The 144,179-nt window shown below is 46.5% G+C and overlaps 3 protein-coding genes, 1 long non-coding RNA gene, 1 other non-coding gene and 3 pseudogenes across 12 annotated transcripts; 2 read left to right on the top strand and 6 right to left on the bottom strand.

The window, feature by feature from the left end:
• Nucleotides 1-7,262: 7,262 nt before the first annotated feature.
• Nucleotides 7,263-8,150, bottom strand: LOC127591937 (uncharacterized). 2 transcript variants are annotated; one of them, XR_007960031.1, is made up of 4 exons: nt 8,019-8,150; nt 7,862-7,925; nt 7,577-7,686; nt 7,263-7,426 (listed from the first exon to the last, which is right to left on the bottom strand). It is a non-coding gene; the product is annotated as an uncharacterized LOC127591937 (long non-coding RNA). The 2 variants fall into 2 exon arrangements; XR_007960032.1 differs by having other exon boundaries at nt 7,263-7,403.
• A 4,835-nt stretch (nt 8,151-12,985) lies between these two features.
• LOC127591896 (gastrula zinc finger protein XlCGF7.1-like) lies at nt 12,986-40,806 on the top strand. Of its 5 annotated transcripts, none has more exons than XM_052052181.1 (3): nt 12,986-13,400; nt 25,411-25,908; nt 26,161-27,648. In XM_052052181.1, exons 1-3 carry the CDS (start codon nt 13,274-13,276, stop codon nt 26,502-26,504), a joined length of 969 nt encoding a protein of 322 aa, XP_051908141.1. In that variant the 5' UTR covers nt 12,986-13,273; the 3' UTR covers nt 26,505-27,648. The 5 variants fall into 5 exon arrangements, with proteins under 5 accessions (XP_051908141.1, XP_051908142.1, XP_051908140.1 ...); XM_052052182.1 differs by lacking the exon at nt 26,161-27,648 and adding an exon at nt 40,736-40,806 and having other exon boundaries at nt 12,987-13,400; nt 25,411-25,731; XM_052052180.1 differs by having other exon boundaries at nt 12,988-13,400; nt 25,411-25,731; nt 25,984-27,648.
• Nucleotides 40,807-49,290: 8,484 nt separating this feature from the next.
• On the bottom strand, nt 49,291-79,475 carry LOC127591907 (gastrula zinc finger protein XlCGF17.1-like). Of its 3 annotated transcripts, XM_052052202.1 has the most exons (4): nt 79,046-79,475; nt 55,247-55,402; nt 49,976-50,573; nt 49,291-49,891 (listed from the first exon to the last, which is right to left on the bottom strand). In XM_052052202.1, the coding sequence occupies exons 1-4, from the start codon at nt 79,170-79,172 to the stop codon at nt 49,822-49,824; spliced, it is 951 nt and encodes a 316-aa protein (XP_051908162.1). In that variant the 5' UTR covers nt 79,173-79,475; the 3' UTR covers nt 49,291-49,821. The 3 variants fall into 3 exon arrangements, with proteins under 3 accessions (XP_051908162.1, XP_051908161.1, XP_051908163.1); XM_052052201.1 differs by having other exon boundaries at nt 49,291-50,573; nt 79,046-79,471; XM_052052203.1 differs by lacking the exon at nt 55,247-55,402 and having other exon boundaries at nt 49,291-50,573; nt 79,046-79,472.
• Nucleotides 79,476-92,037: 12,562 nt separating this feature from the next.
• LOC127592719 (5S ribosomal RNA) lies at nt 92,038-92,156 on the bottom strand. Its single transcript, XR_007960195.1, has one exon. It is a non-coding gene; the product is annotated as a 5S ribosomal RNA (ribosomal RNA).
• Nucleotides 92,157-92,638: 482 nt separating this feature from the next.
• LOC127592729 (uncharacterized) lies at nt 92,639-92,757 on the bottom strand (annotated as a pseudogene).
• Nucleotides 92,758-97,447: 4,690 nt separating this feature from the next.
• Nucleotides 97,448-105,822, top strand: LOC127591912 (uncharacterized). Its single transcript, XM_052052212.1, has 2 exons — nt 97,448-98,923; nt 105,758-105,822. The coding sequence occupies exon 1, from the start codon at nt 97,865-97,867 to the stop codon at nt 98,765-98,767; it is 903 nt and encodes a 300-aa protein (XP_051908172.1). The 5' UTR covers nt 97,448-97,864; the 3' UTR covers nt 98,768-98,923; nt 105,758-105,822.
• A 1,777-nt stretch (nt 105,823-107,599) lies between these two features.
• Nucleotides 107,600-107,718, bottom strand: LOC127592727 (uncharacterized; annotated as a pseudogene).
• A 480-nt stretch (nt 107,719-108,198) lies between these two features.
• On the bottom strand, nt 108,199-108,307 carry LOC127592731 (uncharacterized; annotated as a pseudogene).
• Nucleotides 108,308-144,179: the final 35,872 nt, after the last annotated feature.

The raw sequence follows: 144,179 nt of genomic DNA, 5'->3' as shown, positions 1-144,179 counted from the left end.
CCAATTGGTTTTGATTGCCTGGTTTTACCTATTCGGCTTTCTTTACCCTCCCACCTCGGAATAGCAAGACTGTAAATTTATTAGCTACCCCCCTAACGATTCATAAGAGTGGTTTGTCTACACCTACTTTGTCACGGCGTGGTAGTTGGGTGCCAAGAGATACAGAGTATTGAACCCACTGAGTACTCCCCGGAGTGGGACACATTACGACGAGACATAACCAACAACTTCACAGAAACTACTGTGTAACAAATAAGGCTGCACTGTCTTTGTGTATGTTGCAGGATGGCACCATGTGCTCTCTGCGGGTCCACGTCGATTAATTGTGCGTGTGTCGTGGGGAAGACCATTATGGGCCATTGCTGCTTTCCGTCGGCGTTGAACTGGTCACGTGATTTCTGGCTCATGCCGGACGGGATTTATACTAGTCGCATTTATAAAGCACGACCTAACAAAAGGGCAATTTGGAAATGGCTGGGATTTGCTGACCTGGCTTGTAGAGCTACTCTGTTACAGGTAACCAAAGGGGAACCGGAGATCCCGCGAAGTGCATTCCTCCCGGTGGGTGATGTCTTCCCCCTAATCCGCATCACTTGGCGCTTACCTGACGGCTCCTAACAGTTAACGATGCACCGCGACAATGGCTCCTGCGTCATGGCCAGCCCTAAGGTTGTGCCTCAGTACCCTGTATGGCAGCCCCCTGCGGAGATGGCAGTAACGGTGGAGATGGAGATTAAGGTGGAAGATGTGTCCGATGACGAGGAGATGCCGGATAGAGGTGGCATAGTTGGCGTCGGGGATACGGCCCCATGGTACGCACCCCTGTCCCACGATGCGCTGACCTCTCCGGCCTCGCCGGACCCGCCTGACTCCTCTTTCTCTCCGGCCTCGCCTGCCCAGTATGTTCCGCCGGGGCCCCCACGCACTTCGCCAGCATATGACATACTGATAGAAGCATTATCCGACTTGTCGCCCCAACCTCTGGTGGGACGATTGTTGGACAGTGGGGTCTTGCCCGAGGGGTCACCCACCAGTACTTAAAACCATGGAGGGGGTGTCAAGGTAACGCGCCTCGTCAGGCAGAGAATTAAACACTAAAGATAAGCAGGAGAAATCGGATGATTTAAAGTCCTGGTACAAATTCCTAATTCGAACACTAGAGGGCAACAGCCATGAGAACCAGCTCTGCAAATCCTGAACCATGAGTTTAAACAAATTAACAGAATAAGTATCGGTTAAGAATACATACCAGAGTCAATGCTCCTCAAAAAAGCCTTACGAGATAATTACACATTCAGCAACTGATAAAGATTTAGCAAAGCTTAAAGGACGCTTAAGGGAATAAAATATTCCTTTTCACTTCTTGACTTTCCAGTCATTACTCAGATTACATTATTTAGAGCAGGGGTGCCCATTAGGTAGATCCTGATCTACCGGTAGATCTAAGACAGGTCCCAAGTAGATCCGAGGAGTGTCGAGAAGAAAACAAACGAACAACCATTTGTGCGTCTTTGTACATGTTAGTGATATATTTTTTGTGTTAATATACACTGCGGAAGAGATTAGCCGGTTAGCCAAGAACGGATGTAACGTCTTTTTGCCAAAATGCGGCCAAATCTCCGTCGTGTTGTTGAAGCAACAACAATGATTGGCGATCATAAACCAATCGAGAAGCAATTAAGAAGGCAACAAGTATTGCGAGCATTGAAAAAAGCCAAAATGGCAGGAGCGTCGCCGCACACACTAGCGCACTGTCTGCCATCTCACGTCGACACGACACCCTGTAGCCCGTCGATGATCATTGACGTGCGCCGCTGAAAAAGTCCTGAGACTGATGCAATGCCGGTGGGCAACCTGTTAAAGCGGAAGCGGCCAAAGGGAGTTATGAACATCGTGTATAGTGACAATTCAGGGGACCATGGGATTTGCCAGAATCCGCTATTGTGATCCAATTTGCTGAAGACCTTTGCTCCAGCCAGAGAGCCAATAGTCTACCCCACCAATGGCAGTATGTATCTCTTTCTGCAGACCGTTTCGTTGAGTCGAGTGAGGTCGACGCGGATGCGCACTGAGCTGTTCTTTGTAGGCACTGGAACCATGCCCGAACACCAGCCCGGTGGCTCTTCCACTCTGGATATGACACCAATGTCTTCGATTCGCTTGAGCTCCTCTTTCACTTTTCCTAGTAAAGGGGTGGGGACTAGCTAGGGAGTAGGGAATGGCGTCTGGCCTGAGCTTGATCGTGTATGGCTGTTGCATCATTCCTAAACCCTGACATACTTTTGGGTAGGCTTTCTTCCATTTCAGACTTGTCTATGGTGTCTGCTCTGTCGACTACTTTAAGCTTAATGCTTGCTGGTCTGCTTAACAAGGCTACATTTAACATAAATCTCTTCCTGTATCACTTGCTCTCCCTTGCATAGTGACTCACTGTATCTGCCTAAAACAGATAGGGGTATGCGACCTGGGCCAAATAGTTGTCTGTCGCGTTTGATTGAGAGTTGCCCTCTCCAATGGCATGGTAGATATGGATCGGAATAACTGAGACGTCGGCGCCTGTGTCAATCCTAAACCGAACTTTTTAAACCAGTTTCTTATCGTCAAATCAGCAAACCATGGGTCTAAGCCTGTATCTACTGAGCCTAGGAATAAGGGAGTGTCCTCATTACAGTCTGTCTCTTCAACATGTACTGTTTTGGTAGACTTACAAACTTTGCTGTAATGGCCTCGCTTTCCAAATGTGACATCTCTCGCTGGGCATTGTGCTTTGGCATGACCAGGTGACTTTCCACATCTGTAGCATGTCTGACGATCCGATGATGATGGCTGTGGCTTTGCTGATGAGTGCTTTGGGTGCTGAGGGGTCTTGTGTGTGTGTGTGAATTATTTTTGTTTTCTTCCTTTTGTTACTGCATCAATGTCCATGATACCTCCTCCTTTGAGGTCATTTTGCTGCTTTTTTTTATTACTTCTGACTGCCTTGCCATGTTTTTCTGCGTCCTCCTGGTGTCTCTCAGCCCCACCACGTTGCGGTCTCTTATTAACTGGTCGTGGAGTGTTCCGTATTCGCAGCTTTCCGCCAGGGCATACAGTGCAGTACAGAAAATGTCAACAGCCTCGCCTGGTTGCTGCACTCTCCGATTGAATTGAGCTCTCTCATATATCACGTTCTTTCTGGGCACAAAGCTTTTTTTCCCACTCTCAGCCTCAAAAGTTGATCTTCGTGCTCTTTTTAATACTAATACAGGTTTTCTTATCTTAAGATAAGATAAGATATCCTCGTCCCACACTGGGGAAATTTACAGCCTCCAGCAGCAAGAATGTATGTAGAAAGAAGAAAGAAGAAAGAAGAAAGAGAAAAAAACAACAAACATCTTTCAATTAAATGCAATATGAACACAAAATGGATAAATCGCAGTACTATTTACAATTTTCCTTCACATCATTTAATTATTATTATTATTATTATGATTGTTATTTTTTATTCATCAGCCTGACAGCAGTCGGTAGGAACGAGCGTCGGTATCTCTCCTTCTTGCAGCGCGGGTGTAACAGTCTCTGGCTGAAGGAGCTACCAAGTGCTGTCAGGGCGGGCTGGAGGGGGTGGGAGGGACTGGCCATCATAGCTTTTAGCTTAGTTAGCATCCTTCTGTTGCCCACCTCCTCCAGAGTGTCAAGGGAGCAACCTAGGACAGAACTGGCCTTCCTGACCAGTCGCTCCAGTCTCTTTCTGTCCCGGGCTGAGATGCTGAGGCTGAGAAGAACACCAAGGTACTTGTAGGAGGTCACCCTCTCTATGTCCATACCCTGGATGTTCATCGGTGCTGGTGAGGACTTTTTCCTGCAGAAATCCACAACCAACTCCTTAGTTTTCCTAGGGTTGATCTGGAGGAGATTCTGCTGGCACCAGTCCACAAAGTCCTTTGTCAGTCCCCTGTACTCCCGATCGTCCCCTTCTGTAACGAGGCCAACAATCGCAGAGTCATCGGAGAACTTCTGAAGGTGGCAGTTTGGAGTGACGTGTCTGAAGTCCGAGGTGTAGAGGATGAACAGGAATGGAGACAGAACAGTCCCCTGCGGCGCGCCAGTGCTGCAGAGAAGCCGGTCCGACTCACAGCTCTGCAATCTCACGTACTGCGGCCGATTTGTGAGGTAGTCTATGATCCATGCTGTGAGATGGTGGTCCACTCCGGCGTTCTGCAGTTTGCCTCCCAGCAAATTGGGCTGGATGGTGTTGAAGGCACTGGAGAAATCAAAGAACATGATTCTCACAGTGCTCCCAGCCTTCTCCAAGTGTGACAGCACTGAGTAGAGGAGGTAGATAATGGCGTCTTCCACGCCGATGCCAGGCTGATAGGCAAACTGCAGCGGGTCCAGTGGCGGGCTCACCAGCGGTCGAAGGTGGGCGAGGATGAGTCTCTCCAGCGTCTTCATCAGGTGAGACGTCAGCGCCACCTGTCTGTAGCTGTTCAGCTCCTTAGGGTGGGGGGTCTTGGGCACTGGGACCAGGCACGAAGTTTTCCACAGCTGTGGAGCTCTGCCCAGCTTCAGGCTCTTTACCGCTATCCCACTTCTGACATCATGTCGTGGTGTGGGTAAAAAAGACGTAGTCGGTTTTCAGCAAGCATCAGTTTATTATTGACCTAGCTCTAGCAGTAGTCGCACACACGTCTCTTCAGCCCTGATAAGACAACATCTGGTCAGGCGTACATCCTGTTAGGTAGCTTTCGGAGTCAAAGCATCACAGCTATTACCATATTCACCACGAGCGGAAGCCCACATACTGTTGTTGAAGATGCCTGTGTAGTGTTCCTTCGCTGCTAGAAATTATCCAAGTAAAATTGGATAATTAGAGGGCTTCCGGTATGACAGGAAGAGGGTAAGCTGCAAACGCGTGGAGCTCCCGGCCGTACGAGCAAAAACGGAGAAAAAAAACGACAAAAGAACGGAGGCAGCGATCCGAACATAGGATAAGATGGATATGAACAAAGCTCTGCCTGGAAAGGGAAAGGAGAAGAAGAAGAAGGGTGAGAAACAGACTGAAAACACGCACAACAAAGGTGAAGGGGGATCGGCGCTAGCGGCTACTGCTAACATAGCATTAGCTCGCGACATCGACAATCAACCTGCCTGGGCGTCAGCATTGCAGGCTAATCTACAGAGCAGACTCTGAGAAATAAGAGCCAAAATGGACACTGGACAACACCATTTGGACGGCAAATTGGTCAGAATCGCCGAAAAAATGGAGGAGATGAAACAAGGACTTGAAAACTTGCGGGAGGAAACTAACAGAAAGCTCGAATCCGTGAACGCTGACATCCGGGTGTAAAGGAAGGATATTGAGATGCTGGAAGAAAGAGCAGGTGAAGTGGAGGACTGGAGTACAGAGGCACAGGAAATTCTCACTGTCTCGCTCGAACAACAAAGGAAGCTCCAACAGAAAGTGGCCGACTGGGAAGGGAGGTCGAGGAGGAACAACATCCGAATTTGGGGACTGAAAGAGGGGGTCGAGGGAGATTCCACAATCGACTATGTTGATAAGCTTATCCATAAAGAGCTGGGAATCTCCGAAGATATTCAACTGGAGATACAAAGGGCTCACAGAGCGCTAGCTCCAAAACCAGTATTGAACAAACCACCACGAGCGATGATGGTAAACTTCCTGAGATTCAACATCAAAGAAAACGTACTCAGGACGGCCTGGCGAACGTCGCTCCAAGTGGAGGGAAACAGAGTGACCTTTGACCATGACTACGCGACAGAAGTGGCGGCTAAACATCGAGAATATGCTGGACTTAAAAAAAATTCGAAATCAGAAGGGAATTAGGTTCCAATCCCTGATGGACACACTGAGGGTCCACTGGACTGAAGGAGTGAAAATATACAACAGCACTCAGGAGGCGGCGGAGGCGATGCGGATGAGAGGGTGGCAGGTGCCGAGCCTTGGACAAGAGAACCGGACGACACAACAGAGACTGAAGGCAGCGCGCAAGTGGACAAAGACCAAGAGATAATTGTGAGAAAATTTGGATGAGACAAGGAGAATGAAGGACAAAAGCTGCGGATCAAAGAACTCGGACAGTTGTTCTCAAAAGACTTTTGGAATCCACATAACTTTTTTTGATTTCCCTGGTTCAACGGTTGTGAGTAAAGAACAAATTTTGTGTGGGGATGCTGTTAAACGTTTTCAAACGGGGGAGCAAATAAAATAATTAGAAATCTGTCGACAGGCTCTGAATGTTCGGGTGTAAACGAAGGTTATATAGAGCAATGTAATTTGATTGATAGACGGGGTTTCTTTTCCCAAAATAATCCACTGAAGAAGGTTAAAGAATGTTTAGAAATCTACAACGCTCCGGCCGGGAGCTCTTGAACTGAATTGTTGGACTTTTGTAGTGAGCTTGGGAGATCAGCACTGGAGATGATCTCCGCCACTATGGGGCCCTCTCACTAGGAGAGGCTTTACCCCCCACCCACCAACATGGGAAAGGGGATATAAAAAGGGAATCCCTTAATGCTTTGGTCCTGTCCCATGGAAATCCATTTCAATTCCAAGCGGGGACTCACGGTTCCAAATACGCATCGGCGCTCTTCGCCAACGCTCCTCTCTCCTCATCCTCAACTTCAGCGGCCATCCATCCAGCCGCACCAACGCCAACTGTCCAACAGCGCTGACATAGCCACTGACCAAATCGGGGTTGTGAAAAATGCTGCCCATTACTGGCGCAAAAAACACAAGTGCCCCAGGTCTGTCCAGCACCGACAGTCAATGGCGCCGACATTCCTCCCAATCAAAATCTGTGCTGGTACAGGCGTGCTGCCGAGAAGGCGCAACCACCAAGCACAGATACTGCTCCTTTGACGAATGTTGAGTGTACAATAACCGGACTGCTTTCCTGGAAATCGGTGCTTGGAATGTACGAACCCTGATGGACAATGCAAGAGCAAATAGACCGGAGCGCAGGACTGCCCTCATCGCCCTTGAGATTCAGAAGCTCGGCCTGGACATTGTTGCCCTCTCCAAGACCCGTCTCCCTGGTGCCGGGCAGATCGAGGAGCCTCGGCACGGGTACACCTTCTTCTGGAGCGGACGAGCTGTGGAGGAGAGAAGAATTCACGGTGTAGGGTTCTGCATTAAGTCACATCTGGTTAGGGATCACAACATAATCCCCGTAAGAACTTCTGAGAGACTCATGTCCATCACTCTACCTCTATGTCAATCCCAATCCCTTGTGATCATCAGCGCCTATGTACCTACCCTGGACGCCTCGGAGGAGGCGATGGAGTCCTTCTATGCCGCGCTGCGTGGCCTGATCCTGCGCGTCAACCCCCGGGATAAGCTCTTGGTTCTGGGGGATTTCAACGCGCGGGTGGGCCAGGACCATCAGCTTTGGGGAGGAATTCTGGGGAAGGAAGGCGTTGGCAACTGCAACGAAAATGGAGAACTACTCCTTGGTCTCCGCGAAGAGACGGAGATGGTAATAACCAACACACTGTTTCGGATGGCCAACAACCACAAGACCACCTGGCAACATCCAAGATCCGGCCACTGGCACCTGATCGATTACGTCCTTACCCGCATCTGCGACCGAGCGGACGTCATGGTCACGAGGGCAATCCGCTCCATGGATGACGGATGGTCCGATCACAGGCTGGTAGCCTCAAGACTTAGGCTGAAGATCGCGCCTGCGAAAAGAAGGAAGAAGATCCCCAAGAGGATATGTTTCAATGTTGGGCTGCTGAGGAATCCCGAAGTCCTCGAACAGTACCAGACGTCCCTCGCGGACAAACTGGACACTCAACCTCGGACCCTTCCTGCCACTGTCCACTCAGACTGGGAGCACTTGAAAACTGCGCTCACTGAATCCGCGGAAGAGGTCCTCGGTATCCAGAAGAGGAGAAATCCCGATTGGTTTGCCGAAAACCTGGAAGAAATTGAGCCACTGATTTCAAGAAAGAGAGAGGCTCGCATTGCATGGCAGAACTGTGTTTCCTCCAAGAGACTTGAAGAAGTCTACCGGGCGGCCAAGAGTGAAGCACAGAGAGAGATCCGAAGGATCCAAAATCAATGGTGGGTCAACTTTGCCCACCAAATGCAGAGTTTCGCTGACCGTCACGATACCAGATACTTCTTCAAAGCAACGAGGAAGCATCATCGGTCCGGCTCACAGTCCTCCATTGGCTGTGAAGGCAAAAGGATGGCACAATCCTGCAGGAAAAGGAGGATACTCACCAGCGATGGAAGGAGCATTTCATGGAGCTCCTGAACCGTCCGACATGCGCAGCAGACGGCTTCCTCGATCCTGTCCCCCAGCTCCCCGTGCAACACTGGATGACGGAGCTGCCGACTCTCCGGGAGATCTCCGGAGCCCTGAGGAGAATGAAGAAGAATAAAGCTGCTGGAGTTGACGACATCCCTGTAGAACTTTTACAAGCTGGGGGTGCACATCTCCTCACCCGCCTCCACACCTTCATCCTTCAATGCTGGGTCGAGGAGACGGTGCCTGGAGAACTGAATGACTACGTCATCGTCACGATATTCAAGAAGGGCGACAAACTCGACTGTGGAAACTATCGTGGAATTTCCCTGCTGTCAACTGCTGGAAAACTCATCTGTCGTATACTGGCCAACCGACTCACCTGTCTCGCTGAGCGGGTTCTTCCGGAGTCCCAGGCGGGCTTCCATCCAGACAGGGGAACCGCGGACATGGTGTTCTGCGCCAGGCAGCTCCTGGAGAAGTGCCGGGAGCAGCGGAGGGAGTTCCACGCCATCTTTTATGATCTGGCCAAAACGTTTGATTCTGTGCCCCAAACAGCACTCTGGAAAGTGCTGGAACGTCAAGGCTGCCCCCCCAAATTCATATCCCTCATCCGAATGTTTCACAACGGCATGAAGGGTTGCGTCCTGACTCAGGGCGAAATGATTCCCCCATTCCCGGTTCGGACCGGTGTCAAACAGGGCTGCACGGTGGCGCCGACGTTGTTCTGCCTCTACATCGCCGTGCTCATCCACCACGTCACCCCTGTCCAGGAGCACGGAATCAGTCTACGCTACCAAACTGAAGGGTCGCTCTTCAACCTCAGCCGTTTGAGGAGTCGACCATGGTCACGACCATCAGCGAACTCCAGTACGCTGATGACAATGCTGCGGTCTCCAACTCCTCCGGGGGCCTCCAGCTCATCGCGGACGTCTTCGCCGCTCCGTACAGGACCTTTGGCCTCTCCGTCAACACCAAAAAGACAAAGACCCTCCACCTGAACCATCATCCACCCCAAATCACCATAGACGACGAACCCATCGAGCAGGTCTCGGCGTTCCCTTACCTGGGTAGCATTATCCAGGAGGACGCCGGCCTCACGGAGGACCTCACTCACCGTATCCAGGCAGCCCACACAGCCTTTGGACGCCTCGCCGTCGGGTCTTCGGGAATCGCGCCATTTCCACCAACACGAAGATCATGGTGTATAAGTCTGTCGTCCTCCCGACCCTTCTCTACGGCGCCGAATGTTGGACCCTCTATCGGAGCAGCAGCAAGAGCATTAATCAATGTATAGTGAAAGGAACTTTTTTGAAGGCCTTTTCAATGTCATAGCTGTGGAAATGGATGGGATCTTGATATGCGGAGGGGATTTCAATGTGGTACTAAACCATGACTTAGATACAACAAGCACAAGGAAGTCTAGGATACATATAACCAAGTGCATCAACACACAAATAAAACAACTAGCGCTAATCGATGTATGGAGGGATGCACACGCGTTACATAGAGTCTACACACATTACTCTCATCTACATGCAACCTATGCTAGAATAGACTACTTTTTCATGAAGATGGAGGATAGACCCAGGCCAAAGGGCAGCCTTGGCGGGGTGCCACCCCCACTAGAAACGATTCCGACTCACTGCCGGCAATGCGAACCAAACTCTGACATCGGTGGTATAGTGACCGAACAGCCCGTATCAGGGGGTTCGGTACCCCATACCCACGAAGCACCCCCCACAGAACTCCCCGAGGGAAACGGTCAAACGCCTTCTCCAAGTCCACAAAACACATGTAGAGTGGTTGGGCGAATTCCCACATACCCTTCGAGGACCCTGCTAAGAGCTGATCCACTGTTCCACTGCCGGGAAGAAAACCACACTACTCCTCAATCTGAGGCTCGACTTCCTGACGGACCCTCCTCTCCAGCACCCCTAAATAGACCTTACCAGGGAGGCTGAGGAGTGTGATCTCTCTGTAGTTGGAACACACCCTCCGGTCCCCCTTTTTAAAAAGAGGCCCTACCACCCCGGTCTGCCGATCCAGAGGCACTCTCCCTGTTGACCACGTAATGTTGCAGAGGCGTGTCAACCAGGACAGCCCCACAACATCCAGAGCCTTGAGGAACTCCGGGCGGATCTCATCCACCCCCGGGGCTTTGCCACCGAGGAGCTTTTTAACCACATTGGTGACTTCAACCACAGAGATACAAGAGCCCACCTCAGGGTCCTCAGACTCTGCTTCCTCCAAGGAAGACGTGTTGGTGGAGTTGAGGAGGTCTTTGAACTACTCTGCCCACCGGTTCAAAACGTCCCGAGTTGAAGTCAGCAGTGCCCCATCCCCACTGTACACAATGTTAGTGGTGCACTGCTTCCACCTCCTGAGACGTCGGATGTTGGACCAGAATTTCCTCGAAGCCGTCCAGAAGTCGGCTTCTATTGCTTCACCGAACTCTTCCCACGCTCTGGTTTTTGCCTCGGCGACCACCGAAGCTGCGTTCCGCTTGGCCAGTCGATACCTGTCAGCTGCCTCTGGGGTCCCACAGGCCATAAAGGCTCGATAGCACTCCTTCTTCAGCTTGACGGCATCCCTTACTGCTGGTATCCACCAGCGAGTACGGGGGTTGCCGCCACGACAGGCACCAACCACCTTACGGCCACAATTCAGATTGGCCGCCTCACCATTAGAGGCATGGAACATGGTCCACTCGGACTCAATGTCCCCCGACTCGCCCAGAACATGGGAAAGGCTCTATCGGAGGTGGGAGTTGAAACTCCTTCTGACAGGGGATTCCGCCAGACAATCCCAACAAACCCTCATTATACGTTTGGGTCTGCCAGGACGGACCGGGATCTTCTCCCTTCGAAGCCTACTCACCACCAGGTGGTGATCAGTTGACAGCTCCGCCCCTCTCTTCACCCGAGTGTCCAGAACATGCGGCCGCAAATCCGATGATACTACCACAAAGTCGATCATCGAACTGCGGCCTAGGGTGTCCTGGTGCCAAGTGCACATATGGACACCCTTATGTTTGAACAAGGTGTTCGTTATGGACAATTCGTGATGAGCACAGAAGTCCAATAACAATACACCACTCGAGTTCTGATCGGGGGGCCGTTCCTCCCAATCACGCCCCTCCAGGTTTCACTGTCATTGCCCACGTGAGCATTGAAGTCCCCCAGCAGAACAAGGGAGTCCCCAGCAGGAGTACTTTTCAGCACACCCTCCAGGGACTCCAAAAAGGGTGGGTATGCTGAGCTGCTGTTTGGTGCATATGCACAAACAACAGTCAGGACCTGCCCACCCACCCGAAGGCGAGGGAAGCACATCTCTCGTCTACCGATGTGAACCCCATTGTACAGGCACTGAGCCGGGGGGCAATGAGTATGCCCACACCTGCTCTGCGCCTCTCACCGTGATCATCTCCAGAGTGGAAGAGAGTCCAACCCCTCTCGAGAGAACTGGTACCAGAACCCAGGCAGTGTGTGGAGCCAAGTCTGACTATATCCAGTCGAAAATTATCTGCGTCACACACCTGCTTGGGCTCCTTCCCTGCCAGAGAGGTGACATTCCATGTCAAGTCGGGTCAACAGTATTTATAGAGCACTTTCAAACAGCCATCGCTGCATACAAAGTACTGTACATCGAGCGATTTAGCATGAGCAATAAACAGTAAGACAAAGCACCAAACAGTAAAATTAAGAACAAATCTAAGTCATGCTGAGTCGAACGCCAAAGAATACAAGTGAGTTTTGAGGAGGGCTTTAAAGATGGGCAGCGAGGAGGCTTGCCGAATGTTTAGTGGGAGGTCATTCCAGAGAGAGGGACCAGTAACAGAAAAGGCTCGATCCCCTCTGAGCCTCAGTTTAGTTCTTGGTACTTCTAACAAAGACTGGTCCACAGACCTGAGGCGCCGGGCAGGTGTGTAGGGGCGGATGAGCCCAGAGAGGTAAGATGGCGCGAGATCATGTCCCAAGAGCGAATTTCTGCAGCCGAGCTCACATTGCACCCGACCCCTTTGGCCCCTCTCATGGGTGGTGAGCCCATGGGAAGGGGGACCCACGTTGCCTCTTCGGGCTGTGCCCAGCCGGGCCCCATGGGTGTAGGCCCGGCCACCAGGCGCCTGCCAACGAGCCCCACCTCCAGGCCTGGCTCCAGAGGGGGGCCCCGGTGACCCACGTCCGGGCAAGGGAAACTTAGATCCATTTATTGTAATCATCATCAGGGGTCTTTGAGTCGTGCTTTGTCTGGCCCCTCACCTAGAACCTCTTTGCCATGGGTGACCCTGTCAGGGGCATAAAGCCCCAGACAACTTAGCTCCTAGGATCATTGGGACACACAAACCCCTCCACCACGGTAAGGTGACGACTCACGGAGGGGAAGCGAGGAAATCACAAAATAAATTCTATGGGGCGTTTGTGAACACACAACAAAGGAATGAATAACAAACAATTCTGAGACAGTCCAATCTCCTACATACATACAGCATGTGTTTCCTTCATTGTAAGTTTTACAGAAGGCTTTTTTTTTGCGGCTCCAGACATTTTTTTTATACTATGTGGCTCTTTCAACATTTTGGGTTGCCCACCCCTGTGGCCTGGATGAACTCAATGTTGCCTGACCACTAAAACATGTTTTATGACATGTTTAAATCCAAACCAGACGAGGATGCATGATTTGTAAAGCTTTTATTTTGAAGGGGGCTCGCTGGCGGCACGCTACCGGAATGCAGATTATTAACAATCGCTGACTTGCCCGCAGTCAAAGGACGGGGCGCGAGGTTGGGTAGAACCCCTTGACCAAATTCTCCTGAATTTGTCGTCAACGTGCCCAAACCTCCACCCGGGGCGTCCACCATCTCTTCGTTGTGCTAAAACATCTTTCGTTGAATGTTTGTGTTGGATTGAAATCGTCTCGTTGAACCTCGATGTGTCTCGGCCTAGTTTAGCTTCGTTTAGCTTGCTAGCATCTAACGTAGCGTAAGCGTAAAGTGTTGTAATTTTCGTGTGAAAATGTGCGCAAGAAAGACTGCAGTGTACGAGGAGGAACTCTGTGGAGAAAAAGAGGACCACAAGGGACAACGTCAACTATTGGACGCCATTAACAGGATGCAGCCAAGAATTGTTCTTCACAGATTAGGTGGGTCACCCTGTTCGTCTCGCTTGTTTCGTACTCTTTCGTAACCGCTTTCTTTTAAAGTGTCTTTCTTGAACGCTGTGTTTGTGTGTGTGTCAGGTTTATCTTACCCAACACTTTTTAGAAAATAGACGCAAAAATTTGAAGACGCTTTTCTGTTTCTTTTTAACAGCCTTCATATGCTCTTGTATACACACACACACACACACACACACACACACACACACACACACACACACATTATATGTATATATACTGTACAGCAGTGGTCCTCAACTAGAAATGCGGTCTGTCCAGTTTTTTTTTTAAATAAGACCAAGGTCCGGTCTTATGCACGGCGGCCATGGGGAGCAGGGCTATATGCCCATTTAGTATGGTCAAGCCAAGCTTATACAAATCAACACTCCTCACAACCAACCAAGAATGGGGTGCATGAAAATAACAATTATTCACTTTGCCAGTACACAGCAAATAATGAGAGGTATTGTGTTGAGGCACAGGAGAACTTTTATTTTGTTAAGTTGTGCCTGCTTAATAGTAGAAATAGCCCGTTTAGGGAAATAAGACATTTTTTACTTTAACTTTGTTAAACAGTAGTTGTCTTTTTTCCCCTAATTTAACAAAAACAAAACAAAATACTAATTTTACCAAAATAAATACTAAACATGAAAACAAAAATATCCTTTTCATTTGTACAATTCTCCTTTTCACATCCCCTCTGAAATCACTGAAAAAATATATCAGAAGAGGAGTTAAGAACCATTTTAAATACTGACACAAAGGAGCACAGGAATGCGCAATGCTTTTCTTCCACTATAGGTGAATGCAATGTCTGAGGCATGCAAATATTATTTGAGGACGCCATTGTGATGTTCATTTACCATGTTGCGGTGTTCTGCTATTAAACAGCAGCAAAGATCCCGGGTAGACGGGAGCAGAACTGCACACAATCGAAACTTCCGCGATTCGTTATGTCTAATTGTCTGTGTGCGGCTCTCCTGGGCTGAAGCTGTGAGCAGAATGTGGCGTTGCACATGCGTCTGTTTCCTGACACAATCATCCATTTTGAACGCGTGTGTATTGGGATAGACGCATGCTGACGTTTATGTATGGCCACACCTTCAGTTCAGAGGAGCCAATCAGTGCATCGTATATGCTGACACATCTGTATGGCCACACCTTCAGTTCAGAGGAGCCAATCAGCGCATTGTTATCGCCGACATGCCCTGCTCAGCCAGGGTCTCCAGTGAGTCAAACATTATACACACAAAGTTGCGCTGCCGCGGTCCTCTGCATTACATCTGTCAGTGCACGCAAAGAATACAACGGATCATTTTAACAAGCGATCGCGGTAATGCGCAGATTATAGTCCACAAATATAACATGTATAACGTAAAAATCACTTTATAAATTATTATTATTTGATACAATTTGCCGAGGGTTCGGACAGAGGAGGTCGGTGGTCCGGCCGTGGATCGCGGTCCGCCAGTTGAGGAAGAGGGCTGTACAGTATTTATCAATGGCGGATGCTGGTCTTTCAAGGAGGGGAAGCTCAATTTTGGCAGACATCATAAAATGTGTCCGTTTATATAAACGCGAATTCTACTCTCCATTCCTTTTCAAGAAAAATATCTGTAACCTTGTCATACCATTAAGGCGTCTTTTCCAGGAACTTAACTAGTGTCCTGCAACTACAATAAAACTCACCAGTAATAAAAGATTACTTTTTTTCTTTTCCTGCTTGGCTCTCGACAAAGGCGGACGCTTTTTGCTCCGCTCCTGCCCTCAACCCCCACCCTCTCCTTGCTCGCCACTTAGTCTTTGTGCTTTCCTTGTCTAACTTTTCCTAGCCTCCTACTGTATTTTCATCCGAAGAACTAACCATGGAATTAGTTGGCTGGTTTCTTGATGCAATCGACAACATTTTTTCGACGAAAAGAGCAGGCAGTGGGGAGCCTGCTTGCCCTCCGGGGACACTTGCTGCCGGATACGCCCTGGATCCATGGAGAAAGTGGAGACCGGTGTGCCTGACAGTACTGTCCGTGGAGGATGTGGAAGACATCTACATCATTGGCCTTTTGATAACAGGTATGCTGCCGTTTGGTGTTGGCAGCTTGCTGTTCTATCGCAAAATTCAACTGACGGGAGCGGCTCTATTGGAAGTGAAGAAGCTGCCGTTCACTCTGGATGGCTTGGCGCGAATGTCCAACACTCAGACTCATGCGGTGACTGATCTCAACCGCAATATTGTTGCGGTTCTGGAACGGCTCCGCGCGATTGAAAATACCTTGGAGACGTTGGGATCCGCGCTGCGCAAAGAAATTTCAGATTTGGATGGTCGGCGCCAGTGAGAGATGCAGACCAAGGACTCAAGGCTGTCTGGAATTGTTGGTGGCCGTCTCTCCAAAACAAACAATGCTATCTGGCCTTTCCCCTGGATGGAAATACGCATGGAGTCTAGCCCAACCCCCCCATTCATCCTCCCCCTTATACATGTTATGTCTTGTGACTTGTTGTAACTCTCATATGCTTATTCATGTGCTAGGGTTTTTTTAAATATTTTTTTTTTTATCCTGGACTTAAAATTATCCTCGGAAGAGGATAGTTTGAGCGTGTTTTGTTTTTCCCTCTCCCTACCCAGCGTTTTTCCTTTCTGAATTCTGATTGTAATTTCCCCATTGCGGGACAAATAAAGGATATCTTAATCTTAATACCTGAGACTCTTTCCTGTATGTCTGCTACTCTTATGGTAACTGGGTTCTGTTCAGAGAGGTTCCTGTGCTCCTCTCTCAGGGTCACCAGCCATTGTGCACTGCTGTTATGTGCAACCTCCTTCTCCCATATGCCTTTCCAGTACCTTTCAGTTCCCAGTCTTGGTGGGTCAGCTCTGTTGTTCGGAACCTGGCACTGATCATACACGTTCGCAGGTTGTGTTGCGAACAGCCTGTTTATTCGTCTGGCCTCATTCTCTTTTGTGTACCGCTTTAGGCGGCTGGCCGGGGCTTGGAGCCTTTGTTTGGCAGTTTCAAGTGCTTCAGGTATGGTCATCTGCATGTACCTCTCGGGTATCGGCCTTTTCATCACACCTCTCTGGGCCTCCGTCACTTGACTCACATCTTTCCGAGCCGCCTTGATCTTAGCCTCCAACCGTCTTTTCCATGGTTGCTTTTATAGCCAAACATCTCTCGGATCACTGATGCTGAAACGTATATCAGCTTCCGTGATCGTTGCGGTAGATATCGCCCTCAGTGCTGCATTCACACTTTCCATAAGACTTTCAGGTGGTACTTCACAAAGCCGTTGTAATCGGTTTCTAAGTTGCCCAGCTTTCATTCTCGCCATGATCTTAGCTTTCAGGTCAGTTGCTGCCTCACTCGGCATTTTATTCATTGGGGCTTGCCTCCTAATCTCTGTTATGACCTACTCCTCTCATAATAATAATAATAATACATCACATTTGTAAGCGCCTTTCACAACACTCAAGGACACTGTACAGCCAAGACCAATAGTAAAACACAGATAAAATAATAAATAAAGAAAGATTTAAGGCGGGTAGGCAAGTCTGAATAGGTGGGTTTTGAGCTGGGTTTTGAAAAGGAAAGAGTCAATATTACGAATGTTGGGAGGAAGTGAGTTCCAGAGTTTGGGGGCAGAGCGACTGAAGGCTCTGCACCCCATTGTACTGAGACGGGCAGAGGGTAGAAAAAGGTGGAGGGAGGATGAGGACCTGAGTGAGCGAGAGGGAATGGAGATTTGAAGAAGATCTGACAGATAGGGGGGTGCAAGGTTATGGATGGCTTTGAATGTATAGAGAAGTATTTTGAAGTTGATTCCAAGTTTGACAGGAAGCCAGTGGAGCTGTTGGAGGATGGGGGTTATATGTTGGAAGGAGGGGGTTCTCGTGATGATCCGGGCTGCTGAATTCTGAACAAGTTGAAGTTTATGGAGGAATTTTTGATGGACACCGAAGAGGAGTGAGTTGCAGTACTCAATACGGGAAGTGACGAGACTGTGAACAAGGATAGCGGTGGTGTGCGGAGTGAGTGAGGGACGGAGGCGGTTTATATTGCGAAGGTGGAAATGAGCGGACCGGGTAATGTTATTGATGTGGGAGTGAAAGGATAGTGAACTGTCAGGGATGACACCCAGACTCTTCACCTTGGGGGAAGGAGATATAGTGGCATTATCAATTATGAGGGAGAAACTGTCGGCTTTGTTTAGAGTGGATTTGGTACCGACGAGTAGGAGTTCAGTTTTATTGCTGTTTAGCTTGAGGAAATTGTGGGTGAACCAAGATTTGATATCTGAGAGACGGTGAGAGAGGGACGAGGGTGGGAGAGAAGCGTCGGGTTTGCTGGAGAGATAGAGCTGGGTGTCATCCGCAAAGCAATGAAGTGGAAGCCAAATTTGCGGAAAATGTTTCCTAGTGGAAGGAGGTAGACAATGAAGAGGAGCGGACAGAGGACAGAACCCTGGGGAACACCAGAAGAAACGGGGAGGGATTTTGAAGTAAAAGAATCAAGTTGAATGAGCTGAGAGCGGCCAGTGAGATATGAGTGGAACCAATGTAGAGGGGTGTTGGTGATGCCTATGGTAGAGAGTCTATTGAGGAGGATGGGGTGAGAGATTGTGTCGAAGGCTGCACTCAGGTCAAGGAGGATGAGGATGGAGATGAGGCCAGAGTCTGCTGCCATGAGATCGTTTGTGATTTTTATGAGGGCTGTTTCAGTACTGTGACGGGGACGGAAGCCGGCCTGGAATTGTTCATAAAGACTATTGTAGGTGAGGTGGGAGTGGAGCTGAGAGGCGACAGTTTTCTCCAGAATTTTCGAGATGAAGGGAAGATGGGGAAATGGGGCGTAGGTTATTGAAGTCATTGGGATCTGAACCAGGTTTTTTCATGATTGGGGTGACAGCTGCAGTTTTGAAGAGCACAGGAACAATTCCAGTCGACAGAGAGGAGTGGATAATGGCTGAGATGAAGGGAAGCAGAGAGGGTAGGCAGGATTTGACCAGAACTGTGGGGAGGGGATCGAGCTGACAGGAGGAAGTCTTGGATTTAATAATGAGGTCTGAAATTAATGAGAGATGGGTGAGTTCAAAAGAAGAGAACAATTTGCAAGGGGTGAGAGGGTCAGATGAGGGGAAAGGTACAGAAGAGCCCAGATGCTGGTGGATTCTGTTGATTTTTTTCGTTGAAAAAGAGGAGAAGTGCGTTCCAGGTGTCACGAGAGTAAAAGTGAGGTGGTAGGGAGTCAGGAGGTTGAGTGATTCTGTTCCAAAGGGAAAAGAGAGTCTTAATATTTCCAGCATTGGAGCAGATGAGTCCGGAGTAGTAATGTGATTTTGCTTGAGAGATGGAATCTTTGTAGAGGGATAGTTGAGCTGCATAGATGTCCTTGTGAGCAGTGAGGCCGGTTTTCCTATAAAGTCTCTCAAGCTGCCGGGTTTGGGATTTCAAGGAACGTAGATGAGGGGTGAACCAAGGGGCAGACCGAGTAAAAAGGACAGAGCGGGACTTGACAGGGGTGAGCGTATTGAGGATGCTGGTGAGACCAGAGTTATATCGGAAAACAAAATCATCAGGAGTGGAGTCAATGTCCGGAGTCAGGGTGGTCAGCCATGCAGTGAGTGAGTCAATGTTAATAATAATAATAATAATGTCTTTAATATTACGGCAAACAAAGGTCCGGGGTGATTTGGTAGTTGAGAGCTGGAGTGTAATGTTGAATGAGATAAGGAAGTGGTTTGTTATTGGAAGTTCATCAGCAGTACAGTTGGAGGGGGAAATACCAGAGCAGCAGATCAGATCCAGGGTGTGACCTTTGATGTGTGTGGGAAAATCTACAAATTGATCAAAACCAAGACTGTTAATTGAAGAAGTGAAGTCAATGGTGAGAGGAAGAGCAGTGTTGTCCATATGTACCGTATTTTCACGACTATTCGACGCACCGTACCAATGGCCGCAGTCTCATTAATGGGTGACATTTCTGTATTTTACACATATACAGGACGCACCGTACGAATGGGCGCAGTTTTAAAGTGGTAAAACATACGCTTAAACATACGGCATGCATGCATGCTAACACGTTCGCTAACACGTTAGCTTGAAGCACACACTGAAGCTCGAAGCTAAAACACGTTTTTAAAAAGGCAACGAAAGCGGAACTGAGTTCGGGTGTATTTTATTTACAAGGTACTCACGTTTTTTGCTCAAGCATCACTCAGAAAGCCATCAAAGTCGTCATCTTCTGTGTCCGAATTAAACAATTGTGCAAGTATCGGTAATCCATCCAAACCGCCGGGTTCCCCCTCGTTGTCAGAGTCACTCACGGAAATGATGCCGGCTTTGCCAAAAGCTCGAACAACTGTACTAGCAGCAACGTTCGTCCAAGCAGCTACAATCCATTCTCAGATCTTGGCGTAACTAGCCCGGCGCTGCCTCCCACTCTTCGTGAAGCTGTGTTCGCCATCGATCATCCATTTTTCCCATGCCGCTCGCAACTTCACCTTGAATGCCCGGTTGATGCCGATGTCCAGCGGTTGGAGTTCTTTCGTCAAGCCTCCGGGAATGACGGCAAGCTCAGAGTTCATTTGTTTGACTTTGTCTTTCACCGCTGGTGTGAGATGGGCACGCATGGAGTCGCAAATCAAGAGCGACGGCGAGGCATGGAAAAAGCCATCCGGTCTCTTAACATACACCTCACTTAGCCACTCTCTCATTTTCTCGTCGTCCATCCAGCCCTTTTGGTTTGCTTTCACAATGACGCCGGCTGGAAACTTTTCTTTCGGCAGCGTCTTTCGCTTGAAAATCACCATAGGTGGCAGTTTCTGTCCGTTAGCATGACAAGCAAGAACGACGGTGAAAGCTGACTTCTCGTGCCCCGTTGTGCGTATCGCAACCGTGCTGGTCCCCTTCTTCTCCACAGTGTGGTTCACCGGGATGTCGAAAGTCAGCGGGACCTCGTCCATGTTGGTAATGTGGTTAGGCTGGATGCGTTTGTCGACAATCTTTTTACTGCAGTAGGTGCGGGAAACGGCCAGCTTTTCTTTGTAGTCCGCTGGAAGTTGCTAAGCCACGGTCGTCTTCACTCTCATAGATAGATGGCGCCGTTTCATTAAGCGAAAGCACCAAGACGGACCTCCTTGAAAATGTTCAATTTTCAATTCTTCGGCTAACGTTTTCGCCCTTAGTCGAATGGTGACCGTGGAGACGCTTCTGCCGGCTGCTCTTTGATCAAGAATATACCGCTCCAGTTGGTCTTCCAACTCTGGCCACTTCGCCTTATTTCCACGGAAACTGCGCTTGGTCTTTTTGACTTGGCGAAGCTCGTTCTCCTGCTTCCTCCATTTGCGAACCATGGATTCGTTGATATTAAATTCTCTGGCGGCTGCTCGATTCCCATGTTTCACTGCATAACCGATGGCTTGGAGTTTGAATTGCGCTTCGTAGGCGTGTCTCTTTGTGGAACTCATTTTCGGGGGTTCTTGAAAACCAAAACCGAAGTTGTTTTGCAATAATGCACATACTCACATTTTATACATGTGCTGGTACCTGCTAGAGGCGTGCCTTACACGCCCACCCTTCACTCATTGCCGGACCCACCCCTTGCGTGCCTGTCCTCCCTCACGTCCACCTCTCTTCATATATTTACATTTCTCTCTCTCCATAATTTACATATAAGTGCGCGGACGCACTTCACTGATTGGCCGACCGCTTCTCCGCATGCGTGCGTGTCGTCACTCACGTACACATTTTCTCTCTCTCCAAATTTACATATAAGTGCGCGGACGCGCTTCACTGATTGGCCGACCTCTTCCCCGCACTTCACTGATTGGCCGACCTCACTTCCGCCTTTTCTCTATATAAACAGCGTGTCGGGTCTCAGCCAGATTTTGGAACTCGGCTCATATAAAAGACGCATCGCATTATAAGGCGTCCTGTCCATTTTGGAGAAAATTTTAGACTTTTAATAGCGCCTTATAGTCGTGAAAATGCGGTATATTAAAATCTGCCAGGATTATTACATTTGGTGACAGAGAGGAGAGATGGGTGAGGACAGTAGACACTTCATTTAAAAAGTCACGGTGGGGCTTGGGGAGCGGTACACTGTGGCAATAATCGTGGGGATGGGTCCGGATATTTGACAGGCAAGGCATTCAAAGGAGGAAAAGTGGCGGGAGAGAAACCGGAAGTACTTTCCACTTCTCGCGGTATACTATCGCGAGACCTCCTGCGCGACCAGAATCGCGGGGCTTGGAAATGTAAACAAATCCCAGGGGAGTTGAATCGTTCAACTGTGAGAAGTCAAGAAAAGCAAGCAAAGAATGTCAAGCTTACGGTCCGTGAGGATATCTTGAATGAGATTACCCTTCCCAGTAAGCGAACGGATGTTAAGTAGCCCGAAGTTGACGGCGGCAGTCTCGCTGCTGCGGGGGCCGTTAGCCGACCTAGCCAAGCCGGCTAACGCATGATGGTCGATGGATCGGCCGGCGTTTCTGGATGGCCGACGGGAGGAAGACCAGAAGGAGATGATGGTGTTGGATCGGTTGAGGCAGAAGCCCCGACGAGACCCACGATGAATATATTTCCGGGAAGGAAAGCGAACGATGTCCGGGAGCCGGTGTAAAGCAGGAGGAGGGCCCAGCCATTGGAAGCGGAGCCGAAGGAGCTCGGCCACCGAGTACTGGAGCAGACGATGGAGGAGCAACAGGTTGACGGGTAGGACGCTGAGACGCCGGGATGAAACGGTCGAAGATAGTTGAGAGTGTGAGGCAGGCGTGAATGGGGGCTGGGTGGAATGACTGTGAGATGATGATAGTGATTCCATGCGAAACGGTAAAACAATCGAGCGTAAAAACACCGTAAAACACAAAAGTTTGTGGGAGAGCAGCGGCCAAAACGCGCCAGCGTTCACTCTACCCGGAAATCGAATGACACGTTACGAATGACCCATATGGAAGCCTGGGGCCCTTCACCATGGAACCTGCCTTGTACCTCATCAATCTCAAGTTGTGACAGCAATTGCCGTTTTTGGATGTTGGAACACTGAGCTGCTAGTTGTTTCGTGGTCAACCGTGACTCTGGGTTTCAAAGTAACCGTTTAGCCCACATTCTCTGCATGTAACCCCTCTTCAGAGGGTTCTAGTCGTAGCATTCCAACAGAGCCATGTTATTGCATCTCGCCCATCTCCGCTTTGTTCCAGTAGCCCATTTTTCATCAAGGCGCTCTGGTTCCCCAGTACCTGACACAGACCTTGTTTGGCCGGGTGACGTCTGAGCCGGCATTTCATTCGTTTTATTGTCTCTCATCATTGTATGAGGTAGGCATTAGCGTGAAGGGTCTTGCCCAAGGACCCACACTGAATGGTGTTATGTGCTCATTTTTGCCAGAGGCGGGATTCAAACCCCCATTTCCCGTATGCCAAACTGAGCTATCTATTTACAGCAAAGTTTAGCTCCTTACCTTTGCTGTAAATGGATAAAAAAGGTCAGGATCTTACATTTGCTATAGTGCTGCTCTTAAAATAACCAACTATCTTTCGATAGTTTGTCTGGATGTGGAATAATTTAGGATTAGGTTAATCTGATAGTATAGTGCTTCATGTTGTGACATACATATCTGCCATGTAGGTAGAGCGTAGGAAGAAGCTAAAGCTGTCATAAGCTTTTTGAATCCACTGCCGTCCACCAAGGAAAATGGCTGGGAATCCTCAATTGCCATATCCACCAACAGCTCAGCCAAGTCACCCTTCTCAGCTAAATTCAATTACATGTCAGAGTTATAAAACAACAAACACAAACACCATACAGTGTAGTGTGGGCGGCTATGATTCTAAATGGCCTTCGTGAGCCGGGTTCTAACTGGTTGGTCTCCTCGTTGCCATTGCAAGACTCTAAAGTGCCTTAGCATAGTTGAGGTGTTGTTATTATAAATAAGCACCTTGGAACACATCAGACACGTCACCTAAAAGTATTCAGAAAAGAAAAATGTGAATTGTATGTGTTATCACATTTCATTTTCATTCATTATTGGAATCTGTTAAATAGTAATTGCAGTGCATTACCTTCTGAGGTGAGACCTGCTCAAAGTGCTCCCAAACAGGGGAATAGCTCCTCTTTCTTGCTGGTTTCATCGCAAAAAAAGAAGCTCATTGAATCAAATGCCCAAAAGTCACACAATAAGGGACCCGAAACCACAAAATGTGATGGGGAATCCATTGCATTTCTTTGCCGCTTTTATTTCGAACAACACTCGAACCTATCATGTCATTTCCTGAATCAGTCATGTGGTACACCCCCTTCGCAGGGCTTCAAACGTCACCACTGATGTTATCAACATGCGCTTCGACTCCCCATTCATGAACCACTCATCTAGATCACTTGGCACACGCTTCAGGGATTCGACCCGTTTAGCACATCACGAATAGTCATCCCTCTTTTTAAGGTGAAAAGCACAAGGTAGAATTTGCGCTCTGGACTTATCGCCCACTCAAAAATGTGCAATGTCACACTTAATACAAGTCTTTTCAGAAATACCGAAGGTTTAAAAGAGAGAATAAAACCACCATTGATAAAAATAACCCAAGAGAGAAAAATCCACCAGTAATAAGTGATGCTGTTCATGTCACATATTGAGTTGTCATCTGAATTCATCAACCTCTCTGAGTAACCTTCATTGTACCGTATTTTCACGACTATAAGGCGCCATTAAAAGTCTTAAATTTTCTCCAAAATGGACAGGACGCCTTATGGTGCGGAGCGTCCTTTGTATGCGAGTTCCAAAATCTGACTGACAGCCGACACGCTGTTTATATAGAGAAAAGGCGGAAGTGAGTGTGGCCAGGCATGCGGGAAAGAAGTCGGCCAATCAGGGAAGGGTGGGCGTGTATATATACATATATGGAGAGGGAGAGGGGGAGAGAGAGAGAGGACAGGCAAGCTGGGGAGCAGTCTGCCAATGGTGAAGGGAGGGCGTGTAAGTGGACGCTAAAGGGACGCCGCAAGCAAGTACCAACACCTGTATAGAGTGTGGCAATATGCATTGTTGCAAAACAACTCCGGTTTTGGTTTCTAAGAACCCCTGAAAATAAATTCGACAAAGAGACACGCCTACGAAGCACAGTTCAAACTTAAAGCCGCCGGTTATGCTTTTGGCATGCGTGCCCATCTCACAGCAGCGGTGAAAAACCAAGTCAAGCAAATGAACTTGCCGTTATTCCCGGCGGCTTGACTAAAGAACTCCAACCACTGGACATTGGCATCAACCGGGCGTTCAAAGTAAAGTTGCGAACGGCATGGGAACAATGGATGTCGATGGCAAACACAAGAGTGAGAGGCAGCGCTGGGCGAGTTACGCCACAATACGCAACAACGAGAGGGAACGCGGCGTTTTTGATGGATTACGGTACTTGCACAATTGTTCAATTCTTTCTACACACACATGCGCTGCCACCATGTTTCGCTCTGTTCTTTACTTTCAAATGTGGGAAAGCTTCACACGAGAGAAATGTTGACTTTGCTGTTGCTGCTCCTTTCCGCTCGGCAATGCGTAACAACTCACACTAGCATGTGATGCGTTCAATGACAACTGGGATGTGCAGTCCTCTGCTTCTGATTCAGAGGATGAGGACTTTGATGGATTTCTGGGTGATGATTGATCGAAAAACGTGAACATTGTACGATGGCTAAATAAAATACACCCAAACTCAGTTCTGCTTTCGTTGCCTTTTTAAAAACGTGTTTTTAGCTTGTATCTGTATGTCTTGGCATGCTACCGTATGCTTCAAGCTAACGTGTTAGCGTGCGCGCATGCATGCCATATGATTAAGCTGGCGTATGTTTTACCACTGTAAAACTGCGCCCATTGGTACAGTGCGGTCTATGTGTAAAATACAGAAATGTCACCCATTAATGAGACTGCGCCCAACCGTACGATGCGTCGAATAGTCGTGAAAATACGGTAATTCTAAACCATAATTGCATGTGTGTTTGTCTTCTTGTGTTGTGCAGACATCAGCAAAGATGTTTGTCATGAGCGGCTGGTTGCAGACCCCTCTCACTTTAAAGAGGAAGAGGAGAGCAGAGAGGTCTCCCACTTTAAAGAGGAAGAGGAAGAGCAGGCCCTTTACATGATTAAAGAGGAGGAGCCAGAGCAACCTTGCACAAAAGATGGTGACAACATATCATCAAGCGCTGATGATGATGATGATGATGAGAATGAAGAGTTTGATGGTGCATGTCACACTGGCAACAAACCCTGGAAATGTTGTCGGTGTTGGAAGATGTTTATTTGGAAGAGTGATTTGAAAAGACATGTGAGAACCCACACTGGTGAGAAACCGTTCACCTGTTCAGAATGTGGCTGGAAATTCTCTCAGAAGGGACACTTAAAAAAACACATGAGAATACACACAGGTGAGAAACCTTTTGGCTGTTTAGATTGTGGCCAAAGATTCTCTCAGAAGGGAAGCTTAAATGATCACAAAAGAACCCACACTGGTGAGAAACCTTTTTCCTGCTTAGTTTGTGGCCAAAGATTCTTTTGTAAGGGATACTTAAAAAGACACATGAGAACACACACAGGTGAGAAACCTTTTGCCTGTTCAGATTGTGGCCAAAGATTCTCTCAGAAGGCACACTTATTGAGTCATGCAAAAACCCACACTGGTGAGAAACCTTTTGTCTGTTCAGATTGTGGCCAAAGATTCTGTCAGAAGGGACAATTGGTTTCCCACGCAAGAACCCACACTGGTGAGAAACCGTTTGTCTGTTCAGATTGTGGCCAAAGATTCTCTCAGAAGGGAAGCTTAAGTAACCACACAAGAACCCACACTGGCGAGAAACCTTTTTCCTGCTTAGCTTGTGGCCGAAGATTCTCTCGCAAGGAAAGCTTAAAAAAGCATGTTAATACCCACACTGGTGAAAAACCTTTTGCCTGTTCAGATTGTGGCCACAGATTCTTTTGGAAGAGGAGCTTAAAAATACATGTGAGAACACACACTCGTGAGAAACCTTTTTCATGCTCAATTTGCACCCAAAGATTCTGGTGGAAGTATCAGATGAAGAATCACAAATGTGATAATGAGGTGAATAGTTATCAATGAAATCTTCACCTCTCGTCTGAGCACGCTTCGTCAGGCTGATTGTATTTTATTTACCTTCTTATTGGGATGCTGAAGTTTACTTTTTGGTTTGATTGTTTGATTTAGTTCTTAGTTTTTTTTGGTTGTTGTTTTTTAATTGTACCGTCCTTGACTGTACAGCACCCCACGTATCGATGTGTTTCATCGTCTTTTAGTGGACATGATCCTAAATAATATGAACATTTTCCATTTTGTCATGAAATGTGCGATGGAACAATATGTATTCTTGTTTGACATTATGTGTTGCTTGCTCCAAAATGGAGAGATACATGACTGATGAGGCACTAATTCCCTGGAGTGAGATTGTTAAGGAATTATTCCGGAAGAAGTAGTCGTAGAACATTGTTGAGGAATTCATCTTGCTATGAGAACTACTGATACTAGTCTCTGTCCTGAACATCTGCTGAAGTACTTAAAAGAATGTAGTGTGAAGTTTAGATCCTATTTTCACTTGGTTAATTAACAGCCCCCGAGGGTTTTTCTGCCTCCACCACCTCGTAAAAATCCCTGAAGGCTGTCAAGTGCCCTCAAAGAGGAACCCTAATCTCAAGATCTGTGACCAGCAGCTGTGGTCCATACTTTGTCATCATATCAAGATCGAACTTTGCTTGACCTTCTTTGTCTCTACTTTTTCTTGGTTAGATTTAATGTTTATGGTGTTATTCCTCTCCGTTAGTTGTGTTTGTTCAGACACTGAAAGAAACAATGTACAATGCGGTTGAAGGTATTCCTGCTCACTGTTTTTACAATCACCTTTAGTGCCCTCGACCCCCACCACTTTTAGGGCCCCCCTCCACAGGACATGTTTACCGTCAAAAGAGGGGCTGTTATCTCAAGTCTCTATGTTCCTGCCTTCGCACCAAATGGGTAGTGGTGGTCTGGTCTCACCTCACCGTTCCTGACTTCCTCCGGCCACACGGGGTCAGATGACATGTTACTTTCATTGTTTCGGGATTTGCATGAGAGGCGTACCTCCCCGCCCCTCATCATATTGTCTCTATATAATCTCATGAATGTGTTTCTTCGGGGCTTCCTGATGAAATCTGAGAAACACAGGAGCCCGAATCGATTCGTGTTGGGTTGTGATAAACTGGAGAAAAGACAATGTGGTGTTGGGTCTTCTTCCACCTTATAGAGAGATAAAAGAACCTGTAACCAAGGAGGGCCAAGAGCAAATTGACAGCTCCCATTCCTCAACAGAGATATAAAAATAGGAGCCCAAAAACGAAAGCTTTGCCTGCATTTAAATATTGATCTTCATTACAACATGTTTCAGTTAAGATCAGAATTAAATTTTTGAAAGCCCTTTGAGCTGGAAGGTCAGATCCCTGAAGTAATGAGAAAAAGACCCCAAAATCACTCATCAGAGAGGCTCCCACAGTTGGTTCCCAAAAATTATCTCAAAAGGAAACCATAAAAAATGCACACAAGAACACACACCGGTGAGAGTTTCCTGTTCAATTTGTGGCCCAAGATTCTCTCGGAAGGCACCCTTAAATGATCACAAAAGAACCCACAGGGGTGAGAAACCTTTTGGCTGTTCAGATTGTGGCCAATGATTCTGTCCGAAAGGACACTTGATTAAACATACAATAACACACACTGGTGAAAAACATTTTGCTTCTTAGCTTATGGTCAAAGACTCTCTCATTAGGGAAGCTTAATTAACCACACAAAGACCCACACTGGTGAGAAACTTTTTTCCTACTCAGTTTGTGGCCAAAGAGTCTCGCGGAAGTCTCAAATTAAGAATCATAAGTGTGATGATGAGATGAACAGTTATCAATGAAATTTTCATCTCTCATCTTCATCAGGATGAATGTATTTTACTTGCGGAAGTCTCAAATTAAGAATCACAAGTGTGATGATGAGATGAACAGTTATCAATGAAGTTTTCACCTCTCATCTTCATCAGGATGAATGTATTTTATGTACCTTTTTATTGAGATGCTCAAGTCTTCTTTTCCTGGAGTGCATTTAAAAGTTTTTTTAAAAATTTAGGATGTTTATTGAATTAGAAGATCCAGCATTGTCATCGCAATTATATGTAGACAAAACACTTAAATGCAGTGAAATCAAGAGATTGACAAGCACAATAGAGAACTTAAAGGTGTCGAGTTACGCGCCTCGTCTGGCGATGAGTTAAGCACAAAATCGAGGGAAGGGAATTGGATGGTTTAAAGGCCTGGAACAAATTCCTAATCCGAACGCTAGAGGGAAACCAAAAGACAGTGAGCGCCAGCTCCACAAATCCTGAACAATAAGTTTCAAATTAATAAATACAGTATTGGTTAAGAGCACATATCAAAGTCAATGTCCCGTGAAAAGCCTTACAAATTAATTGCGGGATTCGGCAACTGATAGGGAGTTAGTCAAGCTTGAAGAGAAGCTAAGGGAATAATGCATTCCTTTCTTTTTATTTTCTCAATCATAGTAAGATGACACTTTATAGAAACGAAGATATTAATCATATGCTTAACTCATTCACTCCCAAAGACGTTTTTAAACGTCTTTTCAGACTTACTAGGTACTGTCAGTACTCATTTAGGTACTTAATGAGTTAAGAAATGCTTTTGAAACCGCTTTGAGTGAAGAATATTGCCTTATGACTCTTGCTTTCTCTCCAAGTAATGTCATACGATGTGCAACAGAAGTTGATGTTTGATGCCTAGTGCCTACAGGTGAGATATGTAAGCAACATGTTATGTTTAAACATTATAACCAAGCTGTAAAATGCTGCATGAATAGACTGTCTATCATTGGGTGGCTGAACCAGCACACAGGAGCTGTCCCTGTTTGACCCCAGCAGACAACTGCTGGATCAAACGAGATAGGACTGCACAGCCTGCCTTGATTCGACCTCGTCTGGAACGCGAGGTCCCTCAACCGGTTCAAACCAGAAAAAGATTGCCCTACATGTGCTCTCTCAACCTTGCTTGAACTGTGCTCCCTCAACCATTGGTTGAACTGTGCACCCTCACCTTGCTTGAACTGCCAGATCCTCATGACTCAATAACCTCGTGACTTAGAGGGATAGAACATTCGAGAACAACATGTGACGTTCGGTCAGGTGGCCCCCACCGTGGGGGCCAGAGCTAATAAAAAGGGATGGATTGCGAAATTGAGAGGCCTTTTGAAGCTTTTGAAGGAGCGGAGGATCAGAGGCCCAGGACACAGGAGGAGGAGAAGAGGAGATTTGAGAAATTTGAAGGGCCGAAGCTCTATGAATAGAGCTTGGTCTCCGGAGGAACTTCCCCTTTTTGATATCCGCACTCTGGCGCGCGGGGAGCTTCCTCTGCCTAGTTCTCCTTTTTCTCCCTTTTTCTTCCCTTTTTGAGCTTCCTTAAAATTTCTCCTTAGTTTCGCTATGATGATCCTATTTGGATTTTACCCGAATAGGATACACCAAGAAGACCCCAGTATTGTATACTTACGGAGATTTTATCCGATGCAGTGCATTTTTACTGCGAGAGGGGGACCTATTTTGGTGGAGTCTTGTAAATTACCTTACAAGAACAAGCTCGACCGAAGCTGTCACGGAATGGTAAGAAGGCATGACCCACAAGATAAATGGCGTTCTCCCCAAAATTGCAATATAAAAATCATACGGATAAAGATAATGTTGTCGGTAAAGACTAAAAGAAATTTCCAATAACCTTTAAAAATCTGGCAAGTTGAACCTCGGGAGCATTTCGGGACCTGATCAATCTGCGAAAGGCGCACCGATGATTGACGGAAGCAAGTAGTTTTGGAACCGCATTTACTTGATGATTTTATTATTTAAAAAAAAACATATTATTTTTCTTTTCTTTATTATAATCACTTGAAACCACCTATCTATCATTTATATCTTTCAATTATTTATTTTACCTATCCTTTAACCCTTTTGCTAATAACCTTACATTGTTTTTATTATCTTGAGATGACCTGGATAAATGTAATCAATATTAAATGTTGTAATGTTCGTGATTACTGTTGTAAAATATCAGCGACTGGCTGGTTTGCATCATGTGAGAATGAATATCATGTTAAAAAAAATCATTGATTATACACATATAAGTCCTTGTCCTCTCTTATGATATTAAAAGCGTCACCATCCCACTCTCAATTTAATTAAATTTGTAAATTTCCCCAGTGTGGGACGAATAAAGGATATCTTATCTTATCTCTCCATCTAAAAAGTGTGAACGGCGGGAGGCTCTACCATCGGGGCCTCCGTAGAAAATTCCATCGATATGAAAGAACGAAGAATCGTGTTTTACTCCGGCTTTAGGTTATGCCCAAACCTATAAAAAAATCCCAACCGAACAAACCCGAATGACTGTAACAACGGTGATTCAACTTTAAGCCTAGGTGTTATACTAGTAGCAACAGCGTAAAAATAATGAGAGTGAGCTGGCGTAAAAACGAAGTGTTCGCTCCGTAGTTCTCCGGCTCTGAAAAGGTAGCGGTTACTCGTCGGGGACGAGGGACGGAACGGATGAAGACTGGGTTGGCTTCGTAAAAACAGTTTTTATTAGTATTAATATATTATTCATAAAAAGAAACCGAGGCAGTTAGAACATAGAACATCTCTCAGCGGTCGGCTCGCGAAAAAAGGGGAAACTGGAGAGAGAGCCATCCTGCCTCGCCACGGGGCAGCTACTATCTTCTAAACCCGTTCATAAGCCTGTTACCGGGAGGGCCGACTCTCAGGAATGATCAAATCTAAAGTAAAAAGCGTAGTGTGCTTTTTATAAATTCCCGGTTCGATTTCCGTTGCTGACAAAGGCCAAGTGTGAAGTAAAGTTGGCCAACCATGTTTTTGAGTAATATGGCTGAACAATTATAAGCATATTTCCATTTTTCTTATTTTTTACGCAACCCTTCCAGATTCTTTGTTTCACCCTTAGCAACACCCTGGAAAACGAAAATGCTCTTCTTCGGCAATCCTCGGAAATTTTGGGAAATGATGTCACATGGAGAACTGCGAGGGAAGTTAGTTTTCGAGGCAAACCCTGATCAATGCTATTCATATGTGCGATGAGTACTAATGGCAGTCAGACAAATTGTTCTGGAAGTACATTTCAATAGGTTGGCAGCGCTGCTTTGTTGATGAATGAACATGACACGTCCTCTTGGAAAACTGCCAATTATTTTTCACGCCTATTGCATTTTATGATTTACTTAATTAAATATTTGGTAATACAGGGGTTGGAAAAGATGTGATAGTATTTTTTTTTTAGGTTTTATAGGCTTCATGAGCAAAATATATTTCTAGTGTCTCCTCATGTTTATTCTGAAGTTTATTACTCAATGCAACTGCTGTCCCAACAATTCACCTGTCTCCAGAAGACCAGCAAGTTCAATATCCACCTGCCCAGCATGCAACAGTAGCTAAGCGAGACAGGAAGCGAACTGCAGCTGAGGCTATCAGCTCTGAGACGGCTGAGTGTGGGGGTCAGTTATTGCTGGAAGAATCCAGTTCAAACAGCCATCACAATGATGAAGTTATACCATCACATAGTGTGGATAGGCGGCCCGGTAGTCCAGTGGTTAGCACGTCGGCTTCACAGTGCAGAGGCACCGGGTTCGATTCCAGCTCCGGCCTCCCTGTGTGGAGTTTGCATGTTCTCCCCGGGCCTGCGTGGGTTTTCTCCGGGTGCTCCGGTTTCCTCCCACATTCCAAAAACATGCGTGGCAGGCTGGTTGAACACTCTAAATTGTCCCTAGGTGTGAGTGTGAGCGTGGATGGTTGTTCGTCTCTGTGTGCCCTGTGATTGGCCGGCAACCGATTCAGGGTGTCCCCCGCCTACTGCCCGGAGACAGCTGGGATAGGCTCCAGCACCCCCCGCGACCCTAGTGAGGATCAAGCGGCTCGGAAGATGAATGAATGAATGAATGAATGAATGAATGAATGAATAGTGTGGATAAAATAAGTGAGGATGAACGTTAGTGCTAAACACATACAGACATTGATTATAAACATATTTATCTTTTCAATTTGTTCAGTGTGCAGACATTGAAGTTTTGTCCTCCATGCGAGAAATGAAAGAAAAGGGCAAATTACCGGTCCATTGGTATACAATGCAACTTGGGCCAACCAGAACCCAAAAGGAAAAACGTCTGCATGCTGCTGGTTGACACAGATAGTGAAGAGGAGAGTGACGTGGAAAAGGATAGTCGACACATCCCGGACCAAGATGTGGAGTATATTGCAGAGGAGGACAGCGATGAAGATGAACCAAGTTCATCAGATGATGAAGTGGCACATGGCAGCTTCGAAGAAATCCAGTAAGAATGAATACTTTCACAAGCAGCGGAAGTACTTGGTGTTCGAGTCCTCCGTGATCGCCCTCTTAGCCGTTTGTGTCCTTTGCAAAGGCAGTAACGCCTGCTTCTGCGATGTCAAAGGGACACTGGTAAATTAAAAAAAATACATTCCCTGTATTCAGTTGTCCTCATTTTTAATTGCATAATTTTGTTATGATAGAGGGCGGCCCGGTAGTCCAGTGGTTAGCACGTCGGCTTCACAGTGCAGAGGTACCGGGTTCGATTCCAGCTCCGGCCTCCCTGTGTGGAGTTTGCATGTTCTCCACGGGCCTGCGTGGGTTTTCTCCGGGTGCTCCAGTTTCCTCCCACATTCCAAAAATATGCATGGCAGGCTGATTGAACACTCTAAATTGTCCCTAGGTGTGAGTGTGAGCGTGGATGGTTGTTCGTCTATGTGTGCCCTGCGATTGGCTGGCAACCGATTCAGGGTGTCCCCCGCCTACTGCCCGGAGACGGCTGGGATGGGCTCCAGCACCCCCCGCGACCCTTGTGAGGATCAAGCGGTACGGAAGATGAATGAATGTTATGATAGACACCATGTCCACATTAACCGCTCTAAAACCAGTCCAAATCACAATTCTGGAACATTTCTCTGTGAAACACGAAACCTTTGAATACAGCTGACTCCTCTTCTGGTGGTGGAAAATGTGCCCGTGCCCTATTTACCTGCTTTATTTTATTTTTAAAAATATTTTTTGGTGAAAATGAGACTGATGCAGTGCAGAGGTACCGGGTTCAATTCCAGCTCCGGCCTCCCTGTGTGGAGTTTGCATGTTCTCCCCGGGCCTGCGTGGGTTTCCTCTGGGTGCTCCGGTTTCCTCCCACATTCCAAAAACACGCATGGCAGACTGATTGAACACTCTAAATTGTCCCTAGGTGTGAGTGTGAGCGTGGATGGTTGTTCGTCTATGTGTGCCCTGCGATTGGCTGGCAACCGATTCAGGGTGTCCCCCGCCTACTGCCCGGAGACGGCTGGGATGGGCTCCAGCACCCCCCGCGACCCTAGTGAGGATCAAGCGGTACGGAAGATGAATGAAAGATGATTAGGATTCAGCGTACATGAACACCAAAAAAGTATGTTACTAACATGTACAAAGACACACAAATGGTGGTTTGTTTTTTTTTTCTCCTCGACACTCTTCGGATCTACTTGGGACCTGTCTTCGATCTACCGGTAGATCAGGATCTACCTAATGGGGACCCCTGGCCTATACAGTAAAACTCCTCTACAATGAAATTATGTTTGCAGCAAGACATTTTTCACAACAGGGGGGTTTTTCACTGTTGCAAATTTTATCTCAGATGTAAGCACATACACACATGCACACACAGAAATGTATGTGTACTCTATTTTTATTCCAATCGTGCATAAATATGAGCACACACTTATTTGACACTTCATATAGTCGGTGTAGAAAGAAAAAAAGGGAAAGAAATTGCGAAATTACGATCAGCATTCACTTTTACTTACATCAATTTCCCAGCTTCCCAACACTTCTCAATTTCTTGGATAATGTATTTTATTTTGCTTCCTTCATCTTTCATTTTGATCACTTTTCCCCTCTCTTCCAGCGTTAGAACCCTTCTTGTCTTAGCTGCTTGACATCCAAAGGTCCGTTTTGGGCCATTTTAGCACTGCAATGTTCATGCTGTGTATGAATCTAACAATCACAAATACTTCCTAGACCCGGTGGCTTTTCTTTCCACAATCTCACTTTCTCTAACTCGACCTCCCCTCGATCGCCAACCAAGGCAGCGCTGTTCAGCTGATGTCATGCAATGAACTTTTAAGCCAGCCACGGGACGCTTCATAGTCTTCGATGGCCATAGTTAGCGTGATGGAACTTTTCTCTAATTAGCGCTCCAGTTAGCGTAAGGTTTTTAGCATGATAACGAGTAAATCATTCCAGGAAACGTTTGTTTATTTGACTGTCCGTCGAGCCATCAGAAATTTACTCTGAGCAGCTAATCGGATGCATTCCATTGTATCTTCCACGGATCTAGGTACAGTATCTACACACATAGACAGTGAAGTTCCTCTTGGCCAATCGGAGGCCAGGATGATGCTCGATAAGCTAATGGCAGTGCAGGTATGAGTATGTTGCATTCAAGAAACTCTGAGCTGTGACCAAAATAAACATCGTTCACTATGTAAACCAGTGAGTGTGGTGGTTGCTGTTGCCGTTTCCGAGCGAAGCAGTAGATGTCGCTGTTGGATTCGACTTCGTTTTAGTGAATCTCTTCACGAGGCAAGAGCAGAGAAAATTATTTTGTATAACGCAACAGGGTTTTTTTTCATCGTATGGGGGGAGCAGGAGAATGGGAATGGTGTTAATGAAGACGTTTTCATATTAGGGGGTATTTTCGCCCATGTAGGTTTCGTTCGAGAGGAGTTTAACTGTACTTGGCATCCTGTGGCCCATCAAATGCCTTGCCTTTGTTCTGCTGCTTGTAGGTCATCCATGCCACCTGTAATCCATATGGGATTAGGCCAGGGGTGGGCAAACCTTTAGGCTCAGGGGCCACATTGACTTTTAAAATGTGATAGACGGGCCGGGTCAGCACAAGATAGATTTATTTACATATCAGAACATATTAAACATAAACAGAACAAAGGCATTAAAGTATTAACATACCTTTTAATGGGAGCAGTGTTGTTGCTCACCCATTTTAGCAAGTGCATAAAAGTCTGGTTGTAATCGTGTCGCAATTGTCAGAACAGATCTGAGGTGGTCATCACTCATCTGGGATCTGTGGGGTGCTTTGTTGGTGTTCATCACACTAAAAGTCTGTTCACACACATATGTCGAGCCAAACAACACCAGCATTCTCCATGTCAATCTGTATGTTTGGAAATTTGGCTGCACTTAACAAAGCATAAGACATCCAGTTTCAGGAAGTGGAACTTGTCCTTTAACATCATGTCACATTGGAGATCTATCAGTTTCAACTGCAACTCCTGTGGCACTGTTTCTTGTGAGAAGGGACATGACACCAGCTGAAGTGCCCTGTCAATTTTTCCAAAATCACAAAAGCGACGGCAGAATTCCCCAGGCAGGTCATGCAGTGATTTTCTTTATTATTTCACATGTTGTGTGGCCTCCTTTAACGTAGCCACGACTTGGCTGACATTTGCTTCGAAAATAAAATCAGCTTGCTTTTGAATGCTTTGACGTTTGCTTGCATTTCATGCACAAACTGTTTTTCCCTTGTAGCTTCATATTCAGTTCGTTCATTTGTGTCAGTATGTCCACAGTAAAAGCAAAATCACAAAGCCAATCTGTGTCATTCAGCTCAGGAAACTTGTCACTGTTCTCAAATTGCTCTAAAAATGAAATACCGTATTTTCACGACTATTCGACGCATCGTACTAATGGCCGCAGTCTCATTAATGGGTGACATTTCTGTATTTTACACATACACAGGACGCATCGTACTAATGGCCGCAGTTTTACAGTGGTAAAACATACGCCAGCTTAAACATACTGCATGCATGCGCGCACTCTAACACGTTAGCTTGAAGCATACGGTAGCATGCCAAGACATACAGATAAGATAAAAACACGTTTTTAAAAAGGCAACGAAAGCAGAACTGAGTTCGGGTGTATTTTATTTAGCCATCGTACAATGTTCTCACGTTTATCGATCAATCATCACCCAGAAATCCATCAAAGTCCTCATCCTCTGTATCAGAAGCAGAGGACTGCACATCTCAGTTGTCATTGAATGCATCACATGCTAGTGTGAGTTGCTACGCATTGCCGAGCGGAAAGAAGGAGTAGCAACAGCAAAGTCAACATTTCTCTCGTGTGAAGCTTTCCCACATTTGAAAGTAAAGAACAGAGCGAAACATGGTGGCAGCGCGTGTGTGTGTAGAAAGAATTGAACAATTGTGCAAGTACCGTAATCCATCAAAAACGCCGCGTTCCCTCTCGTTGTTGCGTATTGTGGCGTAACTCGCCAAGTGCTGCCTCTCACTCTTTGTAAAGTTGTGTTTGCCACCGATCATCCATTGTTCCCATGCCGTTTGCAACTTTACTTTGAACGCCCGGTTGATGCCAATGTCCAGCGGTTGGAGTTCTTTAGTCAACCCTCCGGGAATAACGGCAAGCTCAGAGTTCATTTGCTTGACTTGTTTTTTTCACCGCTGCTGTGAGATGGGCACGCATGCCAAAAGCATAACCGGTGGCTTTAAGTTTGAACTGAGCTTCGTAGGCGTGTCTTTTTGTCGAATTTATTTTCAGGGGTTCTTAGAAACCAAAACCGGAGTTGTTTTGCAACAATGCACATTGCCAAACTCTATACAAGTGTTGGTACTGGCTTGAGGCGTCCACTTACACGCCCACCCTTCACCATTGGCGGACTAGCTTGCCTGTCCTCTCTCTCCCTTCTCTCCCTCTATATATGTGTATATATATGTATATATACACGCCCACCCTTCCCTGATTGGCCGATTCTTTCCCGCATGCCTGGCCACAGTCACTTCCGCCTTTTCTCTATATAAACAGCGTGTCGGCTGTCAGTCAGATTTTGGAACTCAGCGCATATAAAGGACGCTCCGCACCATAAGGCGTCCTGTCCATTTTGGAGAAAATTTAAGACTTTTAATGGCGCCTTATAGTCGTGAAAATACGGTAATCTCCCGTCTGAGCTCGCACACACGTTGACATACTTTCCCCAACTTAATCAGCGGATATTAGAATGGTACAATAAATCCGTGCGTCAGCTTCTTCAAGGAATTGAATAAATTGACGATGGTGAAGTCCCCTCGCTCGAATAAAATTGAAAAGTTTAACAACTGGCTTCACTACGTGGTCAAGCTGCAGCACGGCTTTACACAGTGCTTCGTGGTGAATTATGCAATGTAGGAAAATTACCTCCATTGTCCTCTTTCACCCTGTCCCTGTCTTCAGCATCCCGATATTTTTCCTGTCAGATTCGGTGATCCGTGTGATAACGTTGGTGAGCGTTCTCCAAGGCAATTTGTGCCACTGTATGACCGCTTGCTGGCTCTTGCTAGTTTGAATGTCAGTAAAAAAAAATTGTCATTGTGCTTGCTTCTTGGATGGAAGTTGATCGAGTAAAGGTGTTCTGTTGAGCCTGCAAACTTGCTAGCAACCTGTCAGCGGTGGATGTACGTTCTTGTGTTGAAAGGTTGCTGGCGTGATTAGCATGTTTAAGTCAAGTCAACAGTATTTATAGAGCACTTTCAAACAGCCATCGCTGCATACAAAGTGCTGTACATGGAGCGATTTAACATACACAATAAACAGTAAGACAAAATGGTAATAAAGGCGGTAGAAAGCACCAAGCAGTAAAATCATGCTGAGTCGCAGGCCAAAGAATACAAGTGGGTTTTGAGGAGGGCTTTAAAGATGGGCAGCGAGGAGGCTTGCCGAATGTTCAGTGGGAGGTCATTCCAGAGAGAGGGACCAGCAACAGAAAAGGCTCGATCCCCTCTGAGCCTCAGTTTAGTTCTTGGTACTTCTAACAAAGACCGGTCCACAGACCTGAGGCGCCGGGCAGGTGTGTAGGGGCGGATGAGCTCAGAGAGGTAAAGTGGCGCGAGATTATTTAGAGATTTGAAAACAAAGAGGAGGATCTTGAAAATAACTCTAAAAGGAATGGGGAGCCAATGAAGGGATGCCAGAGTAGGAGTTATATGCTCCCTCTTACGAGTACCAGTCAAGAGGCGAGCAGCGGCATTCTGGACCAGCTGAAGGCGCTTAATGGAGGACTGGCTGACTCCAAAGTACAGGGCATTACAGTAATCGAGCCGGGATGTGACAAAGGCATGGATTACTGTCTCAAAGTGTTCATGTGAGAGGAAAGGTTTTATTTTGGCCAGCTGTCTAAGGTGAAAGAAGCTGGATTTAACAACGGCACCAATTTGCAGATCGAGTTTGAAATCACTGTCCAGTTTAAGGCCCAAGTTTGAGACCGTTGATTTCAGATAAGGAGACAGGGGGCCCAAGTCTACAGGATGGAATGTACAAGGGCCACTGGGACCAAACAATATCACCTCTGTCTTCTTTTCGTTGAATTTCAAGAAATTTTGTGCCATCCAGGTTTTGATTTCTTCCAGACAGGATAGGAGTGGCCTTAATGAGAAGGCGTCTTTCTTGCTCAGTGGGACATAGATCTGGCAGTCATCTGCATAGCAGTGGAAGGGAATACCATGTTTCCTTAAGATGGAACCCAATGGGAGAAGATACAGTGAGAATAGCAGAGGCCCCAGAATTGAGCCCTGTGGAACACCACAGCATTATTAAACCGTTGGGGAACTACACCAGAAGAAAGGCTGCTGTTGATGATATCCAAGACCGATGCACCAACACTCGGGAGAACCTCCTGAAAGAAGCGTGGGGGAAGAGAGTCGCAAGGGGAGCCAGATGGCTTCGTCTGGCTAACTACATCCTCCAAAAGCGCCAAGGACACAGTAACAAAAGAATTAAGTACAGCTGAACATGGAACATGGACAGAGGGGTCAGATGCGGTATTTGAGACCGGAGTCCTAGCTGTAGAGACCTTATCGATGAAAAACTGAAGGAATCTGTTGCACATCGCGGGTGAAGAATCCGAGCAAGTCGGCATAGGGGGTTTGAGTACAGAATCTATCGTTTTAAATAGTGCGCGTGGGTTGTGACGGTTACCTAGAATAAGGTCCGACAGATATTCTCTTTTGGCCTCTTTTACTGTGAGCTGGTAGTTACGCCAGCAGTCTTTCCATATTTGATAAGAGACATGCAATTTGTCTTTTTTCCACTTGCGTTCAGCTTTGTGACACTCATGCCTAGCTGCGCGCGTAATGTCGTTAAACCATGGCTCGGGTTTAGGCTTTGGGAGCACAATTCTTGAAGGAGCCACCAAATCCAGGATGGCACGGCATGACGAGTCGAACCAAGAGGTGAGTTACTCTGTGTTAGACGAGGGTACGCAAAGGTTATTAAAGGCATCAGAGAAACGACTAGCAGTGCGAGGGTTAAAAATTCGGCGTTTACAGCTAGGAGCTCCAGATTTCACAGCAGCATGCGATAAGACTACGTCAAATAAAACTGCCATGTGATCAGAAATCCCATTTCCAAGGACTTCCAGATTTGACACCGGTAGACCATGAGCAAGGACAAGGTCTAAAATATGTCCTTGTTCATGTGTCGGGCTGGTCACATACTGCACAAAATTAAAAGAGTCAATAAGTCTTATGAAGTCTTTTGCTAGCGGTTTTTCCGGACAGCACACATGGATATTAAAATCCCCCATTAGGAGGATATGATCATATCTCAGCCTGATTTCCGCAAGAAAGGTTGAAAAATCGCTTAAAAAGTCTTTGTTGTATTTAGGAGGACGGTAAATGACATCACAAAGCACGGGGAAAACACGACCAACTTCAAAGAAGGTTGCTTCAAAGCTGTTGGCCGATGTGGTGAATGTGCACCGTTTACATTTGAAATTGTTCTTAAAGATGCTTACCGTACCTCCACCACGTCCTGATGTCCTCGGGGTATCGAGGAAACCACAGTTAGGTGGTAACAATTCAATCAAAGCGTTGTACTCACCAGTACCTGCCCACGTCTCTGTCAGACACAAAAAATCCAAGTCATTGGAAAGGAAATACTCCCTCAGAATATGGGTCTTTTAGTGGAAAAGTGACGGGTGATGATGTATTCTTTTAAAACCGCAACAGTTTCTTGGCATATATGACATAGAGCCTTGGATCGGACTTCGGTAAAAAAGTATTTAGGCCTTCCTTCTTAAACACTCACTGTCGACTTTTCTTTGACATTGCTGCAGATGGCTTGCGATCTAACCAGTAGAAGTAGAGCGATTACTGAATTGGAAATGTCTCTCTCGCTCTCTCTCTCGCTCTCTCTCTCTCACAGGCACTGGAAAAAAGTCACAGCGCCACCTGGTGTTGACCGGCAGTCATTGCAAGTAAATGTAATAAATTGCCGCAATTCACATAAAACCTTGTACTGTATTCTGAACCAATCTTCGGTGGGCCGGCTTAAAAAGCTAGATCTGGCCCGCGGGCCGTAGTTTGCCCATTACTGGTCTAGGCACACACTATTGAGTCCAGGATGGTCGGTGATGCAGTCCAGCACCTGATTAAGGTGTTGCTCTCCTTGTCGACGTACAGTCACTACTTCTTGAATTTCATGGCAGCAAACACATTCAACTGCTGTAGGCATTTGCTGGCATTTACCACAAGTACACCTGAAATAAAAAAAAACAAGAAATACTGAGCGATGACACCATGAGCATACACTTTATTGAACAAGGGTATTGCTATAACAATCAATCAATAATTCTGTTGTTAATGACAACATTTCATTCAAAATATACAGGTGTATGGATGGAATGGATGGAATCTCCCTTTGAGATAAGGTGAGAAGCTCGGTCATCCGGGAGGGGCTCAGAGTCGAGCCGCTTCTCCTCCACATCGAGAGGAGCCAGATGAGGTGGCTTGGGCATCTGATTCGGATGCCTCCTGAGCGCCTCCCTGGTGAGGTGTTCCGGTCATGTCCCACCGGGAGGAGACCCCGAGGAAGACCCAGGACACGCTGGAGAGACTATGTCACCCAGCTTGCCTGGGAACGACTCGGGATCCCCCGGGGAGAGCTGGAAGAAGTAGCTAGGGAGAGGGAAGTCTGGGCTTCCTTGCCAACTCACTTGACAGACTGAACAAACTGATTTGATGATGACGTGTATACAATGCACTACCTCACTCTACCCAATGACTGGTACTGAATGAGTTAAAAGCTCAGTGTAGCCACAAGCGCCATTGTTTATGTTGTTTATGCCGTTTATATTGTCTATACTGTTCAGATTACATGTCTTTTTTATATAGTGTAGCTGCTATCCTTTCTTAGCTGCGTATGTTTAATGCACAGCATGTTTACAGGCATATATGCACTGAGGATTGAGAGGAAGAAATTTCATCTATGCTGCGTGTCATACATAAAGCATATTTGACAATAAAGATGACATTGACCCTTGACAATATCATTCCCATCCATGCATTCATATTGTATCATTCAATGTGTTTCAATAATGTGAAATTCATGTGAATGAGGATGCTTGTGGGCTTTGTCTTCACAATTTTTGATTTAGAAAAATATGATGCTCCAGTGTTTTAAATTTCAGTCTGTTGCATTTAATGCATGCTATTTCCTCTGTTGTGGAGAAGACACACACACAATGGAATAAAACATGTCAAAAATCCGAGAGGCACTTGGTGAGACAAGATGATTTTAATGAATACCTTATTCTCCAAAAGGAGATCAAAATGGCTCTACGCGGCGGACAATTTGTATTTGTCCGGAAGCTGCTCCATAATATGCACGTACTGTAGCAACGTCACTCGAGTGAAGCGCGTCTCAGCACTCAGCAGTTGATACTCTGCTGCTCTCAGCTGTGCGCGCGAGCACGTACTTGCGGCGCCGACCCAACCCACGCCACATATTAAGCTTTGAACTACGACAACAGCTAAGCTAGCCTAGCCGATATAATGATGGTCAGCAGACAAGGATTACGTTTTATGTGACTTTTAATAGCAACGTGGCAGTCATCAAACATGCGGTGTGCTCACTCGCAGTCACTTTCTGGAACTCCCCCTTAGAGGCGGGACCTCTCAATCAACTGGAGTATGACGTACAGTACAAACATTCATAAAACACTTCTCATGTCATAAGAGCCTATTATAAGACAGCCGGCATGACGCCAGAAGTCAGACGAACACATTTTTTCTGATAATCAGTGTGTTTTCCGTATTGCCCAAACATATTTTTATTCGAGCGAGGGTGGGGTCTAGCTTGTTTCGGCAATCGGCATCGTGTCGTGAGACGCACTTCCTTAGGATACGCTGTGCGGGCTTTTGCTGCGTCAACGCCCCCTGGACTAAGTGCCACAGCTTGGACTGTGCCAAGCAGCCGATGCAGTCTAATCTGCACCGGTGCAGTTCACGTGTCAATTAGCAGCCTGGACTGTGTCAACGCAGCCGATGTGTCAATTAGCAGCCTGGACTGTGTCAACGCAGCCGATGTGTCAATTAGCAGCCTGGACTGTGTCAACGCAGCCGATGTGTCAATTAGCAGCCTGGACTGTGTCAACGCAGCCGATGTGTCAATTAGCAGCCTGGACTATGTCAACGCAGCCCATCACTACCAAAATGTATTTAACAAAAAATACACACAGGAGTACAATGGAAAAAACACTAACTCGAAGTACTCAAAAAAATGCCTGGAAATCACAAGGAACAAACAAAACTAAGACAGGAAACAAAACATGCCAGGAGCACACGTATGCTCACATACTCACAGCTCACAATGACCCAACAAAGAATGGCAGAAACTCAGGGAACTAAATACAAGCTAAGTGACGAGACAACGAGAAACATCTGGACAACACACTAAGGGTTGAGGGAGCTAATTGGTTACACAGAAGGAACACTGATAACGAGAACCGGTGGCGAAAAAAGGGCACATGAGGTATCAAAACCGAACATAAACAGATCGAAACAAAACACAAATCAGCTCATTTGGTTGCAGGTGATGTGATGTCCCTCCAGGTCCCTTGCCGTGGTCGTCCTCCGAAGCCCACAGCCTCACTTCAGCGTGTCAGTGTTGAGTCTCGTTCTACCACTGGTGTCTCACCCGGGCCTCCTGCCGGACTGGTTTCACCTGCGCCACCAAGAAACGGACTGCTTAGTTGTGGCAGGCTAATTAAACCCCCTGTGAAGTTTTCATTTTGATTGTCCTTCTGGGTTTTTAGGGGAAGGGGGGCTGTAGGCGGACACAAGGACCATGCTTCTCACCCAGCAGGTACACAGTCGGGGGCGTGTTTATGTGATGTATGTCTTTGGGCAAATTTGTAATTGTTCAGATCCACTTGTTGTCAGTCGTGGAATAAAGACGTGTTCACAGCCAGTCATGTGTGCTCCTTTTGACTGCCACTTCGTCACTGTTTGAACGGTCCTGCCCCCTCAGCGACATGTCAGCGTTCATGCAGACAGCGAGTGCAGATATGAGTCGGGCGCTTGTATGTGCGCTGGCGGCTGCTTGGAGCCTTGGTGATGTCAACATGTGAAATCGCTACCGCCTTTCACTGATGTCTGATCGCTTGTTGTCTTTTTGTGACAGGAATCAGCGGAGAGATGGTGCACCAGCTACCCCAGTTCGGCGGACATCTTGTGGCACAAATAAGAAGGGAACTCATTGCCTGACTTCATCCTGAGCAAAGATCAATTCGGTCAGGGCAGGAAGGCGAAAAAGTACAGTGAAACGCTCATGTTGTCAGTGACACAGGGGACGTGGCCTCACAGGAATATATGGATCGCACTGTTGCAGAGCTGCTACTCTTCCGTGCTCGAGGATGCTATTTGGTGCAGTTTTTTAAATGCTATTTGCTGTTTTTTTTTTTTACTTTGCTCTGTCATGGGTCGCATACCTTGTTTTCTCTGGAGTTTATTTAATCCAATACTACATGTAGATTTTGCTTCCTCGTTTATCTGAAGTTATGTTGGCAATGCAGCTCAGACATCACTATCGTGGTCTCGATATGTTATTGCTAATTTTTAGAGGGTCGAAAGAAATGCGGGATTCTTTCAGAAGGTTGCAATGACCAACTCTGACCAGCAGAGGGCATATATTGCCGTGCTCGGCCAAGGGCTCCTGCATTTCAGAGCCAAGACGAGGCATCTCTCAGGTGGAGACAGAGCTGAAGAGCGAACTTTGTGAACACATTATCAATGTTTTTTGTCCCAATATCCCCTCCTAAAAAACAGTCAAAAGTTGCAAGATTAGGAAAATAAAAAACGGTCATGTGAAACAGATTTCGAGCCGTGTCGATGCAAAAAAAAAGTATAATGGAGACGTGGCATTCATTTATCTAAATTTGGTGTATTTAGAAATTATTTTTGCTTTCACATATTTGGTTTTCGGTTCGAGTGCAGCTCACATTCACAGAGTGGTTGTTTTATGTTTTTGTGTATTTTTTGAAGATAATAAGAAATCATATGGTATTTTTGCAGAGGGTTGCCAAGACCAACTCTGACCAGCATAGGGCAGCGTGCAGCGCTTACGGTGCGTGACCAAATGGGTCTCTCGCATTTCAGAATGAACAAGAAAATGACACGCAATGTGGAAACAGCTCTGAACAGTGAACGTTGTGAATGTATTGGAAAGTTATTCTGTCCCAATTTTAAAAAAAAAAACAGTAAAAAGTTGCATGATCAAGAAAATAAAAACACTCACGTGAGGGGTGTCAATGCAAGAAAAAAGTGTGATGGAGGCTCAGAGGCTCTAAGGGAAGCTCAGCTTCCCCGAAAATGTTAAAAAGTGATCAAATATATGTGTGTACATACAATTGTGTGAACATGTCATTGACTAAATATGCACTACAACGCGCTCAACTTTTGTCCCTAATCAGCTTCTTATTACTGGTTACGATGCGACTCTATTTACTTTCATTCCCGTAGATTCACTCTGCTTTTAACTGTGTGGACGCTGAATGTCTACAGCGCGGACGCTGGTCGTCTCGAGAGTTCAGTATAGGTTGTCCCAATGCATTGAAACGAGACGAGTCATTGGAAAAATGCTGGTTTTGTCCCGCCCATCAGACGCTCAGCGCCTCTGAAAGTCTATGGACAGTTGGCGTGTATCGGTTGGCCCGGGTGCTCAGCTTTTGGATGATTGGATGATCTGTCTGAGGCTGAATCTCTTTTTGCACAGAGACACAAATGTTTGTTTGGTTTTCTTTTTTTTTTTTACACCCCTTGGATCAACTTGGGACTAGTCCCTGATCTACTGGTCGATCCTGATCGATGTAATGGTCACCCCTGGATGAGACTTGTGGAAGACTTGTTTTCGTTGTAGTGAGTATTGTTGCGAGGTAGGAGCAGAGAAAAAGATGTATAACGTAACAGGAGGACTTTACATTTTCGGGGGAGCAGAAAAGTGGGAATAACTTTCATGCATGAACATTTTCTCACACTAGGGGGTATTTTTGCTCATGTAGGTTTCATTGTAGCGGAGTTTCCTGTATGTGGAAAAGCGCCTTGACCTACTGAACCCACAAAGGTTTGCCAGAACTCCGGCAGCCTCGTGGTTGTGGCATGCTGCGGGAGTTGGGGCGATATGGCAGAGGAAGACACCCCAGGTTCAAAACTATATTTCACTGTAGAATCATTGGATATTTTGTGTTGTATTTCTCAATCCAGGATTAATGCTTCAATATGTTCAAAGAGGAACTCAAGGCCAAGGCCTAGTGAAAGTTTCAAAACCACGCTTCTCTGTCATGTGACCGATTACGCTAAAAACAAAACGTTGGAGGTCACAAAATGAGTTAAAAAACTGCTGGAGATCGCAAATGACGGCGGCCTTAAAAGTACGTTGGAGACAACTGGATTAAAGTTATGGCTGAATACTCTAAGATCGCCACAATAGCACTGTTGCTATTTCTGACATCCTACCTGTGTGAGGTGGGGGGTTTCTGCAGCAACGGTGACTAAAACAAAATTACGAAGTAGACTGGACATAAACCACACACTTGAGGTGTCATTGTCTCCTGTTACCCCGAGATGGGACCATCTAGTTGCAGAAAATCAAGCTCAGGGCTGTGGTGAGTCGTCATTTTCATGCACTTTGAATTTGCGATCAGTGTTGCGGCCAGATGAGACGCTCCTTGTGTTTATTATTATATTTCGAAAACACCACAGTTTTCATGCAGCTCATACCATATTACATTGTTGTATTAATCCGCCACATCTTAAATGCCGGTCCCTGAAAATATTGTCTGACATAAACTGGTCCGTGGGGCAAAAAAGGTTGGGGACCCCTGTTCTGCGGCATCCAACACATTCCGGCAGCGCAAGTCCTGTGCCCACCACCATTTCCAGTGGCACACGTCCCGCAGCCGCCACCTGTCCTCGTTACGGTGGCGCACAACCCGCGGCCACCATCCGTGTCCGTTCCAGCGGTGCACGTCCTATGGTCACCACTGGGTTACTTCGGGACATCGGGGAGCCTCCTTCAGGGAGGGGTAATGTAATGATTTTGTTTAGGTTACATTTGGTTTTGTTTCCGCATGTGCCTTTTTTGTCCCCAACTTTTCTCGCCATCTGGCTTACTTGTGTTAACCACTCAGCTCCCTCCACCCTTTGTGTCTTGTTCCAGTGCTTCTTGTTGTCTCGTCGCTTTGTTTGTATTCACTTCCCTAGTTTCTGTCAGTCTTTGTCGGATCATTGTGTGTTCCTGTCATGTTTTGTTTCTGTCATTGTTTTTTTATATTTGTTTGTTACTTTAGGTTTCATGTGGTTTTCAGGACTTTGATGTGTATTTGAGTTTTTCCAGTGTACTCCTGCAAGTAATTTCTTGTTAGTACATTTTGTCCTGCCTCCGTATGTGGAGTTTGCATGTTCTCCCGGGGCCTGCGTGGGTTCTCTCTGGGTACGCCAGTTTACTCCTACATTCAAAAAACATGCATGGCAGGCTGATTGAACACTCAACATTGTCCCTGAGTGTAAGTGTGAAGGTTGATGGTTGTTATCTACGTGTGCGCTGTGAGTGGCTGGCAATCAGTTCAGGGTGTCCCCCGCTTACTGCCCGAAGACAACTGGGATAGCCAAAAGCAATGAGGCATTGAAAGCTTGCTTTATTGTTGCTCAAGAAATTCCCCATGCTTCCAAGCCTTTTTCAGGAGAACATTTGATGCAGCGCACGTTAAAGGTCAGTGTGCAGATGTGTTGGGCGGGCTGCATCTCCTCTTCTAAAACCTAAAAACCTGACCATTTATTTGTTACCGAAGTCAATCTTTATTTTGTTATTTATATTCAATTAAAGCGGCCCGGTAGTCCAGTGGTTAGCACGTCGGCTTCACAGTGCAAAGGTACCGGGTTCGATTCCAGCTCCGGCCTCCCTGTGCGGAGTTTGCATGTTCTCCCCGGGCCTGCGTGGGTTTTCTCCGGGTGCTCCGGTTTCCTCCCACATTCCAAAAAAAACATGCGTGGCAGGCTGATTGAACACTCTAAATCAGGTGTCACCAACATTTTTGAGGGTGAGAGCAACTTCATGTGTACCGATTGTGTGAAGGGCTACCAAATTGATACACGTCTGAAATAACATATTTGTCCAAAATACCTTCAATAATATGAGGATGTGTTATTTTTAATACTTGATGATTTAAATTGTCAGACTTTGATCGTGTTTCGAAATGTCTCACAGTACTGCCAATGTTTGCATTTTTAAATCATAATTTCTACTAGCAAATCACAATGTCCAGGCACTGGCGGGCTACACAAGTGGTCTTCACGGGCTACCTGGTGCCCGCGGGCACCATGTTGGTGACCACTGCTCTAAATTGTCCCTAGGTGTGAGTGTGAGTGCGAATGGTTGTTCGTTTCTGTGTGCCCTGCGATTGGCTGGCAACCGATTCAGGGTGTCCCCCGCCTACTGCCCGAAGACAGCTGGGATAGGCTCCAGCACCCCCCGCGACCCTAGTGAGGATCAAGCGGCTCGGAAGATGAATGAATGAATGAATGAATATTCAATTAAATAAGTAATACATTCAGATTTATGTTACATGAAGGAGTAGTTAAATTGCATTTAATTATATTACGTTACAAAAGACAGCCATTTTGCTGATGTAGCCCTTGGTGAAAATGAGTTGGAGACCACTACTCTGAATTGTCCGAAGGTGTGAAAGCGGATGGTTGTGCGTCGACATGTGCCCTGTGATCGGGTGGCAACCAGTTCATGGTGTACCCCGCCTGCCGTCCCAACACAGCTGGGATAAGCTCTAGCACGCCCACAGCCCTTTATAAAAGAATTTGGGGTCTTTTTCGCTGACATCGGAGCTCGGACCTCTCAGTTCAAAGCGGCGTTCAAAAACTCAATTCTGACCATAGTTGAGACATGTTAGAATGAATGTAAACATTTAAATACAGTAATCCCTCGTTTATCGTGGGGGTCACGTTCCAAAAAGAACCAGTGAAGAGTGAAATCCGTTAAGTAAGATTAAAAATAAATAAATAAATAAATAAAAAAGCAAGAAAATGTGAACGTCAGACCAACATCCGCCACTGATGCAATGAAACCAAAGACCAAAGATTTGCAAAGGTAAATTTGGCAAGGTGTACAGAGACGAGGTGCGGAGACTGTTAACGTTAGTCAGTGCCTTAGCCAATCAGGATGCAGAACGCAATTCACTGTTTAAAAGCATTTCAAAAAACTGCACTTAAAATAGTGAACCGCGTTAGAGCGAGGGATCACTGTACAAGCAAACCTTCTGTTTTGAGTCTCCTATTTTTATATCTCACTGCTGGAAAACCAGTCATGAATCTTACCGGTATTGAGGTAGGGAATTGAAGAAGACAGCTGATACAAGCTTTTTGAGCACAGAGAGCTTCATTGGCCAGCAAGCAACAAACATTATCAAAAAAACAAATTACATGGTTCCATCACACATTTTATGACAAAATGGATGATGTCCATTTTATTCAGGATCGCATCCAATAAAAGACAATTAAACACATATCAGAACATGTGGGGTGCTGTACAGTCAAGGACGGTAAAATTTAAAACAAAAAGAAAAAAGGAAACAAATAAAAAAAACTAAGAACTAAATCAAACAACCACATCTCCTCTGAAAATAGTGAAAACAAACTATATATAAAGACCACTACTCAAAACCAGATACAAACTAAGTAAATGAAAAATCCAAAAGTATTGTTGGCGATAAAGCAAGATTTTCTAATTCATTAAAACATTTTCAATGCAAGGAAAAGTACATGAAATACAATCAGCCTTGGTGCATGGACTCATGAAGACTGCACAGATGAGGTGAAAATTTCATTCAGAACGGTTCATCTCATCATCACACAGATTATTAATCTGATACTTCCACGAGAATCTTTGAGCACAAATGGAGTAGGCAAAAGATTTCTCACCAGTGTGGGTTCTTATGTGTATTTTTAGCAGGAAAAAGGTTTCTCATCGGTGTGTGTTCTTGTGTGGTTAATTAAGCTTCCTTTCCAAAAGAATCTTTGGCCACAAATTGAGCAAGAAAAAGGTTTCTCACTGGTATGCATTCTTGTGTGGTTAATTAAGCTTCCCTTCCAAAAGAACCTTTGGCCACAAATTGAGCAGGAAAAAGGTTTCTCACTGGTATGCGTTCTTGTGTGGTTCATTAAGCTTCCCTTCCAAAAGAATCTTCGGCCACAAACTGAGCACGAAAAGGGTTTCTCACCAGTGTGGGTACTGGTGTGTGCTTTTAACGTTACCTTACAAGAGAATCTTTGGCAACAAAGCAAACAGGAAAAAGGTTTCTCACCAGTGTGGGTTCTTGTGTGTCTTTTTAAATTTCCTTTATGGGAGAATCTTTGGCCACAGTCGGAACAGGCAAAAGGTTTCTCACCACTGTGAATTCTCACGTGTCTTTTCAAATGACTCAGGTAAGTAAACGTTTTGCCACACCGAGGACATTTCCAGGGTGTGTTGTCAGTGTGACATGTCTGATCACCATTGGACTCTTCATCCTCATCAACATTTGATGTGTTGTCACCATCTTTCGTGCAAGGGTGCTCTGGCTGCTCCTCTTTTTGAATGTTCAGGGCCTGCTCCTCCTCTTCCTCCTTAAAATGGGAGACCTCTATGCTGTACTCTTCCTCTTTAATTTGAGAGGGCTTTACATCTAGCTGCTCAGGACAAACATCTTTGCTGATATCTGCAAGAACACAAAAACACCCATGGAAATATGGTTTATAATTGCAATGAAGGTGATTCGGAGACCGAGATGAGTTCAGATTACAACTGCCATTACCAGCATCAGATATTAGTGGTGGATTTTCTTTCTTTCTTGGATCATTTTTATCCATGGTGGTGGTTTATTATTATTATTATGGCATTTTTTTAAAATCCTTGGTTATGTGTTAAAAGACTTGTCCAGAGTGGTGACATTGCACATTTTTGAGTGGTGGAAAAGTCCAGAGCGCAAATTCTACCACCTGCTTTTCACCTGTCGTGGGGCATTTCTGAACCATGAAAAATCATTTATCGCGGTATCGGTATATCACGTTTTTTCCCCCAATGTACTGTATTCAGGAACAACTCAGAGGTTTTGTCCATGCCTGTACGATAGCCAACGGGCACTCATTCAAGGCACCTCCCCAGACATGGGGAGGGAGCAGGAGAGATCCCTGTCCTTAGAGCGGGACCAACATTCCAGCTCCGAGGAGCGGGAGTCCGGAGAGATTTGAAGGACAGAAAGGAGCAGGATGGAACACATCTCTTGATGTCAGCACATTGTATTGTTCAGCTTGGTTTACGGTGCGACGTCGACCAATGACAGCACGAGTGTGAGCTGATTGGCTGCACATCTTCGCAAAACCCGCCCAGAGTGACGAGACACTCAGAAAGCCTTGTGTCACGTCACGCTGTTGATTCTCTGGCAAACGGTCTCTTCTATTTGCTCTGTGCGCGCCAGGGACAGAGAAGGGGGAGGCGTCCATCGTTACAGCCATTACTTTAGGGTTTATAAATTAATGGTGTAAAATAATGCAATCTACAATTGTCACGATATGAGAGAGAGAGAGAGAGACAGACAGACAGACACAGACAGACAGACAGACAGACAGACAGACAGGCACTAACTGAGCGGCTGGACACCTCAGTTGGTAAGGCACCGGTTTGGCATACAGGAGGTGGAGGTTCAAATCCTGCTTGGGGCAAAAAAAACACCATCCAGTGTGGGTCCTTGGGCAAGACCCTTCACGCCAATGTCTACCTCATAAAATGATGAGAGACAATAAAACTAATGATATGCTCAGACGTCGCCCGGCCAAACAAGGTCTGCATCAGGTGCTGGCGAACCAGAGCACCTTGATGAAAAATGGGCTACTGAAACAAAGCGGAGATGGGCGATATGCAATAACATGGCTCTGTTGGAATGCTACTACTCAAGCAACCCTCGTTAGAGGTGGGGGCTGAATGGTTACTTTGAAACCCACAGTCACGGTTGACCACGAAAAATGAGTAGATCAGTGTTCCAACATCTACAAACGGAAATTGCTGTCACAACTTGAGATTGATGAGGTACAATGCAGATTCCATGTTGAAGGGCCCCAGGCTGCCAGATCAGAGTAGGTCATACCAGAGATTGGGAGGCAAGCCCCAATGAATGCAGATGATGAGATTGGGAGGCCAGCCCCAATGAATGACATGCTGAGCGAGGCAGCAACTGACCTGAAAGCTCATATCATGGCGAGAATGAAAGCTGGGCAACCTAGAAACAGATTACAATGGCTATGTGAAGTACCACCTGAAAGTTTCATGGAAACTGAAAGGTACTGGAAAGGCATATGGAAGAAGGAGGTCACACATAACAGCAGTGCTATAGCCAATGAGAGAGGAGCACAGCAACCTCCCTGAACAGAACCCAGTTACCATAATAGTGGCAGATATACAGGAAAGAGTCTCAGATATGAATAACTGGACAGCACCAGGCCTGGACATGGTCCAAACCTACTGGCTAAAGAAAATCAAGCATAGCAGCACAAATGAACCAGTTGCTGAAGGATGGGACTCACCCAGGATGGCTCACCAAAGGGCGAATGATGCAGATTATGAAGGATCCCTCAAAGGGGACTATCGGCCAATAACCCGTCTCTCCAAAACATCGAAGCTCCTGTCAGGCATCATTGCAGCTGAGATAAGTGAACACATGGATCAATCCATGAACAGGACTAAGAGCCTTTGTTGCGAACTCGATGAGGATGTGGAAAACCCAAGTGTTCAACAAATGTGGCAGATACCAAGGTGATGCACTCTCCCCACTGCTGCTCTACATAGGACTGAACCCCCTAAACCATAGGTGTCAAACTCAGGTCCTGGAGGTCCGATGCCCTGCATGTTTTCCAAGTCTCGCTGTTGCAACTGATTCAAATGAACAGGTTCAATGTCAGGCTTGCACAGAGCTTGCTGATGGTCTGATCATTTCAAACAGGTGTGCTGCAACAGGGAAACTTGGAAAACATGCAGGGCAGCGGCCCTCCAGGACCTGAGTTTGACACCTATGCCTGAAGCCATAGGTGTCAAACCTATGGCTTAGGGCATAGGTTTGCAACCTGACAAACCTATGCCCTAAGCAACCTGACATGAACAGGTTAAATGTCAGGCTTGCGCAGAGCTTGCTGATGATCTGATCATTTGAATCAGGTGTGTTGCAACAAGGAGACTTGGAAAACATGCAGGGCAGCGGCCCTCCAGGACCCGAGTTTGACACCTATGCCCGATGCCAAGTAATCGTCAAGACAGGCTGTAGTTACCGCCTCAGAAATGGAGCTACGCTCAGTCACTTCCTCTACATGGATGACATATAGCAGTATGCTAAGAGCGGAAGAGACATAGACTACCGGATCCACACAACCAGCAGTGACATTGGGATGTCATTCGGGCTTGAGAAATGAATAATAATAATAATACATCTAATTTATAAGCGCCTTTCAAGACACTTGAGGACACTTTACAACCAAAACAAGAACAATAAAACCACAGATACAATTACAAATAATAAAACGAGAGATGAATTTAAACTGAATATGCGATTTTAAATAGTTGACACTGGCAACATCGCCGTTGTGAGGAGCACTAGCCGACCCAGCCATTCCGGCCAACACGCCGTGGTCCGCGGATCGGCCGCCATTTCTGTCCAGGATGAAACATCCAAGCTCCATGAATACATCAAGGAGAAGGATGGCGAACTCAGAGAATGTCTCAGACAATGGGGAACAGAGGATGAGGTGCTGGAAGAGGGACCATCATGGGAGGACAAGCCCCTACACGGGATGTAGGCATGGCCTCTGGTCGAGGACCAGAGTTGAATGGGGGACGGACACCACCCGAGGGGTGAGACGAGGATTTTTTTTTTTAATTGAGATTTTAACCGACTTACCAGGTTTGTCGACCTTTCTCATGTAATTGGACAAAAAAATCTCTGTTCAAGTCCTTTTCCTCAAGCCATGACCGTGACGTGTTCCTAACACTCGCATCTATTGCACGTATGTCAGCTTGCGTTTGAACATTGCGCTGGGCCCCGTACGTGTCCAATCACGTGTGAATTAGTTGACATAAAATTTTATTCAAATACTCGCTCGACATTCAATTATTAATCTGCCTTTTGTGTGCATACGTGCACCCTTTGTGATTTCCGCTCTGGCAGAAATGTCAAAATCTCTGAGATATAGTGAGGCCATAAGAATGCAAGGGGAGGGGTAATATTGTTACTAGTGTTTGTTACTCACCATGGCTACACTCATGAAAGCAAAATTTGGACAAAAGGGAAACACATATTTGCAGAAAAACGTGTCTGTCCAAACTCGAGCGTCATGTCGTGTCCACAAGCTTAGCTGTTGTCGTAGATCTAATCTTCTTTGATCTGTGACGTTGGTTGCGTCGGCGCTGATTGGTTAACACCCAGAAACGCGCGTGTGCATACATGAGCACGCTGACTAATGACTGTTTTAGGCAATTTTTCCTCAATTTTCCGGGGGAATTTTCATGAAAATTTGAAAATTCAGAATTCCAGAAAGATCCGGAGGACTATCATTATCTCTTTTAATCTGAGACTTCCATGAGAATCTTTGGCCACAAAATGAGCAGGAAAAAAGATTTCTCAACAGCGTGGGTTCTTTTGTGACCATTTAAATTTACCTTCAGAGAGAATGTTTTCTTAACAGGCAAAATGTTTCTCAGCAGTGTGAGTTCTTGGGTGGTGAATTAAGTTTCCCTGACGAGAGAATCTTTGGCCAAAATCTGAGCAGGCAAAAGGTTTCTCCCCAGTGTGGGGTTTTTTGTGTATAATTAATTGTCCCTTCTGGCAGAATCTTTGGCCACAATCTGAACAGGCAAAATGTTTCTCACCAGTGTGGGTTCTTTCATGCTTGTTTAAGCTTTGCTTGTGAGAGAATCTTTGGCCACAAGCTAAGCAAGAAAATGGTTTCTGACCAGTGCTGCTTTTCGTGTATGTTTTTAAAGTTCCCGCTGAGAGAATCTTTGGCCACACGTTGAGCAGGCAAAAAGTTTCTCACTAGTGTGTTCTTGTGTGGCTTTTTAAGTGTCCCTTCTCAGAGAATCTTTGGCCACAAGTTAAGTAGAAAGAAGGATTTTTCACCAGTTTGGGTTCTTACATGCCTTGTGAAGCTTTCCTCCTGAGAGAACCTTTGGCCACAATCTGAACAGTCAAAAGGTTTCTCACCAGTGTGTGTTTTTGTGTTTTTTCAAATCAACCTGACAAAACATCTTCCAACACAAAACATTTCCAGGGTTTGTTGTCAGTGTGACATGTCAGATCACCATCAGACTCTTCATCGTCATCATCAACATTTGATGAGGTGTTTTCACCATCTTTCGTGCAAGGGTGCTCTGGCTCCTCCTGTTTTTTCATGTAAAGAGCCTGCTCCTCCTCTTCCTCCTTAATGTGGGAGACCTCTCTGCTCTCCTCTTTAATGTGAGAGGGTTCTGCATCCAGCCGCTCACGACAAACATCTTCACTGATGTCTGCAAAACACAGGAAGACAAAAAAACACCCATGGAATTATGGTTTATCAATCCAATGAAGGTGACTCTGAGAGGCGAGATGAGCTCAGATTACAAAACAGTAAGTGACATGACCAGCATCATATATTAGTGGTGGATTTTTCTTTCTTTCTTTGATTATTTTTATCCATGGTGGTGGTGTATTTCTTTTTTTTAATCCTTGGCTATTTGTGAAAAGACTTTTACAGAGTGTGACATTGTATATTTTTGAGTGATGGATAAGTTCAGAGCACAAATTCTACCTCATGCTTTTCACCTTTCGAGGGGGATTTCTGAACCGCAAAAAAAAGAATGATTACTATACCGTGATCCCTCGCTAAGTCGTGTGTCATTTATCGCAGCTTCAGTACATCCATTTTTTTCCAAAGTATTTCATTCAGAAAAAAAAAGAGGAACGACTCAAGAGATTTTGTACATGCCTGTACTGTATCGGCAACGGGCACTCATTCAAGGCGCATGATTGGTTTTCGGTGCATCGAGGACCAATTACAGCACGAGTGGATTTATCCCTTGAGCTTATTGTCTATGCATTTTTACAACCCCGCCCACATTCACTTCCATGAAAATTCAGAGCAAAACCTCATTCTTCGCGGTTTTTCACTTATTGCGGCAAGGGCCCAGTACCCATCAACCCCGAAAAGTGAGTTATCGCAGTGTGTTTGTACACAAACACTCACACACACAGCGTACAAGAAAGACCCATCCTAATCTGTGAAGAACAATTCTTGGCTGCATCCTGCTAATGGCGTCCAGCAGTTGACGTTGTCGCATGCGGTCCTTTTTTGTTCTACAAAGTTCCTCCTCGTACCCTGCTGTCCTTCTTGCACACATTTTCACACGAAAATGACAACACTTGATGCTTACGATCTCCGCAGAGTGATGTGTTGATCACAAGTGCCTCAATGTTAGCGGCGAGCCAGCTCAGTTAAGCACTGCGGTCTCACCAGCTTCCACTCGCAAACTTGAGGTTAAGACAGTCGCCACAGTGATTTCTAATACTGAGCATGACGTACAGCGATTTCTAATACTGAGCATGACGGTTATCTGCCAGCGAGCGGCGTTAGCTACCTTACAAAAAGCTCTCAAATGAATTCATGCACGTCAGTGGTTCTATTTAGAATGTTATAAAATAATTTCTCAGCGGTCAGACAACCATGAGTTCACCCAGTATGAAAACTCTCAAAACAGCACCAAGATGCATTGTGAAGTTGAGATAAAAATAATACGTAAATGTTTACTTTACATAAATGACAAAAAAACAAACAAAACCCCACCCGATTAATTTTTTTTTTAAATCATTAAAAAATACATTTTAGTTATTCCGCATCCAGATCAAGTCTAAGGACACAGGGCCACCCCAGGTATCCAACCAGACGACTGTCATTAAGATCTGATGTTCCCATTCAAAATAAAAGACCTCTAAAAACTGACATTTTGACCTTTTTGCCTGATTTCAAAAAATATTTAAAAATGGATTTTAGATATCCCGGAATCACACAAGGTCTCGGGCACACGAGGCTAAAATCAGTTTTGTTATTTTGCAACATCAGTTTTTGCTATCTCGCAACCAGTTAGGATAATAAAAATGAAAAATGAATGCCCCTAACACCAGAGATGTGTTCCTCGAGCCGGTTCTTGGCCTCGAGGACCGGCTCGAGGACCGAGTGGTGGTCCGTGGTCCTCGGCCTTGGCATCGGAGTCAAGCCCTTGGTCCTTGGCCTTGGCCTCGGATTGCCGGTCCTCGGAAACAATGAGGGATTAGAGCCTCAAATCCCTTTTATAAGGACCGTAAAAATCACGAAGGAATCTAATAAATTCCATCCAAGGAAACCCATATTGATGGATCAACTCTGGCGCTTTAAGAGGGGCGGGTCTGCCACTGACAGGTAACAGTTAGGGCAACGTATAAAGAGCGGCATCAAAGTTAGTTTCAATCACGGTTTGTTGCGTTCGTGATCGGCAGTTTAAATAGTGTGTAAAGCCTTTCTGTAACAGTGGTGTCTTTTATTTAGTTATTTTTGCACAGTCGTCACGTTTGTGCGGTCGCACTAGAATGTTTGTTTGAACCAAGTAATTTGCGTTACAGCTGAAGTCATTGATGTCGGCAGTTCACTTCTGGGTTTGGCCGTTGGGATTTGGAGTCCTTTTGCTTGATTCCAGTTATGTTTGCTGAATGCTTTCTCATGTTTGGAATAATGAATATTGATAATATATACCGTATTTTCACGACTATAAGGCGCTATTAAAAGTCTAAAATTTTCTCCAAAATGGACAGGACGCCTTATAATGCGATGCGTCTTTTATATGGGCCGAGTTCCAAAATCTGGCTGAGACCCAACACGCTGTTTATATAGAGAAAAGGCGGAAGTGAGGTCGGCCAATCAGTGAAGTGCGGGGAAGAGGTCGGCCAATCAGTGAAGCGCGTCCGCGCACTTATATGTGAATTTGGAGAGAGAGAAAATGTGTACGTGAGTGACGACACGCACGCATGCGGAGAAGCGGTCGGCCAATCAGTGAAGTGCGTCCGCGCACTTATATGTAAATTATGGAGAGAGAGAAATGTAAATATATGAAGAGAGGTGGACGTGAGGGAGGACAGGCACGCAGGGGGTGGGTCCGGCAATGAGTGAAGGGTGGGCGTGTAAGGCACGCCTCTAGCAGGTACCAGCACATGTATAAAATGTGAGTATGTGCATTATTGCAAAACAACTTCGGTTTTGGTTTTCAAGAACCCCCGAAAATGAGTTCCACAAAGAGACACGCCTGCGAAGCGCAATTCAAACTCCAAGCCATCGGTTATGCAGTGAAACATGGGAATCGAGCAGCCGCCAGAGAATTTAATATCAACCAATCCATGGTTCGCAAATGGAGGAAGCAGGAGAACGAGCTTCGCCAAGTCAAAAAGACCAAGCGCAGTTTCCGTGGAAATAAGGCGAGGTGGCCAGAGTTGGAAGACCAACTGGAGCGGTGGATTCTTGATCAAAGAGCAGCCGGCAGAAGCGTCTCCACGGTCACCATTCGACTAAGGGCGAAAACGTTAGCCGAAGAATTGAAAATTGAACATTTTCAAGGAGGTCCGTCTTGGTGCTTTCGCTTTATGAAACGGCGCCATCCATCTATGAGAGTGAAGACGACCGTGGCTTAGCAACTTCCAGCGGACTACAAAGAAAAGCTGGCCGTTTTCTGCACCTACTGCAGTAAAAAGATTGTCGACAAACGCATCCAGCCTAACCACATTACCAACATGGATAGGTCCCGCTGACTTTCGACATCCCGGTGAACCACACTGTGGAGAAGAAGGGGACCAGCACGGTTGCGATACGCACAACGGGGCACGAGAAGTCAGCTTTCACTGTCGTTCTTGCTTGTCATGCTAACGGACAGAAACTGCCACCTATGGTGATTTTCAAGCGAAAGGCGCTGCCGAAAGAAAAGTTTCCAGCCGGCGTCATCGTGAAAGCAAACCAAAAGGGCTGGATGGATGAGGAGAAAATGAGAGAGTGGCTAAGTGAGGTGTATGTTAAGAGACCGGATGGCTTTTTCCATGCCTCGCCGTCACTCTTGATTTGCGACTCCATGCGTGCCCATCTCACACCAGCGGTGAAAGACAAAGTCAAGCAAATGAACTCCGAGCTTGCCGTCATTCCCGGAGGCTTGACGAAAGAACTCCAACCGCTGGACATCGGCATCAACCGGGCGTTCAAGGTGAAGTTGCGAGCGGCATGGGAAAAATGGATTCTCGATGGCGAACACAGCTTCACGAAGAGTGGGAGGCAGCGCCGGGCTAGTTACGCCAAGATCTGTGAATGGATTGTAGCTGCTTGGACGAACGTTGCTGCTAGTACAGTTGTTCGAGCTTTTGGCAAAGCCGGCATCATTTCCGTGGAGCCACATGACGACGAGAGTGACTCTGACAACGAGGGGGAACCCGGCGGTTTGGATGGATTACCGATACTTGCACAATTGTTTAATTCGGACACAGAAGATGACGACTTTGATGGCTTTCTGAGTGATGCTTGAGCAAAAAACGTGAGTACCTTGTAAATAAAATACACCCGAACTCAGTTCTGCTTTCGTTGCCTTTTTAAAAACGTGTTTAAGCTTCGAGCTTCAGTGTGTGCTTCAAGCTAGCGTGTTAGCGAACGTGTTAGCATGCATGCATGCCGTATGTTTAAGCGTATGTTTTACCACTTTAAAACTGCGCCCATTCGTACGGTGCGTCCTGTATATGTGTAAAATACAGAAATGTCACCCATTAATGAGACTGCGGCCATTGGTACGGTGCGTCGAATAGTCGTGAAAATACGGTAGTTAAAAATCTGGGTTGATTTAATTATTTATTAATATTATTGTGAAGTTGGAGGTATTAATTAATGTAGTATTAGTGGTAGTGGTGATAATAGTCGTACTCATAGAATGGGAGATTCAGCCATCTCGTTACCTCTGCGTCCCGCGTCCTAGACGCATAATTTTCTCACGGGACGCACAGTTCCAAACAATGTGCGTTTTTGGGACGCAAGGAAATTTCTCAGTCAAAACAAACAAACAAACAAAAAAACTACTGCAAGCCTGAGGATTTCACAGTTACAATCGTTACCGATAGTGTGTCGTTTCCGTAGCGTCATTTTCCCGGTACCGAAAAATAGTTTAATTATAAAAGTCACCGCACTTGAATTGACTGTGTGATCCACGCGATTTCATTGCGCCTCTATGTGTGTTTGTGATGTGGTGTGGTGTGTGAGTGTGTTTCTTCTAATTTACTTTCGTTTTGTTTTCAGTGTTGCAGGGGACACAACAGATGACGTTATGTGCGCATGCGGGTTATTTTAGTCCGCAAACCGAGGAATCGCGCGGATGAAAGTTTGAGATGGCGGCAAAAAAAACTCACCAAGGTCTACTAATTACGATATTTAAGAAATGGGAATGCTTGTCTGATTTTTCGTATGAATCGTCCAAAGGGCGTATCACTAAACTCACCTGTGACGTATGCACAGAATGCGAGAGCAAAATACGACACGAGGAAAATTGGTCATTAGATTTGTAGGCTAATCACTGTGAAAAATAATATGAAACCGTATTGGTTATTCTATAATTTACTGGTTGTAGCATGGTAACTTTATGAATAAAACATTAGTCACAAAGTGTAGTAATGCTAATGCTAACTGTTGATAGAACTAATGATGATTTAAAATTTATTTAAATTTTTGCAGCATTTGTTTATCATTGTATGTATATGTTGTTGTTTGTGTTATCAGACGCAATTGAATAAGTAGACCCTTTCAGAATTCGAAATTTGGGACTACCAATCCATAATGGCACTCATACTTTTCTGATCAGCGAGACTCGCTGCCGGTAAACTGTAAAATTATCACTGAGAGATTACCGCTTTTTCTGCAGTCAGTGATTGACTTCGATGCAAAGTCATTTCTCAACTTGTGTTCTGTGCCACGGAACACCTGTTGAGTGTTGATTTGTTTCATATTAACAAACTACTGCACTAAAACATGAATTCATAAATGTATACCATATGATTTTATTTTTTTCTCAGTATAAATAACACATACCCTGACTGTTCTACTTTTTGAATAAAAACACTTCATTCAAGCGTGAGGGAGTGCAAAGGGTTATGATGGAGGGGGTGTTGCAAATCATGAAGAGCTGCCAAGTGGTATGATAGCATTGTTTTATACATGTCCTCGGCTAGGCCTCAGTTTCAAAATCAGTCCTTGGTCCTTGCCCTTGGAGTCTAGTCCTTGGCTTTGGCCTCGGGTTGCCGGTCCTTGGACACAACACACCGTTTACGGCAACCCCCGTACTCGCTGGTGGACACCAGCAGTAAGGGATGCCATCAAGCTGAAGAATGAGTCCTATTGGGCCTTTATGGCCTGTGGGATCTGAGAGGCAGCTGACGGGTATCGACTGGCCAAGCGGAATGCAGCTTCGGTGGTCGCCGAGGCAAAAACTCGGCCATGGGGGGAGTTCGGTGAGGACATGGAAGCCGAATTCAAGGAAATTGTGGTCCACTATCTGACGTCTCAGGAGGGGGAAGAACACTGGATGAACACTGTTTATAACACAAAAGCTGAAGTTCAGTATATGAACAAAATACAGGATAACAAACTTAGGACTATTTACTCTAAAATGAGACAAGTAACAGACCCGGTGGCTTTTTTTCCCACTATCTCACTGTCTCCAACTCGACCTCCCCTCGATCGCCACCCAAGACAGAGTTGTGCAATCAACTTTTAAAGCCAGCCACGGGACGCTTCGAAGTCCTCGATGGTCATTGTTAGCGCGATGGAACTCGCCTTCTAATGAGCGCAGCATTTAGCGTAAGGTTTTTAGCAAGATAACAGGTAAAACATTTCAGGAAATGTTTGTTTATTCGACTATCCGTCGAGCTACAAGCAATTTACTCTGAGCAGCTAATCGGATGCATTCCACTCGATCTACGCAGATCTACGAAGATATTGAGGTCCCACTTGGCCAATGGGAGGCCAGGATGATGCTTGATAAGCCAATGGTAGAGCAACTATGAGTACCATATTTTCACGACTATAAGGCGCCATTAAAAGTCTTACATTTTCTCCAGAATGGACAGGACGCCTTATGATGCGGAGCGTCTTCACACGAGAGAAATTTTGACTTTGCTGTTGCTGCTCCTTCTTTCCACTCGGCAATGCATAGCAACTCACACTTTAGCATGTGATGCGTTCAATGACAACTGGGATGTGCAGTCCTCTGCTTCTGATACAGTGGATGAGGACTTTGATGGATTTCTGGGTGATGATTGATCGAAAAACGTGAGAACAATGTACGATGGCTAAATAAAATACACCTGAACTCAGTTCTGCTTTTGTTGCCTTTTTAAAAAACGTGTTTTTAGCCTGTATCTGTATGTCTTGGCATGCTAACGTATGCTTCAAGCTAACGTGTTTTTAGCGTGCGCGCATGCATGCCGTGTGTTTATAAGCTGGCGTATGTTTTACCACTTTAAAACTGCGGCCAATAATACAGTGCGGTTTGTCTATGTGTAAAATACAGAAATGGCACCCATTAATGAGACTGCGCCCAACCGTACAGTGCGTTGAATAGTCGTGAAAATACGGTATGTTGCATTCAGGAAAATCTGAGCGGTGAATGAAATAAAAATTGTTCACTATTCTAGTAAAACTCATGCTAATAGAGTGACTTACATGTCGCCGTTTTGTATCGAATGAGAGAAAATAGCGGCGCGGATAGTTATTCTGTAGTTTCGAGCGGGACTTGCTTGTGTTTGCGCCACTGCGTGCTTCTGTATGGCTTCGGGTCGTGGAAATTTCGTTATGAATTGATTGTTAATTTAACATCGTAGTCGAAATTTTAATGCATAGGTTTTTAGTCCGGATGAGGGAATTTCCGTTTCAAAGATAGGAATATTTACTGTACTGCGGTTGGATACTTAGAGTTGCCTCGTATGGAAACATGGGGTGGCCCAGTGTGCCATAGACCTGGTGTGGTTGCAGAATAACTAAAATAAAGGTTTTCTTTTTTTTTTAATCAGAAAAGAACAAAATTACTGATATCCGAGACCTTTTATTTTGAAATGGGACATCAGATCTGAATGAAAGTACCGTGGTTGGATACTTGGGGTTGCCTAGTGTTTTGAAACACTTCTGATACTCAATTTGAATGAATATCAAGTTTTATAAAGGATCGTTGGAGATAGGCACTCAGAAATAACGACAAGACACTTCTGGCTACCAACAATAGGCACTTTATTGGTCACACACAGAAATGATAACACAGTTCAAACAAGTTGTATGAAGCTAAAGAACTCTTACCGTATGGCATAAGGGTGGAGAGCCAACACCCTCAGCAGAGTGAGCTTCGATACGAGCTGGGCGTTTCGTACTTTGACCCACACCGGACTCTGCTGAGGAGCATCGCTCCCCTCCTTTTATCCTCTAAAGTGTGTGCATCGGGAGAGGTGAAGTCCTACTGGAGCGCCGCAGGGCATCCAGGGTATGGACATAGAGAGGGTGACCTCCTACAAGTACCTTGGTGTTCTTCTGAACGACAAACTGGACTGGTCTACAAACACGGACACCCTGATTAGGAAAGGACAGAGCCGACTCTTCCTACTCAGGAAACTGAGGTCTTTTGGGGTTCAGGGGTCACTCCTTAAGACGTTCTATAACTCGGTGGTGGCCTCGGCCATCCATTATGGCATTGTCTGCTGGTCAGGCAGCATCTCAGCCCGGGATAGAAAGAGACTCGAGCGACTGGTCAGGAAGGCCAGTTCTGTCCTGGGTTGCTCCCTTGACACTCTGGAGGAGGTGGGCAACAGAAGGATGCTAACTAAGCTAAAAGCTATGATGGCCAGTCCCTCCCACCCCCTCCAGCCCGCCCTGACAGCACTTGGTAGCTCCTTCAGCCAGAGACTGTTACACCCGCGCTGCAAGAAGGAGAGATACCGACGCTCGTTCCTACCGACTGCTGTCAGGCTGATGAATAAAAAATAACAATCATAATAATAATAATAATTAAATTATGTGAAGTAAAATTGTAAATAGTACTGCGATTTATCCATTGTGTTCATATTGTATTTAATTGAAAGATGTTTGTTGTTTTTTTTTTCTCTCTCTCCTTTCTTCTTTCTACATACATTCTTGCTGCTGGAGGCTGTAAATTTCCCCAGTGTGGGACGAATAAAGGATATCTTATCTTATCTCCCTACGCCACACTGTTTGTTGTGTAATCAAGTGGCATTGATCTCAATCAAGTTTTGACAATTCAAACAAAGCAGACTATGAAGTCGTCAAAGCAGGCTCCAGAGTCCATCTCTGGAATTGCTTAGGCAAGCAAGTCACCAAGTCATGCAATCATCTCAAAGCAGTTTTTTTCACTGAGAAGAAATACATTGATTAAAGAAAACATCACAAAAGATCTTAATATACCACCTAGTATGCCCTAGACTTGGTCTGTTTGCGGGATAGCCAAAATTTGTTTTCTAACTATTTAAAAAATATTCTGACAGAGTTATCATTCTCCCTCGGTGAACGCATCGTTAGTTGACCACCAAGAAATTTCGTTACATTATTTTAAATCTAAACCACTGACGTGCATGCATCAGAATCAGAATCTGATCAGTTGGAAGGCTTTGATTTTAAACGTGGCCAATGCCGCTTGCCGGCCCCACTTTACTGTAATGCAGAATTTAAACAATCGCTGTGGCTGCTGGCTGGACATCAATTTTGCGAGTGGAGGCTGGAATGACCGCAGTACTCAGAGGTGCTTCCGAACGTAATGGCACTACTTGGATTTGCTGAGCTTTTTACAAAATCGCAGTGTACCGGAAGATTCCCTCAAAGTCATGGAGCAAGAACGTGTATTTTGACATTGGCCATGATTGTTTTTCACTCTTTCGTGCTAGCAAGCCTGCTTAAGCTACAGCTAGCACAAGTTAGCAGGGAACTCTGGTATAAAATATGAAGTACTTTGAGCATGATCATGCAGGCAGTTTATCTGTTGTCGGCATCTTCGACTGGTACACTCCTTCTGTAACGGTGAGTCAGTCAACTAAATTGTGTCGCGGACAACTGGCTGATAAATCCAAACGGAGTCCTCGATTGCCGACAGTGCTGAACGACGCGAGCCACGATCTTATCGAATCCGTTCATTTTCACTTGCACACTGGCACAAGAACAACCCTTATGCGCATCTTTTACATTCATGGCCAGAATAGGTTTTCCGTACACCTGGATACTGAAATCATGACAAGTAGGTAGGTGATAAATGCATTTTGATTTAAAATCTCAGGTTCCAAAGAGACCCCCTCCGTGAGTCGTCACCTTACCGTGGTGGAGGGGTTTGTGTGTCCCCAATGATCCTAGAAGCTAAGTTGTCTGGGGCTTTATGCCCCTGGCAGGGTCACCCATGGCAAACAGGTTCTAGGTGAGGGGCCAGACAAAGCACGGCTCAAAGACCCCAATGATGATTGAAATAAATGGATCTAGGTTTCCCTTGCCCGGACGCGGGTCACCGGGGCCCCCCTCTGGAGCCAGGCCTGGAGGTGGGGCTCGTTGGCAGGCGCCTGGTGGCCGGGGTTACACCCATGGGGCCCGGCCGGCCGGGCCCAGCTCGAAGAGGCAACGTGGGTCCCCCTTCCCATGGGCTCACCACCCATGAGAGGGGTCAAAGGGGTCGGGTGCAATGTGAGCTGGGCGGCAGCCAAAGGCGGGGACCCTGGCGGTCCGATCCTCGGCTGCAGAAGCTAGCTCTTGGGACATGGAATGTCACCTCTCTGGCAGGGAAGGAGCCCGAGCTGGTGAGTGAGGCAGAGAATTTCCGACTGGATATAGTCGGACTTGCCTCCACACACAGCCTGGGTTCTGGTACCAGTTCTCTCGAGAGGAGTTGGACTCTCTTCCACTCTGGAGTTGCTCACGGTGAGAGGCGCAGAGCAGGTGTGGGCATACTCATTGCCCCCTGGCTCAGTGCCTGTACATTGGGGTTCACACCGGTAGACGAGAGGGCTGCCTCCCTCCGCCTTTGGGTGGGTGGACGGGTCCTAACTGTTGTTTGTGCATATGCACCAAACAGCAGCTCCGCATACCCACCCTTTTTGGAGTCCTTGGAGGGTGTGCTGGAGAGTACTTCTGCTGGGGACTCCCTTGTTCTGGTGGGGGACTTCAATGCTCCCGTGGGCAATGACAGTGATACCTGGAGGGGCGTGATTGGGAGGAACGGTCCCCCCGATCAGAACCCGAGTGGTGTTTTGTTATTGGACTTCTGTGCTCGTCACGGATTGTCCATAACGAACACCTTGTTCAAACATAAGGGTGTCCATATGTGCACTTGGCACCAGGACACCCTAGGCCGCAGTTCGATGATCGACTTTGTAGTTGTATCATCGGATTTGCGGCCGCATGTTCTGGACACTCGGGTGAAGAGAGGGGCGGAGCTGTCAACTGATCACCACCTGGTGGTGAGTAGGCTCCGATGGTGGGGGAAGATGCCGGTCCGTCCTGGCAGACCCAAACGTATAGTGAGGGTTTGTTGGGAGCGTCTGGCGGAATCCCCTGTCAGAAGGAGTTTCAACTCCCACCTCCGACAGAGCTTTTCCCATGTTCCGGGGCAGGCGGGGGACATTGAGCCCGAGTGGTCCATGTTCCATGCCTCTATTATTGAGGCGGCCAATCTGAGTTGTGGCCGTAAGGTGGTTGGTGCCTGTCGTGGCGGCAATCCCCATACTCGCTGGTGGACACCAGCAGTAAGGGATGCCGTCAAGCTGAAGAAGGAGTCCTATCGAGCCTGTGGGACCCCAGAGGCAGCTGACGGGTATCGACTGGCCAAGCGGACCGCAGCTTCGGTGGTCGCCGAGGCAAAAACCCGAGCTATGGGTCGTGACCGAAAGAACGAGATCCCGGATACAAGCGGCTGAAATGAGTTTTCTCCGCAGGGTGTCCGGGCTCTCCCTTAGAGATAAGGTGAGAAGCTCAGTCATCCGGGAGGGGCTCAGAGTCGAGCCGCTTCTCCTCCACATCGAGAGGAGCCAGATGAGGTGGCTTTGGCATCTGATTCGGATGCCTCCTGAGGTGTTCCAGTCATGTCCCACCGGGAGGAGACCCAGGACACGCTGGAGAGACTATGTCACCCATCTTGCCTGGGAACGACTCGGGACCCCCCGGGGAGAGCTGGAAGAAGTAGCTAGGGAGAGGGAAGTCTGGGCTTCCTTGCTAAAGCTGTTGCCCCCGCGACCCGGCCCCGGATAAGCGGTAGATAATGAATGGATGGATGGATGGATGGCGCAATTACAGGACTTCCAGTGCTACGTTTCCAGATGAAAACACTTTGTGTTCAAGGTTAGTGTGCAGTTACAGCAGTCTGGGTATTCGTCGGGCCTTCTTGGCTGAGTTTAGTCTGATCTTAGCTTCCTCGCCTCGAACAAAGAGAAGCCTTTCTCACCAACACATCGCTCAGCAGAGATCGTGTGAATCGCTTGCTGTGTTCAAAACAGGTTTAAAAGTTAAGTTAAAATAAAAAAGGCAATATTGATTTTGAGCATGAGAGTAGACTGGTATAAAAATGTGCCAGTGTGTTCACTTTTTCCTTTCAGATTGTGAAATGCCAAATGAACAATCTATGACAATTTTCATGTAAATCAAGTTAAAACTCACAAAAAACAAGGGGTGGGACTCGATTAGTTTCCTTTTTTACTTCTTACTTCCTTTGAACATGTAAATTGTGTTGAATGATGACTATTTGCTCTTTTTTTTTACCTTCCCTTGGCTTGCTGCAAAATTTCTGTCATCTACTTCTATGTTCAAAAAACAAACAACGCAAAGAAGGCCCTTGTGAGGCTAAGCATCAGAAAATTGATGGATGGATGTCCCATGCCACAATAATAATGTTTGTGATGCCAGAGATGAAAGTCCTCTGGATTTTCCCGAAATTCCGGTACTTCAAATTGTCCTCAATTTTCCTCCAGGAAATTCATTTTAGGCAATTATCCTCTGGAAAATTGCCTAAAATTAATCCCCACTGCTGTTCTGCATAGGACTGAACCCCCTAAGCCAAATAATCACCAAGACAGGCTATGGATACTGCCTCAGAAATGGAGCTATGATCAGTCACCCCCTCTACATGGATGACGTAAAGCTGTATGCTAAGAGCGAAAGGGATCTACAGCAGCGACATTGGGATGTCATTCGGGCTTGAGAAATGTAGTCGGATGTTGACTAAGAGAGGCAAGGTAGTCCGCACTGAAAGGGGTCTCACTCCCTGAAGGAACAATAGCAGACGTTGAGGACAGCTACAAGTACCTTGGTATACCACAAGCCGATGGCAACCTCAAACTGGCAACAAGGAAAGCGGCTACGGCCAAATACCTCCAGCGAGTGAGGCAAGTCCTAAGAATCCATGAATACATCAAGGAGAAGGTTCCAACGGATGACATACTCGGAGCATGTCTCAGACAATGGGGGACAGAGGATGAGCTGCTGGAAGAGGGACCATCACGGGAGGACAAGCCCCTACACGGGATGTACCACTGGACCATAACTGAAGTGGCTGATCTTAAGAAGTCCTATCAGTGTCTCGAGAGGGCTGGTTTGAAGGACAGCACAGAGGCACCATCCTGGCTGCTCAGGAGCAGGCCCTGTGCACCAGAGCCGTTGAGGCCGAGACATACCACACCAGACAAGATAAGTAGCAGCTGCTCTGAGCTGGTTCAGCCACCACGTCCCTACGTCAGTATACAGGACAGAAAAGCTCACTTAGAAGCAATGACACTGTCATTCATCGCAGAACACTCACTGCCACTGAGTTTAACACCTGAACTCATCAATTTTGCACAGGAGTTTGGTAGAGATACCAAAGCAAGCAAAGGAATACAAATGGAGAGGACCACAGCTTCAAGTCTTTTGTCCTGGTGTTTGAACAAAGGAACAAATGGTGCACAAGCTTCACGATGAGCAGACAGATTTTGTTGGATTCACCTGGCGCTTTAAGAGGGGCGGGGCTGCCACTGACAGGCGACCGTTCGCGCGACGTATAAAAAGCAGAATCGCATTATGTTGCGTTAGTGAATACACTCGCTTCGTCGTCGGCATGGCCCAATGGTAAGCTACGCTTGTACTTTTATTTACCAGATATCTAAAGTTAGCTTTAGATTGATCATGATCGGTTGCTTTGCTTGTTTGCTTTGCATTATGTCCGTTGTGCTTTGTTTGTAATCAAGGTCAGTTACCGCTCGCAATCGGCAATGTAAACAGCGTGGGCTAAAGTGTTGCTAAAACAGTGGTGTCTTTATTTAACTCATTATGCATAGTTTTCATGTTTGTCCAGCCACAATTTGATTCTGAACGAAGTACATTGCGTTGCAGCGGGGCTTAATCATGCCGGCGCTCCACTTCCGGTTTGGACCGTTGGGACTTGTAGTTCTTTTGTTCGAGTCGACTTGATATGTTTGATTATATGGTTTCTTACGTTTAAAATAATGATGACTGTAATGATACATAGTGAGATCACGGTTGATTAAAGTATTTATTAAATGTATTGTTAAAATAAAAGTATGAATTGTCAATTCTATACTTATATTTATTTTACTGCTTTTATGTGGGCTTTAGGTTATTACCTGCTTCTGCTTCTGATACTGCAACTACTTTCATTTAATCTACATCTACTGTTGCTGCAAAATGTCCCAATAAATGTATCAAGAAAGTACAGAAAGAGTGATCCTTCCATGCTGGCCGAAGATCCCTATTCAGAGGGCCATGAAAAACGGCATTAACTGAACAGATTTGTTTCATTTCCTTGCCTGTTTCATGCTACAAGAGAAGGTACAGGACATTTCTGCTTCTCAGTTGCAAAAAATAGATGGCAGCAATGCATCCATGCATCTGCCCACAAAGGACATTTTCATAGATACTGCAGAAAAGATTCTGAAAAGATTGTCAAGACATAACAGCTTGAGTCAAGAATTTAGAAAAAGGGTCAGAGCAGCGTTTGTTCTCTCCAAGGAAAGCTTCCTCTCAGCAATCCACATTTGAAGTGTTTGTCAGCAATTGATCCTAAAACACAAGGGCACTCTGTGACACTTTCATCTCTGTGATTCATGCTTGTCTATTTGTTTTCTTAGTGCAAAAGACCAAAGGCCAACCTGAAATGGGCATTACATAACTCACTGTACAGGGTGTCCTCGATTTCGGACATTTTCTTTCCAACGTCCTCTTTGGAACCTCATCCATCCATCCATCCATCATCTACGGCTTATCCGGGTCGCGGGGGCAACAGCTTTAGCAAGGAAGCCCAGACTTCCCTCTCCCTAGCTACTTCTTCCAGCTCTCCCCGGGGGGTCCCGAGTCGTTCCCAGGCAAGATGGGTGACATAGTCTCTCCAGCGTGTCCTGGGTCTCCTCCCGGTGGGACATGACTGGAACACCTCAGGAGGCATCCGAATCAGATGCCAAAGCCACCTCATCTGGCTCCTCTCGATGTGGAGGAGAAGCGGCTCGACTCTGAGCCCCTCCCGGATGACTGAGCTTCTCACCTTATCTCTAAGGGAGAGCCCGGACACCCTGCGGAGAAAACTCATTTCAGCCGCTTGTATCCGGGATCTCGTTCTTTCGGTCACGACCCATAGCTCGGGTTTTTGCCTCGGCGACCACCGAAGCTGCGGTCCGCTTGGCCAGTCGATACCCGTCAGCTGCCTCTGGGGTCCCACAGGCTCGATAGGACTCCTTCTTCAGCTTGACGGCATCCCTTACTGCTGGTGTCCACCAGCGAGTATGGGGATTGCCGCCACGACAGGCACCAACCACCTTACGGCCACAACTCAGATTGGCCGCCTCAATAATAGAGGCATGGAACATGGACCACTCGGGCTCAATGTCCCCCGCCTGCCCCGGAACATGGGAAAAGCTCTGTCGGAGGTGGGAGTTGAAACTCCTTCTGACAGGGGATTCCGCCAGACGCTCCCAACAAACCCTCACTATACGTTTGGGTCTGCCAGGACGGACCGGCATCTTCCCCCACCATCGGAGCCTACTCACCACCAGGTGGTGATCAGTTGACAGCTCCGCCCCTCTCTTCACCCGAGTGTCCAGAACATGCGGCCGCAAATCCGATGATACAACTACAAAGTCGATCATCGAACTGCGGCCTAGGGTGTCCTGGTGCCAAGTGCACATATGGACACCCTTATGTTTGAACAAGGTGTTCGTTATGGACAATCCGTGACGAGCACAGAAGTCCAATAACAAAACACCACTCGGGTTCTGATCGGGGGGACCGTTCCTCCCAATCACGCCCCTCCAGGTATCACTGTCATTGCCCACGGGAGCATTGAAGTCCCCCACCAGAACAAGGGAGTCCCCAGCAGAAGTACTCTCCAGCACACCCTCCAAGGACTCCAAAAAGGGTGGGTATGCGGAGCTGCTGTTTGGTGCATATGCACAAACAACAGTTAGGACCCGTCCACCCACCCAAAGGCGGAGGGAGGCAGCCCTCTCGTCTACCGGTGTGAACCCCAATGTACAGGCACTGAGCCAGGGGGCAATGAGTATGCCCACACCTGCTCTGCGCCTCTCACCGTGAGCAACTCCAGAGTGGAAGAGAGTCCAACCCCTCTCGAAAGAACTGGTACCAGAACCCAGGCTGTGTGTGGAGGCAAGTCCGACTATATCCAGTCGGAAATTCTCTGCCTCACACACCAGCTCGGGCTCCTTCCCTGCCAGAGAGGTTACATTCCATGTCCCAAGAGCTAGCTTCTGCAGCCGAGGATCGGACCGCCAGGGTCCCCGCCTTTGGCTGCCGCCCAGCTCACATTGCACCGACCCCCTTTGGCCCCTCTCATGGGTGGTTAGCCCATGGGAAGGGGGACCCATGTTGCCTCTTCGGGCTGTGCCCGGCCGGGCCCCATGGGTGTAGGCCCGGCCACCAGGCGCTTGCCAACGAGCCCCACCTCCAGGCCTGGCTCCAGAGGGGGGCCCCGGTGACCCGCGTCCGGGCAAGGGAAACCTAGATCCATTTATTTCAATCATCATTGGGGTCTTTGAGCCGTGCTTTGTCTGGCCCCTCACCTAGAACCTGTTTGCCATGGGTGACCCTGCCAGGGGCATAAAGCCCCAGACAACTTAGCTTCTAGGATCATTGGGGACACACAAACCCCTCCACCACGGTAAGGTGACGACTCACGGAGGGGGTCTCTTTGGAACCTGAGATTTTAAATCAAAATGCATTTATCACCTACCTACTTGTCATGATTTCAGTATCCAGGTGTACGGAAAACCTATTCTGGCCATGAATGTAAAAGATGCGCATAAGGGTTGTTCTTGTGCCAGTGTGCAAGTGAAAATGAACGGATTCGATAAGATCGTGGCTCGCGTCGTTCAGCACTGTCGGCAATCGAGGACTCCGTTTGGATTTATCAGCCAGTTGTCCGCGACACAATTTAGTTGACTGACTCACCGTTACAGAAGGAGTGTACCAGTCGAAGATGCCGACAACAGATAAACTGCCTGCATGATCATGCTCAAAGTACTTCATATTTTATACCAGAGTTCCCTGCTAACTTGTGCTAGCTGTAGCTTAAGCAGGCTTGCTAGCACGAAAGAGTGAAAAACAATCATGGCCAATGTCAAAATACACGTTCTTGCTCCATGACTTTGAGGGAATCTTCCGGTACACTGCGATTTTGTAAAAAGCTCAGCAAATCCAAGTAGTGCCATTACGTTCGGAAGCACCTCTGAGTACTGCGGTCATTCCAGCCTCCACTCGCAAAATTGATGTCCAGCCAGCAGCCACAGCGATTGTTTAAATTCTGCATTACAGTAAAGTGGGGCCGGCAAGCGGCATTGGCCACGTTTAAAATCAAAGCCTTCCAACTGATCAGATTCTGATTCTGATGCATGCACGTCAGTGGTTTAGATTTAAAATAATGTAACGAAATTTCTTGGTGGTCAACTAACGATGCGTTCACCGAGGGAGAATGATAACTCTGTCAGAATATTTTTTAAATAGTTAGAAAACAAATTTTGGCTATCCCGCAAACAGACCAAGTCTAGGGCATACTAGGTGGTATATTAACATCTTTTGTGATGTTTTCTTTAATCAATGTATTTCTTCTCAGTGAAAAAAACTGCTTTGAGATGATTGCATGACTTGGTGACTTGCTTGCCTAAGCAATTCCAGAGATGGACTCTGGAGCCTGCTTTGACGACTTCATAGTCTGCTTTGTTTGAATTGTCAAAACTTGATTGAGATCAATGCCACTTGATTACACAACAAACAGTGTGGCGTAGGGAGATAAGATAAGATATCCTTTATTCGTCCCACACTGGGGAAATTTACAGCCTCCAGCAGCAAGAATGTATGTAGAAAGAAGAAAGGAGAGAGAGAAAAAAAAAACAACAAACATCTTTCAATTAAATACAATATGAACACAATGGATAAATCGCAGTACTATTTACAATTTTACTTCACATAATTTAATTATTATTATTATTATGATTGTTATTTTTTATTCATCAGCCTGACAGCAGTCGGTAGGAACGAGCGTCGGTATCTCTCCTTCTTGCAGCGCGGGTGTAACAGTCTCTGGCTGAAGGAGCTACCAAGTGCTGTCAGGGCGGGCTGGAGGGGGTGGGAGGGACTGGCCATCATAGCTTTTAGCTTAGTTAGCATCCTTCTGTTGCCCACCTCCTCCAGAGTGTCAAGGGAGCAACCCAGGACAGAACTGGCTTTCCTGACCAGTCGCTCCAGTCTCTTTCTGTCCCGGGCCGAGATGCTGCCTGACCAGCAGACAATGCCATAATAGATGGCCGAGGCCACCACCGAGTTATAGAACAATCACACCCCTCCAGGTCTCACACTGTCATTGCCCACGTGAGCATTGAAGTCCCCCAGCAGAACAAGGGAGTCCCCAGCAGGAGTACTCTCCAGCACACCCTCCAAGGACTCCAAAAAGGGAGGGTATGCTGAGCTGCTGTTTGGTGCATATGCACAAACAACAGTCAGGACCTGTCCACCCACCTGAAGGCGGAGGAGGCAAACCCTCTCGTCTACCGGTGTGAACCCCAATGTACAGGCACTGAGCCGGGGGGGCAATGAGTATGCCCACACCTGCTCTGCGCCTCTCACCGTGAGCAACTCCAGAGTGGAAGAGAGTCCAACCCCTCTCGAGAGAACTGGTACCAGAACCCAGGGTGTGTGTGGAGGCAAGTCCGACTATATCCAGTCGGAAATTCTCTGCCTCACACACCAGCTCGGGCTCCTGCCCTGCCAGAGAGGTGACATTCCATGTCCCAAGAGCTAGCTTCTGCAGCCGAGGATCGGACCGCCAGGGTCCCCGCATTTGGCTGCCGCCCAGCACATTGCACCCGACCCCTTTGGCCCCACTCATGGGTGGTGAGCCCATGGGAAGGGGGACCCACGTCGCCTCTTCGGGCTGTGCCCGGCCGGGCCCCATGTGTGTCAGCCCGGCCACCAGGCGCTTGCCAACGAGCCCCACTTCCAGGCCTAGCTCTAGAGGGGGGCCCCGGTGACCCGCGTCCGGGCAAGGGAAACCTTGGTCCATATATTTTACTCATCATAAGGGGTCCTTGAGCCGTGCTTTGTCTGGCCCCTCACCTAGAACCTGTTTGCCATGGGTGACCCTGCCAGGGGCATAAAGCCCCAGACAACTTAGCTCCTACGATCATTGTGATACACATAAACTCCTTAAAATTTGTCCTTTTAATACAAAATCAGGGGAATGCAGTGCAGCGGGTGGTTGGGAAAATCAAGTCTGACTTGGATACCCAAGCTGTAAATCAGTGTTTTTTCAAACTTTTTTGAGGCAAGGCACAATTATTTCATTGAAAAAAATCTCACGGCACACCACAAGCTGAAAATGTGTGTGGGGGGGGGGGGGGCTTATTTTAACCATTAACGTGTTATATTGTTACTCCAACCATTTTTAACATTGGAGAATGACGTTATAACAGGTCGAATTGGAATCAAATGAACACAAAGAAAAAAAGTATTTTATAATCTTTCCCATTTATTGTTTCATTGTCATCTTGCATTCATGAGTCACAAATGTGCTTGTCTGTAGGCTAAACACAAGGAAATTGGCTAGCTGTTGCTGCTCCCTCGCGGTATGAGAGGGTACTACACGATTACTTTCTGGGCGATAGTCTGCACAGGCACACAAATTGGGTATTTTCCCGCAGCACACACTGCTCTCAATCAGGGGTTGGGAACTAAATATTCTCAATTTTTTAATCCAACCATTGATTTTTCACTGCTTATGTCCTGTTCAGGGCTGCACTTGGCAGCAGGAGCAATTTTAATTGGATGATACTGGCCTACTTCAGCCGCTGCTGGGTAAACAGGAAAATGCCCCCTTTTGAATCACTCTGCTTGGTCATTAGCTCAAAGCTAACCTTTTAAGCAGTTGAAAAGAAAAAAAAAAAAGATGACGAGGATGGTCCACTGCAAGACGAATGGACTGAAGGATTCGCCTTTGTGGATAGTACAGGTTCTGCGGTGTGTTTAATTTAAGATTAAGATATCCTTTATTTGTCCCGCAATGGGGAAATTACAATCAGAATTCAGAAAGGAAACGCTGGGTAGGGAGAGGGAAAAAAAACACACTCGAACTATACTCTTCCGAGGAGAATTTAAGTCCAGGATAAAAAAGACCCTAGCACATAATAAGCTTATGACGTTACAACAAGTCACAAGACATAACATGTAATAAGGGGGAGGATGAATGGGAAGAACAGGAAATGAATGGGAAGGGGGGAGGGGGAGGAAAGGGGGGTGACCCGCGGTCCCCGTTGCGCTCTGCATATCGGACCACGTCATGGGGGAAAAAGAATCGGAACGATGAAGACGGTGATAACAAGGATGTGTATGTGCGTGTGGTTGTCCAGTTGTGGATGTTTATGCGTGTACAGGTCATAGCTGCTTCGTCGAGGTCTGCTCATTATGAAGACAGTCCATGGCCGAGAAGGAGGGGGGTGATGGTGGGGGCCCTAGATTCCATGCGTACCTCCATCCATGGGAAAGGCCAGATAGTGTTGTTTGTTTTGGAGGGACGGCCGCCAACAATTTCAGACAGATTTGCAATGACAAAATGCCTTTGATGAAACGATCAAATGTAAAGTGGCACTTGTTGATGACCCTTCCAACCCTTTGATGACTTCCAACCCTACTGACCACAAGACATTTGACCCTGAGAACAACTTGGACTCGGACAATAACTTTTTCAAGACTGACCGACCGCGAGGTTGCCATCGACGACCGATCGTGAGGGAGCCCAGTGACGACCGCGAGGAAGCCAGCGAGGACTACAGGGAAGCCAGCGAGTACAAGGAAGCCGGGAAGACAACCAGCCAGCGACCACCGAGAGGGAGCCAGCGACGACCACATGGGAGCCAGAGACGACCGAGTGGAAACCAGCGACGACTGCAGGGGAGCCACCGACCGCGAGGGAGCCGGGAGACAACCAGCCAGCGACGACCGAGAGGGAGCCAGAGACAACCGAGAGGAAGCCAGCGATGACTGCAAGGGAGCAATTGACCGCGAGGGAGCTGGGAGACAACCAGCCAGCAGCCGCGACGGAGCCAGCGATGACCGCAAGGGAGCCAGCGACCGCGAGGGAACTGGGAGACACCCAGCCAGCCAGCGAGCCTGAGGGAGCCGGGAGACAACCAGCTGATACAAGCTGGTATCTTTCCATCAAAAATGAAAATTGCTAAAGTTATTCCAATCTATAAAAGTGGAGAAAGACATCCGTTTACAAATTATAGACCAATATCAATATTCCCACAATTCTCAAAAATATTAGAAAAACTATTTTCTCGCAGACTTGATAGCTTTATACAAAAGCATGCGCTGTTAAGTGAGAATTAATATGGCTTCAGGGAAAGACGGGCCACTTCAATGGCAGTTATGGAGTTTGTGGAAGCAATAGGCACTAATATAGACAACAAAGAATTTACTGTTGGGATTTTCCTAGATCTAAAAAAAGCTTTTGACAATAGATCATAGTATATTATTGAATAAATTAGAGAGATGTGGCATTAGAGGTGTAGCTAAGAGGTGTAGATAACAGATACCAGTACGTGCACCTCAACAATAAAAAATGAATCAACTGAAAATCACTCATGGAGTTCCTCAGGGGTCTGTGCTTGGTCCAAAACTATTCTTCTTATATATAAATGATATCTGCAAGGTCTCAAAACAATTTAAATGTGTCCTATTTGCTGATGATACAACTTTCTACTGTTCTAGAATAAATCTGAAACAGATCCTGACAACCGTAGAAAATGAAATAAAATTAAAAAACTGGTTTGACAGAAATAAATTGTCACTTACCCTGAAAAAATCTAAGTTAATTGTTTTTGGCACAAGACCAATCAAACACCTAGCTAAAATTATGCTAAACTCAATTGAGATAGAAAGAGTGTATGAAACCAAGTTTCTCGGATTAGTAATACACTCAAATCTATGTTGGAAGCCACATATCGATAACGTAAAAAGAAAAATAGCCAAAACCATAGGAATGCTCTACAAGACCAAGGAAGTGCTAAATAAGAGATCTTTGTACACATTATACTCTTCATTATTATTACCATATATGACCTACTGTGTGGAAATATGGGGAAATTCCTGCAAAACAAACACACTCCATATTCTAAAAGTACAAAAAAAGCAATTAGAATTATTAATAGATTAAAATATACGGAACCCACAAATCCACTATTTATCAAATTAAATACGATGAAATGTTATGACCTGGTTGACTTTAAAATCGCCCAATTACTGTACAAAGCACACAATAACCTGCTCTGCCAAAACATTCTGAAGTTATTCGAAATTCGGGAAAGCAGCTATGATTTAAGAGGTACCAACTTATTCAAAAATTCAAAACAAGAACAAACATCAAGCAAAGAAGTGTATCTATCAAAGGTGTTAATCTGTAGAATAATTTCGAAACAGACCTGAAAATGAGTAAATCGCTTGCCGAGTTCAAAAACAAATTCAAAAAAATAGTACAAACAACCGACATCAATCACAGTTAAAATGATAAATTCTAAACATTAAATATAATGATAAATCAGAACTAAGTTGATAAATAGAGAAAGGTATTGAAATATCCATTATGAATACAAGAGAAAATTGACACAAGAGTGCCAGGGTGTGGATGTATATAACCCCGATACAAACCAAAAGTTGTAAAAATATCACGGTTAAGGGTAAAGTATGAGCCTTAATGGAGACTTCTTTTTCTTACTTTCTTTCTTTTCTGATTGATATAAAAATGATTTATTAGATATAAACATATAACGGGGTAGGACTAGATAAGTGTTTTACTTCTTCCTACTCCCTTGAACATAATAATTGTGTTGAATGAAGACTAATTTCTTTCTTTTTTACCATCTCATTTACCTTATTTTCTGTCAAATTATTACTGTATATGTTTTATGTTCATAAACAAAACGAACCAAAACTTTAACACGTGCCGTGCTACGTTTGCATCTAAACACCCTGAGGGAAACAACAGGATGCGTGCAAGCTACTGTGTGCAAGCGGGACAACTCACGTTTGGACCCGGCAAACTGATAATTCCACTAGCTTTGCGAGCAATCGTGAGGAAAACCATTCATATTAATGGTGAATATGATCACAAAATTATTTAAAAGAATGCATTCCCAGGTGCATTATGCTGACATTTTGTTTCATTCACTTTTAAAAGTTTTTTATACGGCTCTCACTGAAATACATTTCCAAATATTTTACTTTCATAGTTCTCAGTCAGAAAGGTTCCTGACCTGCTCTAAATTGTACTGAGGTGGTACTGTGAGCGTGAATAGCTGTTCATTTATGTTTGCCCTGCGATTGGCTGGCAACCCTGCCTACTGCCCGAAGACAGTTGGGAATGGCTCCAACATGCGCCGCTACCCTTGTGAGGATGAAGCGATTGAAAATGGATGGATTTGACGATAAACTTGTCCTTGAACCTATTACGTACAGAAACGTACACAAACACACACACACTGCGTAGAAGAAAGACAGCATCTGAAGGCTGTTAAGAAAGAGTACGAAAGTGAGAAGAACAGTGTGATCCAACCTAATCTGCGAAGAACAATTCTTGGCTGCATCTTGCCAATGACGTCCAGCAGTTGACGTTGTCCCTTGTGGTCCTCTTTTTCTCTACAAAGTTCCTCCTCGTATACTGATGTCCTTCTTGCGCACATAGTGCAGATAATTACAACACTTTACGCTTACGATCTCTACGCAGCGATGTGTTGAGCACTAGCGCCTCTTTGTTAGCGGCTAGGAAGCTAACCAAAGCTAAACTAGGCCGAGAAACACCAACGTACACCAAGACGACTTTAATCGGACAAGAAGCTTGAACGAAAGATGTTTTGGTCGAGCGAGATGATAGCGGACGACACGAGTGGAGGTTTGAGCACGTTGACGACAAATTCAGGAGAATTTGGTCAAGGGTTTCCCTCATCGCGCCCCAGCCCCGTACTGCTGTCAAGCCAGCGATTGTTAATACTCTGCATGGGGGAAATCTGCCAACAGCGAGTGCTTTTGAACACCTTCAAAGTAAAAGCTATCCAACCCGCCAGCGGTTTGGATTTAAAATAATTTCTTGGCGGTCAGGCAATGACGAGTTCACCCAGAGAGAATGAAAACAACCAAGAAGAGTTCTGAAGTTGCGTCAGAAAATGAAGTCAATGTTAACTCTCCATCAATTACTAAAACGTCACCTAATTTAAAAAAAAATAGATAAATAAACTGCATTTTTGTTGAATGATTTTTTTTTCAGGTCCAGGGCAGGGGTAGTGAACACCGGTTCCTCGAGACCCACACCCTGCCTGATTTTGGTCCCTCCACACTCCAATCCACAGATTCAAATGTGTGTGCCCTGAGATTGGCTGTCACCAAGTTCAGGTGTACCCCGCCTACTGCCCGAAGATGACTGGGATAGGCTCCAACACCCTCCACGACCCTTGGGAAGATAAGCAGATCGGAAAATGGAAGGATGGATGTAGCGAGCCTCAAGTCGTTATTTTGTGCGCGTTGTAGTGACTTCTATGTACATAAATCACCACCAACCGCAAAGGTGTGAAAGCAATGTTTCATATGCTTGTCAGAGAGTTCACGATCATTTATTAACGGGGTAGAAATAATTGCAGTCCCTTTAAGGACCGCCATGTTATTCTGCTTGTTTCTATGGAAACTGACTTTCGGCGGGTCTCGTGTGTCGCGGGAAGTTTTTTTGGTGTGCTAATAAAAAAACGACACACACACTCGGAGTGCAAACGTGACAAATTGTCGCTTTCTTCGAGTTTCTACAATTTCCACAGTGTTAATTCGCTGCTCTTCATTTGTCAAATGAATGTTTGACATGTTTTGTTAAAAAAAAATTTAGTTCCTCGTGGAAATGTCTCATGTTTACGCTGGATTATCTTTCAATTGAAAGAATGCCATTTGCTCACATTGATGACATTCATCCCCATTTTGCTGACAGAATACAGGAAATAAACTGCTGTCAGCACCACCTTGGTCAGCTCCTGTGATTTTATTTCTGTGAAGATCTCACTGATGATGTCACACATATATTGGCCCGTTGTATTTGTAAATTAGTGGTCACATATTGTGAGCAAAAACCAAGGAAAGAGTTTAATTTTTGTTGATTTCGGAGGTGGAGCATTTGTGACCCAAGTTTATTTTGTCGCCCAAGTGGAAATGCTGCTAACATTTGTTTTTACTGTATGAGTAGTTGTAGTGGTCGAGGAATGATTATTATTTAAACCAGAATTCAACACCAATTTCTGATTTTCATTCATTTTTTGAGTTTTTTTAATTGCTTTTGTTTGTTTGTTTTTTTACAGTGAAACTCCTCTACAACAAAATCATGTTTGCAGCAAGAAAATTTTCACAATGGGGTTTTTCACTGTAGCAAATTTGAACTCAGATGTGTTTACATACATTACATTACACACACACACAAACGTATGTGTACACGCACACACAATCGTATGTTTACTCTTTATTTTTATTCCAATACTGCATAAGTATGAGCACACACTTATTTGACACTTCATATTGTCAGTGTAAAAAGAAAAAAAGGGAAAGAAATTGTGAAATTTACGATCAGCATTCACTTTCACCTACATCAATTTCTTGGATCATGTCTTTTATTTTGCTTGCTCAGTCTTTCATTTTGATCATTTTTACCCCTCTCTTCTAGCATCAGAGCTATTCTTGTCTTAGCTGCTTGACATCCAAAGGTCCATTTTGTAGCCATTTTAGCAATGCAATGTCCATGTTCGTCTGAATCTAACAATAGCAAATACTTCCTGGACCCGGTGGCTTTTCTTTCCACCATTTCACTGTCTTTAACTCAACCTCCCCTCGATCGCCACCCAAGACAGCGTTGCTCAGCTGATGTCATGCAATGAACTTTTAAGACAGCCAAGGGACGCTTCGTAGTCCTCGATGGCCATAGTTAGCTCTCGAAGGCTAAAAACCTTACGCTAACTGGGGCGCTTCTCTCTCATCAGTGCTCCAGTTAGCGTAAGGTTTTTAGCATGATAACAAGTAAGTAATTTCCTTGAAAATGCTTTACATACTTGTAATACGGGGAAATATTCATTTATTTGAATATCGGTCGAGCCATAAGCAATTTCCTCTGAGCAGCTAATCGGAAGCATTCCACTCTATCTTCTACAGATCTAGCTTCAGTATCTACACACATAGAGAGTGAGGTCCCTCTTGGCCAAACGGAGGCCAGGATGATGCTCTGTAAGCCAATGGCAGAGCAGCTATGAGTATGTTGCGTTCAGGAAACTCGCGGCTGTGACCGAAATAAACATTGTTCACTATGTAAACAGTGTGGTGGTTGCTGCTGCCACCTGTTGTTCGTTTAGATGGGTATTTTGTATTTATACTAAATCTCCTTTTTTCTCTGACAAACATTTTTCTGTGTCTGCTATTTCGGGAATCCACTTCCAAGTTATTTTTGTGCACGAAGCGATCATTCTGTCGCTTCGGGTGCAACGTGACAGAATACTCCGGCCACCATGGATCCCGCAGACATATAAAACATTTTGTCCGCTCTGTCCCGTCAAGAGCAACAGATGAGTCAGCAGGGCCAAGCCATTGCAGAACTCCGCGGTGCGGTTTCCATGCTGGCTTATCGGTTCAATGATTTCGAACCCCGTATGATACGGTTGGAGGAACGGAGAATACCTCCCCCCGTGGTTCATCATACCACCACTGAGGCACCCGTTTCCTCCCCCACAATGATTAGGGAACCATCGCTTCCACATCCCCCGCGTTACGGGGGTGAGCACGGGCAGTGTGGGCACTTTCTCCATCAGTGCTGGCTCATCTTCGACCAGCAACCTTCCGTCTATGCTAATGACGCCGCAAAGGTTGCGTATATAATGAGCCTATTGACAAGTCCGGCGGCGTCATGGGCAATGGCGACGAGCGACGCAAAGCCGAGCCTCCGGTCATCTTTTCACGAGTCCGTAACGGCGTTTCGCCAGGTGTTCCACCATCCCGTATGGGGCAGAGAGGCTGAGCACCGGTTGCTTGAACTCCACCAGGGGAGGCGATCTGTTGCGGATTATTCGATCGAGTTCCAGATTTTGGCCGCCCACAGTGGCTATGATGAGGGCGCTGTGTGGACTGTTTCGTCGGGGATTAAACCCCCAGCTCAAGGATGAACTGACAACCCGCGACAACGGTGCCGACCTGTAGGAGTTAATCAAGCTCTCCCTTCTGATGGACAACCGCCTGAGGGAGAGAAACCGGGAGCGTGGAGGTGATCGGTTCCCGTTCCAGCATGCCACGTACCGTGGGGAATACCGTGGGGCACTTCGGGCAGCAGGGCCCGGAGATCACCCTCGATCCCGGAATGTTGCCACCGAGGAGGAACCGATGCAGCTGGGTGGCGAAAGCTCTGGATCGGAGCGGAGAAGGTGCCGATTCAACAATCGGGCTCGGTCTGACAGCGTCCTACAAGGACCTCATGCTGCTCCCAGCCGTCCGGAACCTCAGCCATCTTCGTTCTCCGAGTACTGTGAGTCACGACCACGCGCAGAGCCTCCCAAGCCTCGGCGACTCGACTCCCGGCCGGGGCACCCCAAGAGACTGGAACTCGAAGCGGAGATATATGGGGGGTCCCGGTCGCGACGGGTTAGGGCCCTGATAGACTTGGGGGCTGATAATTGTTTTCTTGATACCGACCTCGCCTCTGACTTAGGTTGTTTTATCGAGGAGTTGGCCGAGAAGAAGCGGGTTCATGATCTCGATGGGCGCCTCCTGGCGGTTGTAACACAAGTTCCCGTTCCCGTTCCAGCATGCCACGTACCGTGGGGAATACCGTGGGGCACTTCGGGCAGCAGGGCCCGGAGATCACCCTCGATCCCGGAATGTTGCCACAGAGGAGGAACCGATGCAGCTGGGTGGCGAAAGCTCTGGATCGGAGCGGAGAAGGTGCCGATTCAACAATCGGGCTCGGTCTGACAGCGTCCTACAAGGACCTCATGCTGCTCCCAGCCGTCCGGAACCTCAGCCATCTTCGTTCTCCGAGTACTGTGAGTCACGACCCCGCGCAGAGCCTCCCGAGCCTCGGCGACTCGACTCCCGGCCGGGGCACCCCAAGAGACCGGAACTCGAAGCGGAGATATATGGGGGGTCCCGGTCGCGACGGGTTAGGGCCCTGATAGACTCGCGGGCTGATAATTGTTTTCTTGATACCGACCTCGCCTCTGACTTAGGTTGTTTTATCGAGGAGTTGGCCGAGAAGAAGCGGGTTCATGATCTCGATGGGCGCCTCCTGGCGGTTGTAACACAAAGAACAGAACCACTAAAACTCCAAGTTTCCGGAAACCATGTCGAACATCAATGGTTTTATTTAATGCGGTCTCGAGCCGCTCCGGTTATTCTCGGTTTGCCCTGGCTCAAGACTCACAACCCCGTTATTTCTTGGGAGCGCCCGGCAATAGAGAGTTGGAGCCAGTACTGTTAAGAGCATTGTTTACGATCAGCCATAGGGGAGCGCGAACGTGCCGGTGACGACTCCCCTGAACCAATCTACCTTGACGGAGTGCCAAATTGCTATCACGACCTACGACAAGTATTCAGCAAGGATCGCGTATGCTCGTTGCCCCCGCACCGTCCATACGACAGCGCCATAGACCTGCAGGTGGGCGCTGCGTTGCCGAATTCACGGCTATATCAGGTGTCTCAACCAGAACGAGAGGCACTAACGGAGTACATAAATAGCTCGCTCACTGCAGGTCTAATTAGACCGTCGCCATCACCGTTAGGTGCAGGATTCTTCTTTGTGGGGAAGAAGGACAATCGCTGCGACCGTGTGTGGATTATCGTGGGCTGAATGACATCACTATAAAAAATAAGTATCCGCTCCCCGCCATTGAGATTGAACGGCGATTATTCTTTTTTTTTATGTCTCAACCTGTCCAAGAGGCCTGCTGCCCGGCCGCACTCGGCCGCCGGGCCGGCCCGCTCCCCGCCATTGAGACTGAACGGGGGCTATTTTTTTTTTTAGCTCTCAACCTGTCCAAGAGGCCTGCTGCCCTGCCGCGATCGGCGGCCGAGTGCAGCCCGCTCTCCGCCACCGGGCCGACCCACTCCCCGCCATTGAGACTGAACGGGGGCTATTTTTTTTTAATCTCTCAACCTGTCCAAAAGGCCTTCTGCCCGGCCGCACTTGGCTGCCGGGCGGCCCACTCCCCGCCATTGAGACTGAACGGGGGCTATTTTTTTTTTATCTCTCAACCTGTCCAAGAGGCCTGCTGCCCAGCCGCAATCGGCGGCCGAGTGCGGCCCGCTCTCCGCCGCCGGGCCGGCCCGCTCCCCGACATTGAGACTGAACGGGGGCAATTTTTTTTTTTTATCACTCAACCTGTCCAAGAGGCCTGCTGCCCGGCTGCAATCGGCGGCCGAGTGCGGCCCGCTCTCCGCCGCCGGGCCGGCCCGCTCCCCGCCATTGAGACTGAACGGGGGCTATTTTTGTTTTATCTCTCAACCTGTCCAAGAGGTCTGCGGTGCTGCCCGGCCGTACTCGGCCGCCGGGCCGGCCCGCTCCCCACCATTGAGACTGAACGGGGGCTATTTTTTTTTAATCTCTCAACCTGTCCAAGAGGCCTGCTGCCCTGCCGCGATCGGCGGCCGAGTGCGGCCCGCTCTCCGCCACCGGGCCGGCCCGCTCCCCGCCATTAAGACTGAACGGGGATTCTTTTTTTTTTATCTCTCAACCTGTCCAAAAGGCCTTCTGCCCGGCCGCACTCGGCTGCCGGGCCGGCACACTCCCCGCCATTGAGACTGAACGGGGGCTATTTTTTTTATCTCTCAACCTGTCCAAAAGGCCTGCTGCCCGGCCGCACTTGGCCGCCGGGCCGGCCCGCTCCCCGCCATTGAGATTGAACGGGGGCTATGTTTTTAAATCTCTCAACCTGTCCAAAAGGCCTGCTGCCCGGCCGCACTTGGCCGCCGGGCCGGCCCGCTCCCCGCCATTGAGATTGAACGGGGGCTATGTTTTTAAATCTCTCAACCTGTCCAAGAGGCCTGCTGCCCGGCCGCACTCGGCCGCCAGGCCGGCCCGCTCCCCGCCATTAAGACTGAACGGGGATTCTTTTTTTTTTATCTCTCAACCTGTCCAAAAGGCCTTCTGCCCGGCCGCACTCGGCTGCCGGGCCGGCACACTCCCCGCCATTGAGACTGAACGGGGGCTATTTTTTTTATCTCTCAACCTGTCCAAAAGGCCTGCTGCCCGGCCGCACTTGGCCGCCGGGCCGGCCCGCTCCCCGCCATTGAGATTGAACGGGGGCTATGTTTTTAAATCTCTCAACCTGTCCAAAAGGCCTGCTGCCCGGCCGCACTTGGCCGCCGGGCCGGCCCGCTCCTCGCCATTGAGATTGAACGGGGGCTATGTTTTTAAATCTCTCAACCTGTCCAAGAGGCCTGCTGCCCGGCCGCACTCGGCCGCCAGGCCGGCCCGCTCCCCGCCATTAAGACTGAACGGGGGCTATTTTTTTTTTATCTCTCAACCTGTCCAAAGGGCCTGCTGCCCGGCCGAACTCGGCCGCCGAGTGCGGCCCGCTCTCCGCCGCCGGGCCGGCCCGCTCCCCGCCATTGAGACTGAACGGGGGCTATTTTTTTTTTATCTCTCAACCTGTCCAAGAGGCCAGCTGCCCGGCCGCACTTGGCCGCCGGGCCGGCCCGCTCCCCGAAATTGAGACTGAACGGGGGCTATTTTTGTTTTTATTTCTCAACCTGTCCAAGAGGCCTGCTGTGCTGCCCGGCCCCACTCGGCCGCGGGGCCGGCCCGCTCCCCACCATTGAGACTGAACGGGGGCTATTTTTTTTTAATCTCTCAACCTGTCCAAGAGGCCTGCTGCCCTGCCGCGATCGGCGGCCGAGTGCGGCCCGCTCTCCGCCACCGGGCCGGCCCGCTCCCCGCCATTAAGACTGAACGGGGATTCTTTTTTTTTTATCTCTCAACCTGTCCAAAAGGCCTTCTGCCCGGCCGCACTCGGCTGCCGGGCCGGCACACTCCCCGCCATTGAGACTGAACGGGGGCTATTTTTTTAATCTCTCAACCTGTCCAAAAGGCCTGCTGCCCGGCCGCACTTGGCCGCCGGGCCGGCCCGCTCCCCGCCATTGAGATTGAACGGGGGCTATGTTTTTAAATCTCTCAACCTGTCCAAGAGGCCTGCTGCCCGGCCGCACTCGGCCGCCGGGCCGGCCCGCTCCCCGCCATTAAGACTGAACGGGGGCTATTTTTTTTTATCTCTCAACCTGTCCAAAGGGCCTGCTGCCCGGCCGAACTCGGCCGCCGAGCGCGGCCCGCTCTCCGCCGCCGGGCCGGCCCGCTCCCCGCCATTGAGACTGAACGGGGGCTATTTTTTTTTAATCTCTCAACCTGTCCAAGAGACCTGCTGCCCGGCCGCACTCGGCCGCCGGGCCGGCCTGCTCCCCGCCATTGAGACTGAACGGGGGCTATTTTTTTAAAATCTCTCAACCTGTCCAAGAGGCCTGCTGCCCGGTCGCTCTCCGCCGCCGGGCCGGCCCGCTCCCCGCCATTGAGACTGAACGGGGGCAATTTTTTTTTTTATCTCTCAACCTGTCCAAAAGGCCTGCTGCCCGGCCGCACTCGGCCGCCGGGCCGGCCCGCTCCCCGCCATTGAGACTGAACGGGGGATATTTTTTTTTTTATCTCTCAACCTGTCCAAGAGGCCAGCTGCCCGGCCGCACTTGGCCGCCGGGCCGGCCCGCTCCCCACCATTGAGACTGAACGGGGGCTATTTTTTTTAATCTCTCAACCTGTCCAAAAGGCCTGCTGCCCGGCCGCACTCGGCCGCCGGGCCGGCCCGCTCCCCGACATTGAGACTGAACGGGGACTATTTTTGTTTTTATCTCTCAACCTGTCCAAGAGGCCTGCTGACCGGCTGCACTCGGCGGCAGTGTGCGGCCCGCTCTCCGCCGCCGGGCCGGCCCGCTCCCCGCCATTGAGACTGAACGAGGCCAATTTTTTTTTATCTCTCAACCTGTCCAAGAGGCTTGCTGCCCGGCCGCCGAGCGCGGCCCGCTCTCCGCCGCCGGGCCGGCCCGCTCCCCGCCATTGAGACTGAACGGGGGCTATTTTTTTTAAATCTCTCAACCTGTCCAAGAGGCCTGCTGCCCGGCCGCAATCGGCGGCCGAGTGCGGCCCGCTCTCCGCCGCCGGGCCGGCCCGCTCCCCACCATTGAGACTGAACGGGGGCTATTTTTTTTTTTTAATCTCTCAACCTGTCCAAGAGGCCTGCTGCCCGGCCGCAATCGGCGGCCGAGTGCGGCCCGCTCTCCGCCGCCGGGCCGGCCCGCTCCCCGCCATTAAGACTGAACGGGGGCTATTTTTTTTTATCTCTCAACCTGTCCAAGAGGCCTGCTGCCCGGCCGCACTCGGCCGCCGGGCCAGCCCGCTCCCCGCCATTGAGACTGAACGGGGGCTATTTTTTTTTTATCTCTCAACCTGTCCAAGAGGCCTGCTGCCCGGCCGCACTCGGCTGCCGGCCCGGCCCACTCCCCGCCATTGAGACTGAACGGGGGCTATTTTTTTTTATCTCTCAACCTGTCCAAGAGGCCTGCTGCCCGGCCGCACTCGGCCGCCGGGCCGGCCCGCTCCCCGCCATTGAGACTGAACGGGGGCTATTTTTTTTTTATCTCTCAACCTGTCCAAAGGGCCTGCTGCCCGGCCGCACTCGGCCGCCGGGCCGGCCCGCTCCCCACCATTGAGACTGAACGGGGGCTAATTTTTTTTTTTTATCTCTCATCCTGTCCAAGAGGCATGCTCCCCGGCCGCACTCCGCCGCCGGGCCGGCCCGCACCCCGCCATTGAGACTGAACGGGGATTATTATTTTTTTATCTCTCAACCTGTCCAAGGGGCCTGCTACCCGGCCGCACTCGGCGGCCGGCCGCACTCGGCCGCACTCGGCCTGCTCCCCGCCATTGAGACTGAACGGGGATTATTATTTTTTTATCTCTCAACCTGTCCAAGAGGCCTGCTGCCCGCCGCACTTGGCGGCAGAGTGCGGCCCGCTCTCCGCCGCCGGGCCGGCCCGCACCCCGCCAATGAGACTGAACGGGGATTAATTTTTCCTCTCTCAACCTGTCCAAGAGGCTCGCTCCCCGGCCGCACTCGGTGGCCGAGTGCAGCCTGCTCCCCGCCATTGACACTGAACGGGGATTATTATTTTTTTATCTCTCAACCTGTCCAAGAGGCCTGCTGCCCGCCGCACTCGGCGGCCGAGTGCGGCCCACTCTCCGCTGCCGGGCCGGCCCGCACACCGCCATTGAGACTGATGGGGGATTATTCTTTTTTTATCTCTCAACCTGTCCAAGAGGCCTGCTGTCCGCCGCACTTGGCGGCCGAGTGCGGCCCGCTCTCTGCCGCCGGGCCGGCCACTCCCCGCCATTGAGACTGAACGGGGATTATTATTTTTTTATCTCTCAACCTGTCCAAAGGGCATGCTCCCCGGCCACACTCCACCGCCGGGCCGGCCCGCACCCCGCCATTGAGACTGAACGGGGATTATAATTTTTTTGTCTCTCAACCTGTCCAAGGGGCCTGCTCCCCGGCCGCACTCGGCGGCCGCACTCGGCCGCACTCGGCCTGCTCCCCGCCATTAAGACTGAACGGGGATTATTATTTTTTTGTCTCTCAACCTGTCCAAGGGGCCTGCTCCCCGGCCCAACTCGGCGGCCGCACTCGGCCAGCTCCCCGCCATTGAGACTGAATGGGGATTATTAGTTTTTTATCTCTAAACCTGTCCAAGAGGCCTGCTGCCCGCCGCACTTGGCGGCCGAGTGCGGCCCGCTCTCCGCCGCCTGGCCGGCCCGCTCCCTACCATTGAGACTGAACGGGGATTATTATTTTTTTATCTCTCAACCTGTCCAAGGGGCCTGCTCCCTGGCCGCACTCCGCCGCCAGGCCGGCCCGCACCCCGCCATTGAGACTGAATGGGGATTATTATTTTTTTATCTCTCAACCTGTCCAAGAGACCTGCTCCCCGGCCGCACTCGGCGGCCGAGTGCGGCCAGCTCCCCGCCATTGAGACTGAACGGGGATTATTATTTTTTTATCTCTCAACCTGTCCAAGGGGCCTGCTCCCCGACCGCACTCCGCCGCCGGGCCGGCCCGCACCCCGCCATTGAGACTGAACGGGGATTATTATTTTTTTATCTCTCAACCTGTCCAAGGGGCCTGCTGCCCGCCGTACTCGGCGGCCCGCTCTCCGCCGCCGGGCCGGCCCGCACCCCGCCATTGAGACTGAAAGGGGATTATTATTTTTTTATCTCTCAACCTGTCCAAGAGGCCTGCTCCCCGGCCGCACTCAGTGGCCGAGTGCAGCCTGCTCCCCGCCATTGACACTGAACGGGGATTATTATTTTTTTACCTCTCAACCTGTCCAAGAGGCCTGCTGCCCGCCGCACTCGGCGGCCGAGTGCGGCCCACTCTCCGCTGCCGGGCCGGCCCGCACACCGCCATTGAGACTGATGGGGGATTATTTTTTTTTTTATCTCTCAACCTGTCCAAGAGGCCTGCTTTCCGCCGCACTTGGCGGCCGAGTGCGGCCCGCTCTCCGCCGCCGGGCCGGCCGCTCCCCGCCATTGAGACTGAACGGGGATTATTATTTTTTTATCTCTCACCCTGTCCTAGGGGCATGCTCCCCGGCCACACTCCACCGCCGGGCCGGCCCGCACCCCGCCATTGAGACTGAACGGGGATTATAATTTTTTTGTCTCTCAACCTGTCCAAGGGGCCTGCTCCCCGGCCGCACTCAGCGGCCGCACTCGGCCGCACTCGGCCTGCTCCCCGCCATTGAGACTGAACGGGGATTATTATTTTTTTATCTCTCAACCTGTCCAAGAGGCCTGCTGCCCGCCGCACTTGGCGGCCTAGTGCGGCCCGCTCTCCGCCGCCGGGCCGGCCCTCTCCCTGCCATTGAGACTGAACGGGGATTATTATTTATTTATCTCTCAACCTGTCCAAGGGGCCTGCTGCCCGCCGTACTCGGCGGCCCGCTCTCCGCCGCCGGCCCGGCCCGCACCCCGCCATTGAGACTGAAAGGGGATTATTATTTTTTTATCTCTCAACCTGTCCAAGAGGCCTTCTGCCCGCCGCACTCGGCGGCCCGCTCTCCGCCGCCGGGCCGGCCCGTACCCCGCCATTGAGACTGAAAGGGGATTATTATTTTTTTATCTCTCAACCTGTCCAAGAGGCCTGCTCCCGGCCGCGCTCGGCGGCCGAGTGCAGCCTGCTCCCCGCCATTGAGGCTGAACGGGGATTATTATTTTTTTATCTCTCAACCTGTCCAAGGGGCCTGCTCCCCGGCCACACTCGGCGGCCGAGTGCAGCCTGCTCCCCACCATTGAGACTGAACGGGAATTATTATTTTTTTATCTCTCAACCTGTCCAAGGGGCTTGCTGCCCGCCACACTTGGCGGCCGAGTGCCACCCGCTGTCCGCCGCCGGGCCGGCCCGCTCCCCGCCATTGAGACTGAACGGGGATTATTATTTTTTTATCTCTCAACCTGTCCAAGGGGCATGCTCCCCGGCCGCACTCCGCCGCTGGGCCGGCCCGCACCCCGCCATTGAGACTGAACGGGGATTATTATTTTTTTGTCTCTCAACCTGTCCAAGGGGCCTGCTCCCCGGCCGCACTCGGCCTGCTCCCCGCCATTGAGACTGAACGGGGATTATTATTTTTTTATATCTCAACCTGTCCAAGAGGCCTGCTCCCCGGCCGCACTCGGCGGCCGAGTGCGGCCAGCTGCCCGCCATTGAGACTGAACGGGGATTATTATTTTTTTATCTCTCAACCTGTCCAAGGGGCGTGCTCCCCGGCCGCACTCCGCCGCCGGGCCGGCCCGCACCCCGCCATTGAGACTGAACGGGGATTATTATTCTTTTATCTCTCAACCTGTCCAAGGGGCCTGCTGCCCGCCGTACTCGGCGGCCCGCTCTCCGCCGCCGGGCCGGCCCGCACCCCGCCATTGAGACTGAAAGGGGATTATTATTTTTTTATCTCTCAACCTGTCCAAGAGGCCTGCTCCCCGGCCGCACTCGGCGGCCGAGTGCAGCCTGCTCCCCGGCCGCACTCGGCGGCCGAGTGCAGCCTGCTCCCCGCCATTGACAGTGAACGGGGATTATTATTTTTTTATCTCTCAACCTGTCCAAGAGGCCTGCTGCCCGCCGTTCAGTCTTGTGTGCAGTCTTGCTCCCTGGCCGCACTCGGCATGTGGGAGGAAACCCGAGCACCCGGAGAAAACCCACGCAGGCCCGGGGAGAACATGCAAACTCCACACAGGGAGGCCGGAGCTGGAATCGAACCCGGTACCTCTGAACTGTGAAACCGACGTGCTAACCACTGGACTACCGGGCCACCTTCAAAGAGAACTTCAACTGTCAAATCAACGTGAATGAAACGATTTCAAACCACAGGATAAGAGAAAGTTGAATGACGAATGAAAGCCAAAATTTTTGGAAAGAGCAGTGAATCGTGTTGTGAATTGGAGGTGGGTGCAAAAGCTTACAGCACCTGGTGTTCCCAGGCGGTCTCCCATTGAAGTACTATCCAGGTCCGACCCTGCTTAGCTTCGGAGATCGGACGAGATCGGGCGTTCTCAGGGTAGTATGGCCGCAAGCGAGGGAAAAAGTGAAAATTGTCCCCTTTATAGCAGACAGGGCACTTCCGGGTCGGGGGTTGTGTCGTGGGGTGATTTTTTTTTTTCATTTAATAAACCTCCTCCCGAGAGCACAAAGGAGGGGCCCGCTCCCGTGGTGGTTTGAGCGCGCCGCCTGTCAGGCTCGCATACGGTCCGCTGCGAGCACGCAGATGCGGTACTTGATGTCTGTTGCAAAAGTTGGCTTTTCCAATGGAGGTGCAAAAGCATCCAGCAGGCGGAAATCCCAAGCTGCTTCATGTCCAAGTGCTATCATGACCGATCCCCGTGCAGACGGCTCCTTCTGTTGGACATTAATTTTATTCCAAAGAGAACTTGATCTGTCAAAACAATGTGAAGGAAACGATTTCAAACCACAGGATAAGTGAAAGTTTAATGACGAATGAAAGCCAAAATTTTTGGAAAGAGCAGTGAATCGAGTTGAGAATTGGAGGTGGTTGCAAACACTTACAGCACCTGGTATTCCCAGGCGGTCTCCCATCCAAGTACCAACCACGCCCGACCCTGCTTAGCTTCCGAGAACAGACAAGATCGGGCGTTTTCAGGGTAGTATGGCCATAAGCGAGGGAAAACATGAAAATTGTCCCCTTTATAGCAGACAGGGCACTTCCGGGTCGGGGGTGGAGTCGGTGGGTGATTTTTTTTTCATTTAATAAACCTCCTCCGGAGAGCACGAAGGAGGGGACCGCTCCCGTGATGGTTTGAGCGCGCAGCCTGTCAGGCTCGCATACGGTCCGCTGCGAGCACGCAGATGCGGTACTTGATGTCTGTTGCAAAAGTTGGCTTTTCCAGTGGAGGTGCAAAAGCATCCAGCAGGCGGAAATCCCAAGCTGCTTCATGTCCAAGTGCTATCATGACCGATCCCCGTGCAAACGGCTCCCTCTGTTGGACATTAGTTTTATTCCAAAGAGAACTTGATCTGTCAAATCAACGTGAAGGAAACGATTTCAAACCACAGGATAAGTGAAACTTGAATGACGAATGAAAGCCAAAATTTTTGGAAAGAGCAGTGAATCGTGTTGAGAATTGGAGGTGGGTGTGTTGGATTTATTATTTTTTAGTAATCATACATTCACGTATTATTCGGTTGATTCTCGTGTCGTCATTTTATGCTCGCAATGAAGAATGCTTCTGCCTGTCAGTATAGTTTGATTTTGCTTGCAAAGAAGAACGCTGATGCTTGCAATCATTAGTTGGCTTTGCCTGCAATGAAGAACGCTTATGCTTTCAATAAAGATTTATCCTTTATTATTTACTCACACCTATAATCATTGTAGTTTTGATATGAAGAGACCAGTCCTGATGAGCTTGAAAGTGGTTTTTACTCAGCAGCACCAAGAATGTGTTACAGGCTTCCTCGTGTTTGCTAATCAACAAGCGAGCTCCCGCGACACCTTGTGGACGGGTGGCATAACAGCGGGTTAGAATGGCTAAGTAATTGGGACGTTATACAAAATAATAAACAGATCTCCATCCCTCCTTTTAAATCTTTTTTTTCTTTTTCCTTTTTTTTTTTAAACACACATGAAGGCTAATAATTGGCTGATTCAAATTAGCAACAGTTTCAGGAACAGAAAATTAATCTCACTCAAAATATTTACGATTCGGTTTTGATACTCTGCCGCTTCTGGTACGGTATACATCAGCATTGTTTTGTACTGGGCTTGTATCTTGTTTTTCAGTTTGGTTGGTGGTTTGTTGTTCATTCCGGGTTTTGTCCTTTGTTGGTGTAGCAATGTCAGTCCTTTCAATTGTGTCACTTCCTTTTTCAACAGTCTCTGATTTGTCCATGCGTTGATTGTTCATTCCATTGGACTGCACAGGGACTTGTTCAGGTAGTTGTTCCTTCACTGGTAGTAGATGTTGTCTTGTACGTCTGTATTGCTTGCCATCTGACTCGACCGTGTATGAACGAGGCTCGTTGCAAACTTGACGTACAACAGCGATTTTGTCATGTCCTTTTTGTGTTTGAAGTCTCACTACTTGGTTTGTCTTCAATGGAGTGAGTGGCTTGCTGGTCTTGTTATAATACCGTTTTTGAGCTTTGCGCTTCTTCGTGAGATGAGCCTTGACAGTTTTGGTGGCTATTGCGTTTGGCTTGAGTAACTTCTTGCAGACAGGTAAAGTTGACCGTGTTCTTCTTGAAAACAGTCTCTGAGCTGGAGATCCAAGGATACTGTCTCTGGGTGTATTTCGCAGATATAATAGATTTAGGTAGAAATCGGTTCCATCTCTCTTTGTTGTTTCCAGTAGTCTTTTCGCACTACGAACAGCTCTCTCGCTGAGACCATTTGACTGAGGGAATTCAGGGCTGCTCGTAACGTGTTCAAACTCCCATGACTCAGAAAAATCACGAAAGCTTTGACTGGTGAACTGAGTCCCATTGTCAGAATATAGTTTCTGCGGTATTCCGTGCACTGCAAATTGGCGTTTGAGTTTCTTGATGACACACATCGATGTCATGTTTTCCAGTTTGTCCACTTCGAACCATCCGGAGTAGGAATCCACGAGTACGAGGTAGTTATTGTTGTCCCATTCGAATAGGTCTGTAGCTGTGGTGGACCATGGTAGATCTGGAACTTTGTGAAGTCTCAGTGGTTGCTTTTGTTGGTGAGGCTTGAGGCTGTTGCAAACACTGCATGACTTTACTTGCTCCTCTATGTCAGAGTTGATTGTGAGCCAGAAAGCAGTGTCTCTCGCCCTTCTTTTCGTAGACTCCATGCCTGGATGTCCTTTGTGTAGTTCCTGCAAGTAAACTTCCTGTAGAACAGCTTGAACAATGGCTCTGTTATTTTTCATAACAATCTCGTTTTCAACAGTCAGTTCTTCTCGAAAACTAAAGAATGGTTTGATCGCTTCAGGCACACAGCTTACCCGTGTGGGCCAACCTTGTAGGATGTAGCGCGTCAGTGTCTGAAGAACTGGGTCTGTCTTTGTGTGTCCTGCCAGCTCTTGTCGACGTTTAGGTGAAATAAGTTGGAGCGTCATGACTTCAAAATCGCGCTGCTCCTCTTTTGATGGGGGTGTGTTCAGCCTTGGCGTGCGAGAAAGTGCGTCCGCAATGTAGAGATGTTTACCCTTCTTGTAAACGAGTGTTAGGTTGAACTTCTGTAGTCTGAGCATCATTCTCTGCAATCGCGCTGGGATCGTGTGAAAAGGCCTGTTGTGGATGGTGACCAATGGTTGGTGGTCGGTTTCAATCAACACTGGTTTTCCGTAGATGTAATCATAGAACTTGTAACACGCAAACACAACAGCGAGAAGCTCTTTCTCGATCTGCGCATACTTCTTCTCCGTCTCCGTCAAAGTTCCTGATGCAAAGGCAACTGGTTTGTCATCTTGTAGGCATGCAGCTCCCAGGCCGTACTGAGATGCATCGCAGGTGAGGGTCACTGCCTTCTTTATGTCGTAGTACTGAAGCACTGGTGGGCTTGTGATGCACGCTTTGATTCTGATGAACGCCTCTTGTTGATGATGCGTCCAGCGCCATACAATGTCTTTGTGAAGCAGCTGGCGCAGTGGCGCTGACAGTTCACTCAAGTTTGGAATGAACTTCCCTAGATAGTTAATCATTCCTAGGAACCGCTGAAGAGAAACCTTGTCTTCAGGTGGGGGCATGTCTTTAATCGCCGCAATTTTCGATGGGTCAGCTTTCAGTCCTTTGTCTGTGAAAACATGTCCAACATAACCCACCTCTTTCAATCTGAATTTGCATTTCTTGTGATTTAGCCTGAGTTTGACTTGTCTTGCACGATCTAGGACTTTCCTGAGGTTGCGGTCATGCTCTTCAATCCCTTTTCCTCCGACAAGGATATCATCGACAATCACTGCACATGGATAACCTGTAAAGATTTGTTCCATGGCCTTTTGAAAAACTTCGGAAGCTGTGTTAATCCCAAATGGCATTCTCAGAAATTTGAATCTACCAAAAGGTGTGGCAAATGTTGTGAGCAGGGACGAGGCATGATCTAGCTTTATTTGCCAAAATGAACTCTTCGTGTCCAAGACAGAAAATACGGTTGCCTCGGGCATTTGTGCTGCAACCTCTTCAACTGTACGCATGGGATGGTGTGGTCTCATTAACGACTTGTTTAACTCCCTCGGATCGATGCATAGACGCACATCGTCACCCTCTTTCTTATGAGTGGCTACCATGTTCGACACCCATTCAGTAGGTACGTCAACTGGTTCGATCACACCAAGTTTTTGCATTCTTCTGAGTTCACTTTTCACCTTTTGTTGCATTGGCACTGGAACGCGTCGTGGGGAGTTGATGACTGGGACTGCATCAGATGCGAGCTTCATCGAGTAGGTCACTGGTAATTCCCCAAGCTCATCTTTGAATAGATCTTTGTACTTTTTAAATACTTTCTCCTCAAAGCTTTCATTTGGAATTGCATCAATGTGAAAAACTTCTTTGCTGAAACTAACTAGTTTCATATTCACGCTGTCCTTGAGTCCCACGATAGACTGCACATTTCGTTTCACAACGTGGAAAATTAGGTCATAGCTCTTTTCTCCTAATTTGCATTTGAGAGGAATCGTGCCTGCAGACTTGATCTTTGTTCCTCCAAAAGCGATTAGATTGATCTGCTTGTCTTGTGGCTGTATTTTCTCATGCTGAAACATGTCCTTGCAGGTGTTCAGAGAAATCACGTTACACTTCTCACCCGTGTCCACTTTGAGCTTTAGCATCTTCTCTCCGACTGCAACAGAACAATAGCCTTCTTTCTTGTGACTATTCTCGCCCTCCAGTGTTAGGTGCTCGATAGTGAATGTTTCATCACTGTCTGAATCATCAGTTGATATTTGATTTACTTGTCTGCCTCTTGCGTGTGCTTTCGCGAACCTGCACTGGCTCTTGAAGTGATTTGGCTTCTTACATGTGTGACATTGTTGTCCAAAAGCTGGGCACTGGTCACATTTGGCTGCGTGTGAACCACCGCAATTTCTGCAATTTGAGATTTCAGTCGCCATTTTCTCTTGTTTCTTTTTGAAGTTGTGAGTCTTTTTAAATGTGTGGCTGCGCTTTATTTGTACAGCGTCCACACTTGTTGATGCCACGTGTTTTGGAGCAGCTTGCATTTTGCTATGTTGGTCAGTGAGCTGTTTTTTTTTTTTTTTTTTTTTTTTTAAATGATGGCGCCCCCTGAGTGGCTGCCTCTCCAGCAGCTCATATCCCTGTTTGAGTTTCTTTTCGTCCTTTTACTTTATTTATTACTTCTTCCCATTTTGTTTTGCGTGGTTTTGTACCCCAAACCCATGGGGGGGGAGAGGGGCAGCTTCATTTATGCTCATCTCCTTTATTTGCTTTAATCTTTTTACGTATCCTGTGAACGGAGATCCAGATAGCACACGCAACTCCATTGTTTACAGTAAGGACCAGCTGTTAGCATGGCGGGCTAACAGCAGGCTACTGGCCGGTGACAAACCGGATATCCCACGAGAGTTGAAGAGGAGGACACGAGGGTGTCGAGCCGGGATAGGACCGCCGCACAAGGCGGAGAAAGTACAGACATGTCCTCCCGTCCGTCATCATTGGGAATGTAAGATCGCTCCCTAACAAGATGGATGAGCTGGCGGCGCTAACGCGACATCAAAGGGAGTACCGCGAGGTTAGCCTAATGCTACTCACAGAGTCGTGGCTAACAGCGATCACTCCGGACACACATGTCGAGTTGGAAGGCTTCCAACTCATACGTGCGGACAGGAATGAAGGGAGTGGAAAGAGAAAAGGTGGGGGACAAATGGTGCAATCCGGGGCATATCACGATCAAAGACAAACTCTGCAACCGGGACATTGAGCTGCTAGCCATTAGCCTCAGGCCCCATTATCTCCCGAGGGAATTCTCACACGTCATAGCCGTGACAGTGTACATCCCCCCGTCGGCTAATAGTGATGCAGCGTGTGATGCCCTGATGACTGTCGTGAGCAGGCTGCAAACACAGTCCCCCAACGCCCTGCTGATCATCTCTGGGGACTTCAACCATGTCTCTCTGTCGTCCTCCCTTTCAACCTTCAAGCAGTATGTAACCTGTGCCACTAGAGACAATAATATTTTGGACTTGTTTTATGCCAATACCAGGGAGGCATATAAACCCCTCTCCCTCCCCCCTCTTGGAAGAGCAGACCACAACTTGGTATTTCTCGAGCCTGTGTACAAACCCCTGGTACACAGGCAGCCAACTGTGACCAGAATGGTCAAGAAATGGTCATCGGAAGCTGAAGATGCTCTGCGAGACTGCTTCGCGACAACCAGGTGGGAACTCTTCAGCGAGGTTCATGGGGAGGACATTGATGCACTCACTGACACCATCACGGATTATATAAACTTCTGTGAGGAGAACACCATACCCACCAGAACTCTGCGGTGTTTTTCCAACAACAAACCATGGATTAATCCTGACATAAAGACCCTGCTGAAGGAGAAGAAGAGAGCTTTTCGGTCGAGAAACAGAGAGGAGACATCAACACCAGCTGCAACGGGATGTTTATGTGACATTTGCATTCATTCATTCATTCATTCATTCATTCATTCATTCATTCATTCATTCATCTTGCGAACCGCTTGATCCTCACGAGGGTCGCGGGGGGGGTGCTGGAGCCTATCCCAGCTGTCTCCGGGCAGTAGGCGGGGGACACCCTGAATCGGTTGCCAGCCAATCGCAGGGCACACAGAGACGAACAACCATCCACGCTCACACTCACACCTAGGGACAATTTAGAGTGTTCAATCAGCCTGCCATGCATGTTTTTGGAATGTGGGAGGAAACCGGAGAACCCGGAGAAAACCCACGCAGGGGAGAACATGCAAACTCGACACAGGGAGGCCGGAGCTGGAATCGAACCCGGTACCTCTGCACTGTGAAGCCGACGTGCTAAGCACTGGACTGCCGACATTTGCACACATGTACGTAAATTGCACTCACATACACACACATAGTCAAACAAGTTCAGTGTGTGTTCAACAGCCCCCACCCTTTAGGTTGGACACACCTATGTAGTAGCTTTCCCAATAAATGAGGAGGTGAAGGGGGAGATCGTTAGGGTTACGTGTGGAGAACTGAAACCGAACGCTTCTCCTCGTTCCCTCCTGGTACCAGAATCGAGTCTCCTGTCTCCTCCTTTTGGTTATTCCTGAGTGTCAATTTGGACCGACCTGACATTTTTGGGGGCTCGTCCGGGATCGCAACATACCTGACGCCTCCAGACGCTGAGTCGACGGCCAGGAAGACCGTGGCCACGGCAAAGACACCCTTTCTGGGACTGGGTTTCGGCTCCTCGTCTGGGGGCTGAGGGTTGAAGCGAATCCCAGAGGAGAGAGGACTACTCTTGGTGGTAAGTAGGGCGGCTGTGTCCTGTACGTACTTAAACTCCGCATCGACACTCTAGGTGAGTGTTTGCGCGCCGGGTTTGTAAAGACGGAGGTCGGGGTGGTCTTTAAACCTGTTTTTAATTGAAACACTCTCAGGACAGGTGTTGTAGTTTGGTTCGAACGCCTGGTTCGAGACCCTATGTGAGCCTGAGCGGGGTTTGTTGAGAAGGAACTCTTTCAACGGTGATTGAGTGTTTGCGCGCCGGCAAAAAGACGAGGTCTTTTTAAGCCGCAAAGCCCTGAGCCATACTAGTCCCTATCAGGCATACAGACCGGCAAGTCTCAGAAACTGGTGAGGGCGACGGTGTCCTGCACGTGCTTAAACTCCGTGTGTAAATAATGTGTATTAAACCCCGGGTATAAATAATGTCTATATAGCGCGTTACCTCTGGTCAAGGTAATCGGATAAAAGCAAATTAAATGCACATAAATGAATGACTGTGTAACTGTGTGAGTGGAGGTTCGCTACCTCATCTGAACATGACATTTGTTGTGGCAACTGTCTGAGGAAGCAGATGCAAGAATTTCCCGCCACCTTGGTGGTAGAAGGTTGGAAATTACCTCAGTCGGAGAAATTGCCACCCTGTTCAAGGGAATAGTCAGCCTAGTTACCCTAGGTAAATCGCTGACTCTAAACAAAAAATTCTCAAATTCTCTAAGTTCCACCCCCTAATTCGCAAATGGGGGTTCATAATAGTAAGACCGTGGAGAGAGGTGATCCCAAAAAGAAGTTAACATGTAAGGACTGGAGATTCGTAGAGAGCCAATGTCCTTCGAAGATGGAACATTTAGATACGCGGATAGAAAAATACAAATTCGCTGGACAGCTGAATATACAAACGTTGATGCGCATGCAGGATAATATTAGATCAATGTGCAAGAATGACAAAACGAAAATGGATAAGAATGGGTTTGGAGACATTGATTTCTGGGTGTCCTTGGCTGAAAAGAGGCGGAAAGTGAAAGTAAAGAGGGGTTTAGAGAAAGTGGAAAGAGGGGATTGTGTAAGTGAAAAGATTGGGGGAGACGTTATGTTTCACAGGAAAGAAGATGATGAATCGGGTCCGGTAGGTATACTGACAGGGGGAAAACGGAAAGTAGAAAGAGAGAATGCATTGGAGCAGAAAGAAGAAAGAGAAAATGCGTTGGAAATGGCATCCACAAATACTGTTGTTACACCACCGTTATATCCGACTCTTCCGACATCTCCTTTTCCACCATCTCCTCCACCCTCTTACAGAGGGGGCCATCCGATGGCCACCAGGGGAAAAGGAGATTTGGGAGTGGAATTTTCAAAAAATTGGAGTAGTGTTTTTTCCCCTGCTGCGACGAAGGTTGACTCATCCGGGAGTGAGGTACGAGACGCTTTTCCTATGATTGAAGTTGCAAATCCAGACATAAAAGATGAGTCGCCTGTCATTCTTGTTTATAGAACATGGACACAAGAAGATGTAAAAAAAGCAGTAGACGGCATTACATCACATAAAATTGACGTGGTACAATTTGTCCAGGAAATGGAGGATCTGCGAAAATCATATCATCTAAATGGAGCTGAGGAGCAACAAGTTTGGATGGCGGCTTGTTTGACAGTAAATTGATGGTGTATATTGTATCGATATTTGGATGGAGTGAAGTCTTCTCGCGGATGACAAAATTAAAAGTATGGATGTGCTTAACTTGATTGTGAGCGGTAGCAAGGTGAATATTTTGGTTTGTCTGTAGGGTTGTGTCTGCGAATATGTGTTCGATTAGTCTTTGCGTGTGGGTGTGTAGATAAGCGTGACTCTTGGCGCGACTCATGGAGTCTTGTTTGTTTTGTTTTCTGGCTTTTGCAGTGTAGAAGGTTTGTATGGCATCTATTATAATTACCGGTACTTGTAATTGTAACTGTTTTTATTATAATTCCTAACACCACTTCAGCTTCATTATTTCAACCGGCGCTACATGAAGTATGTGTAAATCAGGTAAAGAAGTAAAATGGTTGAGTATGGGTGTGGTGACACAGAGAGTTTTGGATACTTATAGTGGGTGAAAGGCAAGTGAAAATATTGATGGTGAGACGTAAGGTGATGATGGAAGTTGGGTATGTTGAGAATAAAGAAAGGCCCAGGCAGGTGAGGTTTGACACAGTGATGCTACGAATGAGGAGGTCACCGTGTGTTTAGGTTGAAAAGGGCCGGAAGGTCACGAGATGCTTAGATGGTTGTTTGTAAGTCGTAAACAGTGGACGTGTGTGGGACGTTGTTAACTTTCTGGGAGGAGTTAGAATGTGTAAGTATACAGTGAAGGCCTTGATCTGGATGATTTGTGAATGTTAATGTCTGTGGGTTTCAATTATCTTATTTGTTTTATAAATGCTTCTGTTTTGCTGCTAATTGCCAGAATGTTCTGATTATGTTCCAATGTTTTTTTAGATTACGTTCATAAGATTTACATTTCTCTTGAAACATGAGAAGAGCCATCACGGCTCCTGATGTGGGAGGAATGATGGTCTTGTCTCATGAATTTGGAAAATTCAGTTACAACTTTGCTATCCGTGGATTGTGTTGTGCCTTCCGTCATTATGAAATTTAATGACTAGAGTTGAAGCTATCGTCGAACATACAAATTCTTGTTGGTTTGAGTCATAACAAAACCCGTCAGATTTTAAGACACATCTCATTTGTGCATACACAGGCTGGATTTCTAATTTCGTTTGTCACAAGAGCAAAATCTTCCAGCTTTAATCAGCACGTTTCAGGGTCACGTGTGAATAATTTACAATTGGCTTCATTAACTTAGTATGACTGCGTTTTAAGGTCAACAGTGGCATTTTTGAGAATCACGCACCCTAGGTGGTGTTTACCAAAGACAGTTGTGGCATAGATAAGCCTTTTGGCAGCCTTGAGCAGTGTATGGTGTGAACTTTGCATGCTGGAAGAGTGCTAGGAAAAAAAAAAAAGAAAAGGGGATGAGCTGTTGCACACTAGCATGACGTTTTTTTGTCGCCTGGTTGGCATTTATTTTGTGTGTCGATGTTGTTATGTCGATCCCCTTTAACGCTGGAAAAATGCACAGTGCTTAACCGTGCTACTTTGTTATTGCTTCCTGATGGGTGTTTGTTTGTTTGTTTGTTTGTTTGTTTGTTTGTTGGAATGTGAACAGGTAATAGTGATTTGAGAGGTTGTAGGAGGAAGTACAACAAACTCATCTCATCTTATCTCCCGTTTTGTGTGTGTGTTGATTTGTTTCATATTAATATTGCGATAACATGCATGACTGCCTGATTGGAAACTCTAAATTGTCCCTCGGTGTGAGCATGGGCTTGGGTGGTTGTGCTTGTGTCTGTGTGCCCTGTAATTGGTTGGCGACCGGTTCGGGTTGTCCCCCTCCTACTGCCCGGGGATGGCTGGAATAAGCTCCACTCACCCCCGTGAACCTCCTGAGGATAAAAGCGGATCGGACATTGAATGACTGAATGTATTGCTTCATATAGTGATGGGTCGTTTTTTTGGGTACATCTCGGTTTAACGGGCGAAGGGAGGAATCTTGATATAAAAAAGCGCGTTTTGCGGGCTTATTTAGGTAGGTTTGTGCGACTTTCGGTTTGTGCACGAACTGTTTGAGCATATACGGGAGCATATTTATGCGTCGCTTTTCAAAATTGGTGCCCCGTTACATTACGGCATCTCATCAGTTTATTGGCTTAAAACTGATTTGTATAATTATTTTGCGGTTTGCTTTTGAACCTCTTTTTGGACACAGCGGGTGGGTCGCACATTTGGTGGGTCAGCATGGTGGCCAACGGCCATCTTGATGTCCAAGTCGTCAGGGTCCATACTGTCGAGCGACTCGAGATTTGACGTGCGATGCCTGCAGCAGGAGCTCATTTGGCTTTTCTTTCTAATGCTTGAAGGTCTTTTTGACGAGGACATGGAAAATTTATTTTTACTTTCTTTGTTAAGGTCGCGGTTGTTGTGAATGTGCCTTGTGAAGTGGAGTATGTTGTATCACACGTGAAGTGTTGTTAATTCAGTGTGACGAATGTTGTTCGTTTTTGTATCAAGTTGTGATATTTTCGTGGCTCACACGGCAGCGATTTATTTTTTTTTAGGGGGGACTTGCTGACTAACAGCAACATGATAACGTTTTGGGTTCAGTTCACTTCTGTTTTATATGCGGCAACAAATTGGGCAGTGAACCCAAACTTCTTTTTTGTGTCATGGATTATCTCACGCATTGGCAGGGGGAATGGTGTCTTTGATTCGGAAACATGATACAACCTATGGTCACTACATCTCCATTTCAGATAATGTAGATGGTTTTCGTTGAATTAATGAGGGGATGCCATATTGCCGGGGTTTGGTTGAGGCTTTTCCAAAATGGGTCGAAAATTGATAAAATGGAATGCATGTTTCACATTTTATTTGAGACACTATTGCTCCTGCCATCCACAATCTGCAGGATTGGTAGCAAGTCTGAAAGTATATGGTTAAAATTCAATTAAAGATATTGAATTGAAATTGAATTGACTTATATGTTAATATTACGAGAATGGTGTTTTCTTCTTTGTTCGAAATATTGTTTGGGAGACTATATATATTATTGATAATTTCTACAAAATTGTGAACTAGGAAATGAAGCTGATTCGGTTGACAATATGTGAGAACGTTTAGAAAAAAATGAATTGAGATTGCCGTAGGACGATTGTGCTTTTTCACAGCAGGTTCCAGCAGACATGGCTCTGATTCGAAACATGAAAAACAAACATTGTGTTTCTTTGAAGTGTTGATGACCACACCGTTTGATGGACATTGTAAAAAGGTCATCTCGACAGAAACATCCACTGAGGAAGGTGAGCGAAGTCCGGTGACACGATGGGCACAGTATTTTAGTTACTGGGAACATCAAACGACCGGCGGAAGAAGTTTCAAGACACCTTTGCACTCATTTAGGGTGTGTTTCTGTCGACATGCTAGAATATCAGTGGTGGCATGTCATTTCCTGTTATATGATCACACTAACACATGGTCGACTGTTCTCCTTTTTTATATGGTATTTGTGCTCTCCTTTAGCACATGTGAATGGGGGTGTATTTTTTTAATAATAACCTACATTTTGCGAATAGATCTAGACCAGGGGTGTCAAACTCATCTTTGAGGCCGCTTTGGGGTTACACCTTCCTTATGTGGGCCGGTACGACGGTGAAATTTGATTAAGTGGTTATATTTTATTAATTGTACAACTCAACTCAACTGTGTTTGTAGAGCAACTTGAATCAACCATCGCTGTATACAAAGATATGTACATGGAGTGGATATATCAGAAATACAATGATGAAATTATTTGCTAACAACTACATATGGATGAATTGTGCCAATTCTGAAGCCAGTCATATTTTGTTCGATTATTGTTTGGTTGAGTGTTTTAACAGGTAACAAAATTATCACAAAATCTCGACATTATTCATATAGAATTTGGGCATTTCGGTACATATTTTAGCAGGGTTTATGGCAGTTGATGCGCGTCAATTGCTTTCACGGGCCACATAAGTACATGGGGTTTCGACTTTGACACCTGTGATCTAGATGATCTAGGGAAGGGAAATGAAGAAACACATTGCAGCACAAATTGTTGTATTCTTTTTTGTTTTGGCGGCAAAAGTATTTTATTTATAATCGATCTAGTCGATCTCATTATGAAAATGAAAAATAAAAATTGAGGAGTGAACACACCATGAGTGGTTGAAAAGAGCAGAACTTGTTTTATTTGGGTTTGTTTTGGAGGTCGAAGTGATTTGTGTACTGTGCTCCTCTGGTGATGTTGCTCGGCTGTTTATTTCTAGTTCAAATGGTGCATTAATTTGGTCGTAATGGTTACGATATGGATTGTAAATACATTTCTTAGGTGATTTTATGCTTTTAGGATCTTTTCTTTGTTGGTAAAAGGAAAAAGGAAGACAACCCGACAGTAATATAGTTATTCTCTGCTGAAAGTTGAGCTATATTTCATTCATTCATTCATTCATCTTCCGTACCGCTTGATCCTCACTAGGGTCGCGGGGGGTGCTGGAGCCCATCCCAGCCGTCTCCGGGCAGTAGGCGGGGGACACCCTGAATCGGTTGCCAGCCAATCGCAGGGCACACAGAAACAAACAACCATTCGCACTCACACTCACACCTAGGGACAATTTAGAGTGTTCAATCAGCCTGCCACGCATGTTTTTGGAATGTGGGAGGAAACCGGAGCACCCGGAGAAAACCCACGCAGGCCCATTCTTTTGTTATTTTATTTTTTGTTACTGCGGATACGGTGTGATGAAGTAGTGTACTTCTACTGATTTTGAAGGCAAATTATGGTTATCGCGGGCGAGAGTTTTTCATTTTCTGGTGTCTGCGCATTGGTATCACTGCTTTTGCCAGTAACTGTGTTTCCATCAACAGCGGAGGATATACAGGGGGCTGCGTTATCGTCGATGACGGGGAATAGCCTTCTCCGGTTCCGGCGTGACGCATCCTGGAGGTATGGCGATCCCACCTACAATAGACGCATTTGGGGTTCCTCGTGGCGTGCCAGATGAGTATAAGTTGGTTAACCAGACTGCTGCCGGATGGGAATCCATTTTCATTTGGGTTACCCCTAATAAGAATGTTGACAGGATCAACTACCTCCACTACAATGTCCAGAAGCTCGGAAATTTTACTGAGGAAGCCGTTTTGGCTATAAAAGAGCAATTGGCGGCCACCTCCCTGATGGCGTTTCTGAACCGCATCGCGGTTGATATACTCTTGGCAGAGACCAATGGAGTATGTGCGATGTTTGGTGACCAGTGTTGTACGATCATACCTAACAGCACCGCGCCTGATGGCGCCCTCGCCGAGGCCATTGGAGGCCTCCGCACCCTGACTCGCCAAATAAGGGCCCATTCCGGCGTGAATACGTCCTTCTGGGCGGAGTGGTGGCATAAGGCCTTCGGAGAGTACAAGGATTTGGTGTTTTGTGTACTAATCTCTTTTGCTCTTTTTGCAGCTGTCTTGACGTTGTGTGGATGCTGTTGCATTCCCTGTATCAGAGTGCTGCTTATCCGGCTTATTACTACAGCTGTGGCGCCCACGACGTCTAAAGTGAATGAGATGTATCCTCTGTTGTTGTTTGATGGCAGTGATTCTGGGGTTGATTATGCCTCTTCGGGTGATGACGTGGTTTCGCTTCGGCATCAGGGGGTCATGGATGGTTTTTAGTCGTTTTGCTCCCTGCCCCTAGGTGTAACTATGTTTCCGTGTGCGGCATGGCTCCACTGAATAAAGGCCGTCGGGAAGGTTCTGTGTGATGATACGAGCAAATGTAGGATGAACAGGGGGGAATGTTGGATTTATTATTTTTTAGTAATCATACATTCACGTATTATTCGGTTGATTCTCGTGTCGTCATTTTATGCTCGCAATGAAGAATGCTTCTGCCTGTCAGTATAGTTTGATTTTGCTTGCAAAGAAGAACGCTGATGCTTGCAATCATTAGTTGGCTTTGCCTGCAATGAAGAACGCTTATGCTTTCAATAAAGATTTATCCTTTATTATTTACTCACATCTATAATCATTATATGTTCTTCATTATGTGCTCACTTTTGCTTGGTGTACTGTGTGAAAGGATTAGGGTCGCAACCACCTTTCCGAGGACGTGGTTGGGAAGAGATAACTGTTAAGACTAAACAGCGAGCAAGGCTGAACCGGGAATGGAGACATCAACACCAGCTGCAACGGGATGTTTATGTGACATTTGCACACATGTACGTAAATTGCACTCACATACACACACATAGTCAAACAAGTTCAGTGTGTGTTCAACAGCCCCCACCCTTTAGGTTGGGCACACCTATGTAGTAGCTTTCCCAATAAATGAGGAGGTGAAGGGTGAGATCGTTAGGGTTACGTGTGGAGAACTGAAACCGAACGCTTCTCCTCGTTCCCTCCTGGTACCAGAATCGAGTCTCCTGTCTCCTCCTTTTGGTTATTCCTGCGTGTCAATTTGGACCGACCTGACAGGGTGCAAAAGCTTACAGCACCTGGTATTCCCAGGCAGTCTCCCATCCAAGAACTAAGCAGGCCCGACCCTGCTTAGCTTCCAAGATCAGACGAGATCGGGCGTTCTCAGGGTAGTGTGGCCGTAAGCGAGGGAAAACATGAAAATTGTCCCTTTTATAGCAGACAGGGCACTTCCGGTTCGGGGGTGGAGTAGTGGGGTGATTTTTTTTTCATTTAATAGACCGACTCCCGAGAGCACAAAGGAGGGGCCCGCTCCCGTGGTGGTTTGAGCGCGCAGCCTGTCAGGCTCGCATACGGTCCTCTACGAGCACGCAGATGCGGTACTTGATGTCTGTTGCAAAAGTTGGCTTTTCCAGTGGAGCTGCAAAAGCATCCAGCAGGCGGAAATCCCAAGCTGCTTCATGTCCAAGTGCTATCATGACCGATCCCCGTGCAGACGGCTCCTTCTGTTGGACATTAATTTTATTCCAAAGAGAAGTTGATCTGTCAAATCAACGTGAAGGAAACTATTTCAAACCACAGGATAAGTGAAAGTTGAATGACGAATGAAAGCCAAAATTTTTGGAAAGAGCAGTGAATCGTGTTGTGAATTGGAGGTGGGTGCAAAAGCTTACAGCTCCTGGTATTCCCAGGCGGTCTCCCATCCAAGTACTAACCAGGCCCGACCCTGCTTAGCTTCCGAGAGCGGGCGTTCTCAGGGTAGTATGGCCGTAAGCGAGGGAAAACGTGAAAATTGTCCCCTTTATAGCAGACAGGGCACTTCTGGGTCGGGGGCGGAGTAGTGGGGTGAATACCAGGTGGCTGGCATAGTCTACCGAAACATCTGTGCGGAGTATGGACTGGAAACCCCAAGGTCAAAATGGGAAACGCCTCCAAAGGTGGTGGAGAATGACAGAGGGAAGATCCTCTGGGACTTCCAGATCCAGACTGACAAGATGGTAATGGCGAACCAACCAGATATCGTGATCATAGATAAATGGCAGAGGCAAGCCGTTGTTGTGGATGTAGCGGTCCCAAATGATGGAAACATCAGAAAGAAGGAACACGAGAAACTCGAGAAATACCAGGGGCTCAGAGAGGAGCTGGAGAGAGCCTGAAAGATAGAGGTGACAGTCATGCCTGTGGTGGTCGGAGCACTCGGGGCAGTGACCCCCAAACTAGATGAGTGGTTGCAACAGATCCCGGGAACAACATCGGAAATCTCAGTCCAGAAATGTGCAGTGCTGGGAACAGCAAGGATACTGCGCAGAACCCTCAAGCTTCCTGGCCTCTGGTAGAGGACCCGAGCTGAATGAGGGATGGACACCACCTGAGGGGTGAGACGAGAATTTTTTTTATAGATATACAGCAGATATATAGATATATATTTTTCCCTGCAAGAAAAATTGAAAAGCCATTTAAAAAGTCCTTATTGTATTTCGGAGACAGACACAGCACTCCATTAACTTCTATACATCATGCCACTTCCTTTACACAACGTCATCTTACTCTGAGTATTGCACGGAGGCATCTCTTCATTTAGTTTAACAAAGTTAAGCAGCACTTGTGATCGGCCCAAGTTACACCTGCGCGATGTGAAAGCAATTTCTGCTTCCTGTGGACTGACAGAACCAGAAATTTTGTCCTCACAGAAACTGTGATGTACTGTTCGGTCAATAGCAAGTACAAAATGTTAGCCCCCTGATTTGGATAAAAACAAGTGAGATTTTCTGCATAATTCATATTCCACAAAGGTAAAATTAATCTGAATACCATGTTTAGACCAGTGTATGTGCATAGAACGTATGATTGTAAAGGCATTAAAAATAAAAAAAGACTTCCGCTTTAAATATTCGTGCCGCATAATATATCTCCTTTCCTTTCGTAAAGGATGGTCAGAACCTTTCCTAAGCATTATTAAAATTTAGACGATCTTTGTTCCAGGTGCTACCGGCTCATCTCACTCAGTTAGGATAGGAAAGGAAAGTTCCTATGCCAAAATGATAATCCAAAAAGGGCCCCTGTCAGTAGATAATCAGGCCGTGGGAGGTGTGAGTAAATTGTGAGGGGGTGTTGGCTGGAGCTGGAAATAATTTTGGTGTCTTGTCCCTGCAGTAGGTTCATTAAAAGAGCAACCAGTGTTTTCACCACCATGGTCGGATCTTACTCTGGAGGGAACCCATACAGGCAGGTGGGCTTGGACAAAATATTTCAACACTGTCAAAGCTCTGTTGTCTGTGCTGCAGTTCAGCTACGTTATTAGCCTGGAATTCCATTCAATAGTAAGATAATTACCTAATAAGTAATAGTAAGATCATTTTGACGCTTACCAGTGAACATGTAAGGCCATAAATGTGCCCACTTGTAGTACTAGTGACATTACACTGTACTTGCATTACATGCAAATAAGGATGATTACGAAAACATGTAACGGTATCCTATTGGCTGTACGTTTCAAAATAGTATCATCCCACCAGTCAGGGCTCATGATTTTGGAAATTCTGTGCCCACTTAGTTTTTTAGAACAACAATGGCGGACAGCGTCCTGAGACGTATTCGGCGAAGGTGCAGGGCAATAGAAAGTGCCTGTCATCAAGGGTCTGCCGGTGAAAGTGAAGCACGTGCGATAAACATTTCAATTGCTAATTTAAGAAGAGTTAGTGACCAGTTTAGCGCTAATACTATTCAAAATTTGATTCAAAGTCTAATAGATCTCCGATCTGTCATCATTGCGGGACCCGCTCCTAATGGTGGACGTGTTTGTTCCCATGTGGCACATCGTTTGCACACAGGTGAAATGGCTACCATTTTTTGTCATTGCTTTTTTGTATGTATTTTTATTCGAACTACACACGGGTTTTACTGACGATTTGCTGTGACTTACCTTCTATCACCCTGTCAAACGTCGTTTTATACCAGTGGTTTTCCTGCAAGTCAGTAGACTATTAAGTAACGCGATGGCTATACACTTTTAAGCAATAACTAGTGATCTTTTAGTTATTCAATTATAAGTTTGAATTATTTTTTTCTTGAGTAAAATGGTTAGAGAAAATAGCTGCTCGTGGTTTTGAAGCTGCATATACTTTTATGTACATCCGTGTCGAAATGCCTGCACTGTATACAGTATATAAAAACGTAGTGATTCATTTGCTTGAATTCCTTCATCCTTTTATTTCCATACTTTAGGTAGACGAGGAAGACCAGCACTTGACATTACAAGGGATCAAATTGAACTGCTCCTCACTCAGGGCTTTACAGTGAGAGCCATCACGGGGATGTTGGGTTGTTCCTCTTCATACCTGCATACAAAAAATGAAGTTATTTTCAGATTTCAGCCAGAAATAGATTTACTCCCATTCATGATGTTGACCTGGAGGAGCATATCAGAAGATTGCACAGCCAATTTCCCAGATCAGGCTCGGAAGCAAGTGTTCTGCTACATACTCTTGTCCCTTCATGTATATATCATTATATTTATTGTGAAAGTGTACTTTTTTTATTGTGTTGTTTTATGAATCTGTTGCAGATGATGAGGGCATACCTGCGTGCTGATGGTATTGTAGTACAAAGAAAAAGAGTTCGAAAAATCCTCAACCGTATTGACCCAGCTGCTGCAGCCCAGAGATGGAGCCAGACTGTGGCTAGAAGAACATACTATGTGCCATTCCCCAATAGTTTATGGCACATAGATGGGCATATGTGTCTCATTCGGTAATAAGGGATCATCCTATATTTGTACTCGTGGGAGCATTAGAAAGCCATATTGTATGGACAGCACAGATTAAATTGAAATTAAAGATTGTTTTCTTGTATTTAATCAATATTCTTTTCATGTTTGTTTTACAGGTGGGGGTTTGTGACACATGCTGGCATTGATGGGAATTCAACTTCGCTGCGTATGAGACGTCTACTTTCAGCCGATTTGGGTGCCTGACTAATCCGGAATAGGAGCGGATCCCTCATACGTATACCAAAAGAAATTGTAATATAAAAATGCTTTAGTTACAAAATAAGGTCACACGACCAATAAAGTACAACATAAAACGCTGGTAACAAAATTACCAGGAAAAGAATGAGGGTAACAAAAAGTTCTAGCAAACAGCAAGGGAAATTGCAATTGAAAAATCACAACAAAATGGTAACAGTGTCTCTTTTATTTATTACATATGAGAATTTTAAATGTTTGTATATATTTTAGCAATCATCATGGATGTTGCCATGTTTGTTTTGCTTTCACGGGCCACATAAAATAATGTGGCAGGTCAGATCTGGGCCCTTGACTTTGCCACCTATGCTGTATAGTATCCACACAGTGTTAATCGATCCAATTTTACAAGTGCAAAATCTCCAGGTACTCCGGTTTCCTCCCACATTCCAAAAACATGAATGGCAGATTGATTAAACACTCTAAATTATCCCTGGGTGTGAGTGCGGATGGTTGTTCGTCCCTCTGTGCCTTGAAATTGGCTTGCAACCGGTTCAGGGTGTCCCCCGCCAACTGCCCGAAGACTGCTGGGATAGACTCCAGCACCCCCCAACTGGCGACCGTTGTGAGGTTAAAGCGGATCACAAAATGGATGGATAATTAATACACAATTAGTATTGTGTGTGTTTTCTATTTTACTTTTGCCCTCCACTGTGTATATATATAAAATTTAAAAAAATCCCCATCTCACCCCTCGGGTGGTGTCCGTCCCTCATTCAGCTCGGGTCCTCTACCAGAGGCCAGGAAGCTTGAGGGTTCTGCGCAGTATCCTTGCTGTTCCCAGCACTGCACATTTCTGGACTGAGATGTCTGATGTTGTTCCCGGGATCTGTTGCAACCACTCATCTAGTTTGGGGGTCACTGCCCTGAGTGCTCTGAACACCACAGGCACGACTGTCACCTTTACCTTCCAGGCTCTCTCCAGCTCCTCTCTGAGCCCTTGGTATTTCTCGAGTTTCTCATGTTCCTTCTTCCTGATGTTTCCATCACTTGGGACCGCTACATCCACTACAACGGCTTTCCTCTGCCCTTTATCGATGATCACAATATCTGGTTGGTTCGCCATTACCATCTTGTCAGTCTGGATCTGGAAGTCCCACAGGATCTTCGCTCTGTCATTCTCCACCACCTTTGGAGGTGTTTCCCATTTTGACCTTGGGGTTTCCAGTCCATACTCCGCACAGATGTTTTGGTAGACTATGCCAGCCACCTGGTTATGGTGTTCCATGTAGGCTTTCCCTGCCAGCATCTTACACCCTGCAGTTATGTGTTGGATCGTCTCAGGTGCCTCTTTGCACAACCTACACCTTGGGTCTTGGCTGGTGTGGTATATCTAGGCCTCAATGGCTCTGGTGCTCATGGCCTGCTCCTGAGCAGCCAGGATGCGTGCCTCTGTGCTGTCCTTCAGGCCAGCCCTCTCTAGAACTCTGATAGGACTTCTTGAGATTGGCCACTTCTTGAGATTGGCCACTTCAGTTATTGTCCGGTGGTACATCCCGTGTAGGGGCTTGTCCTCCCATGATGGTCCCTCTTCCAGCACCTCATTTTCTGTTCCCCATTGTCTGAGACATTCTCTGAGTACATCATCCGTTGGTGCCTTCTCCTTGATGTATTCATGGAGCTTGGATGTTTCATCCTGGACAGTGGCTCTCACACTCACTAGTCCCCGGCCTCCTTCCTTTCGGCTTGCGTACAGTCTCAGGGTGCTGGATTTGGGATGGAACCCTCCATGCATGGTGAGGAGCTTTCGGGTCTTAACGTCCGTGGTCTGAATCTCTTCCTTTGGCCACCTTATTATTCCTGCAGGGTATCTGATCACTGGCAGGGTATAGCTGTTTATTGCCCGGATCTTATTCTTGCCAATGAGCTGGCTTCTTAGGACTTGCCTCACTCGCTGGAGGTATTTGGCCGTTGGCGCTTTCCTTGTTGCCAGTTCAAGGTTGCCATTGGCTTGTGGTATACCGAGGTACTTGTAGCTGTCCTCAATGTCTGCTATTGTTCCTTCAGGGAGTGAGACCCCTTCAGTGTGGACTACCTTTCCTCTCTTAGTCACCATCCGACTACATTTCTCAAGCCCGAATGACATCCCGATGTCGCTGCTGTAGATCCTGGTTGTGTGGATCAGTGAATCTATGTCCCTTTCGCTCTTAGCATACAGCTTTATGTCATCCATGTAGAGGAGGTGACTGATTGTAGCTCCATTTCTGAGGCGGTATCCATGGCCTGTCTTGGTGATTATCTGGCTTAGGGGGTTCAGTCCTATGCAGAACAGCAGTGGGGAGAGTGCATCACCTTGGTATATGCCACATTTGATGGACACTTGGGTAAGTGGCTTGCCAGTGGCTTCAAGTGTGGTTTTCCACATCCTCATCGAGTTCGCAACGAAGGCTCTTCGGGTCCTGTTCACCTTATACAACTCCAAGCATTCAGTGATCCATGTATGTGGCATCGAGTCATAGGCTTTCTTGTAATCAATGCCTGCCTGATGCCTGACATGAGCTTCCATGTTGTGGAGAGACAGGTTATTGGCCGATAGTTGGATGGGGCTGCACCCTTCGAGGGATCCTTCATGATCAGGATCGTTCGCCCTTCGGTTAGCCATTCTGGGTGAGTCCCATCCCTCAGCAGCTGGTTCATTTGTACTGCTAGGCGCTCATGGAGTGCTGTGAGTTTCTTTAGCCAGTAGGTGTGGACCATGTCCGGGCCTTGTGCTGTCCAGTTCTTCATATCTGAGACTCTTTCCTGTATGTCTGCCACTGTTATGGTAACTGTTCTGGGAGGTTGCTGTGCTCCTCTCTCAGGGTCACCAGCCATTGTGCACTGCTGTTATGTGCAACCTCCTTCTCCCATATGCCTTTCCAGTACCTTTCAGTTTCCAGTCTTGGTGGGTCAGCTCTGTTGTTGGGACCCTGCCACTGAGCGTACACTTTCGCAGGTTGTGTTGCGATATACATATATATATTGAGAGAGAGGTAGAGAGACAAAGATTAATCAAAAGTATGAATTGTTTTTACAAAATCACTTCTGTACTTTCTTCTTCAGGTATTATGAGCCGGGCGCGTAAGGGTAAAAGCTTTAAGACTGAATATTCATTCTCTGAATAATGACCAATCAAAATTCTTGTCCCGCCTGCTTCATTTGCATGTAGCCCACTTGTGAACATGTCGGTGTTCGAGTCGCAACTGAGACATGAATGATCGCATGTTACAGTTGACATGCTCACTTGTAAGGGCCAAATGTCCACTGGGTACACTAGTTAAGGTGTTCTGGCCTTAGCAGTGAACTTGTCAGTTTAAAAATTGATCACTAGCTCACTAGTAAGGCATATTATGTCCACTAGTTACACTAGTTGGATCTTTTAAACCTTACTAGCTGACTAGTGAGGTTCAAAATGTTCACTAGTAAACTTGTAAATGCGACAAGTTCCACTTGTTGCACTAGTTGGTCTCTTTTCGAACTCACTTGTCAACTAGTGAAACACATTTTCTTTCTAGTAAACTAGTTGAGTCCAGAGCGAGCCACTAGTTCACTAGAGACGCTCGTGTTTATTCAACTAGTTAACTAGTGGGAGGCATTTTGTCTCACTAGTCAGACCAAGAAATGAACTTGTGCAAGGTTTGACTGAGCATGTTTGACATTTTTCCTACATGTTGGGCTTTTCTTTTCACTTGTTGGTGTTAATCAGCACTTGTGAGCGACTGTGCACAACGAGTGCAACAAATATCAAACATGTAGGGATTTTTGTTGCACTAGCTCATGTTTTTGGCATACTAGCTGGCATGTACATCCTACTAGCTAAATAAAATTGCTTACTAGTTCACATGTGTGCACAACTAGTGAACTTGTGAAGTTTTGTAACTGCCAAACATGTAAACTAGCCAAATGTGATTATTTCACTAGTAAACTTGATGTGTGCACATGTCACCTAGTGCCCCATTTTGTCAAACATGTTCAGTCAAAGTCTATACATGTTCAGCATTGAGCCTGACAAGTGAGACAAAATACGTTCCACTAGTTAACTAGTGATACGAAAATCTGTGTCACGAGCTCACTAGTGTGTCACACTGGACCCAACTTGTTTACTAGTGAGGAAACATGTGTATCACTAGTTAACAAGTACAGTGAAAATGAGCCCAACTAGTGTAACTAGTGGATATCTCTACATTGACTTGTGAACATGTTCACATTTTGAAACCGTCTAGTTAACGTGTAAGGTCAAATTGATTGCACCTAGTTTACTAGTTTGGATTCCTGGATTCACTCGTCGACATGTAACCAATAATGGGCACCTTCTAGTGAACTAGCTGCACATCCTCAGGACAACTTGTAAACTACATGCAAATGAAGTGGGTGTGATTATGACAAAATCTGAATCCCGATTGGTGTATTTTAGCTGCAGATCCAATAGGAATCCTGCAGCCACATTTCTGCCCCACCTCCTCATTATATTTTGTGCAACTAGATTACTAGTGAGCAGGTTGGCATCCACGAGTTCTACTCGTGAACATTTTAGACCTCACTAGTTGAACTAGTGAGACATTAAATGTCACACTAGTGCAACTAGTAAATATTTGGGGCATCGCCAGTGAACAAGTAACATTTATGACATTCATTAGTTAGATATCAAGGCGTCAAGGGGCTTTAACTAGTGAACTAGCTACTGTTGTATCCACAACCAGTAAACTAGTGAGTATTTTAGCTCTCACTTGTTTACTAGTGCAGGAAATCACGTGTCACAAGTTCACATGTTAGAGTAATCCATGATTGACAAGTTGACATGTTGCTGAAAATGAATGACTAGTTGGAGTTTGTATGCAACTAGTTCGTCAAAGTGTGTCACTAGTGTGGTAGTGTGGTAGTGTGTAGTGTGTGTGTGTCGAACTAGTGCTGAAAGATATCGAACTAGTGACACAAACTTATGTTTGATATCAGGGATTTGGAATAAATGCTCAAATGGCTTGACATAAGAATCAAACACTGCACCTCTGCACAGTCAGGCAGACACTCTCACCAGTCAACCACCAGGCTGCTCATTTGCAAATGATGTTCTACCTATATTTAGTTGATTACACTTCAAATATATTTATATATTTAATATTCAGACGAATAAACTTTAATATAGCAAATAATCATTAACTTTGAATTTCATGACTGCAAGACATTCCAGAAAAGATAGGACATTACACCGCCGTCTGGCGGACACAAGCGGTATTGCAGAGAATGAATGGCGGGGATTTTCTAATTTTATAATTGGGACCAAGACGCCTCTCCGCCGGCCACGCTTGGCCACGTCACAGGGCCTCTCCTCCGGTGCTCAAAATAACTTCCGCGGGCCGCGTTCCAACACTATTCATCCGACCAAGACGCCTCCCCGCCGGCCACGTCGCCGGGGGCTCTCCTCCGGTGCTCAAGATGACTTCCGCGGGCCGCGTTACAACACCATTCATCCGACCAAGACGCCTCTCCGCCGCCGAGCCGGCCTGCTCTCGGCCATTGAGACTGAACGGGGGCTTTTTTTTTTATCTCTCAATCTGCCCAAGAGATTAATGGTCATTTAGGCTTCAGGGGGTCATCCTGAAAAAAATACTTGTTGAATTATGTGCATAAGTCCTTTGGTTTAGGCGTGACACTCAATTTGAGTTTTTATTGCTTTAAATGCATTTTCAGGCCGAGTTGAGCACGTTTTTTGACTGAATGTATCTTCATAGGAATGAGTTGTGTAGTCAAATTAATGGTCATTTAGGCCTCAGGAGGTCAATCTGAACAAAATACATATTGAAATGTGTGCATAAATCCTTTGGTTTAGGCGTGACACTCAACTTGAGTTTTTATTGCTTTAAATGCATTTTCAGGCCGAGCTGAGCACGTTTTCTGAGTTTGAATGTATCGTCATAGGAATGAGTTGTGTGGTCAAATTAATGCACATTTAGGCTACAGTAGGTCATCTGCAAACTAAATACATGTTGAAATGTGTGCATAAGTCCTTTGGTTTAGGCGTGACACTCAATTTGAGTTTTTATTGCTTTCAATGCATTTTCAGGCCGAGTTGAGCACGTTTTCTGAGTTTGAATGTATCTTCATAGGAATGAGTAGTGTGACCAAATTAATGGTGATTTAGGCTTCAGGGGGTCAGCCTGAACAAAATACATGTTGAAGTGTGTGCATAAGTCCTTTGGTTTAGGCGTGACACTCAATTTGAGTTTTTATTGCTTTATATGCATTTTCAGGCCGAGCTGAGCACGTTTTCTGAGTTCGAATGTATCTTCATAGGAATGAGTTGTGTCGTCAAACTAATCCTCATTTAGGCTACAGGAGGTCATCTGCAAACTAAATACATGTTGAAATGTGCGCATAAGTCCTTTGGTTTATGTGTGACACTCAATTTGAGTTTTATTGCTTTAAATGCAATTTCAGGCCGAGCTGAGCACATTTTTTGACTTTGAATGTATCTTCATAGGAATGAGTTGTGTGATCAAATTAATGGTGATTTCGGCTTCAGGGGGTCATCCTGAACAAAATACATGTTGAAGTGTGTGCATAAGACCTTTGCTTTAGGCGTGACACTCAATTTGAGTTTTTATTGCTTTAAATGCATTTTCAGGCCGAGCCGAGCACGCTTTTTGACTTTGAATGTATCTTCATAGGAATGAGTTGTGTGATCAAATTAATGGTGATTTCGGCTTCAGGGGGTCATCCTGAACAAAATACATGTTGAACTGTGGTCACAAGTCCTTTGGTTTAGGCGTGACACTCAATTTGAGTTTTTATTGCTTTAAATGCATTTTCAGGCCGAGCCGAGCACGCTTTCTGAGTTTGAATGGATCTTCATAGGAATGAGTTGTGTGGTCAAATTAATGCTCATTTGGGCATCAGGAGGTCAACCTGAACATAACACATTTTGAAATGTGTGCATAAAACCTTTGGTTTACGCGTGACACTCAATTTGAGTTTTATTTGTTTTAAATGCATTTTCAGGCCGAGCTGAGCACGTTTTCTGACTGTGAATGTATCTTTATGGGAATGAGTTGTGTGATCAAATTAATGCTCATTTAGGCTTCAGGTGGTCATCCTGAACAAAATACATGTTGAAGTGTGTGCATAAGTGCTTTGGTTTAGGTGTGACACTCAATTTGAGTTGTTATTGCTTTAAATGCATTTTCAGGCCGAGCTGAGCACGTTTGCTGAGTTTGAATGTATCTTCATAGGAATGAGTTGTGAGGTGAAATTAATGATCATTTAGGCTTCAGGAGGTGAGCCTGAACTAAATACATGTTGAAATGTTTACATAATGTTTTGGTTAAGGTGTGACACTCAATTTGAGTTTTTATTGCTTTAAATGCATTTTCAGGCCGAGCTGAGCTCGTTTATTGACTTGGAATGTATCTTCATAGGAATGAGTTGTGTGGTCAAATTAATGCTCATTTAGGCTTCAGGGGATCATCCTGAACAAAATACATGTTGAAGTGTGTGCATAAGTCCTTATGTTTAGGCGTGACACACAATTTGAGTTTTTATTGCTTTAAATGCATTTTCAGGCCGAGTTGAGCACGTTTTCTGAGTTTGAATGTATCTTCATAGGAATGACTTGTGTGGTCAAATTAATGCTCATTTAGGCTTCAGGAGGTCAACTTGAACTAAATACATGTTGAAATGTGTGCATAAGTCCTTTGGTTTAGGTGTGACATGCAATTTGAATTTTTATTGCTTTAAATGCATTTTCAGGCCGAGCTGAGCACATTTTTTGACTTGGAATGTATCTTCATAGGAATGAGTTGTGTGGTCAAATTAATGCTCATTTAAGCTTCAGGGGGTCATCCTGAACAAAATACATGTTGAAGTGTGTGCTTAAGTCCTTTGGTTTAGGCGATACACTCAATTTGAGTTTTTATTGCTTTAAATGCATTTTCAGGCCGAGCTGAGCACATTTTTTGACTTTGAATATATCTTCATAGGAATGAGTTGTGTGGTCAAATTAATGCTCATTTAGGCTGCAGGAGGTCATCTGCAAACTAAATACATGTTGAAATGTGTGCATAAGTCCTTTGGTTTATGCGTGACACTCAATTTGAGTTTTATTGCTTTAAATGCATTTTCAGGCCGAGCTGAGCGCGTTTTCTGAGTTTGAACATATCTTCATAGGAATGAGGCGTGAACAAATTAATGCTCATTTAGGCTTCAGGAGATCATCCTGACCTAAATTCATGTTGAACTGTGGTCACAAGTCCTTTGGTTTAGGTGTGACACTCAATTTTAGTTTTTATTGCTTTAAATGCATTTTCAGGCCGAGCTGAGTATGTTTTCTGACTTTGAATGTATCTTCATAGGAATGTGTTGTATCGTCAAATTAATGGTCATTTAGGCTTCAGGAGATCATCCTGACCTAAATTCATGTTGAACTGTGGTCACAAGTCCTTTGGTTTAGCTGTGGCACTCAATTTTAGTTTTTATTGCTTTAAATGCATTTTCAGGCCGAGCTGAGTATGTTTTCTGACTTTGAATGTATCTTCATAGGAATGTGTTGTATAGTCAAATTAATGGTCATTTAGGCTTCAGGAGGTCATCCTGAACAAAATACATGTTGAAGTGTGTGCATAATTCCTTTGGCTTAGGCGTGACACTCAATTTGAGTTTTTATTGCTTTAAATGCATTTTTCAGGCCGAGCTGAGTACGTTTTCTGACTTTGAATGTATCTTCATAGGAATGAGTTGTGTGTTCAAATTAATGGTCATTTAGGCTTCAGGAGGTCATCCTGAACAAAATACATGTTGAAGTGTGTGCATAATTCCTTTGGCTTAGGCGTGACACTCAATTTGAGTTTTTATTGCGTTAAATGCAATTTCAGGCCGAGCTGAGCACATTTTTTGACTTTGAATGTATCTTCATAGGAATGAGTTGTGTGATCAAATTAATGGTGATTTCGGCTTCAGGGGGTCATCCTGAACAAAATACATGTTGAAGTGTGTGCATAAGACCTTTGCTTTAGGCGTGACACTCAATTTGAGTTTTTATTGCTTTAAATGCATTTTCAGGCCGAGCCGAGCACGCTTTCTGAGTTTGAATGGATCTTCATAGGAATGAGTTGTGTGGTCAAATTAATGCTCATTTGGGCATCAGGAGGTCAACCTGAACATAACACATTTTGAAATGTGTGCATAAAACCTTTGGTTTACGCGTGACACTCAATTTGAGTTTTATTTGTTTTAAATGCATTTTCAGGCCGAGCTGAGCACGTTTTCTGACTGTGAATGTATCTTTATGGGAATGAGTTGTGTGATCAAATTAATGCTCATTTAGGCTTCAGGTGGTCATCCTGAACAAAATACATGTTGAAGTGTGTGCATAAGTGCTTTGGTTTAGGTGTGACACTCAATTTGAGTTGTTATTGCTTTAAATGCATTTTCAGGCCGAGCTGAGCACGTTTGCTGAGTTTGAATGTATCTTCATAGGAATGAGTTGTGAGGTGAAATTAATGATCATTTAGGCTTCAGGAGGTGAGCCTGAACTAAATACATGTTGAAATGTTTACATAATGTTTTGGTTAAGGTGTGACACTCAATTTGAGTTTTTATTGCTTTAAATGCATTTTCAGGCCGAGCTGAGCTCGATTATTGACTTGGAATGTATCTTCATAGGAATGAGTTGTGTGATCAAATTAATGGTCATTTAGGCTTCAGGAGATTATCCTGAACTAAATACATGTTGAAGTGTGTGCATAAATCCTTTGGATTAGGCGTGACATGCAATTAGAATTTTTATTGCTTTAAATGCATTTTCAGGCCGAGCTGAGCAAATTTTCTGACTTGGAATGTATCTTCATAGGAATGAGTTGTGTGGTCAAATTAATGCTCATTTAGGCTTCAGGGGATCATCCTGAACAAAATACATGTTGAAGTGTGTGCATAAGTCCTTATGTTTAGGCGTGACACACAATTTGAGTTTTTATTGCTTTAAATGCATTTTCAGGCCGAGTTGAGCACGTTTTCTGAGTTTGAATGTATCTTCATAGGAATGAGTTGTGTGATCAAATTAATGGTGATTTAGGCTTCAGGAGGTCAACCTGAACTAAATACATGTTGAAATGTGTGCATAATTCCTTTGGCTTAGGCGTGACACTCAATTTGAGTTTTTATTGCTTTAAATGCATTTTTCAGGCCGAGCTGAGTACGTTTTCTGACTTTGAATGTATCTTCATAGGAATGAGTTGTGTGGTCAAATTAATGCTCATTTAGGCGTCAGGAGGTCATCCTGAACTAAATAAATGTTGAAATGTGTGCAAAAGTCCTTTGGTTTAGGCGTGACACTCAATTTGAGTTTTTATTGCGTTAAATGCATTTACAGGCCGAGCCGAGCACGCTTTCTGAGTTTAATGTATCTTCATAGGAATGAGTTGTGTGGTCAAATTAATGCTCATTTCAGCTTCAGGAGGTCAACCTGAACTAAATAAATGTTGAAGTGTGTGCATAAGTCCTTTGGTCTAGGCGTGACACTCATTTTGAACCAGTGATGAAAATGAGATTTATTTTTAAAAAAGCCAAAAAATGTGAAAGGGACGAAATTACAAATGTCCTGTGTGTTTAACATAGAGTACATACAGGCCAGCGATCCCGCTCCCTCTCTTTCTCTGTGGCACACAGGCTTCCGCGCGCGCCAGCACAAACACATGCAAGCACACACACACACAAACACACACACTCACACAAACGTATGCACACACTAGCATGTATCGTAAACAACACGCCGACAATGATTAAGATCAAAGAAACACTCACACATGTATGGGCACACGCACACGCGCGCGCGCACACACACACAAACACATGAGAGGCACACACATCCGCACACGCTACGCATGTAAACAACACTTCGACACTAATTAAAGATCAAAGAGGAACCCACGTAGAAGACATAAATAAGTGCCCGGACATTCAACATTGCTTTTCTTCTTCTCAGCCTCGCCCCTCACCCCACGTGTGCTTGTTCCAATCGTGCTGTCATTGGTGGACGTCGGCATTCGGAACCAATGAAGTTACAGCCATGCACAAAACCTCTGAGTCACGAACAACACTTAGACACTGATTGAAGATCAAAATGGCTGGAAAAACTTCAAGTGGTTTGAAGGGATGTCCTTCAGGGAAGTTTTGTCACTTATCGCCATTGTACTCGGCCTTTTTCTGCTAGTAGTGTTGGTTACAACCTGCTGCATTCTCCCTGTCACGGTTATGTTCCAGTCTGGCCAGCAGGTGGCATCAGCGGAGTTTTGGTGCACACCTGCTGCCAATCTATGATTAGTCTCAGTCTGTATTTAAGGAGCCCTCTGACATGCACATATCGCTGGAGTATTGTATTTCGCCTTGCTACTTCCTTGCTCATTGACTGCTATTGCTACAGACCTCGTCGTGTTTTGCTTTTTGAACTCTCGGTGCTCAGTATTTTGTAAGTATGGTTCTTTGTTTGTGATTTGGCTCTCGCTTGCGTGTAGTGGTTACATTGTTTTTTGTTTGCCTTCGTGATTATTATTTTCCCCCTTGCCTTTTGTGCAAGCGCTTTTTGTTATTCGTTTTTTATGCCCTCTGGTCCTTGTTTTGACCAGCACTTTATGTTTCTACTTTGTCGGTGCGAATTTTTGTATATTAAACCCTTTTGCTACGGAGACCTTGTTTGGTGTCTGCATTTCGGGGATCCACTTCCTTATTTTTGTTGTGCACGAAGCAATTATCCTATCGCTTCGCGCACAACGTGACACTCCCCCTCGTGGAACTAATGGTAAGGAAGGTCATCTCAGCAATAGGCCAATTCCCAGTTGTCGTCTGCAGCAGATCAGTCGGCCGATGCGCCTCGGCAACCAATACCTATATGTGCGACCCAGACGAAAGCCTTTTGTACAAGAACATGGAGATGAATGTTATAGTACAAACATGGATAACATGCCCAAGAGTAACCATCGCAGAAGAGGAACGAAATGACCAAGGGGGGAGAACGCCCATAAAGGGGACCTACATATAATTCTGTGCATGCTGCCAATAGGGCCGTTCCCGTTCGAACGTTCAAAATCTTTCTTAACCTCCACCGACAAATTGATTAACTCCCCTTGTGTTCCCATAGGCCCCCCACCATTCGAAATAACAATTTCAGAACTAAGGACATACCCATCCAAATGGTCAAAACAAACGTATGCACTAAAAAGAGTCCTGCGGATACAAGCATGGTATATTCCAATTTGGTATAACTACCGCCTAACCACCTTGCGAGAAAGTAAAAACCTAACTACTCGAGCCCTGGTAGAGGTAATAACCGTCCAATTACCTTCTTCTTTGTGTCGGCCCACCGGATCCCTCAGCCGACACCAGGGAAGAGGCGGAACGCCCCGGCGTGCCCCTGGTCTCCGGGAGGAGGCGTGGGTCTTTCTCCGGGCCGACACATCAAGCCTCACCCTTGCATGATGGTGCCTAAATGTGACTGTTCCTGGCGGCCTTGTGGTGATTTTTGTCAGCTTAACAATGTTACCACACATGACCGCTACCCCATTCCATACATTTTTCCGCGCGTTTGGCGGGCACCACAATTTTTTCCAAAGTGGATTTGATCCGTGGTGATCACCAGGTGCCCGTGCAGGCAGATGATGTGCCCAAAACCGCAGTGATAACCCTGTTCTGGCTTTTAGAATTCCTGCGCATGCACTTAACGATGGTTTTCAAGTGTCTTGATTCACACGGCCTGATTGTTAACCCAGTGAAATGTCAATTTGGTCTGTCTCAGATCGATTTCTTGGGTCACCGCATTTCAGCACGGTGCGCAATCTATTCCCTTGCCCGCCAAAGTGCAGGCGGTGGTGGATTTCCCCCACCCGCTTCAGTTAAGGTGCTGCAAGAGTTTTGGGGCATGGTTAATTTTGGTAACCAGTTCCTTCCTCGCGCAGCTCATCTCCTGCACCCACTTTACGGCACCTGGAGAAAGAAGAAGGCTAATGATCCTATCGAGTGGTCGCCACAATGGGCACAGGCATTTCAATAAGCTAAGGACGCTCTCACATGTGCAGCCCTCCTAGTGGCTTTAACTACAGATGCGTCTGATATTGCTGTTAGGGTGGTGGTTGAGCAGCTGGTGGAGAACGTATGGCAGCCCCTTGCGTTTTTCAGTTGTTAGCGGGATAACGAACGCAAGTATAGCGGTTTTGACAGAGAGTTGCTGGCACTCTGTCTTGCGGCGCACCATTTTCGTTTCCTTCTTGCAGGACGCCCTTTCACCGCTTTTGTGAATCACAGGCCACTTACATTTGCAATGTCAAAGGTTACAGAACAGTGGTTGGCTCGGTAGCAACGGCACTTAGCGGCCATTTCTGAGTTCACAACTGACACTGGCTGATTGTTTGTCACGCGCAATCAAATGTCCGGTCCACCTTGTGGTTGATTTTTCGGAAATGGCCGCCGACCAATCCGAGGATCCTGACATCCACAACCTCAAGGCAGACAGTACGGCTTAAACTTGAGGAGGTAATAATGCGTGTAGGCGGTCCCGCTCTCCTCTGCGATGCGTCTACAGGTCGTACTCTCCCTGTGGTTCCGTTGTATTGGCGTAGCCGAATCTTTGATTCAATCCATTCCCACTCACACCCTGGCGTTCGTGCGTCAGTCAAGCTGGCTGGGGCCAAGTTTGTCTGGCCTGGACTACGCAAGGACGTCAGCAGGTGGGCGGCTGCATGCATGGCGTGTTAGCGTGCCAAAGTCCACCGGCAGGGCGAACCTTGAACCTTTTCCAATTCCTGCCAGGCGATTTGACCACGTCCACGGGGACCGGGGCCTACCCTCCATCGCAGGGTTTCACACATCTACTCAGGATGGTAGATCGGATCACTAGGTGGCCGTAAGCAGTTCCTCTGTCCTCCACAACCTCGGTAGATGTAGCTCGTTTTGGCACACCATCCGATATTTTTTTTAAATGTTATTTTCTTGGTTTTATTTATTGAACATAATACATATACAGCACTAATTTGACAGTAAATAAGGTACAATACAATACAATACATGCTGATTTATATAGCGCTTTCACAACAGCGGCAGCTGTAACAAAGCGCTTTACAAAACAGTTAACATAAAGTAAAATAATAAACACAACACATAACATAAAACACGGACAGTCGTGCAGTCCTAACCACTTTTCCGTCACACGCTTTGTTGTTTGAAGCGGTTTGAGATGAAAGAGGAGAGAATCAAAGTGTCCTTTAACCAGTGGATCAGAGACGTCATGCTCAAAACGTGCACACGTCGGCTACAAGCTAAGTGTCAAAGTCAACAAGAAGCTGTAGCATTCATTGACGGAAAAAGAGATTGGTTCACTTCTCCTGTCCCATGGAAATCCATTTCAATTCCAAGCGGCGACTCACGGTTCCAAATACGCATCAGCGCTCTTCGCCAACGCTCCTCTCTCCTCATCCTCAACTTCAGCAGCCATCCATCCACCCGCACCAACGCCAACTGTCCAACAGCGCTGACATAGCCACTGAACAAATCGGGGTTGTGAAAAATGCTGCCCATTACTGCCGCAAAAAACACAAGCGCCCCAGGTCTGTCCAGCACCGACAGTCAATGGCGCCGACATTCCTCCCAATCAAAATCTGTGCTGGTACAGGCGTGCTGCCGAGAAGGCGCAACCACCAAGCACAGATACTGCTCCTTTGACGAATGCCGTGGCCAAAAAGCGCTGAAAACAGTCCATATCAGGTCCACACAATGAAACAACAAACAACATGTGACAAAACAAAAGACAAAAACAGCAAAAAAGAACAAAAAAGCAAGGCTCTTGAAGAGCACTTGCCGAAGGCTGCCTACTCGGGCGCCATCTTGGAAATATATAGGTATATAGGTAGATAAAATGGTAAAAAGAAAGAAATCAGTCTTCATTCAACACAGTTATGTTCAAGGGAGTAGGAAGAAGTAAACTTCTCGTCCTATCCCATTATGTGTTTATATCTAATAAATCATTTTTATATCAATCAGAAAAGAAAGTTTGTCGGAGCTCTGGTCAGCCATGGCAGGGTCCTTGCTCGAGCCCATTTAGGGTGCTCGAGCACGGTGATAAGAGTTTTGTGATTGATATCGGTGGGCGAAGAGGGTGTGTTTCGTTTGACTGCGTAGTCGTTGTGGCAGGCGAATAAAACCCCCTGTGAAGTTGTCATTTTGATTGTCCTTCTGGGTGTTTGGGGGCCGGGGGGGGGGACACTAGGACCATGCTTCTCACCCAGCAGGCATACAATAGGGGGCGTGTTAATGTGAATGTCATAAACACGCAAATTTGTAATTGCTCAGATCCACTAGTTGGCAGTCGTGGAATAAAGACATGTTTACTGTCAATCGTGTGTGCTCCTTTTGACTGCCACACAACACTTAATTGTTTAGCTTTTTCCACATTTTCAGGCCGTGGTGTGCCATGGGATTTTTTCAATGAAAGATTGATGAAAAAGATTGACAAACACTGGATTACAGTATACAGTCGCGCCGAGTCGCAGACGCCAAAGGTGAACTGAATAGCGTGGCTTAACATTCTTGTCGGACCATTTAGTGCACTGTACCACTGAAAAAAGACGTGAAGATGAGAAGCAGCCCTCAGAGAAACAGTCCCAAGATTAACACGACGACGAGTAATATTATCTTGTCAAGGTAAGACCACAACACAAAACCAATCAAGTCCCCAACATTAGTGTTGCTTAAATGTAATTCATCTTCACAGTTAAAATGTTAGTTAAAAATGAAGAGAGAAAAAGGCATTACATCCTATTTCTACATGAAAAAGAAACTAAATGATTCAGACACTGAGACAGAGCCAGATGGTGGTGGGGAGAGAGCTAAAGAGGAGCAAGTTGAGATCACCAGGGATAATACAGTATATATATATATATATATATATATATATATATATATATATATATGCTCAGAATGACTCATTAACATCAGAAAGGTGAGCTTATGTTCATTAATGTGAACTGTGGGCCTGCATCTGGCTGGTGAGAAGTTGAATATCGGGTTCCATTTCAGTCACTGCCAGTCCCGAACAATGATGCAGATATTCATCTGTCAATCTTGATCTCATTGGGCTTTTAAGCAGTTTCATGCGTGAAAAGGTTTGCTCGCAAATATACATGCTTCCAAAAAGTGTGGACATCTTCATTGCGTGTTTTCTGATGTTGGGGTACGTGTCGTTCGGGAGGGCAGAATAGAAGTCAATGAGACTGCTGGGCTTGAATGTGTCTTTCAGAACATCACAGTTCTGTAACTGGGCCAACTCAAACTGATAATGAGGCCGGGCTTCATCAATGTCGGCAACAAAGGGGTTCTAGAAAAGACCAATTTCTTTCAAATAAACATGTAGTTCACGGAATTGCACACTGAACTCTGCCTTCAGCATTTCCAGTGCTTCCACACACTTTCCAGCTGGAAATGGGGCCGCTGGGTTTTCTGCAGAGAAGTTTTGTGTAGCAGGGAGATGGATGAAGATTTGCTTTTTAACTTGTCCCAAGAGCAGCTCAAGTTTCACATCAAATGCTTTTATGTGGGAATACATGTCACAAATGAGTTTTCCCTGGCCTTGTAGCTGCAAGTTAAACCTGTTGTCAGAGATTTTCTCGGACAAAGTTAACCCTCGTAGTGCACTGCTTGCGATAAATGTAAAATGATGTCTTTGAATCAAAGGCAAAGGCATTCAGAAAAGCACGAGAGAGCTGAAACTTATGGAGGGGTTCTAAAATGGCCTAAATTTCATGATGTCACCGGCTGATAATTCTCAGGCATTGCAGCAATAATAAAAAAAGTTTTGATACCTTAATCTTTACAATTTACATATTTTGCACCATAGAGATCATTATAATTCATATTTTTGAATGCATCATAAACCTAATGTGTATACATGCATTTCACACGATTTTTTCGTCAATTGCTTTGTTTTTGCTTGGACAGGCGTAAGCATGCCACATTGTTGGGTTGAGGTCATTCCAATTTTGCAACTTAAGGTGGCGTCAGAGGATCGCAAATAAGTTTACCTTTTTTCAGGAGGCTTCAAACCAATGCATTTTACATGAACACGTCCGGGCGGGATTGTTAGTAGGGCTTGGTTGGGACCTCCAGACACAATTTTTTTTCCCTTTTGCAAAAAATAAAGAATACAAAATCCCAAAGAACTAATAAAAACTATATATATATATATGGATAGTACGGATGTCTCTGAACATTTTGAGCGTTTGAAAAAAAAAAGAATGTTTTTATAACACAAAATACAAAATACAAATACAAAAAATGCGTAACTTAAGGCCTTTTTAATTTGGAGCACATAGAAACGACTCGGCACACATGAAAATTGTCTTCAATATCGGCAGATGCGGACCTCTGAGAGCGAACGACGGTTGTTGCTCCGCGATCACACTCAAAGTCCCGTCTCCGCGAGTTCTACATTTTATTGTAACATATGCAAAATACAAGAAAAACACTGCCCCCGATATATGCATAGCGCACCCCCGGTCGGGCCCCTCAGTAGTGATTGGTTACCTGTTTTTCAACCTCGAACCACCAGTACATTGGCGCCTTCTCTGTCTGGTCTACATTGTATCAACATGTTGCAGACTTTGCGGATGGCCGATGTCACCTGGGCGCGATGGGTGTTCTCACCTCGTCTTTTGTTGCTCACCCGCTGTTCCCGAATTATTCATTCCCCTTTTGTCACCAAGTTTAGCCTTGTCCCCTGTGGTTCCCCACCTGTATTAACGTGTTAGTGTGGACTTTAACAGCCCGCCAGCCAAATGGTCGGCGCCTTTGTGTGTAGGCATTTGGGGGTGCTGGATATGCACCCAAACGTTTAGATGTGCCCACATTAAATGAAACTTTAAACATGATACAATTTAGCTCATAGATTCCTCTAACACCTGTTCAGCATTTCTGTCATGTCTGTTAAAAATGCAAGGTACCATTTTCATTCTGGGTCGATCAGTTGGTGGCAGCTCATAAAAACGGCTCAAAACTCTACCCCCGGCTCAACCATCAGACCTCTGCGTAGTACAGCACGTCACCGTACGAAGATTACAGCTCAGAAAAGAACTCTTGGAACTGCCTGTGTTTAAGTCCCTTTGCTCTGATGAAGTTAATGCATGACACTACAACCCTGATGACAGAATCCCACGTCAATACTTTGCAGCACAGTGCTTGCTGGTGAATTAGGCAGTGGATTTGTATTGGGGTGGTGAAACCCCGTTCTTCCATCTCTCGGTTATTACGTCTTTTTAGGCCCCGAGACGCACCCAGCATACTTGGAAACCCCGTCAGTTGTAATGCTGGCCAGCTTTGACCAGTCCAGGTCGAACTCTTCCATCGTTTGGTGCACTTTGCCGAAAACACCCCCCGCCCCCCGCCCCTCCGTCATAGTCCCTTTGAGACTTTGGAGGGTTGCCAGCTCCTCGCACATCTCAAATTTGCGCTAACTCCATGAATAAAAATTAGCAGTTGCGCTATGTCCTGCACGTCCATGCTCTCATTCTAAAAAAAAAAATCTAAATCTCTCGTTTTCTGCTGCAGCTGGGCATATACATTTCCCGCGATTTCTCCAATACGTCTGGTGATTGTACTCGCTGAAAGACTCACGCTATTAAAGACGTCTTTATTCTCGGGGCACACCTCCTCAGCGACAGCAATCATGCATTTTTTCACAAACTCTCCATCGGTAAAAGGTTTACTGCTGCTTGCTATCAGTTGAGCAACCCTGAAGCGAGCCCGAACAGATGACTGGTTCAGCTGAGCTTGGCGAACAAATGTATTTTGCTGAGCGACTATTCCACTTTTTAGTTTAGATAGTTTGTCTGCTCGCATTTGTCCTTGGAAGCTGTCATATTTGTCCTTATGACGGGATTCATAGTGTCTCCACAGATTGTATTCCATGAATACCGCCACCGCCTCTTGACAGATGAGACAGACAGCTTTTTCTTTGCATTGAACAAAAAAATAATTGTTTGTCCACTTTGGGTTAAATACCCTGCATTCTGCATCTATTTTTCTCTTACCTAACCTTTTCACCATGATTACGTTCTCTTTGAGATGGGCAGATTTAGGATTTTTTTTTATGGGGTTGCCAGATAACGGCATAGACCACAAAAAGATGCAACAAATGTCACATTATAGTAAAGGTATTTATACAGGTGTTTGTGAAATAATTACTAATTAATAGTTAATCATGAAAATGGTTCAGAACTAAGGAACATTCTAATGCAAAAGCCCAACTTTACTATAAAATAAAAATACACAAAAATAAAATCAAAATACTGTGGTATTGTTCAGGGGGGCCGGACCAAATGCAGAGGCGGGCGGATCTGGCCCGCGGGCCGTAGTTTGGGGACACCTGGATTCAGCAATCTTAGTGTACTTTGCATTAAGTCGAGGTCAAAAGCACTGAATCTTGAATCACAAGCTCTGGGGTGCTTGTGTCTTGCGCCTGAAATAGGTAGCATTTTCACAGCCCTCCTTTGTTCAGCGAAAAGGTCGGTGCTGATGGACAGTCAGCGAGCGCCAATAACCACCTTCAAAATAAAAGCTTTCCAAACCGTCAGCAGTGTGGATTTAAAATGTTTTAAAATAATGTCTTGGCGGTTATGCAACGATGAGTTCACCCAGAGAGAATGAAAACTCTCTCGGAATAGCACCAAGAAGCGTGTTGAATTTGAGACAGAAAATAAAGTCAATGTTAATGCTCCATCAATCATTATAATGTCACCTCATTAAAAAAAAAAAAAAAACATAAATAAAAAGCATTTTTGTTTTCCCGCAACCAGACCAGGCCAAAGGCACACGATGTCACCCCAGGTATCTCACCATAGTACTTTCATTATGATCTGATGTTACATTTCAAAATAAAAGGCCTCTAAAATCAGCAATTGTTACCTTTAAGCTTGTTAAAAAAATATATAATAAAAAATGTGGCAATTTTGAGCAAAAGCTTTTTAAAAAAAATTTTTTTAATTATTGTTATTATTTTTTTTTTGAGTGCATACACGAGTCAGGCGCGAGCTAAACCACAACGACATAATACATCTGTACAATGCAAATGCATAGCACTTTCCGCATGAATCTCACAGGAATGCTGTAGCCTATCCCAGCCGTCTTTGGGCAGTAGGCGGGGAACACCCTGAACTGGTTGCCAGCCAATCGCAGGGCCTACACAGACTAACAATCATACACGCTCCCATTCACACCAACAGACAATTGTTCCAATTAACCTGCCACGCATGGTTTTGGAATGTGGGAGGGATGGAACCCACGACCTCTGCACTGTGAGGTCGACGAGCTAACCACCGGCCACCGGGCCGCCCGTGGACAAAGTACAGTATTGTCATACTCAGTCATTGAATACATTCAAGTGTTGCAAGCCTTATGTCATTATTTTGTGTCTGTTGAGTTAATTCACTGCTCTTAATTAGTAAAATTAATATTTGAATTGTTTTGTTCGACTTTTTTAAAGTTCATCATGGGAATTGCTCATGTTTACTCTGTACCGTTTTTCAATCAGAAGAATGTGTTCAGAAATCTATTCCTCACTGTGATTTCTGAGCCCCTCTCTGTAAGTTGGATCTGTTCAAACATTTGAGAGAAAGAATGTCATATGCTGTTACGGCTACAGTATTTCCTGATCACTGTGATTTCAATCTCCTTTCGTGCTCCCTGACTCAGACCACATTTAGGTCCCCCCCAGTGGACTTGTTTAACATCAAAAGAGGAACTGTTATCTCAAGTATCTGTGTTGCTGCCATCACATCAAAGCTCAGACCGAAGACAATGATGGGTAGTGGTGGTCTGGTCTCACCTCACTACACAACGTTTTCCAGCCAAACCGGGTCAGATGTAGAGGTAAGATCTTAAGCCCAAGCCCGAGCCCTTCGGGTCGCGTCGGGTCTAAAATGTCAATCACTGCTTCGGGTCGGGTTGGGCCAGGCTTCTCTCTCGCTGACTTTTTTTTAGATAAATATATTCATTCATTCATTCATCTTCCGAACCGCTTGATCCTCACTAGGGTCGCGGGGGGTGCTGGAGCCTATCCCAGCTGTCTTCGGGCAGTAGGCGGGGGACACCCTGAATCGGTTGCCAGCCAATCACAGGGCACACAGAGACGAACAACCATCCACGCTCACACTCACACCCAGGGACAATTTAGAGTGTTCAATCAGCCTGCCACGCATGTTTTTGGAATGTGGGAGGAAACCGGAGCACCCGGAGAAAACCCATGCAGGCCCGGGGAGAACATGCAAACTCCACACAGGGAGGCCAGAGCTGGAATCGAATCTGCACTGTGAGGCCGACGTGCTAACCACTGGACTACTGGGCCGCCTTTAGATAAATATACTGTATGTTTATAAAATGCATACTAAAACGATGTGTGGATACAAAACTAAGCAGTCTGCTTCTCTCAAAGTGCCGAGCTAGATCCTTAAGGACGTACTGCTGCTGTGGTCTATGGCCCTTTTTTCAACCTGTCAATATAACGGATGGCCTCAAATTTTTCCCGTCAACTCTTAAAAAATCCGTTAATGATGGAAAATTGTCGGTTAATGTACCCTTTAAACAATTCAAGTCAAGTCAACAGTATTTATAGAGCACTTTCAAACAGCCATCGCCGCATACAAAGTGCTGTACATGGAGCGATTTAACATACACAATAAAAAGTAAGACGAATCGGTAATAAAGGCGGTAGAAAGCACCAAGCAGTAAAATCAAGAACAAATCTAAGTCATGCTGAGTCAAACGCCAAAGAATACAAGTGAGTTTTGAGGAGGGCTTTAAAGATGGGCAGCGAGGAGGCTTGCCGAATGTTCAGTTGGAGGTCATTCCAGAGAGAGGGACCAGCAACAGAAAAGGCTCGACCCCCTCTGAGCCTCAGTTTAGTTCTTGGTACTTCTAACAAAGACTGGTCCACAGACCTGAGCCGCCGGGCAGGTGTGTAGGGGCGGATGAGCTCAGAGAGGTAAGGTGGCGCGAGATTATTCAGAGATTTGAAAACAAAGAGGAGGATCTTGAAAATAACTCTAAAATGAATGGGGAACCAGTGAAGGGATGCCAGAGTGGGAGTTATATGCTCCCTCTTACGAGTACCAGTCAAGAGGCGAGCAGCGGCATTCTGGACCAGCTGAAGGCGCTTAATGGAGGACTGGCTGACTCCAATGTACAGGGCATTGCAGTAATCCAGCCGGGATGTGACAAAGGCATGAATTACTGTCTCAAAGTGTTCATGTGAGAGGAGAAGTTTTATTTTGGCCAGCTGTCTAAGGTGAAAGAAGCTTGATTTAACAACGGCACCAATTTGCCGATCGAGTTTGAAATCACTGTCCAGTTTAAGGCCCAAGTTTGAGACCGTTGATTTCAGATAAGGAGACAGGGGGCCCAAGTCTACAGGATGGAATGTACAAGGGCCACTGGGACCAAACAATATCACCTCTGTCTTCTTTTCGTTGAATTTCAAGAAATTTTGTGCCATCCAGGTTTTGATTTCTTCCAGACACGATAGGAGTGGACTTAATGAGAAGGCGTCTTTCTTGCTCAGTGGGACATAGATCTGGAAGTCATCTGCATAGCAGTGGAAGGGAATACCATGTTTCCTTAAGATGGAACCCAATGGGAGCACATACAGCGAGAACAGCAGAGGCCCCAGAATTGAGCCCTGTGGAACACCACATGACAGGGGAGCAGTGCATGACTCAGAGCAGCCAAGGCTGACACAAAAGGTCCTTTCAGCTAGATAGGACCTAAACCACTCAAGAGCACTGCCGCCAATGCCCACCAAGTGCTGAAAACGAGTCAGCAGAATACCGTGATCGACTGTATCAAATGCTGCAGTTAAGTCCAATAAAACCAGACACACGTGGTCTCCAGAGTCATTTGCCAGGAGGATGTCATTAGAAACGCGTAACAGGGCTGACTCCGTGCTATGCATCGTCTTGAAACCTGACTGAAAGACCTCCAAGATGTTATGTTCATCCAAGAAAAGTTTCAACTGCATCTGCACCACTTTTTCCAGAATTTTGGAAATGAAAGGCAGTTTGGAAATGGGCCTGTAACTTGACAGCACATCTGGATCAAGACCAGGTTTCTTGATCAAGAGTTGGACCACAGCATGTTTAAACTGTTGGGGAACTACACCAGAAGAAAGGCTGCTGTTGATGACATCCAAGACCGATGCACCAACACTCGGGAGAACCTCCTGAAAGAAGCGTGGGGGGAGAGAGTCGCAAGGGGAGCCAGATGGCTTCGTCTGGCGAACTACATCCTCCAAAAGCGCCAAGGACACAGTATCAAAAGAATTTAGTACAACTGAACATGGAACATGGACAGAGGGGTCAGATGCGGTATTTGAGACCGGAGTCCTAGCTGTAGAGACCTTATCAATGAAAAACTGAAGGAATCTATTGCACATCTCGGGTGAAGAATCCGAGCGAGTAGGCAGAGGGGGTTTGAGTACAGTATCTATCGTTTTAAATAGTGCGCATGGGTTGTGACGGTTAGATATTCTCTTTTGGCCTCTTTTACTGTGAGCTGGTAGTTACGCCAGCAGTCTTTCCAAATTTGATAAGAGACATGCAATTTGTCTTTTTTCCACTTGCGTTCAGCTTTGCGACACTCCTGCCTAGCTGCGCGGGTAATGTCGTTAAACCATGGCTCAGGTTTAGGCTTTGGGAGTACAATTTTTGAAGGAGCCACCAAATCCAGGATGGCACGGCATGACGAATCCTCTGTGTTAGACGAGGGTACGCAAAGGTTATTAAAGGCATCAGAGAAACGACTAGCATTGCGAGGGTTAAAAATTTGGCGTTTACAACTAGGAGCGCCAGATTTCACCGCAGCATGCGATAAGACTACGTCAAATAAAACTGCCATGTGATCAGAAATCCCATTTTCAAGGACTTCCAGATTTGACACCAGTAGACCATGAGCAAGGACAAGGTCTAAAATATGTCCTTGTTCATGTGTCGGGCTTGTCACATACTGCACAAAATTAAAAGAGTCAAGGAGTCTTAAGAAGTCTTTTGCTAGTGGTTTTTCCGGACAGCACACATGGATATTAAAATCTCCCATTAAGAGGATATGATCATATCTCAGCCTGATTTCCGCAAGAAAGGTTGAAAAATCACTTAAAATGTCTTTGTTGTATTTAGGAGGACGGTAAATGACAGCACAAAGCACCGGGGAAACACGACCAACTTCAAAGAAGGTTGCTTCAAAGCTGTTGGCCGATGTGGTGAATGTGCACCGTTTACATTTGAAATTGTTCTTAAAGATGCTTACCGTACCTCCACCACGTCCCGATGTCCTCGGGGTATCGAGGAAACCACAGTCAGGTGGTAACAATTCAATCAAAGCGTTGTACTCACCAGTACCTGCCCAAGTCTCCGTAAGACACAGAAAATCCAAGTCATTGGAAAGGAAATACTCCCTCAGAATATGGGTCTTGTTTAACTTAGATTTCGTTACAAAAGACAGGCTTTACCCCTTTTTATGGGCTCACCACCACCACCAATGGGAGGGGCCAAAAGAGTCGGGTGCAATGTGAGGTGGGCGGCAGCCAAAGGCGGGGACCCTGGCGGTCTGATCCTCGGCTGCAGAAGCTAGCTCTTGGGACATGGAATGTCACATCTCTGGCAGGGAAGGAGCCCGAGCTGGTTTGTGAGGTAGAGAAGTTCCGACTTGATATAGTCGGACTTGCCTCCACACACAGCGTGGGTTCTGGCACCAGTTCTCTCGAGAGGGGTTGGACTCTCTCACTCTGGTGTTGCTCACGGTGAGAGGCGCAGAGCAGGTGTGGGCATACTCATTGCCCCCCGGCTCAGTGCCTGTACATTGGGGTTCACCATATTCTTGCTTGGCTCTCGACGAAGGCGGATGCGTTTGCTTTCTGCTCCTGTCCCCCCCTACCCCACCCCCACCCTTCCCTGCTCGCCACTCAGTCCATGTGCTGTCTTTGTCTGACTTTTACTAGCTTCCTGTCGTATTTTCATCCTAAAAAAACATGTAATTGGTTGGCTGGTCTCTCGATGCCATCAACAACATTTTCTCAATGAGAAGAGCAGGCAGTGGGGAGCCTACTTGCCCCTCGGAGACTTTTGCTGCTCGGTACACCCTAGATCCTTGGAGGAGGCGGAGATTGGTGTGCCTGTCAACACTGTCCGTTGAGGATGTGGATGACATCTTCATTTTCCGATATCAGGTATGCTGCTGTTTGGTGTGAGCAGTTTCCTGATCTATCGCAAAATTCAACCGACTGGAGCGGCTCTATTGGAAGTGAAGAGGCTGCCGGTCTAAGGATGGCATATCACGGATGACCAACACTCAGACTCAGACTGTGCTCAACCACAAACTGTTGCGGTCTTAGAGCGTCTCTGCAAGATGGTCAAGAACCTGGAGAAACTGGAATCCGTGCTCAAATTTTGACTGAAATCACGGACTTGGCCGATCTACGCCACTAAAGAAAAATAAGCCACAGACTCAAGGCTGTCTTAAATTCTTGGGCAGCCTGCTACCAAAACAACATGTGCTATCTCGACCTTCCCCTCATGAAAGTATGCACGGAAGCTAGTCCCACACCATTACCCCCTCCTTCATACATTCCCATGTTTCACCGTCTTCATTGTTTATGTCTTGTGACCTGTTGTAACTGTCGTATGCTTGTGCAGGAGTTGTTTTTTTTTTTTGCCTCACTCAAATTATCCTCAAAATGAGGGTAGTTCGAGCGTGTTTTTTTTCTCCCCCTCTCCCTCCCTTGTGGTTTCTTTCTGACTTTCGGGTTGAGTGAACGCTGGTGCGTTTTGGCTACTGCTGCTCAACCCGTATTGTTTTGTGTTTTTTGTTATTGTAAAGTGTCCTTGGGTGTCTTGAAAGGCGCTTATAAATGTATTATTATTATCATTATTATTATTATTATTTCAAACCGGTAGACGAGAGGGTTGCCTCCCTCCGCCTTCAGGTTGGGGGGCGGGTCCTGACTGTTGTTTGTGCATATGCACCAAAGAGCAGCTCAGCGTACCCACCCTTTTTGGATTCCTTGGAGGGTGTGCTGGAGACTATTCCTGGTGGGGACTCCCTTGTTCTGCTGGGCAACTTCAATGACAATGAGACCTGGAAGGGCGTGATTGGGAGGAACGGCCGCCCAATCAGAACTCGAGTGGTGTTTTGTTATTGGACTTCTGTGCTCGTCACAGATTGTCCATAACGAACACCTTGTTCAAACATAAGGGTGTCCATATGTGCACTTGGCACCAGGGACACCATAGGCCGCAGTTAGACGATTGACTTTGTGGTTGTATCATCGGATTTGCGGCCACATGTTTTGGATACTCGGGTGAAGGGAGGGGCGGAGCTGTCAACTGATCACCACCTGGTGGTGAGTAATCTCCGATGGTGGGGGAAGATGCCGGTCCGTCCTGGCAGACCCAAACGTATTGTGACGGTTTGTTGGGAGCGTCTGGTGGAATCCCGTCAGAAAGAGTTTCAACTCCCACCTCCGGCAGAGCTTTTCCCATGTTCCCATGGGGTATGCGGGGGAGATTGAGTCCGGATGGACCATGTTCCGTGCTTCTATTGTTGAGGCGGCCAATCTGAGTTGTGGACGTAAGGTGGTTGGTACCTGTCACGGCAGCAACCCCCGTACTCGCTGGTGGACACCAGCAGTACAGGATGCCGTCAAGCTTAAGAAGGAGTCCTATCGGGCCTTTATGGCCTTTGGGACCCCAGAGGCAGCTGACGGGTATCGACTGGCTAAGCGGAACGCAGCTTCGGTGGTCGCCGAGCCAAAAACCCGGGTGTGGGAAGAGTTCGGTGAGGCCATGGAAGCCGACTTCCCGACGGCTTCGTGGAAATTCTGGTCCACTATCCGACGTCTCAGGAGGGGGAAGCAGTGCACCACTAACACTGTGTACAGTGGGGATGGGGCGCTGCTGACTTCGACTCGGGACGTTGTGAACCAGTGGGCAGAGTATTTAGAAGACCTCCTCAACTCCACCAACACGCATTCCTTGTAGGAAGCAGAGTCTGAGGACCCTGAGGTGGGCTCTCCTATCTCTGTGGTTGAAGTCACCGATGTGGTTAAAAAGCTCTTGGGTGGCAAGGCCCCAGGGGTGGATGATATCCACCCGGAGTTCCTCAAGGCTCTGGATGTTGTGGGGCTGTCCTGGTTGACACGCCTCTCCAGCATCGCGTGGTCAGCTGGGAGAGTGCCTCTGGGTTGTCAGACTGGGGTGGTGGTCCCTCTTTTTAAAAAGGGGGACCGGAGGGTGTGTTCCAACTACAGAGGGATCACACTCCTCAGCCTCCCTGGTAAGGTATTCAGGGGTGATGGAGAGGAGGGTCCGTCAGGAAGTCGAGCCTCAGATTGAGGAGGAGCAGTGTGGTTTTCGTCCCGGCCGTGGGACAGTGGACAAGCTCTACACCCTTAGCAGAGTCCTCGAGGGTGTGTGGGAATTCGCCCAACCAGTCTACATGTGTTTTGTGGACTTGGAGAGGGCGTTTGAGCATGTCCCTCTGGGAGTTCTGTGGGGGGTGCTTCGTGGGTATGGGGTACTGAACCCCCTGATACGGGCTGTTCCGTCACTATACCACCGATGTCGGAGTTTGGTTTGCATTGCCGGCAGTAAGTTGGAATCGTTTCCAGTGAGGGTAGGACTTCGCCAAACCTGCCCTTTGTCGCCGATTCTGTTCATAACCTTTATGAACAGAATTTCTAGGCGCAGCCGAAGCGTTGAGGGGGTCCAATTTGGAGGCCTCAGTATTGCATCTCTGCTTTTTGCAGATGGCGTGGTACTGTTGGCTCCTTCAAGCAGGTCTCTCCAACTTTCGCTGGAGCGTTTCGCAGCCAAGTGTGAAGTGGTTGGGATGAAAATTAGCACCTCCAAATCTGAAACAATGGTCATCAGTCGGAAAAGGGTGGAGTGCCCCCTCTGGGTCGGGGAGGAGATCTTGCCCCAAGTGAAGGAGTTTAAGTATCTTGGGGCCTTGTTTACGAGTGAGGGCAGAATGGAGCAAGGGATCGACAGGCTGATCGGTGCAGCGTCTGCTGTAATGCGGACGTTCTATTGGTACGTTGTGGTAAAGAAGGAGCTGAGCCAAAGGGCGAAGCACTCAACTTTCAGGTCGATCTACGTACCAACCCTCATCTATGGTCATGAGCCATGGGTCATGACCGAAAGAATGAGATCCTGGATATAAGCGGCCGAAATGAATTTTCTCCGCAGGGTGTCCGGGCTCCCCCTTAGAGATAAGGTGAGAAGTTCGGTCATCTGGGAGGGGCTCAGAGTCGAGCCGCTGCTCCTCCACATCGAGAGGAGCCAGATGAGGTGGCATGGGCATCTGATTCAGATGTCTCCTGAACATCTGAATATTCAGTTGTCTCCTGGTGAGTTGTTCCGGGCATGTCCCACTGGGAGAAGACCCCGAGGACGACCCAGGACACACTGGAGAGACTATGTCAACCAGCTGGCCTGGGAATGCCTGAAAAGGCTGAATTTTTTAGGCCCGATCTTACCTCTAGTCAAATGTTAGTGTCTTTATTTCCGGGATCTGCATGGGTGTGTAACTCCCTGCCTGTCATTATCATATTGTCTCAATATATTCTCTCGTATTTTTTCTGGGCTTCCTGACAAAATCTGAAACTCTCAGGAGCCCGAATCGATTTGTAAACTGCAGAAAAGAAAAATAAAACCTTTGAAGGTACTGTTCATCGTCTCCAGCCTGTATTTAGATCACCAACATCCTAATCATCCAAAATTAACGAACACGCGGAGGAAGAAAAAAAGGCAGACTCTCACCCCAACAAATGCCATTTGCTAACAGAGATGAAGCTCATCCCCATTTTGCTGTCAGCATACAGGGAATAAACTGCTGTCACAACAACCTTGGTCAGCTCCTGTGGTTTTATTTCTGTTAAAATCTCACTGATGTCAGACATACATTGGCCCGTTGCATTTGTAAATTAGTGAACACATATTGTGAGCAAAAAACAAGGAAAGTGTTGGATTTTTGTTTATTTTGGTGGTGGAAAATTTGTGACCCAAGATTTTTATTTATTTATTTATTTATTTATTTATTTTTGTCGCCCAAATGGGAATGCTGCTAATATTTGTTATCTTTTTAGTAGTAGTGGTAGAAGCATGATTATTATTTAAATCAGAATTTCTGACAACTTCTGATTTTCACTCATAATTTTGACTTATTATCTTGTTATTGTGTGTTTGTTTCATTATTCTTTATTTCTGGAAGAGAGGGTACCAACAATTTTCTCCACCTGTAGCTCGGTTCTGGAATTCAGGATAGAAATGGAGCGTTCAAGAAAAGGTCGCGATATCGTCTTCAGGCGTCACGTTGTCTCCCTCTTCTGGGCAGTAGGAGAAATGCTAACGGTGACAACTTCCGGGAATTGAGAAAGAACCCCCTATTTTCGTTTGTGTCTTGTGCTAAATTATATTTTCGTTCAAAAAAGTAATATGAACCTGTTTTTAGACTTGTCCTTCTTCGTTACGGACAATAAACTTGAAGATCAAGCTGCATTTCAATGTTGGTATTTTGATATTAAAAAGAAGGTTCAATAACGACAATGCAACATGAAAAAAGTTGCCTTGTCCACAGTAAGAGAAAAAGGCATCTTGGGGCGTGGTCTCACGTGATCCGAGAGGAGCTTCAGTTAAGTGACGATCTCTTGAGTTCAGAAGACGAAGTAGAGTTGACAAATTTCTTCGGCATGTTGCTGTCAGCTTGGTTGCTGCTCATGACTACAGTGGCTGGTGAGTTTTGCTTGGCCAGGTGAAGAGTCACTCAACTGAATGCTGAAACTGCTTTTGTCTCATCCTTCAGGCAACAGTGGCGAGCTGAAATGTTGGCATCAAAAGGCAGTCGGCTGACACTGTCATATGTTCACCTCGATAAGGCTCTGAGTGGTGATGATTTCTTCTGGTATAAACAACTTCCTGGAAAAGCACCACACTTCCTGCCTTCCCACTTATGAAACGGCAAACCATTGACGGTCAAGCCGGGAATGTCGGTCAGCATAGCAAGTGACAGGGAGCGAGTGCACCTGCACATGGAGGAAGTGTCGCTTGAGCACTCTGCAGTTTAATACTGTGCTGTGAGGCCCACAGCGATACACACGCCACATTCTTGTTACAAGAACATTTCTTGCTCCTGAACTCATCACACTCACCTGTAAGAGAGGAGCAACTCACCTAGATATACAAAGCCCAACTCGAAAGTTTGGACGCTGTGCAATGTGTCAACAAAAACAAAATACTCTTTTTTTTCACCCTCGTGGGCTGTGGTCTGAGGAGCCCTCATTTCAACTTGTTTTTGGTCATCATTTTCATTGTATTATCTGGGCCAAAGATGAAACGGACGTCTGCAATGTTATTCGCACCAACAGTTTTTTTGAGATCTGTAGATCTTCTTGTCAGGAAGGTGTGATGACATTCAGAGATAATTTTTGAAGGGCACTGTTGTGTCATGTAGTTGGAGTCAGAGTAGAGGATGCAGAGAACAGGGAAAGATGGAAATTAATGAATCGCTGTGGCAAGCCCTGAAAAGGGACAAGCCAAAAGGAGAAGAAGAAGACTGTCGTGTCATGGGCCTTCCTGTGTGCCAGAAGAAGTCTGATTCTCCTCAATGGCTTATCAGCCAATATTTATTCACAAGAATAAGGACAAGCAGATGGGGCCAGGACAAATTTCAGGTGACACGAAAGAACCACAAGTACGGTGCTGTGATGAGGGAGGACATGTCTTCGAATGTGCATGTTGTTGATTTCATTGCAACAGGAAGTGAAGGCCGTGCCCACTAAGCCACAAGTTAGCATTCATATGAAGCGTGAATGCTGCACCATGAAGCTCTTGCAAACACATCCACTGGCGCGCCTGCACAAAAACACCTGCAGCCGCCTCGTGCACATTGGAGTGGGGGTGGGGGGGGGGGCTCACGGTAGGAGATGAACCACTGTACAACACGCTGCTGCTGTGCAGGGGATGTTCTTGTCTCATGGGCTCATACAACTTCATCTCATACCCACTGATCTCATTTTTTTGTTGTGATGTTATGCAAGCACAAGGAGGTCAACTTGTGATGTGACTCTGAGGGCAGCAGTGATTTTGTTTTCATCTACAGGCATTCACAACAATGAATATGTTATCTGGCTTTCTTTTCATCACTGGCGCAAGAGGATACAAGTTGTCCCAGAACATTCCTGACATCCATGTCAAAGCTCAGGCATCTAAAAGGTGCTGCTCACTGCTACTGCACATAAAGTGAAAAAAACGGAAATCCAAACTATCCCCACTCTGCGCACTGATATGAACGCAACTTTGATGACCTCATGTTAAAACACAATAAAGACCCCACTACGAACATCCAATTATCACAGACTGTCCTGAAATCAAACCTGTTTAAAATTTACAGAAAATGATGCTCCTCGTTCTACCTGATGTGCATTTCGTACACACAACAAACATCCTGTCCCAGTAAGCTTTTGAGACAGAAACCATCACCGCTGTCATCTGTGGTGCATGTGCCATGTCAACCGCTTCCTGTGGAAAGAGCAGCAGAGACACAAACGATATCACACACACCAATGCTCACACTGAAATAGCGCAAGTCATTTTTAACTCATCACAAAATAAATACTAACATAAAATAAATACTTTATGTCTTGTGACCTGTTGTAACTGTCAAATGCTTGTGCAGGAGTTTTTTGCCTCACTCAAATTATCCTCAAAATTAGGGTAATTCGAGCGTGTTTTTTTTCTCCCCCTCTCCCTCCCTTGTGGTTTCTTTCTGACTTTCGAGTTGAGTGAACGCTGGCGCGTTTTGGCTGCCGCTGCTCAACCCGTATCGTATCGTTTTGTGTTTTTGGTTATTGTAAAGTGTCCTTGGGTGTCTTGAAAGGCGCTTATAAATAAAATGTATTATTATTATTATTATTATATACCGATTGGCTTGGTAAAATATGTGGGATTTCATTTTTTAACGTGTGGGCTGACTCTCATTCATCCAGGTCATGACAAAGGTTGAATCGAGGACACTGAATTCTTCAACATTGATTTTTTTTTTCAAAATGACTTTCTACTATTTGAACGATTTGTTTTCATCCTGATTTGATGTCTTCTTTGTGTTGTATTCATGACTTATTAGTTTCTCTGTATGTAGAATCTTGATGGGCTATTTTGAATCATCACTAAAATAAGGAAGCAACAGCCTTTAATTTTCTTTTCTTTTATTGAGTTTTTGTTGATATCATTTTATAGCTCACTGACATGAAAAAAGCGACACGTTCTAACACGAGCGGAGGAGGAAGAGGAAGGCGGTGGCGCTGCGCTAACTACTCTGGTGCACCAAACCACAGGCTCAGTGTCATGACACAGTTGATAGCGAGCATCTTGGCGAAGACAAGGCGCAGGGTGAGGACGGCGAGGGAGAGGAGGTTCACCTTCCCATCTGCCGGCGACATGCACATTCAACTCAGCCCGACAGACTGCGCCTCTCGCATGTTCAATACTAACCCGGCACCAACACGTCCTGGCACCGCCCTAGTCCACTTTCACCTGCGGCGACCAAACAGGAAGCAGACATGAGGCGGTGACTCCATT

The sequence above is a fragment of the Hippocampus zosterae genome, chromosome 19 (assembly GCF_025434085.1).
Source record: "Hippocampus zosterae strain Florida chromosome 19, ASM2543408v3, whole genome shotgun sequence".
Lineage (NCBI taxonomy): Eukaryota > Metazoa > Chordata > Actinopteri > Syngnathiformes > Syngnathidae > Hippocampus > Hippocampus zosterae.
Note: the sequence above shows the minus strand (reverse complement) of the source record. Positions and strands in the feature narration are given on the sequence as shown.

Excerpts from the sequence above, each read along its gene's own strand:
- LOC127591912 (XM_052052212.1), top strand. The coding sequence starts at position 97,865 with ATGTCGAGTTGGAAGGCTTCCAACTCATACGTGCGGACAGGAATGAAG.
- LOC127591896 (XM_052052177.1), top strand. The coding sequence starts at position 13,274 with ATGTGCGCAAGAAAGACTGCAGTGTACGAGGAGGAACTCTGTGGAGAA. Across the intron at positions 13,401-25,410 it reads AATTGTTCTTCACAGATTAG|ACATCAGCAAAGATGTTTGT; the intron begins GTGGGTCACCCT and ends TGTGTTGTGCAG.
- LOC127591907 (XM_052052201.1), bottom strand. The coding sequence starts at position 79,172 with ATGTGCGCAAGAAGGACATCAGTATACGAGGAGGAACTTTGTAGAGAA. Across the intron at positions 55,403-79,045 it reads AATTGTTCTTCGCAGATTAG|ACATCAGTGAAGATGTTTGT; the intron begins GTTGGATCACAC and ends TGTGTTTTGCAG. Across the intron at positions 50,574-55,246 it reads GCACCCTTGCACGAAAGATG|ATATCAGCAAAGATGTTTGT; the intron begins GTGAAAACACCT and ends GTGTTCTTGCAG.